We start from the raw sequence: 144,179 nt of genomic DNA on the forward strand, positions 1-144,179 counted from the left end.
AATGTTATTATTACTGATAGGAATGTTGGCCATAACCACAAAAATGACACCAGATAAACTGGAACTATCTTTTAGCGCACTAACAATCCAAAAATAAAGATTTGATGGGAAGTTACAGTATTTTGCTGCTCTCTCTGCTGTCTTTTGTTCCTGCTTTGCCCTCCCCTCTGTATCTACTACAACATTTTATAGAAAGATCTAATGTCTGCTTCGCTGGCAAGAAATATGGATCTGTGGCCATGAGTAAGATTAAATACTGTTCAACGCAATTTATACAGAATAAAAAAGTCTGAGTAATTGGATCCTTTTGTCCCTGAGCCACTTTAACCAAGGAAGTGCAGTATCCTGTCACGGAACTGATCCATCATTTATACTCTTACTGTAATGTTAAAAATACATGTTTAACTCAATTTAGATGGGATGAAAAGAACAAGGGTTATCTTTATGTATTAGAAAATGTGGACTAAAGGGCTGAAATTACAACAGGGACTGCAAATACAATGCAGAACAATTCCAATCAAATCAAACTTCATACAAATCTAGTTCATATTTCAAAAAGACTGTGAGAGCTGCATTGTAGGATGAAGCTCTATGGTCATTTAAACCTCCTGATGTCTTAACATTCTGTATAGTCCCCTTGCCCTAAGGATAAAGAATTATCCACCCTTGCCACACCACAGCTTTATTATATTTTACACTGAGACCCAGAAACCAACCAGTGCTCCTGTACTGGAATCCTACCTGCCCTGGGTTATCACACTATGACCTTACTCTGACCTCCATGCTCCTCAACAAGAAATTATTTTATTTTGCTTCAAATGTGTGAAACTGAGTGAGGTGTGGGGGTGATGCTGGGCGTGCACACAGAAAATTTGGTTTTCTTGAGTGTAAGAACACATATTTTCTCTTTCTGTATGTGTATGTGTGTTCTTTATTATATTTTATATGGAATTATTATTATAACAAAGGTTCAGGAACAACATCAGCAACACGTCCCTCTTTCTCACTAAATTCAATCATCTGTGCCTCACTAATTCAATCATCCATGCATACCTAAATAAGCGTGTCTAACCCCTTTCTCTCCCGTTCATCTCAGTTCTCACGTGACCTACGACATGCTTGCATCGCAAACACTTACCTCCCGCCTGTGCTCCATGATCCACGTTCCTTGGCAACATACCACCCACGACTAGATCCAGCAGTACCAACGTGATATCTCCTTCACCACTACATCCACATGGAACCCTTCTCTTCCAGACGCCGCGCTTCTGATCAGCTGGGATCCAGACGCTCCACACGCATCCGAGCAATGGCCCACTCAGACGCAGCTCTTTTCCAAGCGATTAACATCTTCAACTGGATGTTTGCTCACCTCCAGCAAGCTCTCAAGGAGACGGTCGTCCCACTCCTACGAAACGATGATAAAGACAAACTTTCAAACTCTATGCAGACTGTACTTCCATCAACCCTCTTGCCGGCAGCTCAAATCCTCCCGCTCTTCCGGGTTCATTATCCGCCGCCGGGCCCTCGCACACTGATGACGTCACAACGCCGCCTACTACAACAGAGCCTAGACTTTTTCAGCCCCGGCTGAAGGCCAGGCTGAACTCCAGATACAAATCCCGTTTCGCTGAACTGACAACAAAACCTGGTTCTTCCTACTCCTCTCTGCCTCCACCTCCACCACCGCTCCGGACAGCCGCTCACTTCTGGGTTCCCCGCCCAGCACCACCCGTACGCCGCACGTCGATAACGTCACAACGCAGCCAACTGCTTCAGCCCTCTCACAGGGCCAGGTCGTATGCTCCCTCTCTGTCTGATCTGTCTCGTGTTTTTCGTCTTTTCTCTTAACCCCGTGTCCGCAGGCTGCACAATCAACCCCCGCACATACATCCCCTCATCCTTTCCTCTTCCCTTCCTTCAGCTGCAGCTACCTCTATGCTTTCAGCTCCACCCGCTCCAGCAGCTCCTTCTTTTATGTTTCTTCCCTCAGCCACCTCCGGTCCAGCCGTTACTACAGCAACAGTTGCACCGAGCCACAGTGCTCCCTGATGGACCCACTCAGTTTCCTACTGTTCTATCCCTGTTCCCCTCCCTTCTCCAACACCCAAATGTTTTTTCTGTGTCTTCAGCACCCCCCGTCGCCCATCCCCTCGCTCCAGCCATCGTTAACACTGTGCCCACGAGCACTTTCACTCTGGCCTCCGCCACTCCACCCCTCCACAGCCTACAAAGCCAAGCTTTCCTGTTCTGCACAGCCTCCAGAGCAGGCATGAGCGGTCTTCCAGTCATCCTCGTTCATACAGCCTACTACATCGTCGTGGACCATAATAAACTAGAAATTTAAATCCTTGGCACCAGACTCAGATTCCCACTTGAAAGCCGGTCCCTCCATTTTCAGCATTCATGCCTCCCACGGTCTTTCGTTCCCTTCATTCAACGTCCTGACCCTCTCAAGCTTCACCACCTTCGCCCGTTCCATTCTCAAGATTAAATCTTCCACAATACATGTCTACGCCAGCCAAACTAACGTCTCCATAAAACTGTCCTCAGGGGCACCACACCTAGCCTTGTTTCACGCACACTCTGGCATGTTATCTTTAAGTCCAAACTACATCTTATGCCAAATGTTTGCCCCTCACTTTAGACTTCCTGGCCCACTACCAAACTCTCCGCACAGGCAACCTGTCTCCCCACATCGACAAAGTCAGTCCACATTCCCAAACGTACTCCAATGGCCAATTCTTCCGCAGTGGAGCCGCTTCAGCCGCTCCCAAATAAGAAATCCCAGATCACCTGTTAAAATTAAATAAATAAATCTCGACCGCTAGTCTTCCCAAGATTCCATACCTACCTCAGCAACAAAGAGTCGGTTTTTACTTAGTCCAATGAAGTTAACTTTGGGGGACGATGAAGCAGAAACCTCATCGAGACATGTCTCCCATCCTGAGTCTCAACCCCCGGGTTCCTAGACGCTCCAGCCTCTTTGTGATTCCATTTGGTCGCCGGTCATCACCATGCCATCGACCCCCTTCATCCCTCTCCTCGACCCCCATCCAGCCCACCATACACTATCCTCATCCAATCCTGAACCCTCTTGACAATACAAATAAATCTACTTTTTATATCGTTCAAATGGTGTGGTCTTTGTTAGTGAAAGTTGCTATAAACTCTGTATTAACACTTCAATTAATCTGTAAATGATTCTTATAAAAGACAACCTTTTTACCCTAATAGTGTAAAGCATTTGTTAAAATATAAGAATAGCAGTGATACCATTACTCTGGATAAGCCACAGACCTCATTGTCAACAGTTCTTTGGAGCTTTCTACAGATGAAAGAGTCCCAATGTGAACTGTTGACAGTGGATCATCCAGACTAACAGCTTTTGGAAATTCTGAAACACAGATGCCTAAAACCTGGACAAATACAACCAAAGTTTGAGCTTGAAAGTTAATTTTTGATCTTGGGAACAGTAGTTTGATATAGTAGATTTTTAAACATAACTCTTATTCTTACAATTTTGAGTGGCCATTCTGACTAATGGGTCATCCTGACCTCTGTTGTAGCGATTCAGGAAACACAGACTCTGGCAAAATAACATGTACTGGGACAAGCAGCATGAGCCTCCAAAGAGCTCTCCAGATAAACCATTTTACATAAATCACCTCAAATGCTCCTCTCTCAGTCCATCGTTAAGTAAACACACACAGGTGGCTCTTTAGATGACCTATTTCAACTAATAGCACAAGGATCTCTTTTGTCAAAAAATAAATAAATTAGAATAAATTCAAAGGTAAAAATGGCTTGAAAAATCTTGTTTTTTTTCCAAATTAAGCCAACTGATAAAAGAGGCATTTGAAAAATATGAACAATAATCAAACCATGTGTTGTTCTTGCCAACAACAGCACTGATTTACAGTTAACACTGGCACCACTGAAAGCTGCACAAAAGAACATACTAGCCTGATGACAAAGGAAAATTTTTGAATGTTTGCAAGTTAACACTTGTTGTGAATTTTGACATTTTATTCTACAAATGGGTAATTTCTCCCAAATTACAAAAAAATGTATTTACTCATTAACCTCTAATGTTATCTGGCCATACAGATACGGTAGTTTGGGTTTTATTTGTCTATCTGTTATTAAGATTTCTTCTTCTACCCCAATGCAATGGAGGTGAATTGAATTTAGTTGGTGGTGCTCACAGTGTCCTGGTTATTCTGGATAATCCACACTGTAATAAATTTTCATTGCACTACTTTCCAGCGAGAAATATTATGAGAACTACTAACAATATGTTCTGTGGTGTGTTTTTGCACAGAGATGTTGCAGCTAAGGTTTTTTAATGACATTTTTAAATGCTGTGAGCACCACCAACTATATTCCAGTGGAGGAAGAAATCTCAGAGACAAGTATCTCAAAACCTGGACAAATAAAACCACAACTATCTGTATGGAGAGATACCACTTTCTGATTTGTTGGAGAACAATAGTTAAACAAGACATTGGCTATCAAGATTCCACAAGATTACTTCAGATATCAAGACAACTTGTAAAGTGCAAGATGGGAATACTTTTAACAAGAAACAAATGACAAACTTTATGATGGGCCTATCCTGCTCTCAAATTCACTGTCAGAGAGCCTCGTGTCTTTTGTGTTTAACTAGTATTTTACTAGTACAACCAAAACTAATGAGAAACATATATGAAAACCAAAAGTCAGATTATGATCTAGACAATGTTACTATATTGCTAGAGCCTGACCAATTAATCAGCTGGGACAATATATCAGCCAATATTGACTTAAATGACTTATTAAAGGTATCTGATTTAATGTAGTACAATAAGTGACAAGAAATGTCAAAGAAATGTGTAAGATAGTTTGAGAGCACTGACAAGTTTATTTTTTCAACTGTAGTGCTCTGCTCACTGTGTCTCAGTCACAGTGTTTTATTTATTATGATTCTTATCAAAACAGCTTGTTTGTATCATGTGTTTATGAAAAAAACAGATATATTGGCTGGTATAACGTTATCTGATTTTAAATACTGATATTAGTATTGGCCTTAAAAATTCAGTATTGGTCTGTCAATCCGTATAGTTATTTCAAAGAAATTCAGTTTGGCTTGTTCTGTTACTGGTTCCCCCACTACTTAAATGATTGATAGAAATCTAATCAGTTTACTTTGAGGGTGCATGAATCTTACATTGAAAGGAAGAGTTTGAGAATCACTGCACTAGTGAGAAAATATATTTTTTTGTGAATTGGGTGAAATGACCCTTAATGTGAAATAAACATGCAGTCTGTTTGCTTCATGCATCTGTCCTCATGTGCTTCATATAACTGGCTCCACTCCTATGAGGCTGTGGCCCCCACATGAAATCCCTCATTAAAAATGTTGCAGATACAGCCCTGCAACCTGCGTTGACAGCTTCAGACAATATAATATAATGTTTTTATGCAATAACAGTTTTGAATCTGTGACTTGAAACACTTTACAGGTCATTTAGCACTATTTTAATTCCTCATCTAGGTATGACATTACCTAATGTGCCACAAATTTAGGTTATTGTTTGACATCACTGGCTGGAAGTTCTCATATGTATGCCCTTAGTCCCATACAATTCAGCAGTGAGGCTGCTTTCATATAGCTTGGTGTTAAGCAGGTTTTGAGTGCAATCCATTTGTGGCTTTTGAGCTTTTACCAGTCATCCCCAAAGGACTCTTCCCTCTCCAAACAGACCTCTGTTACTATCACACTGAACTCTTCTACATACTTTTAGACAGTGACAATTCTGGGACAGATCATGAGGAGTAAGTTCAATTTTAAGATATGTTTTAATTAAATGTGTAATGAGGTAAATAAATAATCAAGAGCAAGAGGTTTCATCAACAATAATTCCAATTGAATGTATATACAGTACACCTTTTGTGCAAAAACATGGATTCAAAAGACATTTTAAGCTGATAACTTCAAGGCACATATATATATACTGTTTTACCATAATATTATTTTTGCTGAAAAAAAAGGGAAATTGTTGGTTTTTAATGGGTTCAACATACAGTAGATGGTAGATGTGCTTTTTTGCTGCTTACTTTGTGACACCCACCATCAAACACAGCCAGCACAAAGAACATGACCCCTTTACAGTGGTAATGTATTAATCTCGAAAAGCAGGTGAAAACACTGCAGCCTGCCACTTTCTGTGAATGTGTAATGAGTGTGACCTTTAAATTTCCTTTTTGAAGTAGAGAGAAATTCCGTTTGCATAAAAATATGTCCTCTTCCTAGAGCAGGAATCTAATAATTTGCCTCTCTATTGAGTGTAGCTGCAATTAAAGAAATGTGCCATATTACTGTGATGACTTGATTAAAAACAGTCACACTGTTTTCACATTGAAAACTGTTGTGGACTGTATGATTTCAAGAAAAATATGCCCTCTAGTGGTGAAAGTAGCTGATTTGTGCCTGTCTCTTTTCTTCTCTCTCTCATACATGAGTTCACTAGCTGGTTTCAGTCCTCTCATGATGTACTACAGCTACAGTGTGGATCCTGTACCTGTTATGGTCACAGTATACAATGACTTCAAAATCATTCACTATTACTGAAAATCAAAGTGAGACCCAGCCTTAATACTTAGAAATAAATGAATCCTGATTGTACATGTCAACTCAAACAGCACAACTCCAGAAACCAATAACTTATAAATCCAAAGTTGTTATATAAAAGATATCGTCCAGCCAGTTGTATAAATTACATTTCTTGAAGACACGGGGGTTTCAAATAATATTAACACTGTACAGTGTCCAGTAAAGTGTGGGTAGTTGTCAGTAAAAATGCTCCTGATGCTCTCTAAAACCATCATGTGCGACAAAAGTCTGCATCTTGAACATTGTTCTTGCAGTAGACTGTGCTGTTGTTCCCCAGGGGGCAGTCCCGGAAGCCGATGCCACCATTAGGGGTGTAAATAGGCTGAATGCGGAAATCTCCCTTGAGGAGCTGCTCGTTGTTGAGTGAGACTATCTGAAAGCTGGTCTCAGTCATTTCCAGGATGGAATTATCCTTTTTTGTGCCTGCTTCACAATAGTCATCTTTTCTCCGACCACGATTGTATTTCCACTTGGTGGAGGACTTGGAGCGGCTCTTCTTGTGCATATGCCAGCAGAAGATGCTGAGGAGTATGACCAGGACGACAATCACAGCCCCACCGATCAGCCCAGCCAGCAAGAAAGGTGAGCTGGGTTCTTGTTGCGTGGCCTGCTCCGGCCCTGATGGTCTTTTGTTGTTATCAGGGCTGAAAGAGGCCGGTGTGGTCATGGCCTCTGTGCACACTGTATCATCTTTGGGCCGGTAATTATTGAATGCATCTAAGGGAATGACACAGATCCGATAGGTGGACTTTGGCTCAAGGTTAGCCAGTCGGATACCCCGGTGATCCCCACCCACTATCCTCTCCCTCACTGTGTCCCCTGTCAGACTGGGCCCCATCCTGGCCCAGGTCACCTTGTAGGCAGTGACTGGAAAGGCAGCCACCCAGCTGACATGGATAGCTGAGCCATTCAAGATGGCAAATGTGACCTGAAGAGTCTCCCTTCGGGGATCCAGAGGTCGCTTAGTCCTCAACCCCCCCTCTCTGGTTGTATAGACAGGGTAGAGGGTGGGTAATGTGGGGAAAGGTTGCCTTGAGGAGGGGGAAACATACTGGGAGTCTGTAGAAGATGAAAAGGATGGGACCAGTGCAGTGTCAGCTGTTGAAGTGGACAACGGTGCTGTCGCTGTGCTCTGCGGGCACTGGACCAGTTCAGCACTCAGCTCCCTGATCACCATACCTCGGAACTTTTCAGGTTTATGGCACATGAAGCCGCGCACATTGAGCGAGGCTGGCAGAGATTTAAGCCATGACACCACCCATTTGATGCTGCAGTCACACAGCCAAAGGTTGTTCCGAACAGTGAGCTGTCTGAGACTGACGAGGCCATCAAAGACCCCCTGTGTCAGCGACTGCAGCTGGTTGCTAGAAATATCCAGTCTCTCCAGCTTGTGCAATCCTGAGAATGCCCTGATAGGGATCCGGTTTATCTGATTTTCCTGAAAGTTTAACTTGACGAGCACCTCCCCTGGGAGGAATGGGGGCGGGTATGTGAGTGAGTTGCGGGCCAGGGAGAGCTCTCTCAGGATGGCCAGGTCCTGGAAGGTCCCTGGTGCAATCCCTTCATCTGTCAACAGGTTTCCATCCAACAGGAGACGCTCCAGCCGAGTGACATTCCTAAATGCTTCCTCTGCGATGACTGCGATCCGGTTCTCATCCAATCGCAACTCTTTTAGATCATCTGGAAGACCAATAGGCACACTGCTCAGGTGGTTTTTGGTGAGGAAGAGCATCTTCAGGCTCACGGCCTCACGGAAGGCCCCTTCCTCGACCCCTACAGTAGAAATGGAGTTATCATCCAAATGCAGCTCCTCCAGCCAAAGAAGCTGGGCTAGAGCTGCTCTGGAGATGGTCTGAATGTTGTTCTCTTGCAGATGGAGAACCCTTACATTTTTGGGCAGGTTGATGGGGAATTCATCCAGCTGGTTGCCATAGAGATACACAGTTTCCACAGATGCCACATGATGGAGCTCCAAAGGGAAACCAGCATTATTGATTTGGTTGTTATGGAGGTAAAGGGTCTTATAACCCTCACCAATTCCCAGAGGCACTGAGGTCAGGCTCCGCTCGTTGCAGTAAACAAAGGTGCGATCACAACGGCACTCCTCGGGACAGTTGGAAGCCCGGGAGAACTGCAGGTGAAGGCCTAACAGTATGGGTATCCACGGCCTTATGAAGGAGGCCAAGTCCTTATTCCATAGACGCCACTGTATCTCCATTTCAAAAGTATCAGGAAAAATACAGAAATCACATCAAAGAAAAAACAATAAGAAACTGGGATTCGAAAAATCCAACAGAACAGTCATTAGATTTTGGCCACATGTACAGCCTGGTGCTGAAGAAGGTCTTGAGTAATCCCTTGGTAATTAGTTGTCCTAAGCTTCCCAACATAAGAGCAATGGTCTCATTAAGCAATATGATTCCTTCACCAGCCACTGTCCATAATTAAGCTGGGAGACATTAATAAAGTTCATCACATTTTCACCCTCTCTACTCTTTTACCAGTGGGAAGAGCTTTCCTAAGCAATCGATGCTGACAGAGCCATGTACAATACACTGGAGGGTTATCATTGGATGTCCTCTTCTTGCTTCCTTTCTCTTTCACGTTAAAAACCGCTGGTCCCAGAACAATGAAGCTTCTCTCAGACTTGACCTTTGGATCCTGAAACCTGTTGCAAAAGAAGAATAATAAGAAAATCAGTCTTTGCCCCCCCTAAAAATGCATGCTTTCCACCAAAAACCAAAGGAGTTTTCTTTCCTTTCTATCCCACAAATGCAAAGTGAGGCATTGTAAATTGGGAGAGCAGAGCAGTGTGCATACAAATGACTTACAGATCTGTTACATATTCCTTAGACACACAGCTGGAAGAAAATGATATTTGAAAAGATACAGAGAGCAGAGGTGTGGTAAAATGTCAGGAAAAACAAGATTAAAAATTCCAAGTCAGTGTGCAGATCACAAACATGAGCTCTAATCTTAAATGAAAACATATACTAAGCGGATTCAAACTTTTTTCCCCCCCCTTCCCGAGTTGATAACCACAAACGTGAACAAACTCACAAAAAGAACATTTAAAAAGATGGACAAATTCAAAGGATTAAAACATGTCAGCCAAAAGCATTTTGCAAGCAATGAGGTGTGAAGTGAGCTGGTGAAGGAGACGACTGGCTCACTGATGAGCACCATGAATCTGTTACCCAGGCAGTTCACCCCTGATGGATAGTGCCCTGCCCCACGGCACACAGGAAAGTCATCCTCAGGGGGGGAATTATCAAGAGGTGAAAGAAGGGACATCAGATATCAGTACTTGCTACAAAGCCAAATATTTGCCCTTAATTAACGCTAAATTAGACTAATCTTTTGCATTCTTCTTCACCCTTCTTTTGATTCATTAAGTTTTGCTGCTGTGCTGGAAGAGAGGAGGAGTCCTGGATAGTGATGAACGCAACCTGTCAGCAGAGATAAGATGAGACAAATTCCTTGCACGGGGACACAACTAAGATCGATGTGGGCCTCTCGCAATGAGGAGGTGCAGAGGTGCTACTGTGTGCACAAGGTCATATGATTTAAATAAAGTGGAGCAATTTCCTTGTCCACAGCAATGGTATTAGTTGGCACACACACAAAAGCCTCATTATTTAGCTGAATTCAGGAACACATTGATAAAATAAAACTCCCTATACTGCTGCACTTAACAATCCAATACAGTCCCTGCATAGGAAGTGATGATAATGTATTATTAGTGATTGTTATCTGGGTGGTAGTGATGATTAATAAAATGGCACCAGGCAGCAGCAGCCAATTGACAGATTGCATTGATTTGTGGCCAAGGCAGTTCAATAGTTATGTAATGTTCCTTGGGGGGCCAAACAAGGCATCAAACTGAGTCCAATTATGGTGACCTGACCTTATCAGCAGGGTCTTTGGCATCAATTCTATGACATATATATTCATGAGCCCCTATAAAAAGTTGTCTACAGACAGCCTTTGTTGTTGAGCAGCGCTGTCCCAGTTTGGAGAATAATCTGGCGGGTAGTTCATTTGGATTGCTCTGAGAGAGCGCGCCGTCTTTTTTGCTTTTACACCTAATGGAAATGAAGTGGATGATGGCATTTATTAAAGAAATGAATAAAATAGAGTTTTGAGAATGCATAATAACTGTTAAATAAATACTTAAATTTGTAAAAATCTGTCTGTAAATGCTGATTGTGATAATTATTTTTAAAAGAGTAAAAGAAAAACCTCAGTTTTTGCAGAAGGGAATAGATGTGGAATTTTAGTGGGAAAAGAAATATAATTATATTTGATTGATAATTGACAAACCTAATTGTTTTTTCGTCTTTCTTACCTTTAGGAAAGCAGAAAGTCTTGCTGCTGCACATAAAGCCAGTCTGCTGGTCTCTCCGCAGACTGCTGCGCTCACACCGGGCACAGAGTCCGCATCCTGCCCGCTGCGTCCGCTCTCCGCTCCCGCTGCGGAGCAGGACTGGTCTCACTTGGTTTGCCGGCGGAGAACTGGGGCATTATGCTGAATGTGCCAAGTCCTGACCAAAGCAGCCAGGAAGGAAAGGAAGTTCAGGTCATCCGTGGTCTGCTCCGCATCTTCTCCACGCCTCCTCAAAACACAACCCGACAGCCCGTGACTCCTGGCCCGCCGCGCTGTTCCGGAGCTGTCGGTGAAGTTCCTCCGCAAGCTTCAGAGGAAGAGAAGGGGACATGAAGCAGAGGGGAGAGGAGAGTTAGAGGTTCCCGGGCCGACACCCGCCGCTCCACCGATAGCAACCAGGGATATGAAGTCCATAGTCTGCTGTTCTAAAGACTGCCTGGTTCCTCCTGGAGCCCCAAGACTCACTCTATCTCTGTTAACGCGCTCTCTCTCTCTCACTCTCTCTCTCTCTCTCACTCTCTCTCTCTCTCTCTCTCTCTCTCTCTCTCTCTCTCCCTCTCTCATTTCTACTCATACACCCTCTTTCTCTCCCTCTGTCCTATCCTTACATGCCACTTTATTTCTCTCTCTCTTCTCTCTCACTTAAGGACGTGTGTGTGAACGCTTTAACTGTATAAAACGCTACATTTCCCTGACTTTAACAAATAATATATATATATATTTATTTCCTTATATGAATGAATTTAACCCATAACACAATGACATATAGACATGCATTAATGGGGAGAGTAGTTAAAAAACAATCTAAATAGTGAAAAATAATTGCCATATGAGGGTTTATATTCCTCAAGTTCTTCTATTTTGTATTATCTTCTATTAAACTTATCACTTATATGTACAAGCTTAAATGTTGTTAGCCAACCACCCTGCCTCGGGTTTGTTGAAAGTTAATAAAATATTTGATTAAACACAAATTTGTTTAAGAATATGCACAATACAACTGAAATATTGAATGTATTAAATGGATTTTGAAACAGGGCCACTCTAAAAAACAGAGCTTCAGGATTAAGAAAAAATATCAGAGCACCATATGGGCTTTCAGTATTTGCTGTGTTGTTGTGGTTCATAACACAAATGAATCATATTACCACAAAGTAACACTCAGATCACTTTGGGCCTTCAGGTTATGGGGCTTGTGTGATACAGTTTAATAACTTGTTTTAATGTTTATTTAACCACTCTGTTTCTCTTTTTGTGTATTGTTCTATCATATACGTTGCATAATGTGTCAGTATTTAAAAGGTTATTTTATTTGTTTAAAAGTCTGATGCTTGTAACATGTCTACTCTTTGTCTTTCCACATCTTTTACATATGCTATTGACAAATTTAAAGTAAATGCATAAAGACAGACAGACATATAATTTAAGGATATTTCCATCTCATTACTAACATATTAGAAAAATCAGCCTTTGAAGGAGGGCATGGTGAGTTAGTGGAGGAGTCATTACTAAGCAGCCCAGCATGGGGTACACATGGTATGATAATTTAACTTAAAGCCTTCAGTTCATTGTCCAGACTTCTGCATTAAGTTATGTTTTATATTATGGTTCAGCAGTGACTGAATAAGATTTTTTTTTTCTGCACATAAAAATGTTGCACATAAAAGTCTTTTTGGATAAATTATATACCTCTGTTTGAATTTGAAATATCTTTTTAAACATGCAAAAGTGATTTTTTTTTCTTCCAGAAATAAAGTCATAATATCTCAGTTAGTCAGGAGTTTTCCTCTGCCTGATGTCTCTATCCTGCTCTCACTGCAGTTTCAGAACTGCCCTATGTGTCACCAACTCTCGCAAAAGATGAACAGAAAAGCCACTGACGTGTCCAAACAGTGTTTGGGTTTGTGCAGACTATATATTTCCTGGGGCAAAGAGACATTTTTGTGCTTTGAGGCAGTGTATTCCCTTTAATGAAGGACTTCTGTTTGGAGGCGGATTCTTTGCAGGAAATTCAGACTCAAACATCCAGCAGGGTGATGAAACGAAAGAAGAGTGAACGGCTGCTACACAATGTTGTTTGAATTAAATGAATGCATTGCTTAACATCTGACCTGTCGCTGCTTTGCCCAGATGAGTTTTCTTTCTTCAGACATGTTCAAACGTCCAGACAGACACAAAAAACATGGAGACTTAAAACACAAGCTGTGTTCATAGAACCTTTGCTCTGCACTCTACACCGAGCTGAAGACTTTACATAAAGAAAACATCAGTGTACTGCAGAACACACTGCTCTTCAAATAACTGCTAACCTTCAACCATGCTCTCAGTATTACGCACACACACACACACACATACACACACACATACATACACAGTCTGTGGTTTTATTCATATCCTCTATTCACAACTCTCGGTTCAAACACTCACTGCCAAACACCACATCTGCTGCAGCCTCTTGCCACTCCAATCTATTAAATTAAAATTCAGGCTAAATCTGTCTGAAGCTTATCAGAGAGTATGTGGAGTCCGTGGCTAGCATGACGATGTTGGTTTAGCCCCACTTGTTTGTGTTGTCACTGTAATCTGGCTGGTTGTGTGTGTAAACTCGCAGCGACCTGGACAGCTGCTCAGAGGGTTTAGTGCAGGAGTTTGGGAGAAATGGATTACCTGGATATGTGACTGATTGTAGGGATCTGTTTACAAAACAGAAAGATGACTGGGGGGAATCAACTTTGTTTAGTTTAATCACTTAAACACACAATTTGATACGACTATATCAAACTATATCAAAAAATTTTTTATAAGATGGCAATTACTAGTACTATCAACAGCATTCGTAAGTAGCTTAGAAATCATACAATATTGTCCAAGATCGCTGTACATATTTTGAATCTCAACTGAGAAATGCTCAGATGAGCCAGCTTCTAAAGCTGCGCTAATCAATATTTTTAGTAAAAAAGTTTTTCTACTACTTTTTTGGTTCAGTCTCACCGTTCTCATTAAGTGTCTCTAACAAATCCACTGTACACTACCTGCTCAGCACCAAACAGCAGACACACAGAATTACTAGCTGCTGAACATGGTGGAGCATTTAAGATCAATAAAGCAAGTCTTTATTGATCCCCCGGGGAGATACAATGTAATATAATATATATCTATGGCTGTAATAATATAACAGAATATAGTAATAATATACGAAATATAATTTAGCATTTTACAATGGCATAGAATAAATTGATTAATGTAGCTTTAAAGCTAAAGTCTTCTACTTTCTTCTAATTTAAATATCAATAAGTAAATATATATCATTTGATGCATAGTGGAGTGATATTAAACATTAAAGCAAGATGCACATTTGGTTGAACTTGTCTATGTGCAGGACTGTGGCTTCCGTAGAGGTGATGTTCAGTGAAGTCATCAGAAAATAAAGAACATAAAAAGGGATTTAGTTTTTCTTCATCGGAAAAGGCTTTGAGACAACCTGAAGAGCATCACATACTGTAGGGAGATTACATTTACAGACATACATTTACAGATGTTCATATAATTGCATAGCCGTTAACAAAACAATCTGCAGTCAAGGCCCATTTACTCGCTTGTAGATGAGAAGATAAGAGCTTAGAATAATGGAACATTTAAACACCAATATTTCGAATGACTACGGAGAAAAACTTCATCTGAAGTCTGTGTTATTAGATGGAAAACTCTAGAACAAGTATATAAGTGGAGGATCGGGTGCTACTGGGGGGGGATTTGTTCTCATGACCTCAGTATTTCTAAAATCCTGGTTACAGCCTGGTCTACGTATGTGCTGCTTGTTTTTTGTTCCTGGGTAGTAAGTGCTATTTCCTAATTGCTTATACCTAAAAAGTACAGAAAATGGCTATTATTCCCTTCAAACTTAGCTTCTGTGACCAGGACAGTGATATTTTGAAATTTATTTTCCACAGCATTTCAGGTAGATTCAGTGCTGAGTAGCTGACATAGAACTTTCTAGAACTTTTCAGAATGTTCAAGAACTTTCTAGAATGTTCTAGAACATCAGTAGAACTTGTTACAACTCCAGTAATATAAGACATAAATACAGGGGCCATAAGCCCATCACTTCAGTTTAGTTCTAGCTGCCTTAGTGGATACATGTATGCATTTTCTGACCAGGTTATGCTGGACTTTGAGCGCTGCTACCAAGGTGTGTATAACAACATGATGGGAGACTATATTTGGGGGCTGATTTGTGAAAGTGATTTACAGTATAATCATAAAACTCAAAAAAACTCACTTCTAAATCATTTGTGTCACTTTTGTATAATTTAGGAATAAATACATGTTAATTTTGATTCACATGTTGTTTTTCTCTGATTTAGTGTTAACGAAAATGTGCAAATTCACCTCTTTTCCCACTGGAAATAGGTAAATATCAAAATATCATAGTCCAGGTCACAAAAGCAAAGTCTGAAGGGGATAGCCATTTTCTTTAGGCAGAAGTTATTAAAAAATAACACTTATTACAAAGGAACTAAAATTGTGTTTCATGGTGAAATCACTGTCAGTGCTCTAGATAACAGCTTGCTACCTGCCAATAAAGCCAGTTGCACAACAACTGTTCTCCACCACTTTGAACCTCACACACTTTAAAATGAACAGCAGAATGTGAGTGGTGGATAAACTTTTCACCCTTTTCAAAGTTTGATTCAAATAACTGGCAAACTCATTAACATGTGAAAGCAGTTTATCAGTTATTACCCTAACATGATTTGTCTCCAACAAACATGAAATAACATTGAAGTCAGTGTAAACTACTTGAGCTGCAGCTATCAGCCATATTGTTGCGATAGATGATTATCCAAAAACAAATCAACCATCCAAGCCAAAAGCTGGCTAATTGATTTCTGGGTCCAGGTAGCCTAGTGAGACACAGTAGGAGCAATGTTCTGATTACAGCATCTAGTCAACAACAACCCCGCTGCTGCACTGACTGACAGACACAAAAATGAGAACCCTGATGCTACAAAATGCCCAAATGCTCATAACACTTTTCTACAAGTGTGTGTTATTGATTTCCTGCTAAGAGATGTGATGACCAAAATACCAGACCTCCACTGCAAAACACACAGACCCGATGCCTGAGCAGGGATCTATGATCTCTGTTCATCAAACAATGACTACAACTTTTCTTTTCTATGGTGTAATATGCAGCATGTTTTACTACTACCCTATTCATTAATTCAATTATATATGTTTATAACTTGTCTGACTGCCTGTGTTTCTTGATCTGTCATGTCATTGTGTTCCCAGATCTAAGCATCTAACTCGGTGAGTACAGTGTTGTCACAACTGATAGAAATGATGGACAAAACTATGAAAATAAGATTCCTGTTGTACTTTCCCTTCATTAGATTAGTCAGTTGAGATACATTTGTTTTTGATAATCCAATCATCATGGTTACATGCTTCTGAAATGTGTCGATTTGCTGTTTGTCATTTTGCTGTAAATTAAATACCTTTTGCCTGCGGTGTTTTAGAGCTAAATGCTAATGGCAGCAATAACAATGTTAACATACTGCTGTTCAGCAGATATAGCTTTTGCAGGTATTGTAAGTATCGGACAATGTAAAATGTATATTGACTTGATGGTGGCGCTGGTGGAAAAGTCAGCAGATCACCAAGTTATTATACAGTAATTCATTCTAAGAGGTACATGTAGATATTTCAGACTGGACCAAAGTGATGATCTGAACACTGCCAACCCTTGCGGTGCTACAAATAATCAATAAATAATGACATTTTTAATTAGCTACAGCCATACCATCATGAGCATGCCAACCTGATGACTGTTCAATTTTTTGGGTCATTAGGATGTATTCATTGCATCACATTTATTTATTTATTGCAGGTAGGGTTACTCATCCCTACATACATCTTTGGCACACAATCAGCCAGATGCAGGACCAACCCACAGTATTAAGATAGTAGTAGTACACAGGATTTAACCATTAGTCCTTGACAGAGAGTATTCACTTTGTCAAATTAAAACACCTCTCAAGGCTTTGACTCTCTTCTTGACCCCTCTGAGTGTAGCTTTGATAAAACATACCACTCTGACCCTTAGATGCACACAAAGAAGCCTTTGGCTATTTTTGCTGCCTGTTCTGAATGGTGATTCCTATAACCTGACTGCTTTGTTGAAGCCCCAGGTGAGGATATGCCTGTAATAGCTAATTTCCCGGAAACACAGCGTCAACCTGATACATTTTTCATCCACTACATACTCATAATTTGTCTATCATGTATTGTTGTAGACATCCATCGGATCCTGCATCGCGCCTCGACCTCTGAGCACACAGCACCGTTGCTTTGCCTCTGCATCTTTTACTATTAATAAAGGAGCAGATCGCAGACAGACAGACAGCACCGGAGACGACAACAAAGAGGTTTTTGTCAGGACTTGGGGGGGGGAGGGGGGGGTGACAGGCGGTTCAATCAGTGTCGGGTTTCTTTAATGAGGATAAGGCTCAGTCAGGGGTGGATTATCAAGCAAGGAAAAAAAAGCCCTCAATCTTCCATCTGTTTGGATAATGTTTTCAGGGAGGAGAACGACAGAAAAAGTTCAAGATGATGCCTAGAGAAAACCATTTCCACATTTTCTGTTATCGCTAGCTGAATTTAAAAGTATTTAATTAGCATGTTTGAGACACTGACCCAGCGATCAACAGTTAATAAGCCTACAAAAAGAAAATGTTTTGAGTAAAAATAAATAAATAAATAAATATCTTAAGAGTAAAATTTAATCAAGCCGCTCTTGAATCCAAAGGAATGTCCTTGAGGTATCTGTGTAATTTGACTGGGGATGCCTTGAATACTTTAATGAGATACTTCTGTATGTATTTGCATAAATTTGTGAAGTTTTCATTTTGTCATCATGGTCTGTTTTGTTGACAAAATAGACTTACTGAATTTATTTTCAGTTCCCGTTTCAGACTGCAAAATCCCTGAAAAAATCAGTTAAATTAAAAGGGTTGACTATGAAGGAAGTGATTGGATGTACTATGCGTGTGTTTGCATGCGCTTATAACATGAAAAATTGACAATTTCTAGTATTAAAGGTTCTATATGTATATTTCAGGAATTCCATCTCAATAGTGACACCAGTGGCTGTTAAGTGAACTGCAGTCAGCATCCTGTTGCTAATGCTCGTGTGTGTGCTCGCACTCCATCAGTGTGAGTGAGCAGCGGCATGAGACTGTTGCAGGTGATGTCTTTTTCCTCATTTAGGGGAGGGCTGAGACATAAGTATAACTTTTCTGTATTTCCCTCTTTGCACAGAGATGCATTTATTTAGAGTAACCATAATTGATGGTGAGCAACATACACGTCTTCTACCAATACCAAACATTTTGAAAAAATTTGATTAAATGACTCAGATGCAATCAGACCAGAAATTGTTGTTGTACATTGTTACTTTTGCCCCTCTCTGTCTGGATGAAAGAAATACGGGTGCAGGACAAAAGTTATGGTTGAATAAATCAACCACAAATCAAGTAAGTACTCAATATTTCTGGCATATAATGCTCATTCATGCTTCAGTTAGTCCTCCAGGCAAATGACCATGTTCCCTTCAAATCATGTGGAAATTGGTCAGGGGCAGAGCTAGACTCTCAGCATAGCAGTAGTATTTTCGAGGGGCCCTTCTGAAAAAGTCATTTTAAAATTCACTTCATTTAATGATATATCCTATCCATTCCTATCCATAAACACAAATTGTTACTTATTAAGAAAAGCAAGCCTACTTTATGTCTAAGTAAACATACAGTGAAGCCACTTTGTCTTTGTCAATGTTAATATCCTACTTAACACACAGCAAAGTGAGGTTGGATAGTCTGACCTCATCCATGCACAAACGCGAAAAGCTCTTAATGAGCCTCAGACGGCTGAAACTTCAAGTTTCATTCACCACAAACATAAGAACATAACTAATATGTCATATTTTGGCTAAAGTTTTTAGTGAAGTGAGTCATAAACTTTGAATTGCTGCTTCTGCAGGCTTCACTTCCTGCAGAGTCAATGAGCTGAAATACAAACAGGGCCACACTGTCATTGCAACTCAGGTTGTAGTCGGAGGGGGGATTACATCCATAGTGATAAAAACTACCATAGAGAAAGAAAAAGTTAAAAGAGTTAAAGCTCTACTATTCCTGCTACGCACTATGTCCCCAGGGGGGCCCCTACTGAACGTGGGCCCTGGGGCAGTCGCCCCCTCTGCCCTTTGCAGCTGCTCTGCTTATGAAATTAGTCCAGTGTGTCAAACTCACCTGCATAATCACCATTCTCTTTTTGAATAGCATTGGGTTGGAATTTGTTGGAGTTTTTCTACTGTAACTCTGGCAAAACTGAGGATCGGCTGATTTTCAGATGCGGACTCAGTGGTGGGGGGTACCTAACGTGGACTTCCGTGATACAAGAGAAAAAGTCAGTGTTGCAACCATGCCCCCGATACTTTCATCCCTCCTCTATACTTCTCATAATAACATAAAAGATCTCTAACATTGTGTTTTGCACCGTGCTTCAGCAAAGCATCTCTCACTCCCAGTCAGTCAGCCTTCAGCCCCGCTGTACATGCACACGCTCGCTCACACACAAACACACACACAGAGCGAACACACAGACAATCCTGCTGTGCTGTGGCCGCTGGCTGGTAGTGATGCGCAGGTCAGGGTTTTTTAATACTCACACTCACCTGACCCACTACGGGCGCCAATCCGCACTGCCCAACCTGCAAACAGCCAACTTTGTTTACCGACCGTGTTAACTAAACACCGGAAGGCTCAGCCAGCTGTGGCCGGGGAGCAACGTGCTGCGGTTTTGTTGTGAAATGTGTGGTGGTTGATAGAGACAGCTAACTGTCTCAACCCCCCAAAAAACAAAGGTTCTGTAGCCAGAAATGGTGATAGCTGGCATGGTTCGACAGCTAGCCAACCTGGTGGGTAACAGAGCTTGAGAGCTAATATCTGCACTAGTGTTCTAGTTGGATAGCACCGTTTTTGTTATGGTTGATGTCAGTTGTGTTTTGATGTGGGAGAGAGGCAAGGCACTTGAGAGTGTGCAAAAATGTCATGTTTTGGATTTTCGTGGAAAAAATGGCTCAAGTCCTTCACATAGAAATCAGTCCACAGGCTGTTACAGGCAGCCATGAAAGTCGAGGAAGGTCTCATTTTTTAAGTTATGTTGCAATCTGTTCACACCTAAGCAATAAAAAAACAATTAATACATGTAAATTGCTTCATAATTCTACATATAGAACCTTTAAGTCAAAATACTTTTAGAGAAGTCGTTCTTTTGAGAATAAAGTAATATTACAAGTATAAATCAATCATCAAGCAGAAATCTATCATGGGCAGAAATTATGGGGGGGACAGAGAGGTCTAGACCCCCATCCTGGGAAAAAGAGAGTTGTCCCCTCTAGACTGTTCAATAAAATCATTGTCACTTAAAAAAAAAAAAGAAGTCCCTCCTGATTGAAATATCATTGTAAACATGACTATATTATTTAAAATAATATAATAATATGCACTGAAAGCACTTGTGCTAATTATAGATGCATAACAATGTGTTTTTAAGTTTTAAAAGATTGTGTCCCCCCTTCATATGTCTCACAGTGATTTGGTCCACTGCCTACCATTCCTGAACCCCCACACACATTAGCGCTCTGCTTTTATTACTACCTTTATGTTATGTTATACTGTTATGTCTTTTTTCTCCGAATATTACTCAGTCATAATTTGCTCCATGGTTGTTTCTTTCTTTAAGAATATATACACCCTCTCCCACTTTATCTCTGTAGGTTATATTTTCCTCCTTCCACCGGCTGAAACTGAAATCTTTAATGACACTATTACTCCTCACCTCGTCTCACTCCTCTGTGAATCTTTTTTTTTATTTGAAATCAAATTGCATCAGCACATCATTCCTTTACATTTCAGCCGCTAGTCCTTTTAAGATCCTGTCTTCAGCAACTCCTGGGCTGATATTGTTTTCATCATTTTTCCATCCTCAGCAGGCATCAAAGGGGCTTCCCTGCCAAGATCTTAGACGCTCACTGAAGGTCACTCTCAGTCAAAGCTCCCATTTACACTCAATGACTTTTTATTCTCTTATTTATTTATTTTCTGGTGGGAAATCAGCTCTTTGATCAGTTTGCAGCCTTTAACATCAGTCTCACCTCTGTGCATGCACTATTTATTCATGCAGTCACCTCACAACACTGTTAGTTGACAGTTTAGCATAATGTGGAAATAATTAGCATATGCGTCAAAGAGCACCATGCAGGCTTAGTGGACAAAATGAGGTGAGACTACAGGGTTGCTATTCAACTTTTGTCACAACAGGAAGTTGAGTCGTTTGACCATTTGGGGGAAAAGATGTTTTACTTTAAAACCTGTGAAAACCTGATCAACAGGGCCAGTCAGACTTATTGGGGCCCAAAAACAAATCTCATTTAACCCCCCCAAGCCCCCAATCTCAAAATGCTGTTACATGTCACATGACTGCACTGACATAACATACAGTACTGTGTCTCATGAGCTACACAGTATGATCACATGAGAGAGTATAGGTGCTTTCACACAAACTGTTTGGTTCAGTTCAAATGAACTCTTATGTGTCTTCTTGTTTGGTTTTATGTATACATACTATACTCTCTCTCTCTCTCTCTCTCTCTCTCTCTCTACATATATATATATATATGTATAAATATATTTAAAAAAAAATCCCCCTCACTCCCCTCCCATGGGTTTGGTGGTGGTGGTGTGTCTTCCTCAAGCTCGGGTCCTCTACCAGAGGCCTGGGAGTTTGAGGGTTTTGCGCAGTATCTTAGCTGTTAGGACTGGGCTCTTCTGGACAGAGACTTCAGATGTTGTCCCTGGAATCTGTAACATTGTAACATTGGATTGCTTCATCGATCACCAAGTGAAAACAGTCCCCAACAATTGCACTATTTACACCGATTTGAATAATGTTTGCTAAAACTACAGTGTCCAGCCAAAATGAAACTATATCTTCGTGAGGTGTTTTTAAAGATTATTGCCGGAACCAACTGGCTTGGGGCTGAGAGTCACAGACAGAGTAGGGGAGTCAGAAAGTACTGAGAAACAGACTAACTTTTCTTATCGTTGGTTTGGGTCTTTTATGGGATTTGTTTAAAAAATATATAACAAAAATATAAAACATTGCCAACCGTATCCTTTAACCCTCCTATGTCCCCCCAGCTTTCATATTTTTGTATGCCATATGTGTAATTAGTTTAACTGATGACCACTGCCTAAAAAAACTTAATTCTATTGTTTTGGAGACAGCAGCACTGCTACCTGTTGCAGGATGAGCCAATTTACTCATAGCTTTGGGCTTAGCCCAGGGTGCACAGCAGCAGACAAAACTCCCTCACCCCAATCTAAGTGTCATATTGTCTGTCACTGATGTCAACAAGCCAGTGACCATCTGAACTTGGAAAACCATGATGGATGGCTTTCGGAGGGTAAAATTGGCCACAGGGGGCCATGCCTTTGAGTGTGGTTCTCTCTCCAGCTGCCTTTTCCTGCACTTCCCAGCCTCAGAAGTCTTTTACAAAAACCAACTTGTGCCCAGCCTGGTATGACTTTCTGTTATTTTAAAGTTTGACCAATTTCCATCTGACAAATAACTACAAAACTCTCTGAGAAAAAGCAGGCATGACATTTCCCACAGATTTATCTCGCAATTGCTCTGCTTTCCACAATTTTAAAAATCTGGCAGCAGACTTTTCATATCAGCTGTACGGGGCCGAGCATTGCTATTCACAGCACATTGGTATACTCAGAGCAATTTGAATTTGGAAGCTGGATGCTCCTCTTATGCAACTAAAAGTACACTGTCATGACAGACTATTTTATTGTGAGAGACATTCTCACCACATTTTCTTCTCTATGTTACATGCTGTCACCTCAATCTGCAATGTGGATTACAGCGGAGGTATCTCAAGAGGCTTCTGCACTTGAACCTGACTGCTGCTTCTCAGCCAGCAGAGTGGATGGGAAAACTAAACAGTTCACTAGGATTGAAATGAATTGTATACGTGTTCCCGATGGACACAATTTAAAGAAAAAAATCCTGCATCCAACCCTACAAGAATGTTGATGTTGCATGATTCTGCTACACTCAGGATCATGTTCACAATTTATTTTTTACATCTGCTGCCAGCATTTTTTCCAGTTCTCACTTTCTACAATATGTGTGCATTAAAAACTGATTAAAGGAATACTTCTATTTTGGTAAATATACTTAGTAGCCTTCCTGTGGGGAGTCAGATAAAAAGATCCACTCTCATATACTGTATGTATATGTATGTTAAATTTATGGCAATACATTTATGGTCTGTATACCAGGCTAACTTAGTATACAGACAGGAAATAGGGGGAAACAGCTAGCCTAGCTCTATCCAAAGGTAACAAAGTCCGCATACCAGCACCCCTAAAGCTCAGAGATTAAAACAATACATCTTACTTATTCAATCCAAAAAAAAAAAAAAAAACCTAAGAGTAAAAGTCAAAATGTGGTTTCATGGGGGGATCTGTGCCAGATTATTTCTTGCCTGGGAGCAGTAACTTCCTGCATCCAACCACCTCTCTGATCGTCCTCCAAAAACTCTGTGTCTTTTGCATGCTTTTGTAGTTCTGACACAGTTCATCTTTCTGACAGCTAACTAAAACTAAAAGAAAGTTGAGAGCTTGAGAGAGAAATTAAAACTTCCTGCTTTCTTACCTCCACACACACCTAGACAATCAGTGTGTTAAGTGCGTGTGATTGTCAGATTGTCAGTTTTTGAAAGTTACATAAGTTCCAACATCTCTTGTCAAGGCCTTCAGGAGTTTATTAAGTTAAAGTTAATTACTTTCAACCAATTAAAGCCACCTGGAAATGACTGCCAATTTAAAATCCGAAATCAAGAAACAAAGATGACAAAATTTGTTTATTTCTGATGGAACCCAGCTAATCAAAGCTGTGGATGAGAAAAACAGCTGAAAATTAATCATTGAGGGAAATGAGGCCCAATAACTTATTAAAACAGAGGTTATGAAAACAGGACCTGTTCTGCATATTATATTAACTCAGGGGGACTTTTCCAAGAAGTAGGATTATTGAGTTATCTGGGCAACTTTGCTTAAGTTAAACCTGGAACACGCCTTTTTTTTACCAAATCAGACCATGTTCAAGATGTGACAGCTTTCCAAAGTTATCTACATATCTCATTAAAACCTGCTGCTCAAAACTGGTGGACAACTCTGGATGTACAATACGAGGAATGGAACTCAAAAATTATATGATAAAGTTGATCACCTGTCATTGAAATTACCATTAACTAATCTTGGTAATATACTGTAAAGCTTATCGAATGTGGCTTACGACTGACAAACTGTGACACAATCTAATGCACCATCCATCACCAAATATTGTAACATGAGTATGAAGTAAGACACACTGCATTTTGAATTCTGATTGTCAAGTTTAGTCAAGTCAGTTTTATTTATATAGCCCAGTATCTCAAATCACAAATTCCCTTTAACAGGGAAAAATGGTTAAGAAACACTTAAAATTGCATTTTTTAATCATTTGTTTGTTTGTTTTTTGGAAAAACTGAACCAAAACAATAAAGTTGCATTTAGATAGCTAAAAATGAGCTGAACTCACTATGACGCTCCATAAAGCGGAAGGAAGCTCATAGACTGTAAAAAATATGGATGTAGCTACTGTGACGTCACCCACTGGTTTTTGAAGAGTGGTTTTGAAGCTCTACTTACTTTCCTTGGCAGAGGAATCACTCATCTATAGTTTTATCATGAGCAGGAAGAGGCAGAATTAGGTGACCTTTAAACAGATTGACTTCTTAACTTCTTGACTTGTAAGACCTGGATAATCCAGTTGAATAAATACAAGATTTCAGCTCGTGAAGCTAGTGTCAGAGGCTGTGTGAGGAAAGCGGAAGGGGGTAAATTAACTGGATACTTTTATAATGCTTAATGACAGTACGTGATGATAATGAGGACAGATGAAAAGAGTAGAAGAAACATGACAGATTCTCTATTGTTACTGAGGATAAGTGATGACAGGATGATGAGTGGAGAGGAAAGAAAGACAGGAAGGGAATGAGAGAGAGGAGGCCACCAGATAGCGATCTGCTGGGCTGGAGGATCTGGCCAGAAGAAAGCCTGAGGGCAGGAGCCTGGACTAGCTTGATCTAACATTCAACAGAGCCTCAGAGTTTGGCCACAACCCATCCCTCACTGCAGGAGCAGAATAGCAGGAAAAGGAAGCACTGGAAGAAAGTAAAACCAGAGGCATGGACAGATGGAATACTGAGACTCTGAGGGAAATGATCACCAGCAAGCAGGAAGAACAAGAGAGCAGAAAAGCTACAGTGGTCCCAAAAGTACATTATTTTACTCTACTGTAATCATAGTCCGCCTTTCAGCTCACTCCCGGTGCCAGAGGAAAGTAACTGGCCCCACCCACTGAGTACCATCACGACTCAACTAGCGTCCTGTTCAACCTTCACAAACATCAGCCATGCTTAATTTGCATACAATAAAACATCAACCATCACCCATGACTGCAGTTTAATTTTTTTTTATTTTATGACTGTTGCGGCACCAAATACAAGTATAAGCCCATAGTGACGCCAAAAGGTACAGGCCAGTTCACTGCAGGCCATCTCTCTCACACATAATGCACCTTTAAAATGTCTTCTAAGTCTCTAAAAATGTCACTTTCCAATGACATCAATGTTAAGTCAAGCATGATTCTGTTAATTCAACATTCTAATTTAATGTTTTGATCTTAGGTGTTTCGGTTTAACTAGTGACCCTGTTAACTGGCAACTTCCAGCTGAATGTGTCATGGTTGCTCATAGTGACAGCAGCTGGCTCCTAAAAGCCTTATCAATTTACTGTAATCAATACATACTCATCTGTGTTTATTAGCTATGCTAATACAAAAAGCTCAACTGCAAAACAAACAAACAAACAATAGAAAAACAATAGAAAGATGATAAAAAGATTAAAAGACAATACAAAGATGCTCGAAAGACAACATTAAATAAAAGCAAGTCTGTAAAAATGGGTTTTAAGAAGTGATTTAAAAGAAGTCACTGATTCTGCGAGCCTTATCTCCTCAGGCAGGTTGTTCCAAAGCCGAGGGGCCCTGATGGCAAAAACACGGTCACCTTTAGATTTAAGCCTCGACTTTGGAACAGCCAGAAGGACCCCACCTGAGGATTTAAGGCTGCGGGCTGGCTCATACGGGGTCAACATATCTGTTATGTAGCTTGGGGCCAGACCCAGATGTGCTTTAAAAGTGATCAGCAAAATCTTAAAATCAATTCTAAAATAAACAGGGAGCCAATGGAGAGAAGCCAGGATTGGGGTGATGTGATGTTGTCTGTTAAAACCAGTTAGAAGCCCAGCGGCTGCGTTCTGGACTAGTTGGAGGCGAGAGAGGGATTTTGTGTTATGCCGGAAAGGAGGGAGTTACAGTAATCTAGTCTGGAGAAAATGAAAGCGTGGATGATTTTTTCAAGATCAGAGTGGGAGAGCATTGGCTTTATTCTAGAAATGATTCTTATTTGGAGGAAGCAGGACTGGACAACTTTTTTAATGTGTGGTTTAAAACTTACATCTGAATCAAACAGTACTCCTAGATTTCTGGCAGTTGGCTTCATGTAGGTGGATAGGGGACCAAGACTGATGGGGTTATTTGGATTAGGGGGACTGAACAGTATAATTTCTGTTTTTGAGTTGTTGAGTTGAAGGAAATTTTGTGCCATCCAACAGTTGATATTGTAGAGACAATCTATAGCAGCAGCTAGGCTTCTTGGGTCACTGGGTCTCAGGGGAAGGTATATCTGTGTGTCGTCTGCATAGCAATGAAAAGAAATGTTGTGTTATTGAATGATTTGGCCAAGTGGAAGCATGTGGACCTAAAATCAAACCTTGCGGTACACCACTGGTAATGTGGGCTATGGAAGAAGCGAAGTTACCAATAGTGACCGAGAAAGTTCTTTCTAAAAAGTAAGAATAAAACCAAGTGCAGTGTCCTTGATGCCCACCCAGGTCTTAAGACAGTCAACTTAAATAGTGTGGTCTAATGTGTCAAAAGCTGCACTCACATCTAAAGGAATTAAAATTACGCTCTTCCCCCTGTCAGCTGCTAAAAGGAGGTCATGAGTTACCTTGAGGAGGGCAGTTTCTGTGCTATGTAAAGCTCTAAAACCTGGCCTGAATTTCTCTAGCACATAAAACCTAAAAGTTGGGTTGAAACAACCTTTTCTAAAACTTTACTTAAAAACAGAAGTTTAGAAATTGATCTAAAATTATTAAAAACAGAGGGATCAAGGTTAGGTTTCTTTAAAAGAGGTTGCACTACAGCATGTTTAAAAATAGAAGGAGAAAGTCCATTCTCTAGGGAACTGTTGATAATCAATAAAATACTGGGGCCAACTATGTCAATTACTTCTTTGAGAAATTTGGTGGGGATAGCATCAAGGCTGCACGTGGTGGGCTTCATGTGGGCAATGATATCAGATAAAAATGACAGTCACATATGTTTAAAATTACTAAAATAACAATGAATGTCCCTGCTGGTATGTAAATCATGGGCTGGGGGGGGGGGGGGATTTGTTGCCTTATATCCATGACTTTTTTACTAAAAAAATTTAAAAACTTCTCACACGTGTCTTTTGACGCATCAATAAAATGACAAGGGGAGGGGGTGGTGACTGAGTCTATTATTTTAAATAAAATCCTGGGTTAGAATGATTTGCTAAAATTAAACTAAAAAAAAATTATGTTTTAGCTTCTTTAACTGCCTTTTGACAATTTGTCATTGTGTCTTTCCAGATCTCATAAAATACATGTAAACCTGTTTTTTCCATTTGCGTTCCTTTCTCTTACAGTCTCTTTTTAATTCTTTGGTGGATTCATTTAGCCAGGGTTGCGGTTCTCTATTTGACTTTTTATCCTTGTAAGGGGCAACAGAGTCCAGGACAGATTGACAAGTGTGATTAAAAAGAGAAACCAGCTCCTCTGTATTAAAATGAGGATTAAAGGCAGTTAAAAAAGCAGTAGTAAAAAGCTCAGAAAACTCGCTAGCAGACATAGAATTAAAAACATGGCGGCGGAGGGGTATACTGTGATTAAAAGGTACTTGGGTTAAAACCACATTGAATAAAACTGCTTTGTGATCAGACACACAGATATCCTTAATCTCAAAATTGCCGGGGCTGAGACCGCTGTATAGAATTAAGTCAAGAATGTGACCCTTGGAGTGTGTTGGTTCTTGTATTGCCTGAGTGAGGTTAAAAGATTCTACAGTGTCTTTAAAATCAGTTACAAACGTCTGCGAAGGGCAGCAGATATGAATGTTACCTAAAATGAGAATTTTGTGATACTTTGACATGAAATAAACACAGCCAGTATTCAATGGGTTTGACCAGCCTACTGTCCGTTTAACCTGTGACCATCACTGTGGATACCGCAATGAGATTCAGTGTTTCCTTTCAAGCAAGCTATTTAAACAGACTGATTTCAGAAAAATAAGTGAAGAAATGTGAAAGCTTCTTGTTGGCAACACCATTTAATTTACTTAATGTAATACAAAAAGGACCAGATGAATACTGTGTTGAACATACAATAAATTAAGACTTTTAGGAGAACACCTACATGTTCTGTTTGTGTTTTCGGCAGCTACCGTCACCTTGACAACCACAACACATTCAGCTGAAAGTCACCAGTTAACAGGTCACTGGTAAAACTGAAACACCAGCATGCTAACCTCAACTAGCTGCTTTCAAACTTCCTGCTCTGGCATCGCACGTCCACAAACAGCCACTGGGCGGTTAAAAACTCTGAATAACAGTCTGTCACAAACTGAAGCTCAGAAGGTTAAGCAGGCTTTTTAGAGACAGAAAGAGATAATATTTTTTAAAAAGTGAAACTAAAAGTGAAAAGGCAACAACTGTTGCTGACAACTAAACAAACACCGCACTTCCAGTTTCCGCTCGAGGAAACTATAAAAGAAGGAAGGGTCATTACATCACTGTGTGGCGCTTGGGCGCACATTGGTGCCACACATGAAAGCTCTCGGCACAGTTAGCGAAACAGCTAGCATGGCTCTATAAAAAAAGAAAAAAAATGGTCATCACTTCTAAAACTCACATATTAACACCTTGTATCTTGTTTGTTTCATTCATAGAAAAATAAGAGCAACAATTTTTGGTTCTAGGGGAAGTTACATGTTGAACATATTTCTTAGTGAACAATAGCGGAGACTGTCTTGACATCACAGTGAAATTGCCAGGTTTGGTATCATCATACCAAAACCTTTACTTGCTGACTGTACCTTAGCATGTAAAAAGTCATTATGTATTTGAATGCACAGTGGAACTAGACAATTAACTGATTTCTAGATAATGAGTAAAATCCTGAAGTTGAGTTAAAATGATGTAAAAATACAAACAAAATATCATCTGGCAATCAGGATTGTGCAATATCACAGAAGTTTACTCTCCAGATCCCTCCCTTCAGATTTATTTCCTAAGTTAAGAGAGTTGATAAAAAAACGTTTACTCATAACCCTAACCCAAAAATGCATCACTGAGAATTTTTGTTAGGTGTGATCTCTTACTCTGAGATGCTTGATAAATACGGCCGCTGATTCCTCACTGATTTCCTACCTGAAAACCAATCAGCCAACTTGCTACCAAGCCAACCAAAGGTAACACTACCAGCAAGTGATCCTGAGATGTCTGGGGTGTGGTGGGCAAGGGTGTTTCTATGTAACTAGGATCATTTTCCCTAACTTTAACCAAGGTTGCCTAACCTTCACCATACCTTAGGTACAATGTATTTGCCATGCTAAAAACACTGGCAGACTAAACCACCACAGCATCTGTGTTGACTGTGAATGACATTGGTGGGCCAGATACATCACTTGTAACCACAAAACAAAATAATCTTGCATTCTGAACAAACATTGGCTAACATAAGCACAATGTCAGGCTAAATGAATGAAGTGCAACAAAATGATGTCTATTCATCAAGCTACAAAAACGTAATCATTAAACATAATTCTGGATTTTGCAGAATTGTCCATCATCAACATTAATTTGGTTGAATTAATCAGAGACACTGCAAGAAATCCACTAGGCTGATCAGTGTTTCCACAGCCAGCATGGTGATGCAACTTCTGCCTCTAGTGATCTGAAAAGGAGCACACTGATGGAAAACTCTGTAAATAACAGTGTTTTTCAACCCAGTAGAGGTTTGGGGATGTGTACCTTCAGGTGTCTGAGAGTGGATTGGGTATGTGTGTTTGTGTGTCTGTATCCTGCATATGAATGTGCTGGCTGAGAGCCAAGATTCTCCCATGGTAGATGGGGGAAATGATATAGGATTGGAGAGAGAGAGAGAGAGTAAAAAATCTCTGAACCATTTTTAATATTTGTGTGTGTGTGTGTGTGTGTGTGTGTGTTTGTGTGTGTGTCTGCGTGTGTGTTTATCTGTGTGTGATGTTGAAACCTATTTATTGGAGGTAATAATTTCAATTCCTGACAGCTGCACAAAACATTTGTATTGCTAAATACTGTAAGAACATTACCTAACTTAGCAATGCAGCACTTATATTAGAAATAAGACAGGATCATCATGGTTTGGATTTTCTTGCTGGCACACTGATATTATTCCTAATGCAAACAATAAAGCATGGTTGTCACCATACAGTAATACTGTTTCTTCTTCAACCTTTAATTTGGTCCACTTCTTTAGAATCCCTGTGAGATGCCATAAAAAACATTTTTGATGAAAAGTTTTTTGACACATCATTTACAAATTAAGCAATCAGTAAAAAGAACTATGGTTGTGGTCCTGCAGAGCATTCTCAGCTTTCCTTAGAGCATCAATAAACTATGCTGCATTTCCACCAGATTAATTTGTTCAAAACAGCTAAGATATGAGAGGACAGAATTTAGATTCTGGACAACTAATGTATTTCTGTCAATATCTAGGAGAAATCGAGGAGGTTGAGCTGGTTCAGCTAAAAGGCTCCTGCAGCCAGGCTATGCTTTGCATGCTGGGTTACGGATAGGCAAAATTAACAGTCGCTAACAGCTAATTGGAGAGTTAATTGAAGTCCAACCTGAACTTGCAACAAAGTATGCTGCTTTATTGATATGTGTGCAAACAGTACCTTCTTCCTGTGTTTATGTTCTTCCTCCCACCCCAGAAACATTTAACCAATGAGCAGAGTGAGTGTTTGCAAGTGGCTTTTAGTGATGCATTTTGATTTGTCTGATGTTTTTCTGTGTGGAAAGTTTACCAACTCATGCACTGATTTAGACCAGAGTAAACCATAAGGGTCACCTTTGGGCTAAGATAAGCTTCTATTAAAGGTAAACTGATCTTCCCCCCATCTACAGTATTAGGCCTCTAGTTTGAAAAGTGTGCTATTTTTTAGCTTCAAACTGGTTTAATCCCCATTTGGAGCATTGATCTTTTCAGGAAATGTCATGTTAATCTTGTGTGCAGTGTTGTCATTTTGGCCAAATGGTGGCTGACTAGAGAAAAGCTCAAGGGGTCACTATCACAATCATTAGGGTTCATCCTCTGGGGACTATGGATATCCATACGTGATTGATGGCAATGTGAACAGAGATTTCTTGTTCAGGAACAAATTGTTCCTTTTCTTGGGGCTCTTTTCTTCCACTATCCAACTCATCAGCAGCTCTCACTGTCTGGCTGTCTTCTTCACACCTCGGCCTCACACAGGCTCCATGGCTTCTACAGTAAGTAGGCCAGTGACTGATGCTAATACAAGCTATATTAATGAGGTAGGATCACTTTCTGCTCCAATTATTTACTAGTGGGTTGGACCCAGCGAGATAATTCTTCGTCGGGTGGCGCCGGGCCGAGTAATGAGATTAATGGAGGCTCTGCTCCCTCCGATGAATCACATATGGTTTGTATCAGGTAGTTCTGCTGTGACGAGCTGACTGGGGAGGAGTTTGGACTGCCTGAAATGTTGTTTCACACTCACTGGAGTGAACTTTGCATTTGAAGGTTGAAACTGAACATGTATTAACTATGAATGTAGACCATTTCATCTTTGTCAAGTCAAGTCTGTTTTGTTTTTAAATCCCCATATAAATAATTTACTCTCAGACTGGACCAATAACAGCAGGGCTAAAACTGTGTGATACTCCCATATAGGGGGACAAAGAATGCCTCTAAAGATGGGGTAAGAAAAAAAAACATTAAAGCTAGAATATGTAAGTATTTTTCTTGTAGTTTTTAGTTGAAATATGGTCCAAAGCAGATCTTAATATGCAGAGATGTTGCCAAAGGCCTCTGTGACCCAGGCTCATTGACAAACCTGGCGGCAGTGCAGAGATATTCCTTTCTCAAGTTTTTAAGTGGGCCTCTCCCTTCTAACCAATCAGAGAACACTAAAGTCAGGGGTGAGTTCACAGCTGTCAATCAATGTGTGAACGCACTGCTGGCCTACTACTCCTTGTATACTGAGACTCCAAGCTAGAATTAGCAGCTGGAAGACATCGCTATGGCTTACTCACATTAGTCGAATCAAAGATCTCCATTACTTAAATCGAGTGCATGCAATCACAAGGGAGAGGGAGGGGTTGGGAGGGTTAAGAAAAACAAAATATTGTGATGAAAACATTGATTCTGATACAATAATTCAGTAAAATGATTCAGTCTGTAACTTTGCCATTTCATGAGAAATATGCCTGAGTTATGTTGCGGAATACAGCACTCTGCACAAATGTAGCCAAGCCAATTCATATCAATTTGCTTGTATAAACATGCTAACTTTGTGACATTGAAATGCTTCTATGAAGTTTAACATGTAGATATAACACATTATACAGAGCTAACTTGGTCATAAAATGGGAAATAGTGCACTCATCAAACAAGCTAGCTAATTGTTTTGCTAAAAGAACTTGCTGCGTGCTGGGTCTGAGCCGACTGAGTGGTTTGACTGACCAGTACATTACAGTATATTCTGTTCATATCCAGGCATATATTTTCATGTTAATGTACTTCTTTGGCTTCTTTGGCTTTGCCATTTAATGAGAGATTTGCCCAAGACAATAAACAGAAATGCGCCTCCCCTCCATCATTCCCCCACCCAACCCAACCCAACCCAACACAACGTAAAATAAGTAGTTAGTTTCAGTAGTGTCTGAGCTCAGTTACATCAAGTTACATAAGCCAACTGAAAGTGAGTACACCTGAAATATCAGTAATATTTCCTCATCATACAGGAAGTCTGCACACTCATAACTACGGTAAGTACAGTAGGTCAAAGTAAAAGCAGGAAATGGATCTGCAAACTGTGAGGAATGTTAACAACAGATTTAACAGGTAATTGTTTTACTGTTCATCTTTGTTCTCTCTTTGTTCTCTCTTTTCTCTCTTTGGCTAACCTTGTGATTTGTTTCCAGCTTGTCTAATTGTCTGACTGCTTGAAGTGTTGGATTCTTTTTAGGTTTTGGCAATTAACTTGGCAAAACCCACTAAAATAAGACCCAAGTTCCAATAAAGAGCAATTAGCTTTTAGCAGCTGTCGAGGGTTCCTTCAGCAAAACATTCACAACTGGCTTTCAGTGGCCACTAAAAAATAATAAATGACTCCCTTTCTTGTCAGCTTCAAGTCTGAATGTGTTGAGACTGTATGGGTGTGAAAGAGGAAGTTGCTGGTTCATCTAACAACTTGTATCCAGCCAGAAGGAGAGAAATGAAAAGTATACATGCCCTCTGTGTGTGTGAGTGTGTGTGTGTGTGTGTGTGTGTGTGTGTGTGTGTGTGTGTGTGTGTGTGTGTAATCAGCAGTTTATGGACTGTGCTGTAGTGGAAGTGTTGAGTAATTCACGGCTGGTTCATCACATGACAGAGTAGATTAATTGACACGGTGCTGGGAAGCTGTGGAGCCAGCACCTGTCCCGTCACAGCAATACATCAGCATTAGGAAATCAGCCCTTCTGTGATCATTATTTATCTGGCCAGACTAAATGCCCCTGTGGCCCTCAGAATACAGCATGACGTTCAGAAGAGAGGAGAGCATTAAACATGAGTTTAAAAGGCCTACCCTGAGACTACCACACCTACTGCTTAAACAGGGCAAATTATTCTTATGTTTGCCAGGAGGGACAGCTTCTCCATGTAATGATGTGAGCACGAGGCTGTTGTATATTCATTAAGTTGGAATGCTGCTTGAAGTAACTGCTGTATTAAGCAATCCAACATTCTGGGGAAAAAAAAGAAAAAGCTTGTTTACACATGGATTATAAATGTATACCTTTAGAAAGTGAAAACAGGAAAAGAAAAATGACAGCAGTCATTTGCTCAAATGCCTAAAAATGTATTAAAATAAGTTTAACTCAAAAGCAACACATATTTGCTGTGTGAGTTATGACTGCTGTCTGTCAGCAATGAAGGTGGAACTAGTAAGACATTGGTATACAACCACAAAACATCTTAGAGGTGGATGGATGGGTCAACAAAGTGTGTAACTTTGACTTTGGAGTAGGGCTGTAGTCAACTAAAGAAAGTCTTGGTCAACTGAAATCATACATAATCTTCAACTAATTGATTAGTCGCGAGGGAGGGGGGGGGGGGGTTGCTGCTGCTGAACTCAGCAGCCACACATTTCTCCGCTCTCTATTTTCCTGTTTAGCGTCTTCAGGTTAGGCTAACCCATTGTTGCTAACTTTGGAGCTAACCCGCTTTACTTTTCCAGCAGTTGGGGAAACAAAAGATGTGACTTTTGTCAGTCTTGAGAAGCTGCTGCGTTTATTAAGTGAATACACCCACAGTTTTGAATACACTCACAGATAATTTGTTAGTCTGTCCCTCCCACCACAGGAAATAATGGATTAATCCTGGAAGGCTATTGATATAGCACTTTTCTCCTTATAAAGTAGTACAGAGATTATTTGACTAATGAGAATTTGGTTGGACCAGGAGACTACAGCCCTACTTTGGAGACCACTGTTCATTTCCCATTGCCTACTGTCAGTGCTGGTTTATTTTAACATCAACCAAGTAGTTCTTCTATAAACAATGAGTATGAAGGTTTCATGACGTCTACCAAGTAGAGTTTTAAACTCAAACCATGGTTATTAGTGCAGCCAGGTAGCCTACTGGTTAACCTACTGGTTCTGCTGTTCCAATCTTGTTTTGGACCTTTGTTGCATATCTCTACCCTTGGTTCCTGCCATTTCTCTACTGTCACTAATAAAAGCATAAAAGTAGCTAATAAGCAAGAGTGAAAGTCTACAGTACAAACCATGCGGCAACATCTGGGGCTGAAAAATTAAGCCAATGGGGAAGTGCCAGAAACTGCAGTTCCCCAGATGGCCATTTGAGGCAGGCTCCAAAAGCGAATCAAACCCCATTTTGGTCTCCATAGCTAATTTCCCCTTTCATGACAACTGTACAGGGGTTGAATTGTTATATAACTCACCCGTTTAAATTTTAGTACGGCTTAAAGCTAAGTAAAATTAAGCAATTTATGCAAAATTAGCTTTGAGTGACAGGTGTCAATGTTGGTTAGGTAACATAACCATGGGGTAACCACAGATTCACAGAGTATAGGCACATATAGGCCATTTTTACAATATATTTCATAATGATGTGGTGACATCATCATCAAAGCTTATAATGAAAGACTGTGTGTGATAGGGGTTGCTCTAGAGTGGGGCCATATTTTCATTGCTCTGCAGTTTTATGAACTATGATATCCTAGTAGGCCATAATTGGAGTTTGTCCTTCTCTCACAAGCACGAGTGCACTCGCTGTCTGTCTCTTTAGTATGAATGGATTATGGAGCTGGCCTTTACTGGCTCAGGTGTCCAGGGGCCCATGGGGTAAGGGGGCCCCTAAACCTGAGCCTTTGTTTAAACTGATTGATATTTACATTTCTTGTAGGAAAGTCAAAGAGCTCATACAAAAGTTGGGCACTCCAGATCACAGTCCAGTGATATTGAGTGTCTTGCCAATACAAAGCCTGGTCTGACATTTACTTTCATTACACCTTTGCTTATAATTTTTAATGCATTATACAGCTAAAACAGTGAAGTTCATTAGCAGTCTTAAACCAACAGCACTACTTAACAGTTATGGTTAACCAACAAAATGTCACTGAAAAAAACATACAACAACCATAAGCTGCGTGGGCGTCAGCACTACATACACAAGGGCCTTTATGTGTCTATGCCCAGGGGCCCCGACACCTCATAATCCATCTGTGCTCCTCCGTTCAACTTCCGTTCCTTTCAACTGGAGTGTAAAAAATTCTGAAAAAGGTAGACATACTCCTAATAGTTCAATATAAATTATCATAGTGATTGAAATTAATGCAAAAAACAAGCAATGTGCAGGATTCAGTATCAGTATCAGTAGCACCCCTGACTTCAATTGCCATGTCCCTGTATGGAAACTAAATTTATGCTTTCTTTTGAAATATATTCATGTCTCAGTTGAAGAGGACAATATGAAAACAATCACAGACACTCAGTCTGACAGCAGCTTTGAGCACTCTGTCACAGTATATTACAGTAGGTCTTCGGCACAGCAGTAATTCACAATAAAGCTCTGCAGTCAGATGATAGCAGGGCTCAGCTGACATTAGTGAGATATGAACCATCAGAGTCGACATACGCACAGGCGTGCCATCCATCAAGATGCACCAGCCCTTCACATCAAATCCAAACCTTACATATTATATTACTCATAAGTCTAAAAATACATTTGCTACTGTATCATGTGGTGCCGCCATTCATTGTGGCATGGTTCAGTGCAGTTGGGTTTATCCATGGAGAGCTGATATAAGTATGCCTTCACACATTCACACAGAAAACTTCCCAGAAATACTACAGTATTCTACAGTGTCTAGAAGCAGTAGGGACTTTGGCCAAATGAAAAGCTTTGCAGTAGGCATTGAGGAAGTGCAGTTATAAAAATAGGAACTGTATTTAAGTATTTTAAGAATTTATTTGTATTTTCGCTTTCTTAGAATAGACTACATTTATGGATAGGCTATATATATTACATATGTACATACATATATATCCATTAGTTTTAGTCTTATTACTTTATTATGCTTTTATTTAAGCATAACATACTTTTACTTCTGCTGTTTAAGTATACATGATACCAGTATACCAATATCAGGTACATGAATGTACAATAATTAACATTCATGCCTTAAGGCAAGAACAGTAAGTTAATTAATGCAACAAATAATGTATTTTAATCATATGAGGAGGGATTTACATTATTCCACAGGTTTCTATGAAGAAGACATGAATATCATTAATAACTCAGAAATCATGATGATTTAAACCCCATAAACAGGATCTACGTCCTTCAAATCCTCGAATCTCCTCCAAACATCATTACATCATCACATCATTACAACATCATTAATACAAAATTTGGAGATTTAGGGGGCGCGACTACGACAAAACCAGGAAGTGTAATTTAAAGTATGAATTCAGAGTTACTTTTTATACCACTGGGAAATCACTTATTTCATTTCACCAGTTACATCCTCACAATAACTCCACTGGGATTACATGTGTGCACGTGTACCAGCAGGTATGCTGTATATGTGCACACACATCTACACACACATAAAACACTTGAACACACACACACACACACTATTCCAAATTGCAGAGACACTCCTTGCAGGGTCATGGTTTGGCTGTAGTCCACTGCCACTGATAGAGCGCATAAAAGAAAGACTTGTTTTAATGAATGGCCTCTGTGTCTGCACACGGAGCGAGGGAAACATGCAGCTCGGACTTCTCCACAGTCGGGCCTGAGTTGGGGGCTTTTGTGGGAGTAAGGGAGGCGGGGGGCACTGCTCCCAGAGCTGGCAGACTCCTATTGTTATTATTATTCTCCCTGCAGGAATCTGCAGTCCTTAAACAAGCCCAGGTATTGTATTTTGAGAAACTAGAGCAGAGGAGAGAGTGATGTATGTATGGATGAGGAGAGAGTGTGTGTGTAGGGGTGAGGAGGTTGGGGGTAAAAATAACAGTGAGGTATTTCCCATCAAAGGCCCCGCTGGCAGCAGAGGGAAGTAATGCTGCCCTCTGTGCGCCATGTCCATCTTTCAGCAGCATCCACTAATGAAGTGTTTTTACATGACAGCGAGCTGTTATAAACAGCTGCCATGTCAGAGAACACGTCCTGTCCATGTTTTCATCCTTCTCTTCTTCATTTCATAGGGTTTCATAGATACCTGCTTCTCGGGGAAAAGAAAATAAACGCTAAAAGTCTTTCGAGAAATAGTTTATTTTGGGAAACAGTAGCGTAGTGGTTGTAGTAGAATTAACTCCTCCTAAAACCCAGTTAAACTAGAGTGAATTTTGGCACCTGATTCAATTTAGTCTTTTGACAAAAATGTAGATTAGATTTAGTCAAATCTGAGTCATTTGATTTTTGTTAATGTTAACAGAAACTAAACATATTTTAGCTTGTTTTTGTCATATATTTTTCATGTTTATGTCTTCTAAACATTTTGATGCCTCTGTCATCTTTGTTGTGTACAGTTACCATGGTTTCAGGTGTTGTTTAGTGGAAAAGGCGGTGTTTACCTGTTAACACACACATTGTCGATGTGACCGCTCTGCAGTAATACAACAGACTGACTCTCCTCAGTAAACTCTGTCTGTTTGAACAGAGTGTTCCTGCTCACCTAGCATTACTACCGCTAGCTGTGCTCTCCACTGCACCGGACTGGACTCTTTCAGATTTATTGTTTAAGGGGCCAATTTTACACATCAGCATGTGTTTCCAGGTGTTATGTGTGGAAAAAGTATCTTTTGGAGCTGTGTGCAATCTGATAAATTGCCTCAGCATCAGTTGGGTCTGAAGACTACAAGTTTAAAATGTAAAAAAATCTGGGGATATGGAGTTAGAAAGAAGTGAGGTTAGCAGACCTCTGTAGCTCCTCATCTCTGCTGGAGGCTAGCAGCTCCAGGCTACATTAGCAGCTACTAGCATAACACACCATTATCTCTGACTCTACCTGTGATGAGGGGTCAGGGGTTTGTCTGAGTTAACTGCTGTGTTTCAACCTCGCCATCGGAAAAATCTCTTAAACTGTAAATCTCTTAAGTCTTTAGGCCCAAACACACTGAAAGCATCTCACATACACGTATTATAATGGCCAAACACACACCAAAAGCAATATGAGGCGCGTCAGACTGCCCCGACGCTCCTACTGCAACCTTGTTTCAATTTTGGAGCGTCAAATGAGGACCCGGCGACCAAAGCTGGGTTTTTTTGCAGCTGAAAGAGAGTGATAGCACGAGTGAGCAAGCGAGAGAGAGAGAGAGAGAGAGAGAGAGAGACAGCGTGGCGGTGTTGGAGTGAGGTGAGGGAGCGGTAGTGAGAACAAAGCTGGTGAATGAGAGAAATAAAACATTACTTTCTGATTGTTTCACAGCGGTTACGTTCTAAAGCACAAATAAATAACCATCAAACACTCAACAGGTGATTCACTGTGAAGACAGAACCTCTTAGCTTTATTTTCCTCCACTGCATTTCTCCTTTTCACTCATTTCATTCATTTTCAATTTCATTACAAAGAACAAGTAGACAAATCTGTGTTGTTCTGTGGTGTTGGCATTTCAAATCTGATGCCTGCAGTGCGCCATAGGAGCATCATATGACGCATGTCAAATGAGGCGCATCAATTATCAATTTGCTGTTTGTTAGTAAAGGAGATTGTTTGTAGTGTGAAGATCACCTTGTTAGGAATTTCAGTTTTCTCATCGCAACATGAAAGGTGGTCACCAGTAAAGCCTCTCTGTTCTTACACATGTTATTTTAAACCAGTAAATTATTTTTTGGGGGAACAGAATGTCATCTGGATTATTTATTATTAGTTTTCCAAGATTTACTCTGGGGAAGTGATACCTGGAATTTAGGGAGGCCCCTGGAAAAATGGGTTTGAATGTTTTAAGTGTCATAAACATTGTGTGTGTTCACATTATTACAGTAGAGAGAGCATTATTCACCCCATTAAATGATTTAGTCTAAACAAAATAAACTTATTTGCCTGTTTTTAACTATACAGGAGCTTAAAGGACAGGTTCACAATTTTTTAAAGTCTGTCTTAAAACAACAGTCAGGAGCCCATATTAATATTGAAACATGTTTTTCTTGCTGTAATCATTCCTCTTGTTCATACTGACCATTAGAAGATCTCTTCATAATGCACTTACAACGTAAGTGATGGAGGACAAAATCCACAGTCCTCCTTCTGTAAAAAATGTATTTAAAAGTTAATCTGAAGCTAATATGAAGCTTCAGCATCCAAATGAGTCAAATCAAGTAGATATCTTTCAACCTTACAGTCTTTTTAGTACCAAAGTCTCTTTTTGTTACTATACCTCCACTGTAACTCAACAGGGAAACACTGTCCTGAAACACAAAGAGGGAATTTGATGCTAAAAAGACTGTAAATGTGTCAGATATAGATACAGATATCTACTTGATATGACTAACTCAGACTGCTGAAGCTTCACATCAACTTTTAAATGCATTTTTGAACAAAATGATTGTGTGGACACACTGCGGATTTTGGCCTCCATCACTTACACTGAAAGCACATTTGAAGGATCTTTTAATATCCAGTATGAACAGGAGGAATGATTACAGTGAGGAAAACCTCTTTCACTGTTCATATGGACACCTGACTGCTGGTTTAAGACAGACTTAAAATCAAAAAAAAAAAAAAAAAAAGTGAACCTGTCCTTCTACAACATTGACTTTCAAGAATCTTCAGAGACTTTGGTTCCTTCTTGCATTTTCACTGCATTTTAACATTCAGGATATTTTGGAAATATGTCATTAAAGAAATACAGCTGGTCCAACTTGCATAATTTTGTGTGCTTTTTGGCAGGAGAGTGAAGCAAACAGCTCAACAGTGAAAGAAGTGGGACTGATGCTCTCATTGATTTCCACATTTATATGAACATGAGATACACGTTTATATGCTGACAGAGAATCCAGGGCACTGTGGACGGCACAGGCTGGTCTAAAAGGCATCCAGAGCATCAAACCACTCGGTAGGTTTTTCAGCTTGTTCTACTGAACACACTGAATCCCATTGTGATAGAGGTTCTAGTGAAATGAAGCAAATTGAGTGGCATTATGGGAAGTGTCGGGCCCTGGGATTTCTGAAATTTGACTGCTCTTTATTTAATCTGTCGTTTGCAAATTCCCACGAAAGTGCAATACTAAATATCTGAAGTACTTCAGATCTTTTCCTAACAAGTGCTTTGAGTTACCTAAAAGCAACCACATATACAGTTATGTATCATGCTTTAGTACAAGAGATAAAAATATTTACAAAGTACTTGAAAAGACACTGAGTGAGTCATTCAAACATCTTTCTGATTGGGAGAAAGTGACTTGTTTAATCTGAACTGTGATACAACTGTCGCCATTCTCTCTTTTACACATCACATAGGCCTATATTTTTATTCCAGTTTAACTCTTCGGTACTTAATGTCAATTAATAGTTTATACTAATAAACCCATTTATGTCTTATTACTCTTTGATATTTCCTATTAAAATTTCCTGCCTGACCCACCACACAGGAACAAATCAATTTTAACCTAAAATGAAAAGCAAAAAGATCTTTGAACCATAAAATTCTTCAATTCAACAATCACTAACCCTGCTCTCCAGATAGTTGCTCTTCATGTTGGATGTGTATGTATGGTTTCTAATTCCATCAGGATTTTCCAGTGCACGCTTGTCGGTGCTTGGTACAGTACAGCGCTGCCTGCCTCCCACACTGAGTGCTCTTATCACAGAAAGCCCTGTGGACCCAACAGCTGTCAACACCTGCACCTCCGTATCTGCACTCTGTTCGGGATCGTCTAAACACAGCCAGGAGAAGTGGCTCCCTCACCCACGAGCTGTACGCTGCCTCACTCCCTTGGTTCAGTGTGATCTAACGCTGCAGCAGGTGGGGTTTGATGTAAAGTTCAGACATCTTCTGAACTTAAAATCACAAACAGATAAGAGACTCACATCCTATCTAATGAAGAACGGGTGGATTCACCTTATTAGCCCAAATTAAATTCTTGCTCTTTTTAAATGCTCGTAGGAAATGTTTGCATGTAAAAGGTGGTCAAAAGGTCAATCAAAGAGGGTTGTTAGGACGGTTGATCAGCACTGATAAATCATATTACCAGCTTAAATTTCTGGCTTTCTTAGCTCATGTTGTGCTTGTAATTTTGGAAATAACTACTTAAGTATGAAGGAATGCACTATGTAAATAGAAATTTCTGTTGGATCTCTGGGCTAGTTGCTACTGTACTATCCTATACTACACTACTATATTACTGTTATATCATGGCTTTTGGCCATGATGGCGTTCAAAGAAAAGTTAGATTATCACCAACATCTGCAGGTTTAACTGTTGTGGGACAATTAATGTTTTCATGCTAATTTTTTCTATAGATGCCAAGATATTACAGTCCAACATTGCATCCCTACAGCCACACCACTAACCTGTCTAAACATGATGGAGAGTACTATAGAGAATACTTAAGTCAGTACTACATCTTTGGCAGACTACAGAATCATTCCTGTTTTTTTCTTTAATTTGTTGTTTTTTTAACCTTTCTTTCCAGTAACAAAGGTTACGACTTTGTAGCCCTAGTTCTATTAATTCAGGCAGAGCCCCCTACTGGACTCGATGGGTAATACTCTCCTCCAATCACACACACACAATTGTCCACTGGAATCTGTACGTAGCTGGCCAATCAGGACATGCCTAGCGATTACGTATATCTCAAACAGTATGAAAGTCAGCGTCTTGCTGCGGCTCTCATCCTGAAAACCACTTCAGTGGGCGGAGTAGGAGCAGCAGGCTCCATAGGCAGAGGGCTCCACCTGTGCTTATAGAACTAGGGTTACAATATCATAACCTTTGTTCTCACACAGGCTTCGCCCTCTACTGGACTCTATGGGTGCAGTAGGTGGAGCACAATGAATGTTTGCCCTACAGCAACATGTCATCAGACTGCCTCATATGCACGTCCCCCAGATACTCCACCTGTTGGAGAGGCTGGGAGCACTCTTCTTCCAGTTGATGATGAAGCCTAACCGAGTTAGATGCAGCACCAACTTGGCTGTGTGGAGAATGGCCCATTCTCTGGACTTAGCCATGACAATGAGGTCATCTACGTAAAAGAAGACCCTCATGCTCTGGTCAAACAGTGGTTGCAGCACTGTGTCCATACACTTGCTGAATGTGCAGGGAGCCAGGGAGTAGCCAAGTGGTAGCCTGTTGCACTCATAAGCTATCCCTTGAAAGGTGAAATGCAGGAACTTCCTGTGTTTCTGCGCCACCTTGATGTGAAAATACGCATCTTTCAGGCCGATGGTGGTGAACCAGTCACCTGGTTGAACCAGTTCCAGCAATGTCCTGATGGTTAGCATTCGGCACATCTTCCAGGAGATAGACTGGTTCAGAATGAGGAGATCCAAAATCAGTCTTAAATCTCCTGTCTTCTTGGAAGGGTGCTTTTCATTATGCTAACGTATCTCCTCGCTTCCCTCACTCACGTCTCTTACTCGCGTCTTAGCTCCCCCAGCAAGGATGTGAGAGAGAGATGGGAGGGAGGGACACGAGGACGGAGGAATTTTATTCATCAAACGGGATGTCCTCACTCACTGCAGCGTTATTTTGAGGAGACGACAAGTACTCATGATGCACAGCAACTCAACTGTTAAATATGAAGAAGTCAGTTATTAATATGTAGAAATTATTAAGTAACATTTTAAACTCTTAAGTCTAAACTTAAAATTGATGTACAATAATTAACACTTTAAACTGTTACTTAATTTCTACATAGTAATAGCTGGAAGGAAAACACCTGATAACTGCTCCAATGTTTTATTATTTGATTATAGATCTATAGCAGCTTTTGGTTGTCACAGGATAAGACCGATGCAAAGGAGCAGTAATAAAAACAGCAGCAGCCTGCAGAATACGTTTAAATAAAATGTTGCTTAGTTTGTGACAGTCTGATGTCCTTTTCAGGCTCAGGATGATTTTATAGGGGACACATAGCTGTGCATTTCATATTTTCCTGAAGGAGCTGAGATGTACTTGAAATGGAAAAGAAGAAAAGAAGCCTTTTGACTTATTAAGAAAAAACAACAGTGTTTGTTGTGTTTGATTCATGATTCAGTAATTTTTATTTTAAGAATAAATATCATCAGCTGCTGTTGGTGCTTTCAGTCCTGCTCCACAGGTAATTTTCCTGATCAGCTGTATTACGACAACAGCCCGACTGTTTACTGTCCTGTCAGATCAGCTGACCAACCAGTAAACACACTGGATCAAAGGGGTGTTGCCATCCGGTAAAAAACTTCCGTGTAGGATACACCTGTGTTTCCTCACTCTAAGCTCCTCCAGGAGCCTCCTCTCTCCGCGCTCCTCGTCTCCTCCAGGTGCATTTAAGGAATTGGAAAATCCTCCATGATGGCAAAGGGAAATCGGTGTCCAGGTCATGGAGGAGAGAGGACGTGAAGAAGCATTGAGTTAGCATAATGAAAATTACCCTTGGAAGTACCCAGAGTAAAACCCTCTCTGTCTGTTGTGAGAGGGATCGAGACAGCTTGTTTCAGTAACAGGTCCTGGATCTCCTCGGAGAGAGAATCTATCTCCTCCTGGGATGATAGCTTGACCTCCTTGATGCCCAAGAATGGAGGAAGTAACATGACAGAACTGGAAAGAATAACCCAGTCTCAGTGTTTAATCCATCCACTCCGATAACGCGCAGCTGTGACGCCATACCTCATAAAGCTGTGTCAGAAGGTGGGCAGCCAGCTGGGGGCAACAGCTAGAAAGCTATGATACTCCAATTTGGACCTCTCCACCACCAAACCTTACATAAATAGAAGATTGGCCATGGGAGGCTGATGTCGAAAGGGCACCATCGGCCGACTCGACACAGCGTTTGATGTTGTGTCAGTGCGTCCACTCCCCTTTGTATTTCCCACAGAAATAACTGAGGGCTGCAAGGGCCTCTTCCAGGGCATGGGGCACACCTGGGCAACCTGTCTCTCTGTGGCCCTGCACTCTCAGGAAGGAAATCAGTCCCGTGCCTTGTGACTTCATTTTCAGCAGCTCATCCAGGACACCTCCTTCCAGGACACCTCCAGCGGCTCCTTCCAGGAGAGGAGGTGAAACAAAGGCAGGTTGAGCCGGATGAGCTGGGCTGTAAAAGCCTTCACGTAGGCAGCTGACTGGTGTGGTTGGGCTAGGCGGAGGCAATGAAAGCCCTACACGCTCCGCCACCATGGCCATAACCTTAGGGAGATCATGGCAGACTGAAGTCGGCGGTGGATTTCCGAAGGTCAGCGATGTTGCAGACACAGAGGAGAGGTTGTTGTCATCATCCATTGGCGAAGCTGCTGGGACAGACTCAGCCAAGGTGTCCAGCGGCAGGGGACTCATCCTTGACATGGAGATCAATCTTGAGCTCTGGGTCGCTCTCATCGAAGTCGAAAAAAGTCCTCGGCAGTTCACACAGGGTGGTGGCTGCATTATGCTGCTCTCTGCGTGGTCCTGTCTGAGATACTCAAAGCAGAAGAGATGCCTGTCAGCGGCAGCGATGAGACCAGGGCACGACAGGCAGGAACGACTCCATCCATGGAGACGTAAGATCAGTGAGCAGAATTCACTAACGCTTAAGTGAGAAGGATGAGAACTGAGGCAACACTGAAAGCATCACTTCTTGGTTCGGTGACTGTAAAGCATCCAAACAACATCACCTGAACAGGATAGTGAAGAAAGTAAGCGAGATCATTGGTGCCCCACTCCCCTTCCTGCTGGAGATTTACCATCACCGCTTTGCCTTCAACATCATCAAGGATCCACACCACTCTTTTCATAGTCTGTTTTCCCTCCTGCTGTCTGGGAAGAGGTAGAGGAACATCTGTGTCAAATCCGGCAGAATGCTAAATAGCGTTTACCTGCAAGCAGTCAGGATCATTAACACTACACCCCCCACGAACATACCCAAGCCGCCCACCTACCCTCTAACCCCCTCATCAATGCTGGTCACTTGTTGACACACACCAGCTGTCAACATCAAACTGAGACATGCACTTTCTCTCCAAATGCACTTTAATGCACTGTGCTGTTGACTGTTCATTCTTCTTTGTTTTTCTCTTTGGAGTTTACATGTTTTTATTATTTTTTAAAGGATTTTTATATCTTTATTGTCATTTTCTTGTGTATTTGCATACACAAAAAAATGAAATGCTGTTCCTTCCAGCCCACAGCAGGAAGGATAAACTAAATCTTGAATACTTCTCAGACAAACTTCACTCTTTTATCTCTACAACTGGTAAGGGTCAAACAACAACTAAATCATCAATATGATGTTTTTTCTGCCCTATAATGTTTTACTTTGGGAAACATTTCAGTTTCTAGGAGCCACTGGCAGAGCTTTACACACTTTGTCTTAGTAAAGTATTCCAGATTTTGGCACCTGCTTGTTATAAATTTGAAATTTTTAGTTTTTAACATGGTAAACTAGTAGTTAGAGAGGTGTATTATCATGAAAGCATGTGATCTTCCTTTCACCCTGAAGGCATAAACTCTACGCTCTTCAACATGTATGCTCTGCAGATGCCCACTGCCCACAAGACTAATCTTGCACTTGTTGAAGTGACTTGAAAGAAAGCATGAAATGAAAATGATTCACATAATAGAGTGTGTTGGTTATTTTCTGAGTCTGAAGTCCCTGCTGCCCAGGAAATTCTTAAAAATAATTTATTGTTGGCCCACACTTGGTTTTGCTCTGGCCCTGAGATTGACGACCACATTAGCCACTCTAAAGCAAACAACATGGGAAAAAAAATACCCACATACTCCGCCTGCAGCTCCAGAAATACATTACAGTACTCTGACTTCCACATTCATTGTGCATGCAGACTCTGTTTTAGAGTGTCCCTGGTCTTTGGTAAAAGACAGATTATTGTGCTGTTTACGGAGTAAGACTAGCTGCTGGATTCCTCACTGCAGTCAACTCCAACTCACTGAGTCTATAGACTGTTGGGAACCTTGTGGCAAAGACTCAGCTTTCATCAGTATGCTGTGAGTCGCCACTAACAGAATGCTTTCATCATAATGCTGAGAATGAGATATGGGGTTGGGGAGAGGAACTGTGTATTGTAAATGCCTGTTTTCCAGAATGGAAGGAACACCGTGATCCAAAGAGGAAGCAGAACATTTGAGGAATAACAATACAGTATATGTTACACTATAGACACTTTATAATAACCATCATTAATAAATGTTAAATTGATAGTTAATTAAATTTTAGTTAATAGTTATTTTACTGTTTACAAAAAATGAAATGATAATTAATAATATTTACTAATCATTAGTAATGCTATAATTAGTTATTTTATTATTAGTTTGTGTAATCTAAAATAATAAGTTTATACATTTTTTATTGTATCATAACTGATATGAAACGAAAACAATTACATTCTGATTATGTTAGTAATATGTTTATTAACAGTTTATTGTTGCAGACATTATAACATTTTATAAACTATATTAAATATTTGTTAATGATTACCAAATTATTTGTAAACCTTTAAGAAATTGTTTGTAAAACATTTATAAACATTACATAGCTAGATGGACCAGTTGGTTGTAACATTTTGTTAACAGTTAATAATTGGCTTGTAAACCGTCCATAAACATTATTTGAATGGCTATTATGAAGTTGCAACTGATGATTATAATTATTTGTTAAATGATTAATAAATACTTTGTAAAGCATCTATAAACGTCATTTAGATAGATAGTTAATAATTGGTTTGTAAACCTTCTATAAATATTATCTGGGTGATTATTGTAAAGTTGCAACTGATGTTTATAATAATTTGTAAATGGTTAATAAATACTGTGCAGTGGATCTATAAACATTTGGATGGCCATTATAAATGGCACCCCACAGTCATGCTAACATAATAACGCACTAAACGCACATCACAAATTTTACAAACTAAATACAAAAAACACTATATAATACAATATAAAAAACACACACATGCATTCATCTCCTGTTGATTGCAACATGTCCCCATTCAGGTGATACAACTCTGCATTAACTGAAATTACGTTACAGACATACCCACTACCCACTTGCTAACGTGGGCTAGTATGCCAATGCGCTAATCACAATTAACACTGCACATTTCACAAACTGCATCAAACTGGTACAGTGTTAAAAATACACACACATGCATTTACCTTCTGCAAATTGCACTAAATCATATATCAGGTGAACTCTCCATTATTCGAGGTAATTCTGCTGAATAGCTGCATCTGCTTTCCCTCCATGCCTGTAACATTAGTGTTTGGCTACCTCTGCACAAAAGGCTAAAACTCGGATTTAAACACTATATAAGAGAGTCTATCATGTCTTAGTAAAATATAATTCCTGGGACCTCTGGTTCTGTGGAGCAGGGCGAGTCATTAGGAACTTTTGATATAAGCGTGAGTTGAATTATAATCATCAATTGCCATCCAAATAATGTTTATAGACCTTTTACAAATCAATTATTAACCATTACCAAAATGTTACAAATATCTGGTGATTTCTTAAAGGTTTACAAATCATTTGATAATCATTAATAAACACTTAATTTATTTTATAAAATGTCAAATCAAATAAAACACGCATCAAATATTGTGGCTGTCTTGCACTGCTTCCATCCAAATGCAGTGCAAAATTTAACCAGAAAATCCAGAGACTCCAAAGAAAAACATATCAGAGACAAATTATCATTCCAAGTAGAGTATTTTTTACATATCTTAAACCAGGTAGGGACCTTTAGGCATCTAAGCATAACAGTCCTGGCCCTGTAGGGCTTCCGTAAAATACACTCAGATCAGTGAACTAGGCTATTGTTGTTCTTTTCACTAACTGAAAATGGAGGGAAATAGCGACAATCCATTTTTTTTTTTTTTTTACCAGTGGCAGACCTACAAGCAAAACACCTTAAACTTTTATCAGACTGTGCAGTATTGAGTGAGGCAAAACAGTCTATTCTGCCTGCTTTACATACTGTAACTCACATTTCTCAAGGTTATGTAGCCAGTAAAGTTTGGTTAATGGGAGAGGCCTTCTTACAATGACACCTATACATCATACTGCTGGTGCACAGCGGTTTACACACAGACACACACACACACACACACACACACACACACACACACACACACACACACACACAAACACACCACCTACACAAAGCCACACACTCCCAGCTGTCATTAACAGGGGCACTTTCCTTCAGTGTTAAAAGGCAGGTTGGTCTATTTCCCTGCAGGCTTCCTGTGTACTCTCCAGACTTTTACTGAACCTGGACACAACTGACAGCAGCTTGTAACTTGGAATTTGTAGCTTCCAGGCCAGAGGCCAACTCCCCCACTGCCTGGAACAAAAACATGCAACCTTAGACTATAGTGGTGTACTTAAAGCTACACTAAAAGGTTTAAAGTCCATTACTAATGGAAAACTGGAGAAACTTGACAAAATAATGTCAAAAAGTTTGAGTTAGAGTTTCAGCTCATTCTGCCATGCTGAGAGTACTGATAATGACCCTGGTTCCGCTGGGACCTGTCGGAGGCAGGTAACAGGCTCCACTTCCACACAGGTTTCAAAATATGGACTGTTAGGGTTTCTTTAAATTCCATAGTCAAAGCTGCTCTTTATTAGGCCTACAGCAGCAACAACACTTCAGCTTTGCTCTGATGAAACAGCTTCTGTATTGGTCATTACACTCTCATCAGTGAATGTTGCTGAAACACAGCATTTGAGTTTCAAGGTGAGCTGAGAGGACATTTGGACATACAGTATATTTGTCAGTATGCAGCCACAGCAATGAAATTCAAGATTGTATCTCAAAGTGAGAATGATGCAATTAATATATGTATTAGATATCATATATCAGACTTTGTCAGGGAGTCCTGGACTTAATTCCATTGTTGTTCCTGGTGTTTACAATTTTATTCACTTTTTTTGGATGCAGCTATTCTAAGTTTTGCATCACTGCTTTAGTTCTAATGCCAATTCTAATGCCAAAACATGGTATTTTTAGCCACACTAGCAGCATGGCTATACAGACGGTAATGTTGGTTGGTCAGTCAGTCAATCCACTTTGGTTCAGACTGAAATATCTCAACAGCTATAGGATGATTTTAACTATAGTTAGAATCTTGTACATCATCCATTCATGGTCCGCAGAGGATGGATCCTAATGACTTTGATCTCCTGACTTTTCATCCAGCTCCACCATCAGGTAAATCAGTTTAATAAAATCTCACAAGTGTCTTAACATGTTGACCTTTTTACATCATCCTCACACAACTGAACAAAATACCACTGCCACACACATCTCTTTACACAACATGATAAACCCTTTTAATGTAGTCACCCAAAAGGCTTTTATTCACCCTCTCAACAACACCCTCCGGCCTCATTTACCTCACCGCGACTGCTAAAAAGATCCAAGGTGAATTTTGGACCTCAACTTTTGTCTGTCAAACGGTTTTCTTTACAACAAGCATTACAGCAGGAAAAGGGCTGTAAAGAAAATGGCACGACTATTGAGCATCTGTTTTATGAGGACAGCAGCTCATTATGCAGTCAGCCCCTGGACTGATCCTGGTGCTGACCTCCAACATGCACAGTGCAGTGAAGGAGAGCTTATAGGCACAGTTCAGAGGTGGAATTTCTATTTCATTGCTGAGCTCAGAAAAGAAATATTGATGTTGATTATGAAAAATTTATTTTGGCCAACTCAACCTGTGAGAACTGTTAGGCTTTTACTATTGACATTGATGTTAATAGTGAGGTAAATGCAGCCAAACTCTCATTTAAATGCCTTGTGGTGTTGTAGAAGCCTATAGTGATTTTAAAGTTCATTGATGGTAAAGTTCAAATTCAAGTTTGATGAATACAATTAATCTCTCCGTCAGAGTACAGTAATCAGTTATCGTGTTCATTAATAAAAGCTTAAATGCTTTGTTTTTTGATCCAATAATTGTTTGTTATATACAAGCATATATTTAATACACATTTATTTTCCGTTACACGAACGACAGTATAGTCTAAAATTCAGCTGGCATGTTACATAACGTCACATTTACGCCATCTAGCAGCCATAGTAGGACCAACTAGATGACCTCCAGAATGACCCATAGAACTGTAATATGCTGCTTTCCAAAACTGTTACCAATCACTGTTAAAAAATGATGGTTTATAACGTGACAATGCTGTGGTTAAGGTCTGGTTAGGTTTAGGCATAAAAATCATTTGGTAAGGTTTAGGGAAAGATCATGGTTTGGGTAAAAATGATCACTTGAAACGTGGTTCACACTCAAAGTAACTCAAAGTTACAAAATTTGTCGTCATAGCAACAGCAAACACCACAACATTACATTTTTGTTTTGTTTTTTTAAATTCTGACCAGCAGTTGGAAGCATGACATTTGTGGTTGGAAATGGGAAACAAACAGTGGTCTCCTGCAGCAAAGTCCACTACGTAGTAGGGTTGTGCCCGAATACAAATACATTATTCGGCAAGGCACAAATAGTGGGGTTTTTTTTTTTTTACGAATATTTGTTTCATACAAATATTTTTTAAAAATATTTGTATGAAATATTTTTTAAAAATATTTGTTAGTTAGAGGTTTGTCTGCAAATAAGTGAAGAGTAAAGTTTAAGCTCAGTAGTCAGCACAGTCGTCTATGATCTGGGAGACTCCAGTTTGAGACCCAGTTTGGGGACCTCCTTTGTAAGGTAGTTTATTCATAAACACTTATTGTAACACTTTAATTTTCTAAAATTAAAAGCGTAATAAAAGCAAAAACAGGATTTGTTAGCCTCTCTCCACTTTTATTGGAATACAAAAACAAATACAAATAATTTTGCTGCCTCAACAAATACAGATACAAATACAAATACTGGACTCTCTGCACATCCCTACTATCTAGCCATCCACCCAACCCGTCTCCTAACAAGACAAAAATCATCTTATCAAGTCATATTGACGGGTCATGATTACTATGGCCACTTGATGGCGTAAACGTAACTACAGGTCATTTTTGCCAGCCTGAATTTTAGACCTATACTGTCTTTTTTTCTTTTGAGGACAGGCTGCTCTTGTAAATTTCATCTGTGCTTCATTTACGCCTGCTCTTCAGAGGCAGAGAATTTTCCCTGCAAAACTGACAGACACTAATTGCGTGATTTCAGTAAATCCAGCACAATACACAATCTGTTGTGTGATCCTCCCTTAAATGCATATGTAAAGAAGGAGAGAGACGCACACTGCAGACACTGTGACAGACATCTGTTTGACAAATACAGCACACGTGTTTTGGGGCAGAATGTGTCACATCTGCACCTGAAAAACAGATGCAAAAGCCGCAGCACATCTGTCCTGTAGACTCTGTTCTTACGTAGGCGTGCTGTACTTGAACACTCAGCAGCTTGATGTAGTTTAAGATAGAAGTGAATAGCAGTCAAAACATGCTGGTAAACCTTTATTGCAGCTTTCTGGAAGAAGACCGGAGAATACTAAATCAAACCATAAAGCACAGGACAGGCTGATCTCACACACGCCTACACTTTGTATCTATAGCTACGCAGTGTATGCATGGTGAATTTACCAAATAAGAGTGCACACGTATGTTAAATCCCATTCTCTCACACTCTCTCTCATACACACACACACACACTCAGCATCTAGTGTTTCAGTAGATTGGCTGGTCACTGCCCTCTGCTCTGATTTATTGTGGCAAATTGAAAGATTCCAAGAAATGAGTCAGTTTGTGTTGGCAAGAGCCTCCAGGTCAGTGCCCACACCACCCCCACCCCCACCCCCCAACACACACATAGACACACTTCCTCATATTAACTCGAGTAGCCGGTATAAGCCTTCCTAAGCAAATATACCTCTAAAACAATCTCCATTAAAGCAGGAGATGGCGACCATAAGTCAGGAGGCTACGGCCCTCGCTAACAGATCTGCTCCAACGCTCTGACAGCAGCACTGACTGATGAGCTGTCATCAATCAAACACCAGATTTGTCCTGTTTGACATGTCGTAATCTGACCCTCACTGCAGAGACGGGTTATCACTGGAGTCCTCTGTGTGTGTGTCTGTAGGGAAAGTCTTCATAATGTAGCTTGTTTTTACCCTAAAACTTAACAGCTGAAATGAGACCTGATTAGATAGGGTTGTTTTATTTTTGAATCTATTGGATTCAAAAAATTGGAAAAAAATCACTTTAATGATGCCAAATACATATTTAGCTCTTTCTTTCTTTTTTTTTTTGAAGTACCACTTTCTAACAATGCAGCCTTTATAAAAAGATTATTAGCTGAGCTAAATGGCTTTTGATGGTTTATCAGTCTTTGTAGATGAGAGGCAATGGAAATTTATAGAATATCCCTGCGAACGGTATTTATCCTTTCTGTTTAGTAATACTAAATAATAATAATAATAATAAATGTCTCATATTGTTTTTTATGTATAGTTTCTTATTAGATAATGCTACTTCCTAAGTAAAATACACTGACATTTTCTGAGAGCAAAATTATGAAAACAGAACCAAATATAAGACTCAAAATGGTTTAAAATTCTTATCTGGAATTGACAATATTTTATTCTATTTTGTAAATATGATCTAATCGTAGATTTTTTATATAAATATTTATATGTTGCTGGGAGCTTTGACACCACACTGTAGTATGAGGAAAATGTATTCATTAACCATTTAATTAAGTATTTATTAATGGTTTACCAATATTCATAATTGTTTTATAATTTTTAGTACTATTGTATTATTAGATAGTATTTATTAGATAATTGTTGTATGAGATAGTCATGCAGTAAAATGTTGGTATTCATTAATAAATGCATGATAAATTGTTAATAATAAAAATTTGATCCAGATCCAGTCAAAGAGATTTTGCACAACCTGGCAACCCAAACATTGTTCTTATTTATGGCTTATAAATGATAAATATGATATTTAAGTAAGTAAATTTTTATGAAGACATTAGTTACAACTTATAAACCCTTTATTAGGAAGTGCTACTTTTATAAATATTTCCACAGGAGGGCAAATATGACAATTAGATGTTAATATGAAAATAAATGAATAATGAGTACAATGATGAATTACTGGACATAATATAATTAATATATTTTTCTAAATGTATATTTTACATGATGCTGGGAGCTATTAGACTTCACTATAGTTAATTAAATCTTTTTACAACATATGGAAACGTCAAATTAAGGTAGCAACAAGGGCTTCATAGAATTCAGAAACCGCTATCACTATTCAGAAATTAGTGTTTGGAAAAAAAAGAAAAAAGCATTGTATATTTTGAGTCAAGGGTCATAAAAACTAATAATTAAAAAAGTTAAATGAATGAATAAATAGAGTTAAATCATGTGAAATTGAATTTTTACTTAATGTACTATGAACCATGGGAGGGTGATTACTGTACTTTGGTGTTTGTGTTGTAGTTTGAGATGTGTGTGTGTATGTGTGTGTGTGTGTGTGTGTGTGTGTGTGTGTGTGTGTGTGTGTGTCTTATCTGAGCCACTTCATCATGTCAGTGAGCAGCTGAACAAATGGAGACTGATGCTGCTCCTCCTCTGCTCTTGTGCCTTTGACTCTCTCCCACATGCGGCCGTGACTGACTCCAACACATGTATGTCACAAGATATATGAGCTGCTGCTGCTGCTATTAACTATCTGTAAACCCACCGACGGGCTGCCCAGCTGAGGCGTGCATGACATCAGGCTGGGATGGACTCCATAACAGATTCAATACAGTTTATACTGTATGCACCAGGGCCTGGCTATTCAGTCATATGACTGTAGTCCTGACTTTCACTTCAGGTCCCAGTGTTGTTATAGCAGATTAATAATGCACGCACATGTTCTTCAGTGCACGGTGATCTCAACACAGACACCATAGCTTTTTTAAAAGTGAAATATAATATCTCACCACGCCAATAATTTTCTTACAGTCCCTAAGTCGTCTGTTTGGTCCACAAAGCAGAAGGACAGACAGTTAAAGAGGTGACGTTATCATGGATTATTATTAGAGCAGAGGCGGAGTTGCAACTTGAAACTGCATTTCCTCATATCTGACCTGCACTACCTTTCTAAATTTAACAGCAAATGTTTCTTAAGCCATATGAATAATAACAGACACTTTGGCAATATTTTAGTAGCACAAGTCCTCATAAAAGTCTAAAGCTAGTTAATCACAAATTAGATTTAATTTCACTACCATTATACTAAAAAGCAATTGACCTTATTTTTTTATCTTCTCCAAATTTTAATATGATATATAATTAAAAATGAATATAGTGTATCAAACAGTTTTTTTTTTGTTTTGAGCCTGGTATCATTACAAAACATTTTTACATTTTATGCTCCAGATGTAATTTCATAACTGAGTAGTTATAGTATGCTCCATCAAAAACAGATTAGATTGAAAAGGTGTCTGTTTCATAGTTAAATTGATCTTAAATGAAAATTGAGCAGTGAATAGTTCTTAAAATTGGCTGTTTGAAGTTTGGAAATTCTTTTTTTTTAATCTTGTAAACAAACTAACAAAACTGCCAAAATATTAAAACATTATACCTTACAAACACAGAGACAGGATGTTTCTTTTTTTACTTTATGTCCCTTGTGCATTTGATTCAACCCTCTGTTCAACAATTAGAGTATTTTAAGTAACAAAGACTCCCAGATTTTCTTGCAAGAGGTGAACTACACACATCCCGAGACAGTTCTTTTTTAAAATTCTCACTCCGAGCAAACGGTGCCACCTAGCAGATAGAATTACCCAATTATTACCCTCAAACTGTCTCAAACTGTACAAGGAAAACAGATTTATCATTGCTGAACTCATCTTAGAAACAATTATTCCTCAGTACAGTTTGGAGTATGAAGGCAGAAAATGTTGAAAATGTGGAAAGTGTTGGAAAAAGTGAAAGTTTTACTTTGGTAATTAAAGAGTACATCTTATGAAATGTGTGATTATGTATGTATACGTTGGTATGTATTGAATTTTACATTAAATCCCACAATGATCCACCATCCACACTGGTTGTTAAGTCCTTGTGGTGTCTTGAAGGCCATGAATTCTCTCGATCAGAGTAATATTCTCCACATGGCCGGATGGCTGAGCAGAGTAACTGCAGAGCTGCTGCTTCTCAAATGCCCTCAACCACTAATCACAATCAGCAGCAGAACTATTCATAGGCTGACAACAATAGCAGTTGCTCTCATGCTTGGATTATGTGGATAGTCTCAGATGTACATACACATGGTAAAGAAACAAACCATGCCTTTGTAAACCTACCGTCAAATTGGCCATTGAGAAGCAAACAAAAGAGAGGCTTTTGTTTCCGTCATGTTTAAAAGAAGTCTGATTGACTGATGTTCACTACAAGAATTCAAACAGTTCAACTGTGTGGCCATGAAAAGCTGCTTTCACTGACACCCACTGACTGGATGTGCCCTCACCTACAGCTTTATCCACCCCAACAATGAAGCAAGGTGTTGAACCCAACTCTTGTCAATCCAGTCGGAGCACATTGGTCAGTTCTCTTTTTCTCACCCCCTCTGTCAGCCTCTTTTTCTATCTTTTTGTGACTTGCTCCTGATCCTCCAATAGCATAAGGTTTCAGTTAAAGCTATAGGCAACCTGGCATGTTAACAGCCCCAAACTGTAGAGAGGAGAAACTATTTAAATTACAGCTTCAAAATCAAAATCTCAAGCAAGATGTCAGTAAACGTCTCCATCCTGCCTGGTCTGATATTTTACACAGGTTCCAAAGGGAAGCTAATGGTCTGACTTTACTCAAGTGACATTTATTTTTAGTTCTCAAGTCCTCTCCAATATACTGAGCTTTATTCAACGTAATGGCTATCTTCCTTCATCATGACCATAAATACAAAACATCACAGCTAACTCTTCAATATTTCATCTTTAGCTCATCAATAGTTAAAACGGTTGAATCCAATTTTTCAGTATAAAATAGCAAATGGAAACTACACAAAAAAATTGGCCCCTTATACTTTCAAAACCATCTTGAAATTAAACCCTCAATTAAAAAAAATAAATAATCATCAGTGGTTTTGTAGAATCCTTCAATTTTGAGCTTCTTGTGTGGCAATGGGGTTGGGATGACCTTAACTGATCTACAGCTACACATACTCTCTTAGGTTAAATTAGAAGAAGTAACTCCACATACCACTGATGAAGGCAAGATATGCAAAAACATTTGGGAACAAAGCATGACGTACTGGAGAAGAGTTCAGCTACCTGTTTAATTCTGGGGTCATGTACTTCTGAGCACCAATCAGAGTTTAGGAATATATGAATCATAATCTGATGACTGATGTTGGTTGTTTATGCCTCCAGGCCAATCAAATGTGATCAAACCACACCCACACAGTCCTGATGTCAGAGTTTTTCAGTCTTAAAGGTGCAGTGTGTAGAATCTGGTGGTATCTAGCGGGACAGACTTGGCAGAAATGGAATATAATATTAATAAGTATGTTTTAATTAGTGCATAATCGCCTGAAAATAAGAATTGTTGTGTTTTTGTTACCTTAGAATGAGCCCTTTATATCTACATAGGGAGCGGGTCCTCTTCCACTGAGGCCGCCATGTTGCACCGCCATGTTTCTACAGTAGCCCACAACGGACAAACCAAACACTGGCTGTAGAGAGGACCTTTTGCGTTTTTTGTGTTTTTTGCATTTTTTGCGAGTTTTGCAGCCACCGCAGGTTCTCCTACACGCCTGAAAGGGGAAGGTGAGGGAAGGGGTATTCAGTTGGTTGCAATCTGCAACCTAACTGCTAGATGACACTAAATCCTACACACCTGTTTAAACTTATACTTAAGTTGCAAAATGACGATTTCAGGGGCCCTAACTGCTTCTCAACGGCTAACATGAACACCAGACTGTGAAAACAAAACAGCAGTTGATCCTGATTATATGATTTAGCAGACTCTTAGTCTCATGAATTTGAATTGAAGTCTCACACCAGTCTCCACCTCATTAGCCTCTTTTATACAGAGAACCGGCATTATAGCCATGAAGAAGATCCACCTTTGAGCCGCCTTCGCTTTTTTACACTGAACCACACAAAGCCAGCGTGAAGCCACCTCCGTGTGTGTTTTTACATAGCATGCCGGCATTCCAGGTCCCGAGGCATGACGAGATCAGACTGATTAGAGCTGTAAACTCTGCCATGAGGGAGAACAAAGACATTACCAGGATGAGGGGAGGATATTTATCTTTGTTTGATAACATTAAAGTTAAGTTAGACTTTGCTGTCGGCTTCCCGACTCATTTTAAAAAAGACGAGACAAAAAGAGAGAGAGAGAGAGAGCAGCTGAGATCGAGTGAGCTAGAGGGTGAATGAAGAGAGGGAGCGCTGGTAGTGAGGAAGCCGGTGAATCAGATCAATAAAATGTTATTTTCTGATTGTTTCACAGCGGTTACGTTCTAAAACACAAACACGCCCTGGTCTGAATACGAGCTAACACAACAGCATCAGCTCCCTGTCCCGCTGTGCCGGCTCTGAGACTACCTCTGTAGCCGGCTTATTGGCGGAGCAACTCTGCCCCCCAACTCCATGTCCATACCTTTTATCAGTATTCCCGCCTTGAACAGGCCATGTAAAAGGGGCTATTCTGTGTCAGATGCATGGTTGTGTGTATATGCAGGTATACAGCGTATACTCACCTTTGGGCAGGCAGATGCACCTTCCCAAAAATATCCAGAGATACATATCAGTGCAAGCAATCGTCTTACCTTCTTTTATGTAATCTGTCAACCATGTAAGAGACTTTTATTCCCTGACTTTAACCATCAAAGGCAATGCCTCCTTCCAGACAATATAAGTACCTGCATAAAATGGCATCAACCCTGGGAAGTAGTGCTGTCTGGACAAACTCAGGGAACAAATGTCCCTTCTCTTGCTGCTGCACACACAACTACAACGACGAAGCAAACACCCCAAAGCACGTTATTAAACTTTGTCAACAAGATAAAACTGCCTCACAGCGATGACACTGAAGACAGTTACAAGCTAGAGGAAGAAGCATCTCCAGAAGGACATGATGAGTTGGACATAATGTAAATAACAACATTAACCAGCACTGCAGGGGGTGTGTTGATCAGTGGTGAAAGAATAGAAGCAATACTGCAATATAAAAACACTCCGTTATATAAAAGGCCTGCATTGAAAATATAATACATACAAATACATCCCGTATATAATATCGAAAGTGAAATGCTTTCTGTTGTAGCTTGATAAATAAAACTAAATAAAACAGTCATGTTCCCAAATGAACATTGAAACATGTTTTTCTTGCTGTAATCATTCCTCCTGTTCATACTGACCATGAGAAGATCCCTTCATAATGCACTTACAATGGAAGTGATGGGGCCAAAATCCACAGTCCTCCTTCTGTAACTTGAAATCAAGTAGATATCTTTCAACATTACAGTCTTTTTAGTGCCAAAGTCTCTTTTTGTTACTATACCTCCATCACAGCTCAACAGGGAAACACTGTCCTGAAACACAAAGAGGGAATTTGATGCTAAAAAGACTGTAAATGTGTCAGATATCCACTTGATATGACTAACTCAGACTGCTGAAGACTCATATAAGCTTCACATCAACTTTTAAATGTATTGTTCCACTAAATGACTGTGTGGAAACACTGTGGATTTTGGCTCCCAACAGGAGGAATGATTACACTGTGGAAAACTAATAAAACTAATAAATAATAAAAGCAGAGAAAGTATCAAAAGCACTCATAATTCAGAAGCATAGCTATACTGTACGGATTATTATTACTGATGCATTAATTAGTTGGCTGAGGTGGAGCACAGAAGCCACACAACCCTGCTCACATACGTTTTCACTGCTGGACAATATGAGCGTTTGCTCTCAGTTAGGAGGAATGGGACCTGATTTAGGCTGATTAGATTGCTAGATTTCCACATCCAAACCTTGTCCAGTGCAGCTTTAAAGACCCACAGGGACAACAGATCGACTTTTTGAAGCAGTGAGTCTGAGCAGCTAATCAGCTGAGCCTGGCACCACAATCACCCCTGTGTTTCCCCCCTTTTCACCAGAATGTCAACATCGCTCAGGCAGGAGGATAATTAAACTTTCCTAACTTTGATTTCATGTAAATTATGATACAATAAAAGCTATTTATCTCGTTAACTGAGTGGAATGAGCAAATGAAAGAGCTGTTTACGCACCATTGCATCATTTTGTTTATTTCACAGATGAGCGATAAAAAAAGCATTTTGGCATCTATATCTAAGGTAGCGGCTGACTGTGGGGCCCGCTAATTGAGGGAAAATTATTTAGCTGGCACAAGCAAAGCCATGCTGATTGGGACTTAAGCTTTCATTAAAGATTCAATGCATCCCAGCCGTTGGCAGACCTCACTGCCTCCACTGCTTTTGCTTTGTTTTCTTGGCAGCGTCTTTTCAAACACAAGCCACCAGTTGCCTTCCATGCTCTTCCACAGACACACAGAAAAATTGGCAATTAGACGGAGTTCAGTTATGTTCCTGTGTTGTCACCCCGTCACACTCTCTCTCGGTGCTAATATGTTTTCCCAAGCCAAGTACCACAGCAGTACAACACGTTCTGTAAGGGCACCTCACGTCTACAGCGTGTACTTTCAGAGAATACGACACACGCTGCTGCTCATACATAGTGAAATACTTGCAGAGTGCTAGAGTCATTTGTGCTCCTTTTATTATGAGGCGAATGCAACATTCAGCTCCTTACAATTCACTTCTCTAGCAGACTGGAGTTTTGCTTCTTTAAGCGTTTATTGAAGGTAGACCTCCTCGTGAAGCAGAATAGTCTAACTGGTTTGAATGCACTGGAGAATTGGGCAGTTACAACAATGGCCAAGGTTCCTGCAGCCAGTCCTATTTAGTTTCTCTTTTGGCAGTTGGAGTATTTCCAACATGTGGGTGGGCATGAAATTTCAACATTTTTCTTATTGTTTAACAAATCCTATGAAAAAAAAAACCAACCAGCAATATGTTAGTCCATTTGTCAATACTTTCCTGACCCTGTTTGAGACTCTCAGCCTCAAGCCCATTGGTTCCTACTGAAGACATACATTTTTAAATGTAGCTCACAAATGTATAGTTTTATTTTTTCTTATAACAGCTGGGCACTGTAGTGTTTAACAACAGACAGGAGGAAATAGTGCATTTGTTGGGGACAATTTTCAGCAGCGGATGAATCCACATTTGGTGTTCTAGTGAGTATTTCTGTGATTGAGTCATACATGATAATGAAGGAACATGTCACCCAGCGCAACAGTGTGGCTCAGTGATGGAGCTCTATGGCAGAGAGGAATGATATCAGGCTTTGGATACACACACAGTACTTGCTGATCAATCCACTGTTGACTTTTTATGGGATTTGTTGACTATAGCAATCATTATTTTATCATATCATTTGGCCTCCCGGTGAGGAAGTCAGTAGAAATGATGAGCAGAGAGGAGAAAGACTAAACTTAAACAGTGAGCAGGTGGAATCTTAAAAAGATTTTCTTCTTCCTTGCATTGTTCACAGATTGCAGCTTCCAGAAGGGGAAAGTTACAGCTTAGCCTCAATATGTCTCGCCTCATTTATGTAAGAGAATATCCCGGGAAGTATCTAGAACTTGCGTCCCGCTTCATTTTCCTACAGTGTGTTCCTCCTGCATATTTCAGCCCTGCCCCGGGGCAGGAACCCACTTTAAACGGCCAGCCAAGACAACCGGCCCACCGAGAGCAGATCCACTCGCATACTTATCTTGTGCTCATTAGGTACCCAGTCACTGCGCTGTCAATGGAAGTTATGTGTGTGTGTGTGTGTGTGTGTGTGCTGAAAACCTGCAGTGTCTCATCTTTCCTGCAGAATCATGTCATACTGCAACAACAATCCAGTCTGACATGTGAGTGACATGAGAAAAGTTAAATCCCTCAAGGGTGCTTGTTTGTTCATTTCCATGGCATATATCAACTCCAGGACCAACAAACAACCACTTCCTCCTCTATAATCATTTTGAACTGCCTGTACATTCACTGTCAAACACTGCAGCTAGATAAACTTCAGCTTCAAAGCAAGAATTTGGATGCAGCTCTCCCCCAAAACAACTTCATACGTCTTCAGTAAACTTCCTATTGTTTGGTGAAGAAAGGCTCTCACACTCGCTTGCACGGATGAGAATGTGTGTTATGAATACAGCCGACGCATAAGACACACTTAACTGCCTTTTTTTTATTTCACTTAACACAAACCGCGTCTTGGAACATTTATTTTGAAAAGTGCAGCGAGAGATGAGTTATTTGCAAGTTCAGTCCCACTACTTTGATTCAGTAATCAATGTCAGTAAATAAAGGCGGCGGGCTCGAGTTTAAGAAGAGCACCGCCGACAGAATCGAACCACAACAGCGTTTTCACCTCCAGTCGATATTTTATCTTCAATAGGAGCGTGAGGGCTCAGCGTGAAAATGAAGAGCGCTCAGAAAATTCAACTTCTCCCTAAAATCTTTCCACGTCTGTAAGCTCGAGGGACTGGATGACAAGATGAGAGGCTGCAACAGTTGGATGCTGTTCTCTGTCGTGTCAGTCGCGAGTGGGAGACTTTGATGTTCCTGTGTCAACATTGTTTGATATCCATTATTACAGCCGTCGGTTCCTTGAAGTGGATACATGTGTACAGATCTTTACTTTCACGGACAGTAGGAGTGTGTCTAACTCGCTGTGAATTCAAAGCGCTTCTATACATACGTTTGATCAACCGAACAACATGAAGCATTTTATGCCGAGAATTGTTAAATATAACTCATGAAATAGATGAAAACATGACACTGGATTCACTTTTCTAAACAAAGTGCAACACAATGCAGGCTATGTGACAAACAAGCCTAGCAGGGATTCAATTCCGCAGACTAAAGTTCAGCAGAAAGTTAGGCACGAGTTCCACTACAAAATGCTGTGCATGTATTAGAGGCTTGAATAATTTAAAGCTGCATTGATTCAGTAGTTTGGTGGGAGGCAGCAGAACAGCCCAAAAACACAAAACTGACATATTATAAAGATGTTAACGGAATGCATATTTACATATCCGACTCTTTAGCTGCTAAATGTTCCACTATGTTCACTTTGTTTGCTGTCATTTGCTGAGAACTGACAACTGCTGCTGCTGGAAATAAGGTTGAGAGTCAACCTCACTGTACATTTGTGAACCGAAAACAGAGACGGAAAACTAAAACAGTGAGCTAAAAGAGGCTTAAAAGCTTTGTTCAGCTGTGTGATAATTCTCAGTGGGTTCTTCTCTTCAAGTGACTGCTTTCACATTACACATAGTCCTTCCACTCATTGTTAATATAAAAATATTGATTAGAGCAGCTAAATGACTGTCTGTTGGATTTTTTTGAATAATCAGTTCAGAAGTCAGGCTGTAAAATGTTCAAAAAGATGCAATTATGTAAAACGCACAACAACAACATCTCTGATAGTCTTCTTGAGTATTGACTTAAATGATTTTTTTTGGTTGACTGATAAAAAAAATTAAAAAAAACAGAAAAAAATGCTGATTTAGAGGATTTTATTGTTTTATTTGACTTCCTTCTCTGCTCTTCATCATTTCAATTCTGCTTAATTCCTGATATTGACTTGAAGTCCTTAAAGTATTGTAACTTTTTATTGTTTTAGTTTTTGTGTTCCCCTATTTTAATACTGTGAAGTCTTGGTTAATGTAATGTTTTATAAAAGTAGACGTGTTATTTTTACATTCAACACTCTCCCAGCCCTGGGCAGATCATTTTGACCAGACCTTAGTTTTCCTTTATTTTTCTTGGCCTACAAATAGAAGAAAAAGATCATAAAAATTCAAGAACTGTAAAAACAGCTTTGACACTTTCACATTTTGCCTTTTCAGTGAGGTTACAGAAGGCAAACTGCACTTCCGGAGGACAGCAGTGGCAGCTACAGCCTGTCAATCATGTGTAGGTCTGGGACAAAGTGAAATGTTGACACAAATTTGGTAGAAGTAGGGCTACAACTAACAATTTTCTTTATTGATAATGTTTGAAAAATTGGTAAAATTTTGATTAACCCATTACTTTTGATCTAAAAAAAATAGAATATAACAAAAAAGTCAGGTCATTACAACGGTATAAAACAGAAAAGAAACACATTTTCACATTTGGGAATCTGGCAGCAGCAAATGTTTGTGCCAGGTCTTCTTGATAAATGCCTTAAAACAACACATTTTCTGTTTACTGAATAATTGATTAATTGATCAATTGTTTCAGCACTAGATATCAGTTAAAAATTACTACTACTAGTGATGATCACTACTACTAATGTTGAACAGAATTGGAGCTGAACTTTTACCAACATGTGTATGAAAAAATAAGTAAAACAGCTGATTACCTTCTCAGTGTATCAGTTCAGCTGCTGTCTTTGTTTTGTAGCGCTTCCACCTCCTCCGAGGGACCTGCAAACTTTACGAGCCTGGGAAAAAAAGAGGTGAGCTGCGCAGAGGCTCAGCAGACTGCTAAGGTAGATCAACACCTCACCACTCAGCTCTCTCATGCTGCTGAAACCTTACCCTCTCCCTCCTTTTCTCATTCCCCTGCAGCTCTGAACTCGCCCTCCACATCCAGCACGACCAGCTTGTACTCCCCTGCGATCCTTTGTGTGACTCCATGGTCCAAGCGATGAGATCACAGGTAGGGTTGAGTTTCTAAGGCTCACTCTCACCAGGCAGCAACGGTTGTATAAGAACCAGGAAACAAGAGGGAGAAAGAGGGCATCATCAAGGCCAGCTGAGGCAGCAGCGCACTCGGATTGGAACAGTGCGACGGCCCCATTTCACAGATGAGAACCATGTGATGTTTGCAAATAGAGAAAAACCTCAGGCTTAACAGGTACTAACATAGTGAAGGATTGTGTGTTGAGGGAAAATAAGAGGAAGATTCTCTAAAATATTTGGAACTGTGGTTTCAACATGAGTTTTCATGAACAATGCAGTGGCTTTGTTGTTTGTAAGGGGATTTCCACCAGTACTGTAGGCCATAATATCATATGAAATATTGTCAGAACATGGTTGCACGTTAAAAGATTCATATGGTTTTGTTCAGGTAGAGGGGTTATTAAAAACATGAGCCCAAACTAGACTATGGGGAACAACCTGTTGTTGTCGGGTAAATCTGTCACTAAACACACTTAAAGGTATATAAGGTGTGAAAGTCCTGTCAAGTCTGGAGCAGAATGTGTAGAGTTTTGACAAGATATCATATTCAAAGGGTTTTCCTCTCATAACACTCTTGGAACAAAAAAAGATTCTGTAAATTCAAACAACTTGCTGTTGAAGGTACATTAAGCATCTCCATATATTTTTACTGCTAAAACATGTGCACTGCAGGCTTTAAAGCTTCACTGGTCAATGTTTTTATATTAACAATTAGTCAAATTACTTGTATAATGTGAAAGGGGTCAGTACTAGTGGTAAACCCGCAGAGAATTACCTCCAACTCTGCAGCTCTGCTAAGCTCTACTGAGCTTTTTAGCATCTTTCAGGTCATTGTTTTGCTTTTCTGTGTGCGACTTGTTTTGGTTCATTCTATCATTAGCATTGTTTCCAGCAGTAGCAGGCAGCTGTTAGTGGGAAAAGCTCTAATAAACCTACTGTACACCACCTGCTCAGCACCAAACAGCAAACAGTGAAAGTTCGCGACTAGCTGGTGAACGTAGTGGAGCATTTAGCTGCTACAAAGAGAGATATTTCTCTCAGGACTTGGTGGAGACCAAAACAGAGCTAAAAGAAGAGTGAATATTGGACTTAAATTCATCAGATGGACACAAACACTCCAAATAAATGATAGTGTAGCTCTGTGTCTGCCGGTTGTGTTTATAGTAATAACATGTTCACCATATCAAGTTCATAAGGTAACCATATGACCACATTTACACCTGGTGTATCTTGTGCCTTGATACACTGTCTGGATAATGACATCTGATCCGAGGACCATTACATTTGCAACTGGTATCTTGACTGTGACCACTTTATGATCGCATGTCAATATGTAATCTCAATATATGGGTTTGTGTCCTAGGTCCCATGTTAAGTTCAGACAACTGAAACACTTAGGTTCAGGTGGCACTTGTTAGATATATACAATGGTCAATGTTTCCTGACAACCTTTTCTCTGGTGGTCAGAAAGAATGGAATACAGCTCTCAAACTACTAACAGTTCATTTCTGTTTCTATATTATTGACAGGGGGCCATTGCCCTGATGGGACTGAGCCTGACATTGTCTTGTACTTCAGCTGTGTGGAGTACAGGGAACTATTACTATAACTATTTAATTTTTGGTTTAGGCGACAGAATTATTTTCTGTGGAAACAGAACACCCATTGCAATGAACACCATAGACTGGAACCAGAATCAATTGAGTGTAACAGAGGGATATCATTTACTGTCTCAAGGAAGTGGATTTAGTATTAAATTACTCTGTATATATCATTTAAAACATGTATTTTTATAGATCCTGTAGGCACCAGTGAGCAAACTTGTTATCCAGCAGTGGAGCAAACAAAACAGGTATTCTGGTATTATTGATATTGTAAATTAACAAACCTACATGTCACTGTGGTTCATCTCTGATATGATGGAATTTCATCTCTGACAGGAATAAAATTCAGGCAGAAATACTTTATACTATTATTTTTAAGCTGTAAACATATTGAATATCTGTCCAGAACACTGACTGTGAGCCTCATTAAAACAAATAAATCAACATATGTCCTCAAAATCCCATGCTGATCAAACCCTGGTGTGAACTATGATGGAAATACGTAATTATAACAATAAAAGCGTCACATCTGTGTATTGTTAAAGTGTAATGAGATCATAACACCCTCCAGGTGGAATGCCATCTTCATTATGTCACTGGAGGAGGTATACATTACAAGGAGGAAAGCCAGAAATATACCATTCATCCTGCTGAACATTGCTGTAACACATTAATATCAGCTGTTAATGTTTGAAACATATACACCCAGATCCATATAAAGACCTGTGGGGTGCTATTATGAGTCTGGTGATGAATCAGTTTGCCTGAGAAGCTCCTTGGAATTCTTTTGCTGTGTGATAAATAATGTAGAGTAGCTGGAAGGACTCTGGTGTAGATGTTTTATTCAAGGACAGGAGACAAAGGGCTTTGATTGGGCAGGAGCTTATTAACCACAAAAGTTAAAAGCATTGGCTCAATTTTTGGGGAAATGGGAATAAATGGTATAAATGGTAATTATTTATTAAACATTGCAAGGCTAAGAGAAGTATCAGAAAACTCTCTCTGGAATCAGAAAATCTCTTTTTACAGACAAAAATCAATCCAGGTTATTGTTGATACTTATATACTTATATTACTGAAAGGAAGGGAAAAAAAAGCCTTTGTAGATGCAGCAGAAATGTTTCTTTACCTTCTGACCCACTCAGAGTGGGTGCGTCAGTGTACATATTGGATTGACAGCTGAGCCAGCAGGGGTACTGAGACAAAATGTAAACAGACTTGTGCTGCTAACTGTAGCTTACAAGCAAAGGATGCCATAGTGTGTTGTTAGCAGTGATACTGAAATATGAGAGGCATGTTTTTAAGCTGTTTAATGGGCTACAACTGATTAGCTATCTCACCTGCAAACTGATACCAGTACACTTCAGTGGATGTTTGTTCGCTTCAACAAGCCAAGGTGCAACATAAGATGCGTACTTTATATAAGAAGGAGACATTAGCTAGAAAGCTGTAAGTCACTGTCACTGTCTATAATAGAACACTGATGATACTGCTAAAAGTGAAACAAGCCTGTTTTCAGGTTTATACACTACTAAAGATTTGTTGGCAAGCCAGTGCTTGGTGGGCATCTTTTTGCCCCAGGTTTTGCCACATAGAGAATACATTAACCTTCTGATTGGTGAAGATGGGGGGCTGTACACTGTTTTATTAATTCATTTTTATTATCTACATAATTTATTTGGTTTATAGTTTGAGATATAAATGCAGTATAATAATAGGGAAGGTTAAGGAAGGTTCTTACGGTGTACTGTACAATATGTTGATTTATGAATCATACTGCTGTTTATACACCGTACCGTTGAATTTTCCATGAAATTGCTCGAGATAAACCTAAAATATTCTGGTGTATAGATGATCAAAAATTGGAATGGTTGTTTAATTTTGAAGTTTGTGACTTCTGTCTCACAAACCTGGGAAAGAAGAAAGCATGGACTATTTAGTCCATTTAGTATTTCTTCTTGTTATTATACAATTATTTTTTGTCAGTGATATTTGAACTCTGTTGTAGAGAATGAAGGTCTGAAAAAAATTAATGAAATTGGTGTCTTATTTTTGGGCTTTTTTGTAATATCATTTGAAAATGTGTAGGTAAGATTTGTTTTAATAATATTCATTTGTAGGGACCCATATCATCATCATCATCATTTATTCATCAATTATCTCAAAATTTAAATTTAACAATTAGAGTAAATGTAATTCTGAGGTTTAGAGCATTAATGATACAAACTGATATAAAATTTGATCACACTTCTAATTCTTTTGAATTATTTTGTTAGATGATAAATGCAGGGAGATTTTTTCCATTATAATATCTTTTTAGTTAGGTTAATATGTATGTATGTCTATAATAGCATTAAATTCGCTTTTATTTTGGAGAGGTCTGGTTGGAGAACCCTTACATCATTGTGCCCCTTCACTTCTGAAACCAATCCTAGGCTAGAAATGGACCACAGAGATAAGTAACATATATTACAAACTGAACGACAAAACACAATAATGACATGAAATACCAGAAGTCCACATCACCACCCACAAACTGCACAGCATGAGTGTCAGACAAAGCAACGCTTGTTCACACTGTTTCATCTCAGCAGCTCTACCCACATGTTCGAAACATTTGATGGAAGTTCATGACCGAACTATCTGAGATCCTCTGTTTAAACTTCCCCTCATGCCCTGTTTTCTCCCTGCTATCAGACATCTGTTATCCCCCAAGCACACTTTTCCTATCAATGTCTCTTTATCAATGGAGGAAGTGAATAAAGTGTCATAAGTTACATCTAAGCAGGTATTTCGATTATCAGTGAATTTCCTTGTCAGTGTCTCAAAGCAGCCGGGGAGTCTTCAGGAACAAAACTTGTGCCGGCATGTGTGTGTGAGCTCTTTACGTGTCTGATATGTCAAAGAATGCAGACTGAAACATAACTCTCGAGAGCGAGACACTCTCCAAAGTGTTTGAGCTATTTCAGCTATTTATTCAAATAGCACAGGACTCCCCCGCTCCCTGTCATGGAGTAGCTCTGAGAGTACTGTAGCATTCAACACAACACCTGCTCACATCCGGGTCAGAGGCACGCATAATGTTACAGCCGATGCTACCTCGTCGGATTACAGGAAACCAACCGTGAGACATGTCATTGGCCCGCAGCATTGACGTGCCAGTATGTAATGTTATTGTTTGTGTCAACTGGCGTCCCCGGCCGATCACACCCCGTCCATTCCAACCCACATGGGAATCTGATAACAGCCCCCTGCAGCTTGTTTTTGACGGCGTTTTCTCAACTCCAGTAACACCCCTGGGTCCTCTACTGGTTGCACTGCTGAAGCAACAGTCTCTTAAGTGGAAGTGTGCATCAGGAGTCAACTGGCACCGCTCCATACATAGAGATAACAAAGGTTCGCTTTCCCATTGCTTTTGGTGTACACCAGTAATGAAATACAGATTGCACTCAGCCTCATAAAGCTTGTGAACTCTCTGCCTTTCAATAATAACATGCATATGAAACATGTTGTAGCATTATATCAGACTCATTTATAATAATTCAGGCCAGATTTTGACCAATGTCATTCAGAGATAGGCTCATAATGGCTTTATTCAGACTTAGCATCTGGTGCACAAGAGGAAACAGTGCCACTGCTGAGTAGTGACGTAATGATGCAAAGGCAGAAGAGTAAAGTTTTCTGCTCTCTCACTGGCTGTATCCTTGAAGGCTTAATTAATGACTATCTATTGTCAGTGTGTGAGAACCTCACACTTCTTTGAAAAATATGTTTTCTCATTAATTTAATCATTTATGAAATAAGACATTCTACTCTCTGTTTTATAATGTCTGACAGCGCATGAGGAAAGAGCGATAAGACATTAAGACTCTAATTTGATTCTTATTTGGTCGCACTGTATTAGAAGCCTTTTCCTGGATATTCATAATTTGCAGGTGAAATGACTGAAAGTTGATAATAAAGGGAGAGAGTGCTGATGTGATGGTTATTGCTCTTCTCCCCTGAAAGGTCTGGACTCACCAAAATCAGTAGGATTCATCCTCCAGGCACCAGAGACATCTGTACCACATTTCATGGCAATTCATCCAACAGTTGGTGGACCAGCCATCTATTGCCATCCCTTGAACCGTGCTGCTAGTGTGGCTAATAAAAATGCTTTTCACAGACTGATCTGACATGAGAAGAATCACCAACTTAATATTGGCTCCGTCACAGTTTTTCATGGTTAATTAAACTGATTTATTTTTTGTTTGTTGTGCATAATAGATGCGTATTTAGTGTTACATTTACTCCTATGCTGTTGAGATGAGAATTTAATCTCTCTTTGTGTATTTAACTTTGTACTATTGTGATTTTTACTTCAATGTGACAGCATTCAATTCAGACTAGTGCCTTGTGAGTTGCATACAGGTCCTATCAAATTTAAATGATTTAAACATGGGACCAACATGTTCATCACATTTACATAACAAAATGCATGTCTGAAGAGGCTCAATTCACCTGTCTTGTTTGTATCTGGATGGTGGTAATGGGTGTAATTAAGGTGACTGAAGCACCCAGAGGAGACCCACGTAAACTGGCAAGCAAACTCCACGCACACATGAACGCTGTCTGCTTGGTAAGGTTTGAACCTAGGACCTCCTTGCTGTGAGGAAATATTTTTTAGGTTCAACAAAAATGAAATTGCATGTTTTTTGTCTGTTACAGCACACATATCTGTTCTGTAAACCATTTGTCTTGTGCTCTTTGAGAAAAAATCAGTAATCAAAAGGGAGAAATTTATATTTTATATTTCTTGGTTTTAGGATGGCGCCCCCTAGTTTTCTTTTATCAATACAACAAATCAAATTTTGCATGAACTGCATGTAAACATACCTGCAAATGTCACTTTGGTCCAATTAGATGCTGCTTTTACTCTTCAATACCACTGCTAACAACACACTGTCTGCCCATGACTTGTAGCTACACCTTAAGTTTGTTAACTTTGTCTTTGGATCAGTAAGGTATAACACTGGCACTCTGGCCGCCTGCCAGCTGCTGCTGACACACATACCGACATGCCCCTCCAGCCAGCTGAGACAAAAAGGAACATTTCTAATATTTCCCCTAAGACCTTTTTTCTCCTTTTTAATATAAAAAATAGCAATATATTTAAAAAAGACATTTATCATTTTGACTGTAAAAAGGGATGACTAAATGTGATTTCAGTTGGGCTTTAACCACTCAGCCACAGTGTACAGAATTTAATAAGCAGCTTGCTGTGATATTACAGGGCTGCTGAGGATGAAACCATTTTGTGGTTCAAAAATTGACAAAATCGTGAGCTTGTTCTGCTCAACACTTTTGTCCTGCGGGGTATGATTCACATTGGCTAATCTAACATCTGGCAAGAGACAACAGCTGAAAATTAACATTTTGGCTAACACTAGCAGATTACAGTGGCATTGATTAATGTGATTGTCCCTGTAAAAAAAAATCAATGAATAAACAACACAAATACAGGGATGCTATGCTGTGATGGACAATACAACAAGACTATTAATCTTGTATTCTAGCCGCTGCTATGAAATGTTTCTTTCAATCTTTCCAATTTATGTAAAAACATTTCCTGCATTCAGTGATTTGATGTTTAAACTCTCCAGAGAAACTCAGGCTAATGGATTTCTTTGGTAGCTCTCAAAGGCAGAGTGACTCATCATACTTACAGCATTCAATGACAGGGATGTATACAGTATCTAAATAAAATATATTGCTGAAAATGACATGATATCACATGATATATGTGCCATAGAATTCTTACGTCTTTTCATGACTATGTATCTGCAGTCAGGGAGGTTTTTTTTTCATCTCATCAAAGGAGAAAAAAAATGAATGACTGTTCTTACATCAAATTAGGAGCCCACAAACATATCAGTAATCCTGGAGTCCATCTGAGTATGTATTGATTCTCATGTCTCACTGTGGTGTGGGGTTGTTTACTAGCATGATATTAACAGTGTCCTCTTTCATGTAGAGAGACTAATTTTGTCCACTGCTAATTCCTTGTGATGTGATCAAAATACCTCACACCTTACAACCCAAAACCAATACAAAGCACTGTTAGAAGAGGCTGTGTTCATTATATCCTCCAACTCATTAAGTCCTGCCCTTTAAGAATATCCATAACTCATTATGTAAAAAAAAAAAAAAAAAAAAAAAAAAAAAACCCAGAATAGAGCAAGAAGACGCATTTCCGCCATGAATAAGTAGAGAGATGGCATTTTGTGGTGACTGAAAGAAGTGTTGTTATGGTGACGAGCGGTAAAAGGACACTTTGTTATGGATGCTGAAAGACTCTGTAGAGGGAGAGGACAGCATTCAGATGTTGAGATCATTGTGTGTGTGCGTGTGTGTGTGTGTGTGTGTGTGAGAGAGAGGGAGAGAGATCACTGTGTGGTTACACTGATCATTAACAGCAACAATACTCTGCACTCAACACAGACAGGAAAATTGCTGTGAACTCTGAAACATGTATTTGAGAAAAAGACATTCCTCCTATATTGTGTCATATTAAAATATCGGCCAGTTGTTACGTTTAAGAAACTAAGTAAAGCCTATCTGAACAACCCAATTATACTGGGGATTATTGAGTTCTAAAAAAGTTTATTTAGCCCAAATTATATGTTGCATATTATTATTTGAACCTGAATATACAAATCAAGAGCTATACTGAAGAGCTTCTGCAGCAATGAATGGGACAGCTGTCCTACAGAGTAGACAGTCGTGTAACATGCTTGAAGCAAGTGTCAAGATTTATTTTGTTGTTGAATTGACAGTGATAGGGTCCTTATTGTTTACCCTGCCGGATGCCGTTTTAAACCTGTGATGAGCATCGGAAGAGCAGGTGAAAAACATGTTGGTATTACTGATATGAGTGATAGGAATGATGGGCATGTTTATCAAAATGAGGTCTTCATAAACTCAGGTGAACCTTAGTAGGAAGCCCTCTCGTTGCAGTAAGACATGCACTTTTTGGACATTTCTGCAACAAATCTTCCAAACTAAATGACAAAACATGCCATTCGTCACTGCTTTCCAAAACAACCCATACGAGCACTTTTTGATCTGAAGCCCCACATCAAGATGACATCTGTCAGTGCCTTCCAAAATCATGAAAAGGACCACTAAAAAAACGATTCCTATGAACCTCTTCTGATCTGCCACAGCTTTGGCTAATACATGGTTGAAGATCCCCCTCCAGACATATTTTAGGACATACAAAATACTCTAATACTAATAATACGCTTTGAATAATAATTTGTGTCTGTTATGGGGTTTTTTTTCCCATAAAAAGTTCAACTACCTTGATAGAAATTCTTAAAATGACATCTACTCCTTCTACTTCATTAAAAAATCAAAGTTTTAATGGCTGGAAGTGGCTGAAGGTCAAACATGCAAGTGAAGGAATAATAAAAAAATAAAAAAAATGAGTGAAGGGGGACTTTAAGTTCAAGCAACTAAAACTACACTGTTAGGGTTAGGTAAAAATTGCAATCATGGTTAAAAGAATCTAACGCTAACTGTTGGAAGGAGACAGGAAGCAAAGTGTTACCTGTGGTGTCAGACACTTTGTACTCAACTTCCACCATAAAAAAAACAACACAATAGGCCATAATGTAATTTGCCAAAAATGACATATAAGTACATTTGAGTGACAGATACCATCTAGCGGCTGCAGCGGTGCAGATGATGATATATTTTAAAAGTCGACAAATTTCCTCACAGTGGACTTTGCAACAGGAGACCGCTGTTAGTTTCCTGTTTCCAAGAGCGAGTGTCACATTTCCAACAAATTGGGACCATTTTTTAAAAAGACATAACTATGATTGCCCCTTAACCTTAACCTCATAGTTATTATTGTTGCCATGACAACAAAGGTGGCCTAACTTTAAGGAAGTAGTAACTTTAACCCCTACGTTTTTCTAACGTTAACAGAGTGATCATTTTAACCCAAACCATGATCTATCCCTAAACCTAACCAGACCTTAACCACAGCGTTGTCACATCATAAAACATCATTATTTTTGACAGTGGTTTGTGACAGTTTTGGAAAGCACAGACAGATGACACTGTCCACCCATTTACTGTTGATAGTGGTGCCAGATAAGAAAATGCTTGTACGTGTTGTTCTGCAATCACATGATCAAACAACATATATGGTCATTCAATTTAGAGGACTTGTTGCTTTAAGAGGTCTTCTTCAGCTTTTAGGTCTGGCAGACAAAAAAGTTTAAAGTTTTAAAACAAACATCCAGTGATGATTTTTATTCAGTGAGTGTTAGATGACTGTCTCTGTCTCTAGTCCCGTAGTTGTTGTGTTGAAGAAACATGATAATCCCTTTTGTGCACCTTGTTATAAAACATTATTTTCACTCCATAAAGGTCAGACTGTCTTCACTTTTTTTGTTTGTTATTGTGTGTGATTATGTGTGTTTGACTACACAGCCGTGTGGCCATCAAACCATAAAGCAGTCTACCAGACTCTGCTGTCAAACTTTACTCTCCTCAGTAAGTTGTAAGTGCTTTGAAATGGAGGCATCAGGGCTGTCTGTCACTTTCCTGAGAGGACTCCAGATATTTATGAGCCTCATGATTGGGCACGATTTTGACATGGATCATTTCTCGTTTAATATCTGGGTGAAACAAAACAATGTCCTTACACTCATGCTGAAACATTACCAAAGTGGATAATGGGCAATTAAGCATCCCTGGTCTTGAAATGTCCTTAACCAGGCCTGGCTGTTTCTTTTGAGAACTGCTGAGGGCCTAGAGAATATTAGACAATATTAAGTCAGATTCATATTTCATATCAGTTACACTGTAGGGAACAGAAGATTCATAGTTTCTCTACATCATTATTAGTGTTATTGTTTACTACATTATTATTTACTAGGTGTGTGCCTGAATACAAATACATTATTCAGCAAAGCACAAATAGTGTTTTGTTTTTTTGGTTTTTAAACAAATATTTGTTTCATACAAATATCTTTCATACAAATTATTTGTTTTTGGGAAGAAAAAAAAAAACATGTCAAATACCAGCACACAGGTCGGTTACATCTCTATCTCAGTCTCTGTCCTCTGCTCGGCTGTTACGTCTATTAGCAGGTCTCAATGAGGGGAGTCACATCCACCTGCTACATGACGCACATTTCCTTATTTGGACATTACTCTGGAGTAATGAGAGATTAAGAGATTAATCTCTTAAGAGATTAAGCTGAGCTACTGACACAAGCAAAGTGCTCCCAGGGGACTCTCCATAACCTGTTGTTCCCCTTCTCCTTTACACAAAGTTAGGTTGTAAAAAATAAGCAATAAATAAAAAGGGCAAAGCAATAATAGCCTTTCAAGTGCTTCCCTACACGTTACAGTGTGCTGTCTCTGTGTTAAGGGTGTATAAATAGGTAGTCTATGATCTGGAAGACTCAAGTTCGAGATCCTCCTTTGTAAGGTAGTTTATTCATGATCACTTATTGTAACACTTTAATTTTCTAAAACTAAAAGCATAATAAAAACAAAAACAGGATTTTTAAGCCTCTTTCCACTTTTATTCGAATACAAATACAAATAATTTTGCTGCCTCAACAAATACAGATACAAATACAAATACTGGGCCCTCTGCACATCCCTACTGTTTACTTATTGATTATATTTATTCAAAGCTTCAGATACATTAGCATATGTTAAAATCGAAATAAGATAAAGTCATCACTATGGCCACAATTACAGTATAATAGCAAATTGCATTCCCTTTAATTTCCAAAGATTCTCTTGAGTCAGTTGCTTAAGAGTGGCATTAACTCTGTTTTTTGTTTGTTTGTTTTTTGTTTTTGGTTACATGGGGGTTGTGCAACAACCTGTAAACACAACATTTACATATTATAACCTAAGTGGATATGGCAAACTTGTTCGCAAACAATTGCCTATTAACACAAAATAAAATAATAAAGCTAGAGGCTGCAAAACCAAAACAGTGAGCTGAAAGACCTCAAAACAGATTTGGGCAATGATTGTTGGTGGGTTCGTCACTACCAGCAACACCTTTCACCCTGTCCATAGTATTTTCTTCCTTATGTTAACATAAGCATATTTATTAGTGCAGCTTTAAAGACACCTTCTCCAGGCAACCTGATGGTCATCAGAATAGGAAGAATGGTAAAACAACCAATTATTCCAATGATCCCATTTGCTAGCTTTGTTTTCATACCAGATAAATGAACAAAACTAGGTAACTAGGTAAACCTAGTATGTGGCCGGACTGACCATGTATGGTCAATGTGCAAAATTGTGGCCAATGTGTTACAGGGATAGTCAGTGGTAGTGTCTATGATGTGAATTTTGACAGCATTTTGGGTGCAAATTCAGGAGGCTTATCTCTGTCTGGTTACTGCAGTTACAGTCAAATCAAGCACACCTGCAGAGCAGCTTCCCCACACTAACCTGATGTAAAAGCTACATGAGTCTCATGTTGTACCTGCAAGACTCATGTTTTAATGCTGTTATTCATCGTTTGTGATGTGAAAACGTCAGAGAAATAAAAAGTTTGCATCCTGGTATTAGTTCAGTTGTAATCTCTTGCTGGCTGCTGACAGTGCTGCCAGCCAAAGAATCGATCACACTGGAGGGTAGAGGAGGAGACGCAGAGATGCTGGTATATGTCTGTTTAAACAGGAGTTTGGCTGACTATATTGCATTTAACACTGGAGCTGAGAGCATCAGAGCTCAGAGCAGGAAACACAGTCACTCTGTGTTGAGCTGTTGTCCTCCACTTCCGTCATCTTGCGCCAATTCATTTTGAAAGAGCAACGGCCAATGGGGAAACTCCAAGACTTAGCCAACGCTTGGCTGACCAGTGGCTGACCAATGTCTGACCAATGGTGTAACTGACTCACTAACTCAGGGAGTCAGTGACGGATAGAAATTTAGCGCTATAGGGTTGGCTCGTGACCAGTCCAGCCAAACAGAAGCTTAAAATACCTATATAGATTGTGATACATATTTGTACCATCATCCATAACAAGTGAAATCATTTAAAATGTATTTGTAACTCCTTTTACATTAGCTGAACTGACAATATTAGTGTTAATATTTGATTATATTTATACTGTATGTAACTGAAACTGGACACTTGTAATTGCTATAGTACAGTGCGTTGTGTTTACTTATTGTTGTTTTTGTAATAGTACTGAAATTTTTATTTGTAACATGTTAAAACATAACATTGACTCAGTAAGTTACATAGCAATATCTATCTCAACTAACATCATCTAACATTTGCTAAAATGTTAGATGATGTTTGTTTGTTTGGCATAACCCCATCCACCTACCTTGTATGCTTCTACCTTAGTTGGTGATTTACTTCTAACAACCCCCACCGAGGGGAAGTGGTCTTCAGCTGCAGGTTCTGTGTGTAGGTAGTAGGGGTGTGCCCAAATACAAATACATTATTCAGCAAAGCACAAATAGTGGGTTTTATATGAGTATTTGTTTCATCCAAATATTTTAAAAATTATTTGTTTTTGGGAAGAAAAAAAAAACATGTCAAATACCAGTTTGCAGGTTGGTTAGATCATTATCTCTCCTCTGCTCCACTGTTACATCTATCAGGGGTAAATCCCAAGGGACTTTCCATAACCTGTTGTTCCCCTTCTCCTTTCCACAAAGTTAGGTTTTAAAAAATAGGCAATACATGAAAAGTGCAAAACAAGAATCGCCTTTGAAGTTCTACTACATGTTACATGCTGTGCTGTCTCTGTTATTGGTGTATAGATAGGTAGAGGTCTGTCTGCAATGAGTCAATGAGTAAAGTTTTAGCTCAGTAGTCAGTGCAGTTGTCTATGATCTGGGAGACTCCAGTTCAAGACCTGGTGTGGGGACCTCCTTCGTAAGGTAGTTTATCCATGAGCACTTATTGTAACACTTTAATTTTCTAAAATTTAAAAGCGTAATAAATACAAAAACAGGATTTTTAAGGCTCTTTCCACTTTTATTCAAATACAAATACAAATAACTTTGCTGCCTCAACAAATACAGATATAAATACAAATACTGGGATCTCTGCACATCCCTAGTAGGTAGAGAGAGCACTAGTAAAAGCAGGAATCTTTGAAGTCATTAGGATTTTTCTTCTGGGGACTATGAATGTCTGTACAATAGCCACCATTGAGGTTGTTGAGGTCATGTCCTCAGTTTTTTTCTGGGAATTTGGGTTTTAGCAACCTTGGGGGAGTTTACATTATATAAAAAAACAAAGCAAATACAATGTAGGTATTATTGAGGTTGATTTCAGTATATTTAGACCAAATATGTTTAAATATAACTACTACTCTGTCCAAAGGTTTTGTTACCTTTGGACAGAGCCAGGTTAGCTGCTTTGCCCTGTTTCCTGTCTTTATTCTAAGCTAAGCTAACCATCTGCTGGTAGCTTTATATTTGCTGCACAGACATGAGATTGGTATTGAAGATCTCATCTAACATCTAAGAAAGTAGCATATTTTCCGAACAAGGATTTGTGTACACACTGAGCAGTTCTGATCAAGATTACAGTTCAATCAGGGAAGACACAAGTCAACACGAATTCAAATTTTATTTGATAGTCTTTGACATTGGCCCCGTCGATTAAATGGATATAGGGATTGAATGCTATTTATAGCATCTAATCAGAGATCTATAGACAGGGCGTTGACACTAGGGGCTGTGGGGTGGTGGGGGGTGAAGCTGTGATGTAGCATTAACTGCAATGACAGCAGATAGAGACAAAACAGGTAAGGTGGTTTAAATATTCTTCAACTGAGATGATCACTGAATGATAGAAAAGCCTGTGAGCAGAGCCCAGTGAAATAATTGGATCATATTTGAAAGGCGGAGCTCAGTGTGATGATGAAGTAAGTTTACAGTTGTCTTCCTGCTTGAACTTGCACTAAAAGCTTCATAACATTATAGCTGTCTGTCTGTCCCTGAATATCTGCCACCAGCATCAATCATGGGTCCCAGCCAAATATGTAATAGAACATCATAAAGGAGGGGCTGAAATTCTTGTAAAAAGTCAAACAGTATAGTAACTGGTTAAAAGTGTCCACCCTTACTATACACACTGTATCTTGGACTCTTGACCTAAGGAACTGGTGAAAAGAAGACAGTTGTGGATAAAGAAAAGGTTCAAGACTTACAGCCAATATTTGAAATAAACTGTCAGTGATGCTGACAAAAGGGTTGCAATGACCCCATAATGTGGCTCAGCCTTTCTCTTTTGGATCTCTGTGAATGGAAAAACAAAAATTCAGCTACCTCATAAAATTTGTTTTACAGGCTGCCCTACATTCCCACTGAAGGCCAAAAAAAAAAAAAAAAAAAAAAACTTCCCTGCCTAAAAAGCATAGAGACGCAGTTTACATAGTGTCATATAATGCTAATGAAAATAAATAATGGCCCCTTGTGAAATTTTATGACCCTGGAGCGCCAAGCCCCTGGTGAGCCTTTCCTAATAAGTGCTGGCATATTGTAACCGCTGCGATAGCAGGCCCATAACATTATTATGTTCTGATATCACACTGTTTACAAGCAGCCGACGTAGTTGACTTACCATTAAACACACCCCGCTGGTAGAAGAACTGCTGATGTTCTTCCATTATCTTCAATGAGGAAAGGTCTATTATTCCAGCACTGACCTTATCAGCAGTAAGGTCCAAAACTGGCAGGAAACATGGCTGTCAATTGCCAATTGCAAACTGTCACAGCAAAGATGTCAGTATGGCTGTAATGAAGGAGCACTATCTATATCTGTATCAGTATTTGTTTATGTCACAAAAAACTTACACTGGAAATTGTCTACACTGCCTCATTTTCTGTCTTAAACTGAGAGAGAGGGAGCTATAATAACTTGTTGGCTCATATTGAATAATCTTTAAAAAAAAATGGAGACTGTACATGCAATATGGTCTGAGTATTTACCTTAAAGCAGCTATAATCTTTTTTTTTTTATAATACCGATGTATGAAATAACAATGTTTACCTCAGGAATTGGTGGAGAGCAAAAACAGAGCTAAAAGAGAGTGAATATTAGACTAACATTCACCAGGTGGACAGAAGCACAACTCCAAATGAACAATAATGTTGCACCATAACTGCTGTATGTGGAAGTAAGCAACTGTTTGCTAACATGTAAAGCTGACATATGTCAGTGTTGTGTTCAGTCTGTTTTTGCTGCTACATTAGCAGTAACAGTCACTGGATTAATATATGTTTTTTGCTGAAAAAAAAAATCTAAATCTGATGATTATGAGACAAGCTCTGAAGTTAAAAGGAGCACCTCAAAGTGCATTTACGGATGTTTAATCCTACATGGACATTGATGTCTGTATTTCCTGCTGATTCCCAAAAGTATGTGAATGATATTAATGAGTTCCAATGATTCTGAGATGAAGTGGTGTGAGTTCAAGGCAAATTGTGTAAGTTGGATGAAAAGTTAAATGTGAGAGGAGGAAACAGAATATTTCTGCACAAATTTGAATCACATCTGTTCAGAGTACATTATCTGTTCATATACAGTTAAGTATAGCAGTAAAAACAATATATTAATATTCTGTTAACATCCTTAGAGGACAGACAATAATTCTAGTTTCCAGTGCTCAAAAGTCTATAGCATTCCTCTCTTTAACACACAAACAACCACCAAAAACTCACAATACATAACAGATTTTTTAAAAAAATGTTTCATTATAACATAATGTCTTCATTAAAGTAAGCGACTGAAAATCACTTTCAGCTGTTTTTCATTCTGCTTCCTGCTACACTAGGCATTCACATTTCACAGTAATCTGATATAGCTTACTAGCCTCTGCTCCACTAACTTCTGTAACTCAGCGCAATCTCTCATTCATCATCTGTCTTGGAAAAATATATGGAAAAATAAAGCGTGTTCCTGGAGTTTACTCTCCATATTCTAAGACTAATCAGCATCTAGCGCTATCAGAGGTTGAAACCTTTGTGACAAGGTTTAACAACAATGACTTTGTGAGTATACAAAAGACTACAGCTCCCATGAATATCCACCAGCTCAGCAGTGCAAGAACTTACGTCATCATAACTTAGTATTCACAAATCTCTCTTCTGATGTTATTTTTTCAACTTTCTAGTCAAGTCAAGTCAAGCTTTATTGTCAATCCACAGCATGCACAGGACATAAAGAGGACTGAATTTTCGTAACATGCACAAGTGTGCACAATAAATACAGAATATCTCTGTTCTGCTGTTTTTACAGACATGTCTGACATTGCAGCGACACCTCCGCTCATGCATGGACTCTGCATGCCTGTCGAGCTGTGACGTTTAACCTGTGATTGTCAAGGGCTTATGAGAAATGACGTCTATCAAAGATGTCGGCAAAAAACTAAAATATTGATTAACAGTGAAATTTGTTTTGTTGTTGTTGTTGTTTTGAGAAAGCTTATGTCCCAAGGCTGGATTTTTAGTTATTTATATTGCGACAAATGTCAACGGTAACATGAATGAGGTTTTCTTTTCCAGTTTCTCTTTGGCTCCCTATAATAAATGTGAGTAGAAGATGAGCAGAAGAATGAAGATCTTGTAATGTGTTGAAGGTCAAAATTAAAACAGCACTACTCTATTTGAACAGACCTTCCCTGAAATCTGACAAAGTTTTCTGACAATCTGGACAGACAGACCGACTCACTACTGACCTTGTCCTTGTTAGGCTCCTCTGACAGTGAGGCAAACATATTGATTTCTAGTAGAGCTTCATGTTGGATGAACAGGCACAATGGCTATGTTTACACAGACCCTAATATTCTACTAATATTCAGAATAATAGCCCAATCAGAATAAAAATGCCTCATGTAACCAGCTCAATCAGAGAACACTGGCCCGATCGGAAGGAATTTTCAACCAGGTTGAGAGGGATGGTGTAAACCTTTGATAATCTGTTCAATAGGAAAATATTAGAGCCTAATAACCATGTAGTCGCTTATATATTCTTTCTGCACATGTTTGTCCCACATGGGGGTAACATAAGGTGATGTGTTGATGCTATTTGTGAGTGAATGAATGCTAAAGTTCTGGTGTCCTGCTTGCCACCTGCTGATTAAAATGAAGGGGGTTAGCCCAGAAGTTAGCGACAATGGGTTAGCCTAAACCGACACCCCCTTCACCCGGTTGTTGTAGCTGACAGTGGCCAGTAGGAACATTATGACATATCGCCCTGATGTATTCATGACTTTTGCATATTTTACACAGCTGTTTCGAATTAAATGTGTCAGCGCATGTAAATACCAGAACATATGAGATCACATCCCATGTAAACAGTTGACCCGAAAACCTCAATTGGAATGATTTCAATCAGAATAAAAAAAAGTGTGCATATAACCACAGCTAGTAACTCATAGAGAGACAAGTAGTAAACTAAATTGCTGCAATATTTTTTAAGTGCAATATTGCACTTAAACAAATTTTTCATCCAAAGATATCTTTGATATCTTTAATCTACTGTATATATATTTATCTGTTTATCTATTTATATTTGCAGTGATAGAAAACTGAATAAAACCTTTCAAATAAATCACTGAATGTGTGGTCAAAGGTCGGTCCACAACCAGACCAGGCTCTCTCCTGCTTCAGAAGAGCTAATCAGCTGAGACATTATGATGAGCACTTTTCTCTTCTGCCTGTTCCTCGTCTTATCCAGAGATTCAAGGACCCATAGTATGATTGAAGATTTAAACAGAGCTTAGAGATGCTCACAGCACTGCATATAAAATAGAGGATGGAATTCTTTAGCTTCTCATTATATTTCATCAATTGCGTCCATGTCTAATGGGGCACTTAAGTGGCTCAGGTGCCCCACTGGTGTGACAAGACAGCAGAAATGACACATGGAGTGTTCATGGTAACCCCTGCTGCCCTCCCCTATGAGCATCACTGGTTTCACCATAAGTACAAAAATAGCTGTCACAAACAAACACACATTACTCATAACACACGTGTAATCTGCATATCAGAACAGTCAGGAACCGAAGACAACAGTCTGGTCTACCACCAGTGTTGGTGAGCAGGAGAGATTTATCATCAGGTTTTCTTGTTAGATAAGTTTCCTCTGAAGGCCTTTTCAAATATTTCCAATAACAAAAGTTTTCTTGGTTCTTCAGGGTACTTTGAACAACTTTTTAGTCAGGATTAACATGTATTTTAAAAAGACCACTACAATGTCTACTAATAGAAATATGCAGAAATCTATTTATGTATATCTATAGCACCAACATGGATTAGACTGGCAAAAACTGGAATTACAGTTTTGTGAAGATACATGTAAATGTCTGTGCAGAGAAGGTGTAGGTCACCAAGAGTTGTGCCTATCTCCCACATACTGTGTGATTAATTCAACTTCCAGTCAGAAGGCAGGTTTGAAATGGAAAAAAAACAGTTGTTTACACCCACGAATGGTGGCGCTATATGCCAAGATGTGAATATAAGTTCAGCAGCACACTGCGGAGAAACCACAGCAACAATGGCAGCGAAAAACATAGAGCTGCTCCAGTCTGTCTCAAAATTAACATTGTAGTTTTGCCTTTTATGTTGTGCAAAATTGTAAGTTTTCAAGAATTTCACACAGGCAAATGTGCAGACAGGATCATAGCATATTTTCTATGCATATACATTGTTAAAATGAAGCATATAAGCGCTCAAAAATTAAAAACACTGAAATTCTGAAGCAAAATTGATTCATTACATAAGCAAATCACCACAATCAGCAGATCGGGGGAATAGTAAATTCGCATGCATCAGTGTCATTGGTACAATGCTGTATGTCTCTTGAATAAACTGTGTTAACCTATTGTTCAGTTTGGGACCACGCTAGCTACTTGCTAACTAGCAGTTAGCAAGATAGCTATCTTGGAGCTTGGAGAGCTATTGTGACTGGCTTGCAGTACTAAGTTCCTGAACATGTTAGCAGTTTGCTCATCAGCTTCAGTTTGCCAACCAGCCCTGTGAGGAGTCTCTTTGTCTTCAAGCTTCCAGCGTCATTTCTCAAGGATGTGCAAATGCACCTTGTTGTGCACACTTTCTGGGGTGACCAGGCCAGTTCACAATTTTTCAAGTCAGGAGCCCAAATGAACACTGAATTAGGTTTTTCTTGCTGTAATCATTCCTCCTGTTCATACTGACCAGATCCTTTCATAATGCACTTACAATGTAAGTGATGGGGGACGAAATCCACAGTCCTCCTTGTGAGCCAAAAATGTATTAAAAAGTTTATATGAAGCTTATATGAAGCTTTATTAAAATCAAGTAAATATCTTTCAAAATTACAGTCTTTTTAGTGCCAAAGTCCCTCTTTTTCTTACTATACACTGCCCTGAAACACTGTGAGGAAACACAAAGAGGGAATTTGATGCTAAAAGGACTGTAAATGTGGCAGATATCCACTTGATATGACTAACTCAGACTGCTGAAGCCTCATATAAACTTCAGTTAAACTTTTAAATACATTTTTGCACTAAATGACTGTGTGGACACACTGTGGATTTTGGCCCCCATCACTTACATTTGAAGGGGATCTTTTAATAGCCAGTATGAACAGGAGGAATGATTACAGTGAGGAAAACCTCTTTCACTGTTCATATGGACACATGACTGTTGTTTTAAGACAGACTTGGAAAATTGTGAACCCGTCCTTTAATGGTCATATACACAACATTAGGCAATCTGTGACAACCAGCAGCAGATGAAATGACATATCAAAAGCAACCATTCCATTAAAATATTGAGCAAGATGTCATTTTTTTTTATTTCAAGCCTTTTTAACCAGTAAAATGTATGTTGTCACAACACCATCAAGTCTCTTTGGCAGGTCTTTGCCACTGTGTGTGTAAATGTGCAGACATGCTGCTGCTGCTTCAGTCTAATGTCACTTATCCTGTAAGAATGATGCAATTCTTCATGATTTACTCAACCAGTGAAATTATATCTCAGGAGCAGCTCTGCCTCATGAAATGCTTTTACATCTACAAAAGCAAGCTATAAACTGTGATTGAGAGATGTGAATGAGCAAAGACCTAACAGTTCTATGGTTACACAGAAAAAGGCTCAGCCAATAGAGCTCAGTTTCCGAAGGGCAAATTAGCATTTAAATGAACTTTGTATGCAGCTTTTAAAGGAACAAAGATGATGTTAGCATGAATGGATGCATCTGTGAAAGCAGAATGATGTGTGTGGATGGTGTGTGTACCTTTAGTGTAAAAGCACACGGCAGCACATGCAGTCCAACACAGCAGCCCGCCTGGCTGCTCACGTCCCGCTCATCTTTCTCACCAGCCGTCAGATGAAAGAGGCTCAGCGGCGGCTGCTATCTGTGCTGACAGCTCCGGTCACGGCCGCAGCGTGTTGTGCTGCTGGGCCTGGTGGAGCTGCCTCGACCAGCATACATCAAGCTGTCTGGTCCGGAATCCCCTGCACCCCATCCCGCTCCCCCCCTTCCACACCACCACCTCTCCCTTTCCCCTCCTTGCTTGGTATCAAGCATGTCTGCATGGGCAACTATCAAGCCCGCCTCGTTTGTTCCTTGTTCAGACAGAGATAGTGCAAAGCTGTGTGGTGATGGCTGTCCAGGCAGTCACTCCCTCCCCCCTCAAGGCCGGCTGCATGACCCCAAACCAACACAATCACATTCCCAGACTCCAGCTTGTGTGTGTATGGTGATCCTCCAGGATCATCCTCGCTGCGATAAGGCAGAACCTTGAGTTTTTCAGGAATAATAACAGCAGGTTTTTGTGTGTCCAAGTGAGAGACTAGTCATTTGTGTTCACATCATGACCAGCTTTTCAACAGCTTTCTCCCAATTTGTGCTTCTGGCTTGAATGCAGTCACATAGCATAACATATTCATATGATATCAGTGTTAACATAATACAGCTGCTTGACAAAGCCAAAAAAGGTAAGCCTACACAACATCCTGTTAGACCATACATGAAACCAGCCAGGACAGGCTCCTTTCATATTCTACTTTGTGGTACCAGTTTTGGGAACATAGATATGATGAATTTTAACCCCCCCCCCCTAACACACACACACACACACACAAAAAACACACACACACACATACATTTTCCACCCCCTACCCTCCAAGCCTGCAAAATTCATGCACTTCAGCATATTATTTCAAAGTGCTCCAAAAACCTGGAAAGTGACTTCATGCTTCAGGGTGAGAGATGATGTAGGGCTTTAGAGGGAGCTGTACAGTGTGCAGAAATATTCTACAAAATGGTTTCCTTTTTTCTCCCTGGTGTACGTGTGAAAGGAAGAAAAGGGGTGAAAAGTAAGGAAAAAGCAGTTTTTACAACAGAGAATGCATTGAAGCCAAAGATATTAGAGTGACATATCTGACTGTGGTGTCCATATTCCTTCCTTGGTATACAATCCACTAGCCAGTAGAATATTTATGTTCTGTATTGACTTTATCTATAATGTATATGGTAAATAAATAATTGTCCACCTTGCTGGCTGGCGGCGAGGGGAAAATAACAGCGTCAAGTCCAAAGAAAAATAACACTCTTGCAAACACCATTCACCTCAGCATGTCTACTCTGTCTTTGTCTAAGACTCGGAAACACAGAGGAGGCCTTGAGTCCTTGTGACTACCATTTCATGTCTTCATTCGGCCCTGCAAACAGGCTGACCTGGCCTTGAAGGAAACACCTCTGCAAAGGTGTTGTGTGTGATAAGTGCAGAGCAAGAGAAAGAGTTCAGGGGTCAGGATATATAATCTTTCCTTAGTTTATGTCTGCACGTTTTAATGTTTCCTGGCCAGCAAGGGTTTAACCCTTTGAAACAGACCAATGGGAAGTGTGTTAAAGATCATATATACAGTGCTGGAAGTAGCAGAGCTTCCTCTTTCCAGTAATTGTCTACTATTTATCCAATGTCCATGGAGGATGTAAGCTTAGAATCCTAACATTTTGGCTTTTTCTTTAGTATCAGCAGAAATCTGGTGGATTGTTAGTGTTAACTATTAACTTGATAGTTACTGCATTAATTCAATAATGTTAATCATCCCAACAAACATGAACATAATTAAGCACTCCATAACTGTTAAATAGATATGAAATAGCAACATAACAGTATCATAGACAAGAGTTGAGAAAAAGAACCATTTAGCTTATTTTGCCTGAAATGCCTGAAAAAAGTGTACCATTACAATATCCTCCATCACTACTACTTTAACACAACACATGTAATGTTATAATATATAATATCAATATTCAATAAAACACCATATCATATTGTTTGTTTGTTTGTTTTTCCCAGTAGAACTTGTCTACTTCAATATCTACTGCAACTGTAGACAATAAAACACTGACATCAAACAGTTCTGGTGTATTAGTCAAACCAAACCATTACTAACATTACATACAAGGAACACTGTGTTATGTAGTTCCCATCTAAAAAAGGAAAAAGTACCACACACAGATATATAGTTACCATTAATTAAATTATGTAAATCATCACAACAAACATTAATGAATACAGTGATCTACAAAATTAATCTTTACAAAAATAAATTGCATCTTACAGTAATAAACAGGAACTGGCACAGGTGTAGCCCGCAGCTACAATAAATCATTGACCCATTAGCAACATTATACTTACATAACCCAGAGATGGCAGATTTTAATTAGAAGCACAACATTATGACAATGACCCCCTTGAAACATCCCTCCACTATAACCTCCATGAACGAAATGGTCCCCATTAAGTCAAAGGTACTGTGCTACTGTACAGTTATACTTTTTAAGTAATTTTTTAAGTATTTCATGAAAGAGCCAGCAAGTCTCTCTAGCCAAATGCAATGAGAATGCTGGATGCAACTTCCTGATTTCACAAACATCCAGTCCCTCTCCCATTTTATCCTTCATTTTTTCCTCATCAACTGTGTTGTATCATCAATTTTTCTGTATTGTTTTTTAACGCTGTGCAGACAATTTTCCATAATTTGGACAGTAATTTTCCTCACATTTCTAGTTTTCTCAACACTGGCGAACTTTGAAGTTCTTTAAAAAGGGACCTATTATGCTTTTCCTTATTTTCAGTCATATATATAATGTTACAATGTCAGATGTTCATATTAAATGTGGCCAAAGTGTCAAATAATGTAGAAGTAATCCCTGTGAGCAAAAAGCGCTGGCTTCAGACTGCTCTGAACGCTCAGTTTCCAATGTTTTTTTCTACTTTCAACCTGAGCTGATGTTGGCTTGTGATGGATTTCTTTATATGGTCATCTGCTCCACGCACAACACTCAAGTTCACTGCTCGGCTCCACTAACATTATGACATTTTTCCATTGTCTTAGGGGTAGTAAAGCCGAGCCATGACTCGAGTTCAGCTGGCACGCTGTGAGTGTTTTTCCATTACACGGCAGGCCAAAGTAAAAAAAGGTAGTTTACCTGTTGAAGGTGTGCTGGTCTTTTGCAGCTCTTCATCAAACATCATCATCACTGTGGCTGCTTCTGGTTGTACTATTCCTCCCTGCATTATTTCTAACTGATGCACTCCACAAAGATCCCCAAATATCTTCATATGTTGTTGTATCGGCTGTTTTTTAGCACCGCTAACAAAGCTCTGCTAATTCGGTGAGGAACATGTTTCATTTCCTGTAAATTCTTCACAATAAAAGTCAACCATTATTTAGTCATTTAAAAGCTTTCAATAAGAAGCAGTAAAAGAGGGAAATGTTGGGTTTGCATCAGCGGCAACTCAAGACGACTCTGATATGACTGCCCCTCGGCAGGCTTCTGGAAAGCTGGCCAATCAGATCAGAGTGGGCTCATCAGGAGGAAGACGGGAGCTAAGACTGCCTGTTAGACACAGAGGCTGAACTGAAGGGCTGCATAAAAGGCCAGTATAAGATAAATAAGTTTTTTGAACTGTGAATCATGATAAGCTACTCTAGTGGAGCCCCAGAATAAAAATATAGAGCTGCAAATGAGCATAATAGGTCCCCGTTTAAATTACCTTAAAGTTAAATACTCAAGTTAAATCCTTGATTTACTGTGCCTTGGATCGTACTATTTGCACATCACTATGGACAAAAGCACCCGGCAAATAAATTAATTTGAATATAATAAAATAAAATATTTGTCAGTAGCAAGTAGCAGGTAATACTGGCCCCATTCATCTGCTTCCAGATAATCCCTGCTCAAACACTGCCCGGTTGCAAAACTCCAAACCATATTCATCCTAAATGAAAATAAGAAAAAGAAAAAAAAAAACCAACAACAACAAGAATGACAAAAATACTGCATCCTGATTAATAATATATGGCTGTGCTTGTAAATAAAGCAAAGTAAAACTGAGCAAAAACAGCTGAGGGAGGGTACAGCAGGGTTAATGAGTACACGTGTCCAACTGAGGACAAAGAGACAGAGGAAGGAAGGCCTCGACTGGGGCCACAAGATCTGCAAAGCTAAGCGGCTGTCTGGGCTTGGGGCTGTTATCTCAGACTTGTCCAGGTCTTATGGGACTAATTAATTAGAGTTATGCATGTTGTGATACCGACAGACAGTAAAGGGATGGAGGGGAAGACAGAGAGAGAAAAACAGAAGGAAAGCAGAGAGGAATCAAAGGCTGCCTCATGAGAATCCAGCCTGCATAATGACACACATGCCTCTTTCCCTTGCCTTGCCAGCACCCAGCAGTTGTTTTCCTCAAAGGTGTATGGCAAAAGGCAAAGGGAATTATTGATAAAGACAGTCTGAATTGACTGTATTGAGTTGTTGTGTTGCCAGAACAAGAGTATAGCTCATACCTAGACCTCCCACTGCCTTCCACACCGCGACCATGAGCACAGTCATTAGCACTACTCTGTTACAAATGAGTGGGCAACAGAATCACAGTTGGGAAGGGATTTCTAGAAACATTACTTATCCAGGGATCAATTTTGCGTGTGATTAAACATAGTTAACTAATTATGGTGACAGCATGAGTTATGATTATGGGAAAATGATATGAATTACAACACGGCAGTGTAAAAACCCCGGCTGTGATTTATCTGAAGCGGGATCATTTGGGGGCCAGAAGAGAAAAATGGTATTAGCAGACGCAAAACATATTAATGCATGGCTAATGAACATCCTACTAAAAAGCATCAGTCACCATCATGTTAATGTTGCATGACATTCAGTGAAAAAGAGAAACGCTGAAGAGGAGAGTGAAAACTATCATTTCCATCGGTCATTTCTGAGAACATAGATTAACTGATTCATTTTATTTAGAAAGATATTATTTTATAGAAATGATCACTGTTAACTGTTGCAGGTAGTGTGGAACCACAAGAAGGGCTTTACTGTCATGGGTAAAATGATATTTAGGATCATGTTTCTCAATAAGATTGTGCTTAGTTGTGATAATTACTCATTAATCTTTAGGAACTCAATATTTTATTACATTTCTCATTTTTTAAAAAGATGAAACTGCCTCCAATTTCATGTTCGTGGTCAGAAAAAATATATATTAAGGGTGAGAGTGTTTCATATTTTTGTCATATCCTCCAACATGATCCATATGCCTGTTACACAAATGATCCATACAGTATTAACATTTTATGATCTGATCTCGATGGTTAAGATTTGTTTAGGCCAAGTTTTCTGTAGTTTTTATGTCTTATTTGCAGGGATACTGTAGCATATTTTTGTACACAGAAATTTCTCATTGTAAGCTGCTGTGTGCTTCTCCAAATCTGCACTACAGTCAGGGAAGATGAAACTTTGTTTGCCATTGTAGCTCAATGAACAACATTTAAAGCATATTGGAGATGAAAGTGTTAGGATTTTCAATGATGCTTAGTAATTACTCTGTCTATTCGTGATCGTGATTATTTTTAATTCAACATTGTGAGCTGAATGGAGTAATCTTCCAAATTCAACTTGAGTGGGCTAGGAGTTCTAGCCCTCTTGATTGGCAACAAGTTGTGATTCACCCACATCTAATTTGAATGTTGGGGGTATGATTTCCTGCTAAATTTCAGTCTTTACTTAGAAGTTGCTTTGTTTGGATTCGGAGGCATAATAACTTCAAGTAAAGTCTACCCAATTCCTAAAATAGTCCAAATATAATCAAGTTGGGAAAAAAGTAGGATTGTACTGGATCTGTCCTTAAATGTTAGGGCCTTGTGATAGAGCCATGTCGTCCTACAGAGAAGTTACCATGATATTCTTTCCCTGAGCAAAGATACATTAAAGGACAGGTTCACAATTTTTCAAATCTGTCTTAAAACAACAGTCAGGTGTCAATATGAACAGTGAAAGAGGTGATTACAGCAAGAAAAACATGTTTCAATGTTCATTTGGGCTCCTGACTGTTGTTTATAAAGGACTTGGAAAAATTGCGAACCTTTCCTTTAAAACACAGCAAAAGTGAACCTATTTGCATTTATAAATTTGTGGGAGCAAAGGAAGATGGGTATTCCTACGTGTGAGGTGTGCAAGTGAACACTTCTCTGATAGGGGGTGAGGAAGTTCATCCTGGTTCATCACTAGAGGTATCTAAATGCCAGAAACACAATCACCATCAACTCATGTAAAGACGGTTTATTGAGGGCTTACCATTTGAAACTATGTTAATGTTTAGATTCTTCTCAGCGCTGCTCAACTGTCACTGCGTTCAATAAAAAAAAAGAATGCAGCTCAAATAAGCAGAGGGGAAAAAAAGCAACAATCTCCTTGGCTTGTTAGTGGTGTTTGGCTGTTTTCTATGCAATGTTCTTGCTCTGCTGCAGGCTGGCAGGCGTGCAGTCTGTCTCTCATCTCTCTTTGAAAAGATAACAAAGACCTCCTTGGTTGGATGGGTCTCATCAGTTCTATTAGAACATCATAATTGTCACCTGACTAGCTCTTCTATTCATCATGGACTGAACTGCACTTGAAAGCACAGGAAGCTTCCTCTTCCTGGATCATGCTTACAGTTTTCACTCATGTGCATACATGAAGTTCCCTCTTCTCTGGTAGAGCCGACGATGAGGGACTGTCTGGCCTGTTTTTGGCTTCATAAGCCTTTGGAAGCCATTGTTCTCCCTTACAAATAATATTTAATGAATGCCGGCGCTTTTGACTGTGATGAATAATTCAGTTTCTGTTGCTGTAGTTCTCTATAGCCGAGTGGCAGAGCAGTTGCTGTCAGAGGAAGTAAACAACTTGAAACGAAGGCCCTAAAAGCCTCTCCCGGGAGACGCACTGATGTTTAGATGGAGGGATGGCCGACTGTTTCCACACTGTGTTGCCTGATAAATGCTAAGTGTTTACATTGTTTTGAGCTGGATTCAGAGATGTGAAATCTGTGGGGCATATCAAAGACACATTCAAAGAATATGTTTCCCTCTGAAGTCAGTATGTGAAACAAGCTGGAATCTAATAAAGACAGTATTTGCTTTCTATTCAGGAGGAACAGCACACAGACCTCCAGAGCCTTTATACATGAGAATGAGTGTGTATTCACTGTCAGTTTTCATATTAACACTAGAACGGACACAACAGTCATTTTGACTGTTTGTGTTGGCCAAATTTATATATCCAATAATTTTGTTGAATAAAAAAATACAGTCCTGCTGGTAAATGACGTTTTCTTGACTTTTCCTAAAAGAGTCTGTATTTTCATTTAATTTTTTTTTAATATAAATTACACAAAAGGCAAAGAATCTAATCATTTTTACTCCCTTTGTCCATACACAGTCATATTGACTGCACAGAATTTCACGTTATTCCATTGTTAATCTGTTGCGTGGTTGATGATGCACCTTGGTTGCATAGCAACTATCATTGTCTCTATCAAAGAAATGTCACGAGCAGTCTCGCTATTTGCTATTTGCATGCTAATTTGCTTACAAATGCAAATTAGTAAATTAAATTGGCTAATCAGTACAATAATTTAAGAAACTGAGTAATTTCCAATGTTGCAGTTTATAAGAAGCCTTTAGAAAATGTCTGAAATGAATGAACAAAAGAAGAGAATGATGACTGCGGACAGCAATGATTCTGATGGAGGTGGAAAGTGACAGCAACCACAGATCCAGATGTTTGTTCACATCTGACGTTCCAGGTGAGCCCCACTGCCCTATGCTTAGTTATAGCCTGGGCTATTCACTAGTTCTGCTGGCCCTATTATTAATATTATCATTATGCTCTTATTATTAGGCTATTATTATTGTTCTAGGCCTTCCCGAAGCAGTACCTGCTCTTGAGCCTACTTGAGTGCTCAGCCCTCCCTTGGAGTCATCTCAGCCAGAATTAAGTTCAGTTGATTAGTTTCATTCAGTTCAGATGCCCACAGGTCTATGAATTCACTATGATTCAACACAGACCGTTAGTTTACAGTTAATTTCATATTTTCACTCCAAGCTTCAGGCACTGTTTATTTGCTCTAGTGCTGAAGCAATTAGTTGATTTAACAGTTACCTGATTTGAGAAATGTGACTATGAATTCATTATTTGTGTTGTTACTGATCATCCTCTGCTTCTCAGATGTGAACATTCTCTTGTTTATATTTACAGAGCAACATATATTTGAAGATGTCAGCTTGGGCTTTAGGAAATTGCAATGGATATTTTTCACAATTTTGTTACATTTTGTAAATTAACTCATTAATCAATTAACCCAGAAATAACTGAAAAATGTATCAATTATGTCAATAGTTGCAGCCCAGTTTTGTCTTCTAGCTTCCAAAGTGTAAAAAGCAGAGTCACCAAAGACTTTCAGGGGCCTAAAGCAGAATTTGCTCTCACTACCTCAAGGGTGGCAGTTAATGTAAGATAAATATAAGAAAATGTATTAATTTTATTCTCAAAAACTGAACACAAGAACTAAAAGAGACTTCATGTTGGTAATGTATTGATTTTGAAATTAAGGTGGGTGATAGCAATATATGTTCATTGTTTGAAAGGACATTTTCAAGTAAAAATATCTATAATAAATTAAGTTTGAACTCTGTTAATAAATATTAATAAGACTCTATTACTATGAGTTTATTGAAAATATTACTATTACTAAATAGGAATGATGAAATACATAATAGCAGCTTTAGAATGATGCAGAGCATTACCTTAATGAGGTTAACCAGAGTCTGCCCCCTGTCTCTCTGCTGTTTGTCTGTTTCTTTGCTTTCTTGCTGCCTCAGATAACAACAGCTGAGCAGGTAAACGTCCAGCTTACTTATCTTCATCCCTCACCCTCCCTGTATCAGCTACTGTCACTCTGCACTGACATCCTGGCTGAACTGACACTGACTGACAGGTGACAGTCAGCACATAACAACAGGTGAAACCTGTTTTTCCTCTCATGGAAGTTAGTGACTTTGGGGTCGCCAGGTTGCTTGGAAAACATTTGACTTTACAACTTGTTGAGCAAATGCACAAAGGCCAATTGATCTATTACTGCTGATGTTTTAATTACACACAGGATTTGTGGGAGAAACAACAAAACAGGATGACAGATAGTCTTAAACTCTGGTAGAAAGGGAAGAAAAACAGAAGAGCTGGCAGCAGTGTTAATTTCTCAACTGCAACGAATAATATTTATTGATCTTTTTTTATCAAGATGAAAAGAAATAAAAAGTAACCTTGGAAAACAAAAACTATGATAAAGTGCATTTATGTCAATGAATAAAAATGAATGGACAAATGAACTAATGACTGTTTAAACAAGTTACATGCATCTGTAGAATCACACACTGCAGCTCCAGTCTCCTCTACCGCCTAAAATATCTCTTCAGAAGTTGATTCAGCTGTTTGACCTGTTGCTGTTGTTTGATGTGTGCACAACAAAGATGACGACAGCTGATAGAAGACAATATGACAATTAAAGATGCATGACATAAATGAGTCTTTAGTTTTTGTTGACTATACAAATATAAAATTTTTGACAAAAACTAATATATTTTTTGTCAGAAGACTAAAACTAAATCAAAAGCAGTTATGATGACTGATTAGCAGGTATGCTATTATGCAATAGTGTGATGGATTACCATTCTTAAAAAAACTTTTTTCCCTTTCTTACATGGCTCTCGTGTGAACCATTTCCACCTGGTACTAATCTGCATTCTCTGTAAAATCTGTATCAAGATATCTGGAAGAGGAAACACATGTTAATGCAGGTGTAAATGCATGCAGAGCACACTGAAATCAGGATGTGATTAGGGGCTGTATTTATCAAGTAGGAGATCATTCCTAACTGGCCAAAAAATCTCAAAGTTATGCATTTTTGGTCCAGCTTTTAGGACTAGAAGTAAAAGCATTTTATTGGAGTTTCCAACTTCATTACAACAGGTACAATATTTTTATAAGGTCTTAAATCATATTATTTATTTAGACTAGAGATAGGATCTGTTCACATGGTGCATTTCCCAACACTATGACATCACAGAAATAATAATGTTTCCCCTCATGTAGGGAACATAAGTTAACAGCAGGTGTAGTTAAATGGGAAAGCTGAAAGTAAAGCTGATACAGCAACTTTGCAGTTGGAGACTCTGGAGCAGTGAAATAGCAAGAGACTAAATGAACACTTGTAACAGACAACAAACCAAAACTCCACTCACAGCATCCACCGGGAAGAGGTCAATGGTTATTGACCGGGAGTCAGTGGACAACCGGAGAAGGATCAAGGAGGACATTCACCCCTGACATCAGAGACCATCTTTAATCAGAGACAGAGGGTATTATCTCCCCCTTATACAGCCACCTGTTGGTCTAAGACGACTGATCAGACTCCATTTTCTGAGGAGGATCCACAAGATGTGACTGAAAGCTTCAGAATCCCTACGTAAGTGGACTTTGTTTTGAGAATTTTCTGCTAAACTGCTGTTTCCACAATCAAGAATTGATGTTTCTCTTCTTGTTCCTTCAGTGGGATGTTGTTCTCTTCACTGTGCAGAATGATGGATGTGCAGAGTTTGTTTTCACATTTATCTGCTGAAAGTGGAAAGTTTCTCTGAGTGTGTGTGTGTGTAGTATGTATGTATGTATGTATGTATTCATAGATTCTTAATTTTTCAGTGAGAGAGGAGTAGATTTTAAATATTTTAATGAGGTAATTGAACTTTTTTTTCAAGGGAAAAACCATATTAGGCACAAATTATTAATCAAAGCAGAATATTTTATGCTATATGTCTTAAAACATGTGTGTAGGGGGGGATCTTTAACCTTCAGGCTCAAGTTTTTAAATTGATGCAGTCATACAAACAGTTGATGCAGTCACCTTCAACAATTATTATTATTTATTTCTATCATCGCTGCACCACCTACCACCTGAAAAAACACCATCTTCCTGTAGCTGCAGATTTGTGTTGCTGCGTGTTCACATCTCAGACAACAGTGTGATTTCCTGGAGAAGCAGTCTCTCCATATTGTTGTCATGCTTCACTGTGATTGGCTCAGCTTTTGCAGAGCTATGAGACCAGCGATGTGACTGGCTGAGAGTGTATTTATTAATCACCACACCCTCTGATCTATATTCGACTTCACTCAGCCCCCCCAGCATGTAATGTTGATATAATCAGCACAGCACAGATTTGTCAGTGGCTCATTCTCATTGGTTATGAGTGAATCAGTGATCATCAGCCTCCAGGCTTCTGTTTAGAAGCTCTGTCATCAGGATAGACAAATCTGCTGTTAAATAACCTAATAATCCTCCAGCATGTTCCCAGCCTCTCACTCAAACATCCAGCCAGCAATCACTAATGTCATAAATAGAACATACACACTTATTATATATTTGAAGTCAAATATAATGTACATAACTGATCATCTTTGGAGTCATTTATGCAGCCTTTCCTGGATCTGGAGTTCCTGAAAAATGTCTGTGTATTCCGCATCATCTGTTCATTGTAGGAAAAGGAATAGTGAAGTTTTTAGTCTTTTTTTAAACCTAAAGAGAGATACAACTAAGGTTTCATCAGACACAGAGAAGATTCACACATGATTTCCACAGACTTAATTACTAAAACTAAATCAGTCCCCTGGATCTGGCCTGGTGAAACAGAAAGACTTTATTAACTGTTGTCGATTGTACTTTAAATTCAGCCTATAAACACAAACATAAAAACAGTGCTGACTCAGGGGAGGCAAGGAAATGTTCCCTCTGCCCTCAGCTCGCTCCATTTAGAGGAAAACGAATATGAGTCATTCTCTCTATCACTAATGCAGTGTTTGAAAAAAAATAAGAGCACTTTTCTTCCATTCAAAAATCAGTTTACAGCTGTGTTTTAACTAAAAAGAGAGCAGGTGTTTGGATGATTAGTGCAGGATGTGCCTGTCTGCAACTTTGTACTACCTGATTTCTATTCAAAGGCAACATTAATCTCCTTGTTGCAAGCAAAAAGACGCTTATATTACATTGATTGGAAGTGTGTATCTACTGCACTTTGTTGTCTGAAATATTGCACAAACTGTATATTCAAGCAGTTACAGCAGTACAGCCTTTCATTAGAGCTCAGCAGTAAGCAGATAATACTAGTGGATTACTGTCTGACTAGACTATTCAAATATCTAACCTTGCATTATTATTTACATACAAACTCCAAATGCACTATGAGCATTTAAGGATGTATGTCTGTTTTGTGTATCAGTTGATTTGACAAAATACCTCTATTTGAATTGGCAGTGGAAGTAAATGAGGCTTACACCTGAGGTTGTTGGAGATTATCTAAATATACAAAATAAAATGTGAAGCATGTACCTAGAATAATCAAATAATAAAATGTGGTCTGCATTTGAACTCCAAAGGAAAAAAAAGAGACAGTCCTCCCAAGAAAAACTGCACAGTAGTTGTAATGTCAGTCACCCAAAAATGACATATAGTTACATTTGAGTGACAGATGCCATCTAGCAGCTGTAGCATTTATGATCCAGAGCAGTGGTGCAGTTCATATGACATCTATATAAGCTGACAAATTTCCTCATTTGGAGGAGGTCGGTTGGATGGATGAGGCATACACACACACACACACACACACACACACACACACACACACACACACACACACCACCAGTGCAGTTAACCAGCAGGGTGTTGGTGGAAACTATGCTACTGTTGGATGATGTCTGGAGGCAGCAGGAGAGGAGGAAGGGTAGGAGCGTGGAGGTAAGAGTCGGAACTTTAAATGTCGGCACTATGATCGGCAAAGGGAGTGAGTTGGCTGATATGATGGAGAGAAGGAAGGTAGATATACTGTGTGTGCAAGAGACCAGGTGGAAGGGGAGTAAAGCCAGGAGCATCGGAGGAGGGTTTAAACTCTTGTACCATAGTGTGGATGGGAGGAGAAATGGGGGTAGGGGTAATCCTCAAGGAAGAGTAGGTCAAGTGTGTGATGGAGGTGAAGAGAGAGTGATGAGTATGAAGCTAGAAATTGGAGGCAGGAATGCAAAATCATCAGGGGTGAAAAAGGTGACAAAGACCCCCTAAGGGGCTCAGGGGGCAATTTTTTTATAATAGCAGCTTTAAAAAGTGGATTTGCAGTCGATTTTAGCATGAGGATACAGAGAAAAACTCACCTAGAATTAATGTGATTTTACTGCAACAAAAGTAATATAAGAGGGACATCAGTTCAGGGCACTTAAAAAATAAATAAATAAATAAACAGTTAAGAGAGTGCAGAGCCGGGTCCAAAATTGTATTAAAGTGCACTGCATCTAGAGGGTTTGTACATTTTAAAGTTAAATGCATCAATCTGCTGCACTCTGAGAGCAAAATGAAGAGGCTATATCTCTGAAGAACTTTGTGCTCTTGTAAACAATGTTGTGCTCTACTATACAATTCAATCATAAACACAATGATTATATAGATATTAATGGTGATGACATGACAAATATAACCAACTATTATAACTATATTCTGATATTGTTTTGTGCTCACTACTTATTTCTGCTGAAAACAGGAGGACAAAAAATGAGAGCTACAATGACTAATCAATTTATTAATCGAGTCAATTGACAGAAAATCAATCAGCAACTATTTTGATGACCAAACAATAATTTTTTAAGGAAAAATGTCAAAAATGTTTTTGTTGCAGCTTCTCAAATATGAGGATTTTAAGCTTTTTGTGTCATACATGATAGTATATTTGGATTTTAGACTGTTAATCGGACAAAATGACATTTGAAGGCATCACTATAAGCTCTAAGAAATTATAACCAACTATTATAATCATTTTCTGACATTGTGTTGTGTTCACTACTTGTTTCTGCTGAAAATGTGGATAAAAAAAAAATCAGTGCTCATGGATTAATCAATTGGTTGATTGATAGAAAATTAATCAGTAACTATTTTGTAAACTGAGTATATTTGGATTCGGACAAAATTTGACATTTGAAGACATCACATCAATTTTAACCAACAATAACTAATTTCTAACATTGTGTTGTGTTGCTTGTTTCTGCTTTTTTTCACAGGAGGACAAAACATGAGTTAATGCAGGTTTCATGTTTTGTGCAGCTGTGCTCAGAGATATCAGTTGAGCTAAAATTAAAAAAGGACTGTTTAATTGCATTTACTGAGACTTCCAGGGTGTCAGTGAACATGCTGTCAGCTCAGAGGTGATGAAGCCTGTCAGTCACTCCTGATACATGAGCTGTAGCCAAAGAACCAACCACACCGGGCGGCGGCAGAGGAGGCTGCACCGCCGTCTGGTTCAAAATGACTCCAGCTGACTTCACTGCACTCAGCGCTGGAGCACGGAAACAGAAATGAGCCGTTTGTTTCCAATACAGCTACTTTTGCTCTCAGGTAACATTAAGACAAGACGCCTAACGTTTCGAAACAGACAATACTGAACCGTTTTGTATTTTTTTCCCAGATTGAATGAAATACACTTGTAATGCCAGCACTGAGATAGACTTGTTGCTCTATCTTTCAGTAATTCCCCTCCTTATCAGTGAAATATGACTTGAAATATGAATTGTGCTAACATGGAACTGTGATGGTTAGCTTAGCATGCCTATAGGTGGCTGCTAGTAGCTAAAGCTACCTGTATTTAACCTGCATGCGGCTGCAGCAGGGCTCCGGTGTTGGCAGCTGAGTGAAAACACACCTGAATCATTTCACATAAAAACTTCAGACAAACCTGATAACAAAATCACGAGCACCTCGAGTTTCAACATCGCCATGCCAGTATGGTACCAGCTGGCTAACTAGGAATTGCTTTGCTGAAGCAATGGTGCAAAACACAACGTTAGAGATCTATGTTATTATGAGAACTATATTTTCAGTTTGTTATTTCAAATTAGACTGTAGATCGTAGCTACACAGCATTGGATGATGGTCTGTAGGATGACTTTGGCGACCAAGAAGAGGAAGAGAGTGAAGGTATAGCCAAGGATCAAATGGTGGAAGTTGAAGAAGGAAGACTGTTCTGTGGAGTTCAGGCAGGATTTAAAACAGGTGCTGGGTGGTAGTGAAGAGTTGACGGATGGCTGGGTAACTACTGCAGAAGTGATGAAGGAGACAGCTAGGAAGGTGCTTGGTGTGTCATCTGGACAGAGAAAGGAAGACAAGGAGACTTGGTGGTGGAATGAGGAAGTACAGGAAAGTATATGGAGGACGAGGTTGGTGAAGAAGAAGTGGGACAGCCAGAGAGATGAAGAAAGTAGAAAGGAGTGCAAGGAGATGCGGCATAAGGCGAAGGGAGAGGCGGTGAAGGCTAAGGAAAAGGCGTATGGCGAATGGTATGAGAGGTTGGACACTAAGGAAAGAGAAAAGGACTTGTACTGATTGGCTAGACAAGGGGACCAAGCTGGGAGGGAAATACTGCAGGTTAGGGAGAAGAAGGATAGAGATGGAAATGTGCTGACTAGTGAGGAGAGTGTGTTGAGAAGGTGGAAGGAGAACTTTGAGGGGCTGATGAGAGTGAGAGAAGGCTGGATGGTGTGGGGACAGTGAATCAGGAACTGAAGTGGATCAACAAGGATGAAGTGAGGGCAGCTATGAAGAGGATGAAAAGTGGAAAGGCCTTTGGTCCAGATGACTAACTGTGGAGGCATGGAGATGTTTAGGAGATAGCAGTGGAGTTTTTAACTGGATTGTTTAACACAATCTTGGAAAATGAGACGATGACTGAAGAAGAAGAAGAGGACTGTATTTAAATAAAAAATATAACATCCAATAAAAATTAATTTGATTTGAAGTGTGTGAACAATATTGACAAAGATATCCAATCTTTGGCCAAGCTCTTTTGGCCAGTTTGCACACTGTTTTAAGAGGGTCCCTAACTTCACCATGTCATTTTACTGTCAAGTAACAACCACTTCAATAAAATATCATGTTGAAAAAAAGAATTTGCACAGGTGTTTTTACAAAGAAAGCTGTTAATTGGATAATGTTTTCTTAATGCAGAGCCAATCAGCTTCAGTCATTTTGATGTAGCCTACTGCTGTGTCAAGTTGAATAAATTTGAATGAAACTAAAATATTAAGTTGTTCAGTTATGAAGACGTCAAAGCCTCAGGGGCGCTAGTGGATGTCTGGCCTGAGGCACCAAAATGGCTAGAAACATACCTAAGGAAGGCCCATGTTAGAAACATGGGAGTTAAGTGTGGGGATAGCTGAACACAGCAAAACTGTGGGGTCATTTTATTATATTATTTTATTATTACAACTATATATTTTGTTGCCTCTTTTGGACACACAGGGACAAAGATGATCAAGTGATGCCTTTCAACCATTTGCCTGGTTGACCAAACTTTCAACATAGAGATGGCAGATCAGAACTTGTAAATTGGTAATGGTTGTATTGATGTTAGAAAGCGGTGACAGATAATAGCGTCCTACTGAAAAAACACTTCTGTGGGTAGAAGGCAATGACAAACCACACATTATGTCTAATAGTTTAGAGAATTTTTAAATACATTTTTAAAGAGAGTTTAACAAAATAAGATTATAACAGATCAGATAGAGATATATGGTAACAATTGTGCGTTAGTAACACACAAATTTACCCAAAAAGTGTACCACAGCAGGCTGATATGCAATACATAACAATGATAGTTTGATTGACAGCATGAATATGCAAGTCATCTTTAAATGCGCCGCCATGAGCGTTTCCTCTCAGACGTCCTCCTGCCAGTGTGTCCATGCCAATGTCAAACTCATTAAGCAGACATGATGATGGCCACCTCTGACTGAAACTGATACCTTTGTTGTGCAGACAGCCTCACATTCAGTCTGCCAGACAGACAGACTTCACCCCAAGGACAGCCAGTAAGTGGAGAGGAACAGCAGACGCCTCTCTTTGTTTGAGCTTTCTCTCCTCTTTCACACCAAACTGTAATCTCATCTCACACACACAAACCCACATTAAACCTCCACCAACTGAACAAGGAATTGACCTGTTGACCTGATGAGATTGAGATGACCTTGAATTATTCATTTCTGTCTTTTCAGAGGCCAGACATACAGAGACAAACAGCAGGATGTTGATTGACACTGCTGTGTTTTCTGTCTGACTGGGCAAGTCTCCCCCTTTCATAAGAGCATCCAGGGCATCTCATTGGGTCACTTGGGTACTGTACACTGAGGGCACAAACCACTGAGAAATGGTTCTTGCTGATAATGCGGCCATTTGTTTGGATCAGCTGAGCCAATGCAATGAAATTAATGAAGAATGCACATAGTGACGGGTTACTATCTTATCACTATTTTTACTCTTTGGAGCCGTTTCTAAACAAGCTAAAATAACCACTGTCTTCAGCGGTGTGGCTCACTGATGTGTTTTTAATAGTTTTAAAACAGAGGAATACAATATATCAGACTTTGGATACACACACATTACTTGTGAGTAGATCAGTTCATGGCTTCAGTTCATTTGTTGATAGTAAGAAAAATATAGAAAATTGCCAGACATATCCTTTAAGAGACTTGCACTCTAAAGTAGAAAATTCTGTAAATACTAAAAACATATACAGAAGTGGGCACAAGACCATTAAGAGGGATGCAGTTCAAATCCCAAAGTGCTACAAGTACACAAATAGTATGCTAGCTAGCAATAGCACTGTGCTCTCAATACCTGGCCTAGCTACATAAATAGCCTGTTAGCCAGGTCAGTCTAGCCTGAGCAGCAGTAACTCAAGCAGTAACTGTTAGTAGCCTAGATAATGTAGGTTACAGGAGGCTATGACTTTTTATACACTTATTAGCTACCTTGATTCTGCAAAACAGATGGGCGCACACAAGCTTACTGCCACTGTCCTGCCCTTGCACTATGGGTTGTGGCTGACAAGTATCTGTGTTGCTAACATTAGGCTACAGCTGTTATATTGTATTATATAATATTACACACACACACACACACACATACACACAAGAAGTTTTAAAAATTAAATGCCATTTAACTTCTGCATAACTTCATCTGATTTACAGTATTACAGTATTACAGTATTTCCAGGGATGAGTGAGTACACCATAACTAAATTATCTGCATCCATATCTGTACGTGGAATGGGCGGGGCTTTAACTGGAAGTGAGTATGGTCCAACCGGAAGTCGTTTTTTTTAAAGCCTGAAATGGATATGGATTGATTCAGAAATTGCTATATTTATTGTTTATTAGAAAATTCAGCTTCAGAATTGAGCTTCAGAACAATGCTTTTGATCACAAGAGTAAGAGAATCATAGAATAACTGTTTTATAAACTTGAATGAATAAACTTTAGTGAATTGATGAACACAACACATGCAGTATTAAGAAGTATAGCGGGTTTGACACTTAAATGAGGAGGGGTGCCAGTGAGAGTGACGTCTGACAAATAACAATCATAAAACAGATAGAAAATAGCTCCGTTAAACCATACAAAACAATAAAGCAAACAACAGCAATGAAATATACGTCACCAAAAACCAGCACTGCAAAAACAAACAGACCTCAACTCAACTCAGTTTTCAAAAGGTGTATTAAATCAATTAAGCAAAGCAATACTGGTGTTTGTGTGAGCATGTGTCTGTATAACTCGTCCAACAGTCTCAGAGTTCAGTCCACTCCAACAAAACAAATCAAATCAGGAAATCAAAACTGAAATAGCAGTGTCTGTATTCGCAGTTCAATGATAGTGATTATGTACAATAAATACACTGGGTACTAACGGTACAGTCCAGTCAGTCAGTCAGTGATCAGTCAGGTTTGCAGCATTAGCCTTAGCTCCACCTGGACCGGCAACTCCTGGAGAAACACCTACTGGGAAATATACACATCCACTGGATTATCCACCTCCTCCTGATAGATTCCAGAGACAAGGCTTATATTTTACCACAAGTTGGTTACAATGATGCAGACTTTACAAGGTGATCTGATGCCGAGGGTAAAGCTGGCATTGCTCTCCTCCACTGACTAAAAACACTGGTGACTCTGAGACACACTAATAGATTTTCCAGAGGCTGGGTTCACATTGCACAGGTTTTCTGGGGGTTTGTGATTGGATAATTGGAAGATTGTGGGTGTTAACTGTGGGAAACATGAATGAACTCTTGACAGGTGGGCGGTGATGTAATTCTGACAGCTGGTCGCTACAGAGGTAAGGAGTGTGGAGTAAAATGCATGAGTAACCGGTGTAGAAGCAGTGAGAGTCGAGAGCTGTTGATCCCTGTGGACAGAGAGGCTGTGACGATGGCAAGATTGTGTTGTGTGGTGCAGCAGCAAAGAACTTTGTATAGGCTCTGTGTAGGGGAGGAGCTCTGTGTGTGGCTGCCTGGCCTATCACAGAAAGATGTGGACACAACTATCCAATGAGGATCATCATGAGTATGGATATTAACATATTTTACTTGGATGATACTTGTGCTCGTAAAAAGTACATTATCCATACCGGATACTTGTTTCATCCGAATATTCGGCTCAACCTTACAATAGTGGCCAGGACTTTTATTTTCCACAACTTGCAGAGCGTACCAGGAAGCCTCTGTTTGATAAGTATATTTGCTCATATTTTAGTATGAAGACTCTTTGTTTTCTGATCTGCATCCGTTTGCTCTGTTAAATTTTTCTTACTGTATCACTGTAATAACGGTAATCCCCTTACTCTGATGTGCGGAACAATAATTGTAGTGCTTGAGTTCCAACCGGAACATTTTGCAGGGCACTGCTTAACTGTAGCATACTCATGTAGTGTCACTGCCGTCATTATTATTAAAATATTGCTGCTTATCCCTGTATTTAAACAATATCATGTCTCCTCCATCCTCCTCCCCTCTCTTTGACAGTAGGGTAGAGGGTTCTGCATGTACTCATAGAACTGGAGTTACATCCAGGTAACCATATTTATGCTTAATTGGCATTCACATTACATAACCATGTTTTTCCCCACTCTGTTTCTGGGGCCAGCCTTTATTTATTTGTGTCAACCACACCCCAGGCCATTATCAGAGACGCAGCTTTTAATTGACTACCAGCCACTATTAGAGGAAATATAGTATGCGGTTCTGTAAAACAAGCACAAACAAACAGTATATTTACTTCAGGGAACCACGGTGGGGCTAATATGTCAGAGCTGGAAGTGCCACTCTGTCAGAAGCAATAATACTCCATTCAAAGTAAATATGACAGGAGCAGCAGAGAGCGGCGAGTGCACGATCCTAACCTGCTAATCCGCTCTGCCCTCCGGGAGCCCCGCTCTCAACATCTGCCCCCAGCTCGGCCGCTTTATTTCTCTAATGTGAGCATCACATTCTTTGCCAACAACAGTTGGCTGTGCTGTGGCCATGCAACCCTGTGACCTGCAGTGCTGACCTTCAACCACACACACACACACACACACACAATTTATCCTGGGGTTAAATGAGGAAACCATCAAGATCGGTCTCATATGCCAAAAACACGGACAGAGATACACAATATACTGTTTGTTTTATACATACACATTTTTGCAACTCTTTCTGCCTGCTTCCATCTTAAAAACACATGCACCTACTGTTTACAAAAGAGGGAACAAAGATGAAAGCGAGCTCCCAGTGGAAGCAGAATACTGCAGCAGGGCAATTTATTTCTCACTGACTGAAGTAGAGGTAAAATGTGACAGAGAAAAAAAAGCCCTTTTTCAGAAAAGTAAAGAGGATAGAAGTCATTGAGAGCCACAACATCTCTAAACTTTGAACTTTCAACATTAATCAGATTCATTTGGAAGAGAGCTTCAAGATCACAGCACTTGGACTCATTTTTTACTAAGTGAAAGCCTGCCAGTATATTTTTGCTGGTTCTTTTTGCCCCCTCTGGGAAACCATTGAAAACTCACAGAGACTATGGCTCTGCCTTATTCATTTTTGTTTTGTTCATTCGTGCCTCCATCCATCATGTAATATCTCATACAGCTAATTAAACTTGGATGAAACTTGGGGGAATGATGTATAGCATCACTCCAGTCCAACATTTTGTAAATTAGACTGATTGGTCCAGTGGGAGAGTGAACAATTATAGGTCAAGATAAGTTTACTTTTTTTTTCTCTGATTCACTGAGAGAGATCAACATTTTCTGGGACGTGTTTTGTATGTTTTGCCTTTTTGCCCGTAAACTGATTTGGTCCTAGAAGTGATGGCTAACATTTCTAATAGGGTTTGTTCTTCGTTTGAGTTTTTGCAGAAAATCTAAATAATAATGGAGACCAATAGGTGAGCATGCAAGAAGACTGTATGACTCGCAAATGACTCTGCAATTTGTGAGTGACAGTAATTTGTGAAACAGGGCAATGGCACCAGTGAACTCCTGAGACGTGTCCCAAGTCAAGAAAAGTGTCCCAAGTCAAAATAGGTAAGTCCCGAGTCAAGATAGGTGTCGAGTCCCAAGTCAAGCCTAACTCTTGAACTTTACCAAATGTAATTAAATTCTGCAATTTTTAAAGAGTCACTGTTAATATAAATCTGCAGAAATAATTATGTTTTTTTAAATTGTGTTTATTATTTTCAAATAAAATTTTAAACATTTGAAAACAAACTGATCAGGCCCTACAGCAATCATGACACAACAGCAATCATTTGTAAAATCCAAGCTGAATATTTTGCATCTTGCTGTGTATTTTGTGTTGACCACAGTAGTTTTTACATCTGTATGGTATAATTCGATGCATTATCTGATGCCACTGCCAAATGTACCTTTCCCTCTTGCAACATGATTGTCTGCTACCAGATTGATAATTCAATCATTTTATAATACATGTCATATGGAATTATTATTTTAAAATTTGAGTTTCTATTGATAAAATACAAACTTCACAATGTCAGACCCAGACTGAAATAAATTCCTGGCTGTGATGTATCTTCATGTCTTGTTTTCAGCCCTTGTGAAGCTGAGTACATGTAGTACTGAGACTGTCTCAGGGTTATTTCCACTCTGGAGGTATTTTGGAGTGTATGCTTTGTGATGTTTAGCAGCAGTACTGTTATGTCCATCCACCCCTCTTGGTTAGCTGCCACCTGCCACAGCTGTTCCTCTTTGCTGATGCAGTTTGTGTTTGGCAAATGTTATCATTACCTTCCAGATTGTTCCCTTTGCTGCATGGAATGATTTTGCTGTTTCACTGGCTGATGATCCTGCTATGATTTGGCCTCTTTGAATGTTTGTCTATTTGCCTCATGTTGCTTTGAGAACTCATCTAAGTGCTGATAATCTGACCTTTTTACAGCTGACATGCTGCTAACAGTAAGTAGATAAGTACCTGTAGATGTTTTTTTATATATATATAATTGTGATTTAGTTAAAGTTCTAGATAAAGGTATGGGCAAAAAAAATCTCCAAATGTAAACAAAATGTTCAATTCATCACTTAATTTGAAACAACAAATTTGAATCTGCTGTTACTCAGAAATTGATTTAGGGCTTGATTTAGACCAGAACTAAATTGAAAGTTGTTTTTTGTTTCTGCAACAGCATGCATATATGCTCTGTAAATCACATGTCCTGTGCTTTCCTTTGAGAACTGTGTTTGAGAAACACTGCTGGTCCTTAGCTTGTAAGCTACAGTTAGAAGCACAAGTCTGCACTGCGTCTCAATGTGCACATTAATTGCACATCATGTTGACGTGTCTGCTACAACTATTTATTCATCAAAATTATAGCTTACTTTTGCAATAATTAAAAACTTTGGTAATTTATTGAAATTTCTGAGTGATGATAATGCAAACCTGCCAGGTTTTTCATGTTTGTTATTTTTTTCAAATTATGAATTTTCTCACTCATCTCCCCGGCGTGTATGCATGATAAAGCAAGGTGAGCCAATAAAAAAAGAAAAGAGAAAGACAGAGAGAGCTCTCACTAGACTAGCTCCAGAGGCTTTATCACTCACAGCTTTGCCTGATTTCAGCTCAGAGGCAGTGGAGAGGCACTGGGGGAGATGTGTTGGATCTAAATCAAAGGCAGACAGAGTCTGCAAGGTTCGGGTGAGGTCAGAGGTGTCCTGGAAGACGGAGCTTTCTCTTTGCCATGCGGTGTAACCCTTGAGCACAGTTTACATTTCAGAGCGGAAGGGTTCAAACTCGCACATCTCCTTGCTGACATCTCCCTCCATCCACTGCTGGGGCTGCACACCGTTATACAGTTAGGGCTTTTATTCTCTCAGTGCCTGCTCCCACTGTCTTCTGTTAGGAAATACAATAGGATGCTTCCTGCTTTCTTTCAGTGCAGACACTTTGCTGCTTGCTCTCACCTATTCTTGTATTTTTTCTGCTAGAAACTATGAGCAGTGGCTCCTGGATACTTATAAATCACAGGGACTGCAATTTATTTAGATAAAGTAGGCTACTACCATATTTTTAACACTTTTATGACCTCCTCAGTACTAAATGAGCATGACCTACCAACAGCACAAGCCTGTACTGCAGTGACTGGAAGTGTTGTACTTGGCTAAAGCTAATTAGCAGCAAGATGCCCCCCTTCTCCACAGACGACTTCCACAAACTTCTACAGGATATTGCAGTGCTGGAAACCAAAATTCACTGGTTAGAAGTGAACATGGAAGTGAATGGACTATGTGGGATTGATACTACTTTTCATGGACTCAAAGCAATGGACAAGAGCATGCTAACACATGGCTAATTAGCACCAACAAGACTACCGAGAAACAGGAGGCTGTGTACCAGATAATAAATCTACAAGTGGTAGTTCTCTTTGGAACTCTTTTGGTGCAAAGCCTAAGAGTAAATCATTTCCCCTGGAAATCAGAGGACAAGTAACAGGCAGAGTCCAGCGCTCTGAGATTTGTGATGCAACAGGCTGCCCTGCATTATCATCCCAGCAGAGCAGAGAGTAGGACACAGCCATGGACAGCTGCGAAAGGGAGAGCTAGCAGCAAACCCCCCCAACAACCAAGTGTGCAACTGGAGAACAGATTTGTTCTACAGTTGCAAGACCCTGGATCTCTGTCTGATGACCTGGAGAACCTCTCTTCATACACCACGTTATTTCTGCATCTCAAGCTGCTGTACACCTGCAGCGATACAACCGAGGAACACACTGGGAAACACTAAATCTGTATTGCCACTTTTTTGCAACTCGCTCTTCTCTGAATTGCCATCTGTGCAGTGTACCATCCCATCTGGCCACAGCATGCACACTGCATAACTTCAGTGACCTGGGATGCAACATTTCAAGCTGTTGATTCCTCCACACCTGCTCCTTCTGTGGCGGAGCCCATGCCGGACCAACTTGTCCTCATAATCCAACTAAGAACAGGTTGTGTAAGTATCTCAACACCCTATTTAAAATCAGTGCTCTAGCTACTGCCTTAAAGAATCACTGCCAGTTTGTTAACTTCCTCATCCAAGGTTTTTAACCAGGGTGTCCACTCAGGTTTGCAGGTTATGCCCGATTCCTCCTAAACATGCCACAATTTGTAGTCAGCCATCTCTGAGCCCGACACAGTCGACAAACTCCTACATAAGGAAGTTAAAGACGCATTAATGATCAGCCCATTTTCCAGCCCATCTTTCCCCACGTTTAAGAACAGTCTATTTGGCATTGCTATAAAGAAATATTCAGGAAAAAAGACACTCATCAATAGCTTAATTCCCAACCCATACTTCTCCATGCAGTATGCAACAATCAATCACGCCATCTGGCACCAGTTCCTGTCCTCCTGGAACGACATCCCCCTCTTTTATGACTACATCACCAAGCCAGAAGACATCCAGCTGTTCACTGATGCAGCCTCTTCTATCAGCTTTGGTGGCTACTATGGCGGCAGGTAGTTCTCAGCTGAATGGTTGCCCGAATTCTCATCTCTCAATCCTCTACCATCTGCGAAATGTATCCTTCGACCCTCTTCCTGATTCCAGTCTCACCGTTTTCAGCCAACATCTGACCCCGCAGCTGGAACATTTAGTCAGTGCTTCATGATACGCCATCCTCAACAGTATCACTCCCTGAACACTCTCATCATATCTGACTGGATGGAACTGCTTCAAAGCTTTCCATAGCCCTTCATTCCCTTCCCTTGATGCCCCGACCCTCTCCAGCTTCATCACATTCACTCGTTCCATTCTCAAGATTAAATCTTCCACCATACAGGTCTACATCAATGGAATTAACTTCTTCATAATACTGTTCTCAGGGGCACCGTGTCAAGCTTTGTCCCACTCACACATACACCAAAGCTTTTACCCCTCACTTCAGACCTTCTTATCCACTGCATCAGAATTCTCTGTACTGTCTCCATACACAAAGTTTTAGAGTCCATGTTCCTACTGTTCCTTCTTCAGCTTTCTGTGGGTTCACTGCTTCTACCCTCAACTACAATCCATCCCAACATGCAACAATGTCTGACATTTCCATTCATTCTTCCAACACTCTCATCTACCACCTCCAATGCAGCAAGACCAACCAATCAGGTCTACCTAAACTCATCTACCTCTTTCAACTAGACTCCTGCCTAAGTCCATACGAACCTTTATGTGACTACATGAACTCAAGACTAGCCAGTCAAGCTTCCCTAATCCCTTCATCCCTCGACCCTCATCCTTCCCTCCGGACCCTCAATCCATCCCTCCTATCCCTCATCTTGGCTCTCCTCCATTCATATTATCCAATAAACTATTCCAAATCCATATTTTCATTGGCATTGTCTTTGTCAGCATAAAGAAGTTTTATAACTTGGTTCAGGAATGAAGACCATTATCCAATAAACTTGTCCAAATCCATATTGTTATTGGTGTGGTCTAGCAAATTGTTTTTGTTGTTAACTTTTGTATTTTCTGTTTTGTAAATTATATTTTGCCATTACAATCTTGCTTGTTTGATTTTTAATGCTTTCAATGTGAAGATCTAAATTTTCTTTCGAAAAGTGCTATATAAATGCATTTTTATTACTAACATTATGTCGGATGAAAAGAAAAAAAACCTAAAAGGAGCAAAGTGGTGACTTTGCCATGAAAATGAAGTAGTATTATGTAAATGATTATTATGCAGAATTCATCAAGACAAGTTGGGTTTAAGACAAACAACATCAACATCTAATTCAAATCTTACTAAAATATGATAATATACATATACTTCAACGGAAGTTAGAAAATATCAAATTGTACAAGCTTGTTTCAAATATAGGCCTGCTTCTCTCTGCAGATGAGGTAAATACAGGCACCCTCCTCTATTTGAGAATTTACAGTATCAGCACCGGGCAGCTCTTTCCCTACAATCTCATTTAGCTTTCTAAACGGAAGCAAAATGAGGTGTAATTCAGCCAGAAATTAGGAATCTTTTTTCTAATGACATTGATTTGATTTGGCCTTAGCTAAACGCTTCGCCCACAGCACTATCTGAGAGTCTGAGCTTTATTCAAATGATCCCCACATACATTAAGAGGCTTTTAGCTGCTTCTCCATCCATGAGGAAGGCCCTGAGCTCCAGATGAGATTAGATGTGACTGCATGATAATGGAAGCACTAATGCAATGACAGCCAGATTCACGCCACGCAAAGGTTACGGCCCAGGCAAATTCTTAATCAGCTCGAAATGTCAGATAGCTAACCTTGGGTCCAAATAAGGGCGTATCTGGGCATTAGGAGGCAGACCACGTCAGCATGCTGATGAACCAGGAGGGTGGGGGCGGTCAGAGAAATCAGCAGCCAAACTTTCTTTGGAACATGAGATGAGTGTCAGTAAGCATTATCCATCATGATGAGCCTAGTGAAGACATTTCATTTCTATTCAAATGGATTAGCCTGATTCAGGCACAATATGGGGTAAGTTCTTGTTGTCCATTAGAAGGCGATTTTCATAATTTCAATGTATTTTATGGGTTTCATATCAGTGTCAAGAAGTGATCACAAAACCAGGAATAAAATATGCTTATTCACAATGTCTTCAGACAACAGAATTTCCCAGAAAAAAGGACCCTTTAAATCTGAATTTTGAAAAAAACAAAAACGTCTCTTTCCAAGCTCTTCAAGCATCTGCACAGTGCTTCTGCCCACAGCTCATGGAATAATAATAATGTATTGTGTACAGTAGATATGACTGTCTTTGTCTTTGTCATCAACTGCTTTATATATTTAGTTTGCTATATACTAAAATCTTAAATTCAAGGTCCACTTCTTAGTAATTTCCACATCTCTGCCTTGTCCAGATGAAGTTTGCTCAGTTGACTTATGTAAGGTACTTTGGTGATGTGATAATTGATTTGATTGATTTATTTGATCTTTATTTCGGTTTATTAAAATATGAGACAAAACAACAAAAGAAAGAAAACAGGGAGGAAAAAGAAAGAAAAACACTGTATGCATAGCCAATACTGAGGTACGTCTACTGCAAACATAATATATCCTTACCCATAATGCACAAATGATGATAAACAATTTTTAGTACATATGTATGATATATCACACAGCTGTTTTTATACTTCAACTGACACCTAAACCGCTGTCAGTGCTTATATACCAACTGACACTGACAACTGCTTTCATAACTTACACTTCAACTGCTTCGAATATAGAGATGAGCTGAAGATGTTAATGATAATTATTATGTTATATAATTGATACTGATATGATATGATATGATATGATAACCAATAATATTACAAATACAAAAATGTGATGAGGATACCAAAGACGAAGATATTTTTTCATTGACAAGTCTATTTTTTAATACAACACCAATGTTTAGAGAGCCTCCACCATAAAGAATACATTTATTTATTGTAAACTTATTTGTAAGATAAGATAAGAACAGACTTTATTGTCCCAGAGGGAAATTTGCCTTGGACACACAATGTTGCTGCTGCTGCTGCACAGTATCAAATAATTCAACAATACTACACATCATACATGCTGACAGTGTGCTTGTTGACAACCCCCAGGACAGAGGGACTAAAGAACTGTGTTGTGTTCTTGATAACTATGGACAGACTCAGCATGTGACAGAGCCCACACACAACACGGGGCACACTCTGGACTAATCATCTCCAAGGGTCTGAACATTTCTTAGGTTGTGGTGACTGATGTTGCTCTCTCTGATCATTCCTGTGTTTTCTTTGAGAAAGCTATCTCCGTGTACACACATTTTCAAACAGAGGTAATCACAAAAGCGTATATCACTGAAAACACAAGTAAAATATATATTCAGGCTCTCTCTTCCACACCTGCCCTCTCTTGGGTCTCAGTCAATGAGCTTGTAGATGAGTTCAATTATAAATTTCAAATGTTATTGATGCCATTGCACCCACTAAGGTGAGGATAGTCTCTGGTAAGAAAAGATCTCCATGGAGAAATGCCACATTGGTCAGAACAGAAAAAATAAAGTGTCGAAAAGCTGAACGCAAGTGGCAAAAGACAAATCTCCAGGTTCATTATAACATCTATAAGAGAGACTCCACATTTGTAATTTGGAACTGAGAAATGCAAAGTGGTCCTTCTTCTCTGACATCATCACCAAAAACAATAATGATGCACGTGCCTTCTTTGCTGCAGTCGACAGGCTAACATACCCTCCTGTGTCAGTAGCCTCTGAACTTCTATCCACCAAGGCCTACAATGAATTTGCCTGACAACATTCCGAATATTAGACAGGCAGTCAGTGCCTCTATATCAGGTACCAGATATGTATTATCCCTGTATCCACTTAAAAACAATTCAAATTGTATGACACAATTTGATCCTATCAACCACAAAAACTTGGAAGACATTATATAACATCTGAAATCCTCCTCCTGCTGTCTTGGCTTGTTCGGCTTGTTCAAAAATGTTTCTAATTGCATGGCCTCAGATCTTCTACAAATTGTTAACACGTCTCTTCTCTCAGGTGTCTTTCCACAAGCCCTGAAAACTGCAGTCATCAAACCTCTCTTAAAAAAGAACAAGCTAGCTACTTCACTAATGACCAATTAAAGGCCCATATCAAACCTCCTGTTTTTAAGTAAAATCATTGAAAAAGCTGTTATTCAACAGCTGAACTTCTTGGCATTAAATAACTGTTTTTTGATGTCTTCCAATCAGGAGTTCGACCACACCACAGCACTGAAACTGCTCTTGTTCAGGTCTTCAGTGACATACACTTAAACACAGTGACAGAATATCAGTAATAGTATTATTGGATCTCAGAGTTGCTTTCGACACAGTCGACCACAACATATTATTAGACCAACTAGAAAACTGGGTGGGACTTTCTGTTACAGTACTTAACTGGTTACCTAAAGGACAGCCCAGAGAGCAAAATTGCTGTGGCCCAGATCCAGCCCACACCCAACACTTTTGACACTTTCATCGGGCCCACATACTGTGTGGAATGATGGCACTTTGGCAAGCCATATGTCAACCAAGAACAAACCAGAACCAGAAACTACAACTGACCCACATCCAGAATACACATACCTGAGAACACTGCATCTTTACCAAAAAAGGCCATATTTGGGTCATATTTGCTATTTTACACATGGGTCATTTCAGGCTCACATCCAATTTGTCCAGGCCAGAAGAAGGCCAGCAGTGCTGCATCATTGCCTGAAGTGGACTACTTTGTGTCTATAGGTAATTACACATTTGAGTGGACAAAAATGATATGCGGAGTTCCCCAAGGCTTCATTCTAGGGCGTCTTCTGTTCAACATCTACAGGCTTCCACTAGCTCAGATTATGGAAAACAACAAAATGTTAACATAATTATGCAGATGACACACAATTTACATAACCATATCACCAGGGGATCAATACAAGCACTGAGTAAGTGCATTAAACAAATCAACAATTGGATGTTCCAGAATTTTCTTCAATTAAACAATGATAAAACTGAAGTAATTGTTTTTGGAGCAAAGGAAGAATGATTAAAAGTCAGTGCTCAGCTTCAGCCGGTAATGTTAAAAACCACAAACCAAGCATGAAATCTTGGTGTAATCATGGACTCAGACGTGAATTTAAATAGCCACATTAAGACAAATACAAAGTCAGTCTACTATCACCTGAAGAATATATCAAGGATTAAAGGACTTATGTCTCAGCAGGACTTGGAAAAAATTTGTCTTTGCATTTATCTTCAGTAGACTTGACTACTCTAATGCTGTCTTTACAGATCTCCCTAAAAAATTGATCAGACAGCTGCAGCTGATTCAGAACGCTGCTGCTCGAGTCCTCACTACGTCCAAGAAAGTGGATCATCTCACTCCAGTTTTCAGATCTTTACACTGGCTTCCTGCCTGAACTGATTTTAAAATACTACTGTTGGTTTATAAAGCACTGAATCGTTTAGGGCCAAAATACATTTCTAATCTTCTGCTACATTATGAACCAACCAGACCTCTCAGGTCGTCTGGGACAGGTCTGCTTTCTGTCCCCAGAGTGAAAACAATATTAGTTTATCTTATGATATACTGATATAATATTGACTAATTAATATCAGACCTTATCTCCTTATTGACAGCCATTAAAATAACTTTACATACTGTTGAACTGATAAATAGTTACCTAAAGCCCTCAGACTCCACTATTTAGAAAGACTGTAGGTCTTTTATAATAAACTGGCAAAACAGCATGATTCATCCTCTGTCTGCTGCTCATGCAAAGAGACTCTCTGATGGACAGGTAACACTGGAAGAGAAGAGGGGCTGAATGTCAAGATACAAACATAGCCATTACATACATTTTTTTTTTGTTTGTTTTAGCTATCAGCATAATAAGTTCCATATGTAAAACATACCAGCTGTGGATAAGGAGTGGACTGGGAGTTGCAGATGCTGCTTTTCAAAACAAGTTAAAGTTCTGCCTGTTCAACAGGTGTTTTATATGTTGCTCGTACTGTTTTCCTTACTGGCAGATTTTGTTGCACAGCAATGAGCATTGTTGTCAAGTAAAAAATAATCTAAAGTCGGTTTCATTGCCTCTGCTCTCAGGTTACACTATTGTCTGCTGTGTGTGTGGTGGAGGAGTACTGAGGAGAGGGAAGAAAGGCAAAGTGGTCAGACTGTACTATACTCTACCATAAAACCATGTTTTTCATTCTGCTACTCTCAGTCCCTTTCAGTACAGACAGAAGACCTGACCTTAGAAAAAAATATACATTCAGAAGCAGGTTTTGACTGGCATACCTAGTCAGCAGCCAAGGCTAATTCAATTTTCTTATTTATAGTTCAATCATAAATTGAGATTATGTATCCCTATTTATACTCTATACAATAGATACACATATATTATATATACATATGGTACAAAGAGATGCACTCACTTTAGTTGTTTAACTATAAATATACTTTGACAAAAAATATTGACTTAAATACCACTTACTAGCCTATTCTAAAGCTTTCAACCTCATCTTATGATCTTCGTCAGCAGATGGATACAGCTCACTAGACCTGGAACTGGTCACATGATTAGAGTTTATCACATATCCTTCACTTATCAACTGACACTTCATCTTTGAAAGGTTACAGCTGTCACTGCTTACATAAAAATTATCACTTTAATATATAATTGAAATGGTAACTGGTAACTGTAAGACATTTTATACTAACTGTTGACAGCACTGCAGCAATATTAAAGGGTTATTGCAGTGATTCTTTTGTTCAGTTGAAGCTGTAGTATAAAACAAATTAACAAAATACTTATTTTAATTATATTTTTTGAGAAAATATAACATGAAAATGATGTTATCCCATGCACTGTTTCTTGTCAAGCTTTATTGAGCTGTAGCTTTCTATCATTTTGCATATTTCTTCCTACCACATGTATTTCAGCCAGGTGGCTGTCAAGTGTGTATTGTTCTGGTGGAGTGTTGGCAGAACTGAAGGCGGTCTCTCATGTGGATTGTGGTTTCACCCTGTGGTGATGTGGTCTGACTGCTGCACTGTTCACAACGCAGGTCTCAGCCTGTCAAACACAACTAGTGGATGGAGGGAGAACTTTATGAACTCTGAATGGACCCAAACACACACACACACACACACACACACACACACACACACACACACACACACACACACACACACACACACACACCTTTGATGACCTTGATGACCTTTCTGTGGACACATCAGTGTTGTAGATAAACCTGTTTCTCATTTTACCATGCAGCTCTTTTGTTCACACTCTAGACATTAACTCGTTTAATGGGTTCATTAAAAGTCAGATGACCATGTAAACAGTTGTGATTCTAACGATCTAATGATCATATCTGCAGTGTTGCAATACCTGCACAATCTTCACTGACAATGTATTTGATTTGTTTTCTACAATATCCACTTGTGCCAACTAAAGCATAATCAACATTTATTTAGGCAGTAGTTTAAGGTTTGGGAAAGATGGTTAAATACTGAAAAAAATGAACTGACTTGAAGCACAATAGAATATGTGTTTTCTTTTTCAATATTTACCCAAAACTACCATCTTTCCCTAACTTCAACCAGTTTTTTTAGTAGCCTAAACCTACTACAAGTTGGACGGATGCAAAACCCCAGTCTCCATTGTCAAAGTCCAAGCGAATGAAAGACACAATAGGCAGCTGGAGCCAGAGGGTACTTTCAACTTAAAATATACTGAAAATGTTAGTAGAAAAATAAAAATAAAAAGGTTACATTCTAAGAGTGCATTCAGTGCACCAATAAACTGTTTTCAAACAGTGCTAGACAATTTGAACATATAACATAAATCATATGAAATTGGTAGCTTAATTCAGTTCACTTTCAATGGAAGGAAATGTCTCTCTGAAGTGTAACAATGTTCAGGTTTTCCTTTGGTCCACTTCTTTAAGTTCAACTTTGTGCTTTTGTTATGTCAGTTTGTCAGTTCAGCTGGCTTCAGTCAGTTAGAGAAGTTTCAAGTCAGTTTTAGTTCCAATGTGCTCTTTGGTGTGTCAAGAAGTAAGATGTGGGGCTGTTGAATGAAAACTTTTGTTAAAGGTTTCTTTGGCTTCTGCTTGCCGGTAGCAGCACACAACAGAATTTGTTCACTCAGTGATGAAATGTTTCTCACAGAGATGCACCTTTGGAGTGATTTTATCAGTCCTTTGTCATTTCATTTGTCCCCAAAGAACAATAATCAGTACTATTCAAAATAGTGCCAATAGTGTACAAAGGCTTCATCAAGGCAAACGATGGCTACTTTTAAGAATCTAAAATTTAAAACTTATTTTGCTTTATTTACACGTTTTTGCTTTCGACATAATTCCATATGTGTTTCATAGTTTCGATGTCTTCGGTATTGCTCTACAGTGTAGAAAATAGTAAAAGTGAATGAGAAGGTGTGTGCAAACATTGACTGGTACTGTGTGTGATCATGTTACCTTTACCTCACAGAGTTTAGTTGGGAGTTGGCAGAGGGTATGAAAGAGTTTTGGCTAGTTGTAGAAAGAGAACCAAGAGGCAAGATCTAAAACTCTAGATATAAGTGATGTGAGCTGTTATATCAACAGGCTTGTACTTTTGACTTTAATCAAAAAAACAGATACACAGTTGACCATCATTTCTACTGATACTTCAACCAGACAGTTTCATGTCTATCCAAGCCTTGGAATCGTCTAAATTGTCGGTCGTTGTCTATGAGAGACACCCAAAATAATAAGCTTATATAAGCTAACTGATGAATAGAATATTCACCAGTGCCCCCACCATGTATGTGTTGTCAAACTGGAAAAACGGTTTCTCGATTTGCTTGTGTTTCATTTATTTCATTTTTTTTTTTTTTTAAATATGACATAATTAGTGAAGATGTGTTTTCTTAAAGGATAGGTTCAAAAAAAAAATTTAAAGTCTTAAAACAACAGTGAGGTGCCCAAATGAACAGTGAAAGAGGTTTTTCTCACTGTAATCATTCCTCCTGCTCATACTGGCTGTTAAAAGATCCCCTTGAAATGTGCTTTCAATGTAAGTGATGGGAGCCAAAGTCCACACAGTCATTTTGTGCAAAATTGCATTTAAAAGCTGATGTGAAACTTATATGAGGCTTCAGCAGTCTGAGTTAATCATATCAAGTGGATATCTGCCACATTTACAGTCTTTTTAGCATCAAATTCCCTCTTTGTGTTTCCTCGGACAGTGTTTCCCTGTTGAGCTGCGGTGGAAGTATAATAACAAAAAGAGGAACTTTGGCACTAAAAAGACTGTAATGTTGAAAAATATCTACTTGATTTGACTCATTTGGACACTGACGCTTCATATTAGCTTCAGATAAACTTTTAAATACATTTTTGCACAGAAGGAGGACTGTGGATCTGGTCCCCCAATCACTTGGGTACCTGTTGTTTTAAGACAGACTTGAAAATGTATGAACTTGTCCTTTAAGTTATCATTGAGCTCTCTCTTCTACTGGCCTTGTGATATAAAAATAGCATTTTAGATTTGAACATCAATGGAACTTGCTGAGGTGTACAACTCAAACACAGGTATGATCTGCTGTGCACCCCTGCAGCACTGGATGCTGTGATTAGAGAGGAAAACCAGGCTTACAACCTTCAGTAGATAAAAATGGAGACTTAAACATTAATAACACTGAAGGCAGCCAGCGCCAACCTGGAAACTATTAATCTTGGCACACTCCACACACAAGTGCTGCACTCATACTCCCCTCACTTATGCACACCATCTCTAACACTGTCACACTAACATGCACACACACACTCACAGGTAGAGCTGTAGTCAACCAAAGAAAATTTACCTACTCTTCAACCAATCGATTGGTCAGTGGAGGGGGAGCAACGTTCACGTAATATAGTAATCAAGCCAAGTTAGCCCTCCAAGCTAATGCATGTTAACTAATGTGTGCTAACTATGCTGTATCATTATCTAGTGATAGGATATCAAACAAAAGCCTGAGCCTATATCGTATTGAATTGATGTGAGCTGTAAATTCACCACTTCTCAGCAGAGGGCAGAAGATAACATTATCTCGAAGCCCGGGCAAGGCCTTTCTTCCTCCGGACAGCCCCCCTGCTCCTGCCTCCATCTCAGACTCACCCTGGCCAGCGGCTGACTCCTCAGCCTGCCGCTGGGTGTGCAGCTCTATCCTCTTCTTCATCTTTTTTCCATTTTACAGCAGGTAGCAACCAGCGTTAAGGTGCATTACCGCCACCTACCATGATGGAGTTTGGACCAGAATTATCTGCCTCCTGAAAAAAAAACAGTGTTATCTTCTTGCTAAACTTTCAAGGGTTGGAAGCCCAAGACGCGGCGCTCAAGGTGGGTCCAGGTGTAACACCAGCGACTGTCTGACCAATGAGAATTTGGTTGAACAAGAGCATATCGACCAATTGATCAACAGAGAGACCACAGCTCTACTCACAGGAGAGTGGAATCTGAGCCATGAGATAAGCGGAGGGTAGATCCAGCTGATCCTGAGATTCCGACTGCAGATTAGAGGAGTTAAACCTCAGTGTGGCCAGACCAATGCTCCCGTATGCAGCTTCTCTGATAACAGTGAGGAGCAGATGTGGAGATAGCGTGTGAGACGGGTTGAAGTGGAGCAAACTGAGCAAAGAGAGGGGAGTCTAGACACAGCATAGTTGTAAAGCAGAATAAAGTTCACCGTGGGATCATCAGAGAATAAATACAGCAGGTGATGCTGTTTTCCACCTAGACTGTATTTTTCCACCTTTCATCATTTAATTCTGACAACAATCTCAAAACAAATCTGATTATACTCTGATTGCTTGTGTGTGTATGTTTTATGCTTGTATCAAAGTCACGATTACGTGGGAATGCAGTTAAGAGTTGTAATGGTGGCTCTGTAATAGAACAATAACAGGAGACATGCAACAAGGTAACACGGAGGTGGTGAAAAGGGGAATGTTCATTTGACAGCTAATTCATGTTTATTACAACTTGAGTCTTATCTTTGCAGTTTTGACAATGATTTCTATCAGTTAGGACAATGACTCTCATCAAAGTCATTTCTGAGACCTGGGATCGTGATTCGTCAGAACTGTTGATTGTAAACAAGCTGACAGTTTATCTATATGATCTACACCACTCTATCTGGAGGTGAAACTGACAGTGAGTACATGTGAGACGTTAATAATCCCTCATTGCACAGGAAAACTGTGTGCAAGCATACCGTAACAACAGTAGGTCAAAGCTGAATGACAAAGTTTGTCTGTAGATAAACTATAATGGATGTTGTCTTTGTTTTATCTAAATACATACATCTGACGAACCTTGGGGGTTGTTTAAACCCTAAAAAAAATGAGACCAAAGACCAAAATTTCTTTAACAATTTGCTTCTGTTTAGCTGTGAAACATAACTTCATTGTATCAGCCTAGTGCACAAACAATTAAGTGCAACACACAGTGACTGGGTTGTGGAGCCTTAACGAACGTCAAGTGATGCCTCTTGCACACCGAACATGTCATACAGACAGAAAGCAGTCATATGTTCAATATTCGGTATTGCAATTTAGTCTTCTATGAACACAATTTCAAGGAGACAGGGATGTTGTCAGGATCTAGAGAGTGAATAAGACACAAGTGCTGCTTTTCTGGAGTGCTGAAGCATGTTGACACTAGGAAATACAACGATTCCATATCCTGACACAGCTGTTGTTTCAGTGAATAATTGATGTGGATGTGTGTGTGTGATCAAAAGAAAAGTACAACAATTTTGATTACCAGTTATTTTTCAAGTATTTCTTAATATAACAGTCACATCTCTATATGTGATGTATACTGAAGCAGTTCTTGCTAATCATTCTTCTTGTCCATACTGGCCTTTACTGAGATGGAAGACGAAAATCACAGTCCTCGCTCAGTGTAAAAATTCAGCTGGAGCTAATATGAGGCTTCAAAAGTCTGACTAGACAAATCAAAGTTACATCCTCTTTTGTAAACTTCTTTATTTTTTCCTGGACAGTCTTTTCTTGCTTCCTTTTCACACCGAGCGAGGACTTTCAATTTCATTCCCATCACATACGTTAAAAATTGCATTAAGAAAGTGTTTCCTATGGGCCAGTATGAACAGGAGGAATGATTACAACGACTCATGATGATTTCAGTGTACATACGGGCATGTGAGTATTGTTTTAAGATAGACTTACTCATTTGAGTCATTTATAAAACAAAAACACCAAATATTCTCTGGTTCTTTGGAAACGTTAAGATTTAATGCCCGTCTTTGATGGCGAGGAGCTGTACTGTACTAGTATGAGTCACATCATTTGGACGTGAGTCATGAATCTGAAAACTGAATATATTTGAGTTTTGCAATGTTGGTTAAATTAAACAAGCTATCTAAAGAAAAAACCTGGGGTTCTGGGAAATTGTGATGAGCATTTTTCACAATTTTATAGACTAAACAAGTAATCAATAGTGAAAAAAAGTCTAGCTCATCAATGAAGCAGGACGTGGCATGACTTTAGTCAAGGTGCTTTGGTGCAATGTAAAAGACCTGAGAGTGAAAGACAAAAAAAAAAACAAAAATAACCAAAGTTACCTCTCTTCTGCCGACTCACCTGAAAGAATCTCATTAGTATGGCCTTCAGTTTAGAGTTTTAGTGTCCCATGCTGCTCTAAATGCTGTTTCAGAGGATTTTCCACCCTGACAGGGACAATATTCTGAAGAGTCTATCAGCTAACTGTTCTACCCACAGGCTCACACTGTATCTCACCCAGCAAAAAAACCATCCTGTCTGCCTCAACGTCTTCATAGTATGAGGAGCGGCGTAGAGGGCTACACAAGGTTATAGAGGATCCTCTCTTTATTTATCCACCTGAGCTCTGTCAAAGCCCCCTCCCAGACTCCTTTGCACCTCCCAGAATAGAGCAGCCTGGGTGAGCTGGCGGGCCTGATTACACCCCGCACATTTATCAGTTTCCAAGGCTATCATTATCCCTCTGGGGGAAGTTGTGAATCCACTGCGCCGTTTGACAGGTGCGGGGCAATTTTGAGATTATTTATAATGACGGCTCAACCTCAGAACCCACCGTCACTGGCAGCTGTCCTCAGCAACACACAGGCAGGCACAGACTTTTAGTAGCAGAGCACTTGAAACAGCAAAAGAGACGAGGATAGGGCAAAAGATCTTAAGAGATACATTAGTGGAATAAATTAAGTTCATGATTTGGGCCATTTCTGTTTTTATTTCCCAGTGAGTCTAATCCTTAAAAAGAGATACGTCACAGCAAGTTAATCATTTATATACTTTTCAAAATCAAAGTGTCAAACTTCCGGAATGGGGTGCAAACAAAAGTGCTGAACTGCTGTTGAACTTTTAAATACTGGTTGAGGAGAAGCACTTTTGGAACTGCAAGCATGTATTTATCCTTCAAGAGGAATGCTAATCTGTATGTAAGGAAATAAAACAACCTGATGTTGTCAGCTCAACAACAAGACTAGGTCAAAACCTTGTATATGGCTGGACCATGTATGGTCAGTGTGTGAAATTATGGCCAGTTTGTTACAGGTATAGTCAGTGGTAGTGTCTATAATGTGAATTCCTGATTAAATTAAATTAAATTAAATTAAATGTTCATCTGCACTTTCTGGTCCCAGTAATATTTGTTGGTAATATCATATGACATGGTTAAACTATGTTTGAGTCAAAAAAAAAGCAAACAAAAAAAAACAAAAAAAAAAGAGGATATAAATTCAGTTGCAAGAACAATACTTTCCACTCATATCTCAGGATGTTTGATTTGAAAGAGAACTGATTTTAATTCTAATTATAACTATTGTAATTATCTGTTAACTCCCCCGGCTCTTTCATCTGTTTCACTCTGTGGATGTCTCCCTTTTTTCACTCTGTATTAAGTGTTTTGTCAGTGTTTTAACGCCTTGCGCCTTTTTTCTGCCTCTTTGCTGGTTGACAATCATGGAGACTGTAGTGGAAATTGTAAATTTGACAGCATTTTGGGTGCAAATTCAGGAGGATTATCTCTGCCTGGTTACCGCAGTTAAAGTCAAATCAAGCGCACCTGCAGAGCAGCTGCTACACAGTAACCTGATATAATGGCTACATGAGTCGCATATTCTACCTGCAAGACTTGTGTTTTAATGCTTCTGTTCAGAATTTGTGATGTGAAGACGTCAGAGAAGTAAAAAGTTTGCGTCCTGGTATTAGTTCAGTTATAAAATCCAAACACACCACAGAGCGTCTCTCCTGCTGGCTGCTGACAGCGCTGCCAGCCAGAGAGTCGATCACACTGGACAGAAGAGGAAGAGATGCAGAGACGCTGAGATGCTGGTTTATGTCTGTTTACACAGGAGTATAGTGGACTTCATTGCATTTAACAGCAGGGCTGAGAGCATCAGATCTCGGAGCAGGAAACACAGTCGCTCTGCATCGTGCTGCTGTCGTCCACTTCCATCATCTCTCGCCAATTCATTTTGAAAGAGCAATGGCCAATGGGGAAACTCCAATACATGCCGGCCGACCAATGGTGAAACTTTATCATTCACGTGGTCACTCACCCACAGACAAGCACAGTTATAAGGCTGGTCTGTGGCCGGTCCAGCCAAAAAGATCAGTGACTGAATGACAAATGAAAATCAGATTGCTTTTGATAATATAAATAATACAACAGTATACTTTTAAACTGTCTGCCTCAATCATATAGCACTGGACTGGAGCTGCTGAGTCGCCTCTTGCTCTTTAGTCTTGTGTTGTGTTGCTGAGCAGAAAGTTCAGCTAAAGTCACTTTGTAATAAAATGCTTCTCTCTCTCTCTCTCTGTTTCTCTCTGCTATAGTCTCTCTCCCTCTTTGTGTGTCTGATGAAACAGTGGCACAGATTTTACACCTGGTTTTCTCAGACATTCAATTTCAGATGCAGTTGTCAGTCTGTGGTGATAATTGGTGCAGCAGATATTTGTATAAATTTCCATTCTCTCCTCTCATATTTTGCAACTCTAAACAGGAATACCGACAGCATGAGCCCAAACATGCAGTTTTCAGCAGTGCCACTTTTCTTCCATTTTACTGGTGCAAAATATTGGTACAGCCATTTTGTAAGTAGGAAGAAATGCAGTTTGGCTGTTTAGCGTCACACATTTTTATGCCTTGGTTTCACTGGGCACGGCTGGTTCGCGTTCTGGCATGGTTTTGTTTTGTCCTCTGCATGGCTTCATACCCCACTGGGAGTGTTTCTGAGGCAGAGTGATTGCAGTCAAGCCAGCCACCTTTTACATTTAGTTGCTACTACAGTAATTACGGTAGCCTATGTCGAACAAGTGCCTTCAGGCTGCTTTAATTACAGCAGTAGCAGTGCAACTAAAACCCGATTTTGTTGACTTGCTCGGATTTTGTTGATTTGGTGAATTTTCCTTGATTTTTATGCTTCTACTATGGGTAAGTAGGCTTCGTAGTTAAACAGCTTCTTGATTTGTCTCTTTTAATTGTGTTTATTGTTGAGACACAATCAGGAGTCTGAAAAGGGTGTTTTATGATGCTCTATGCTGTTTCTGTGTCTGAATTCCTGCCCAACTCCATCTGCTCTGTGAAGAGTGAGGAGGCTTCCTTCAAAAATAGACTAGATGCATATGTTTAGCGGAGCGGAGCGGAGCGGAGGGACACTTCTGAGCCGCTTCTGAAACATGCTGCAGCACTTCTGGTGGGATCACAAGCATTGACTAGAATGGCCGCGATCAGCTCCGGCAGCCACGGCAGGGGCGGAACATGATGCAGAAATGCCATTAGTAAATATCCCTCTAAGAGTCTGCAGCCAGGCTAGCAGCTCTTATAAGGCTGTGCTTAGGCACAGCAGTGCTCTGAGGTAATGTCAGCATGCTCACAATGCTAACATGCTGATATTAAGCAAGTATAATGTTTACCACATTCACCCTCTTAGTTTAGTACAATTCATCCTGAACATGAGTGTATCAGATTTCATGGTGATGCATCAAATAGTTATTGAGACATTTCAATCTGAACTATCATTAAAGTTAATCTAATACACTGCCTAGGAGCCATGAATGTCTGTACACAATTTTGTGCCAATCCTGCTTGTAGACGAATATTTTAGGGGTATATTAAAATTGTGACCTGCAGCTACTAGATGAAAAGTCACAGAATCAGCGTAGTCATTAATAATCATCCTGCGCCATGAATATCTATACGGATAGTTGTTGAGACATTTCACTAAAAAGCAAAACTGCCAACCTCATGATGGCGCTAGAGGAAGTGAATGACCAATGTCAGTGGGCTTCATCCTCTTGGGACCATGAATGTGTGTACAAAATTTTAATCTATGCAACAGTTGTTGAGATATTTTGGTCTACATCGGTTTTCGGTTTGCCATCCCTGGAAAAATGCCACTCGCAAGGATGAAAACTATGTTGTAAAGAAGTATGAAGGGAATCAACTGTCCATTTTCCTGACAACAAATATACTTCGAATTAATCTGACAACATCACCTTGTGCGAGACTATCAAATAGACAATGGATGATACCTTGGCTCATCACATTGGGTTATACAGAGTCTTGTCAACAAAAAAAAGAAAAGAGAGAGAGAGAAACATGTAAATATCACAAAAAGAGATGCAGCAATTTCCACCTTTGTTCAACCTTTGAGCCTGCACAAAGAACAGTAGGCTGCAGCTATAGTTGAAGGGAATTTTTGGAGTCACTAGAGTTGCTTTTCATGATTCACAGTTCAAAAAACTTATTTATCTTATACTGGTCCTTTATGCAGCCCCTCAGTTCAGCCTCTGTCTCTAACAGGCAGTCTTAGCTCCTGTCTCTTTAAGTTAAGTTACTTCTGATGAAAACCCAACATTTCCTGCTTTACTGTTTGATATTAAAAGCTTTTAAATCACTAAATTAAATAACTTTTATTGTGAAAAATTTACAGGAAGTAAAACATATTCCTCACTGAATTAGCGGCTCTAAACCCTGGTGGAGCAGATGACCACATAAAGAAATCCGTCAGGAGCCAACGTCAGCTTAGGCTGAAAGTAGAAAAAAATGTTGAAAACTGTACAGTCAGAGCAGTCTGGAGCCGGTGCTTTTTTTCTCACAGGGATTACTTCTACTTACCTCATTGCCTCATTATTTGACATGGCGGCCACTTTTGACATGAAAATCCGACATTGTAACATTATTTATATGACTGCAAATCAGGAAAAGCATAATGGGTCCCCTTTAATGTCTCTTGGTCAGGTATAGCTCAAGCTAGCTTTAGCTATATGCTAGCCCTAAGTAATAAGTAGTTAATTTTACAACCAGCCAGCCCTCAAAGGTCTGCATGGTGACAATCCAAGATGGATATGTTCTTTTTGATTTATATAACAAATTTAGCACAATATCAAAAAATCACTGCTCTCCTGAATATGTCCTGGAGCTCTTATTTCAGTGCCAAACCCCATTGCTAGACCACCTGTCAATCAAAACAATATGGGCAGGACTGCAATGTCCTTAATTTTTCCAGTCAATTAAGTCTGACTTGGAATGGATGGCTCCCTTTGCTTTGTTTGTTCTGCCATGATGTCAACCACTGCTCAGGCTAATGACCTAATTCTTCTTCTATTTATACCAAAGAAACTGGAAACATGTAACCCACCACATCCTGAGGACTTTCCTAAGAAACACTCCAGCACCAGGAGAGGAAACATAAGCCATGCGACAGCCATGCTAGAGTCTGTGGTGACTTTTGTTTTTATAATTCATGCCTTATGAAATATATTCCTTTTCAGAATTTGAACATGTCTGGTAGTAACATTACATTGAGATTAATATCACTATAATATTTTTAAATATTCCTGAAATAACTTGTGAAATTTCTCTGTCATCAAAATTGTTTAGTAATTGTAATTAACTGTCGCCTCATGACTGTACAACTTTATCTTCTTTGTCATATAGAAAAATACATGCTGCTGTAGCTACTCCACAGTGAGTGTTTTTCTTTCCTCTAGTATAGTGTGCATTTTTCATCAGTTTAGCAGGGTTAAACTACACAGTCAGAGAATACTGCCTTAGTTTGTTCTATCAAAATCTAGGGAAGTTTAGCCACCCCATGCATAATACCCACCTTGGCACCAGCTATGATGAAGAGAAAAGTTGACATTAAAAAATAATGATATAATAGCAAATCATTTTAAGTGATACAGCCCTTGCCTAGAGACTACAGTGTTCACCACTATTTTACTCAGAAGTATAAACTTTCTCCCAGGGGTGGGGATTGAGGAAAGATCATGGAGTCATTTGACTCAAAAGGATGTACCCTCCTGGGAACAGGAATGTGCTCAGTAAAGTTTGATCTGATGGTGATACTCATTGACTTGTATATAAATATGGACGTAATTACAGCTCTCAGAAGTGAAGCCAAAACATCTTGATCACCCCCTGGTGGCTGGCTGCAGTATAGGTCATAAGTCCTGCCCCCTCTGTGTTAGCAGATGGGACATAAGCCAAACTAAAAAATAAAGTACACATCAAATAACTTTTTCCCAAAGTGCTCATTTTTCTGATGTTTGTTTTTAATTAGTTATTTCACAAAAAAAAAAACGGGATCTGACATCATGATTGACAGCTGTGACAGCCACTCTCAAACATCTGTCAGGCGGCAGGACAGTTGAGGAGGTGTGTGCCGTCATTCCACTGTCCTTCACTTTTGCATAACGGTAGGAAGTGGAGACGCATCATCCATATTTATATACAGTCAATGGTGATACTAGAGGAAATGTCAAGAGGTCACAAAAAGAATCATCAGCACATTTATTTCAAATGAAATACAACAGGCAAATTTATCCATGAGCATGCAATGCCACTTCAATTTGAAATTGACTGGGCTGCTCTTACAGCCCTCACATGATCTCATAAATACCTTTATAGTTCTACACTTTAAACACCACACAGCTTCTTCCTATTCCTAAATCTCTACTTTCAGAGTCACAGGTGTGTCCTGGACAATAGGATTAACAGATCTAAACCCTTAAGATAAGCAGTATGTCCCTTCAGGGCATTTCACTGTTCAACACTGGGAAATTCAATGAACATTGCAAAGTACATCAGTTATAAACAACAGTTTGAATAGACACATCATTAAAAATCTCATTACAAAAATGTTTTCAAGGGATGTCCTCCCGTTAAGCTTATGGGTGCAAGGTGAGCTTCTGTTGACTCATGGGAGACGCTCAACATGAATGGGCTTATATTCTTTCTTCACTCTTTCAAGGTTATAAATTCTCAGACAGACAGGCATGCCTGGGAGGGGAGGGCTATGGAATCTACTGGCATATCAGTCAGACTGTGAGGGCAAGCGTCTACTTTGGTGAGGACAGAGGTGGTTGTGTGTATGTCTTTGTCTCCATGATGATTCCTGTATATCTGTCATCTGCACATCAATGCCTTCCAATGCCTCTTGAAAATAAACTATTGCTGTATTGCAGTCTGAATTTCTTGGTTATGCAGATTGATATTGTTTTGTCCAACTGAGGGCAAAACAATCATGATATGCCAGCAGCATGTACATCAACACTTACAGATTCTGCATAGAAGGGGTAAAGTAAGTATACTCAGACTCTGTCCCATGGCCCTGTGACACCAGCATTTAAAATAGCAAAACCCTGCTGCAAAATCTATTCAAATTTTTTAATGTAAAATTTGGCAAACTTTGTGCCATTGACTAACTTTGTGCCATTGACTAACCATCTTGACACTGCTGACCTTTGAGGGAATGTAGTGTAAAAATGAGAAATGATAGTCTACTTGCTGTGTTCCACCATCCACTTTAATATAACCCTGCTCTGCTCAGTATGAACTGATCCACCAATCAGACAAGGATTGTAGAATACAAATCGTCCATTGACTAAATTGTGCTAATGTATTATACCAAAAGTGACCAAAATGTCTAGTTTACTCACTGATACTTATAGCCAGCCAATAAGCTTGCATAGCTATTGTTAATGATTAGCACTAGTATGTTCCTAGTATAGACATACATATGTGAGCTGGATAAGGGACTACCACTCAGCCTTGTTGCCAATTTATTCCAGTGGCCAAAAAAGCATTTTCCTCACAGACCACCAAGAGACATCTTTAAAACTGTTGACAGGACACCTTAAATTCCAAACAAATTACATTTATATGCATTATGAACTTTTACATGAAAGTTCTTTCTTTGTAAAACTTTCCCAGAGTCTAGAAAAGCGATTTTTAAGTGTGTGACATAGTCTATGGACCAAGTGGGGATGCACATCCTGGCCACTACCATGCATGCGCAATGGGCCACACCTTTTGCTTTCATGAGCCAGAAGAGCAATTTTCATCCGAGTGAATATTTAATATTTATTCCCATAATACGTCCATGTTTCATGGCTAGCTGGCGTGTCATCAGTTAGCTTACTAGCTTTAGTATTTCACCAAGTGGCCCTGCAAGTAGTCACAATATCACCAAGCTTCTAGCACCACCTATTTCATGAGGACACATGGATGGACTTCACTGTCCCACTTTCTGGTAAGACCAGGCCTTAATGACTCCAGTAACCATCATACAGCACCACTACAAAAAGCACTCTTGAGAAACACTTTGGTCAACGAAAACTAAGAACCCTTTTCTAAGCCTTTTATTTTCATTTCGTGACCTTTCCTGACCTGTCCTCTACTGTTACCATCAACAATGTTAACTTGCATACAAGTCTCAATCGAATAATTTAATAATTAGAATGTCATTACATTTAAAGAGAACCTTCCTGCTCTGAAGGGAGTGGAGTCTCTTGATTTTAATGACCTTATGGCCTCTCACCTCATGCCACCCTCATGACAAAATTATAACTTTGGTAAAGCTCCAAAAATAGCAAACTGGTGAGGATGTTATTCATTATGCTCAAAACTTCAGTATGGTGGGGCATGACAATCACTGTATTTACTTACTTAATCGTCTTCATTCCCTGTAGAACATAAGGCTGGGACTATCTGCTTCCATCTGGTCCTATCCTGTGCAGCATGTTGTGCCTCTCCCCAAGTTAGATTAGCCATTTTCAGTTCCGAGGTCGCAGTTCTCTGCCAGGTTTTTTTTTTTCCATTGTGGAATGCTGTTATACAGTCTTGTTTTGACTTCTACATGGTTTAGAGGCTTGCAAATGCACTGCAAGCCCTATGCTGATGTCTTTGCTGCATGCACTGTCCTTACGGAGGAGACTTCCCAAATATGCAAACTCCTCGACATAATCGAGAGGGTTACCATCCACAGTGATTGGTGCATGTGGTGTTTAATTTGTGCACATCACTTGAGTTTTGGAGATGTTAATGTTCAAACCCATCTATTTGACAAATCTGTCAGTCCTACCCATCTTCTCTTGCAGGGGAGTATGATTTGTGGAGAGGATAGCCAGGTCATCAGCATAATCAAGATCTTCTAGCTGGGTGAGGAAAGTCCACTGGATGCATCTATGCTTGTCTGAGGTGATTTTTCGCATGGTCCAGTCGATGGCAATCAGGAAAAGAATGGGGAAGATGATACATCCCTGGCGTACACCAGATTCCATGTGAGAAACCATTCAGTGGAGGAACTCAAAACTTTTCTGGAAGTTGACAAAATTGATGACGATCACTGTGGCCTCTAGAATCTGTTTGATACACTCCAGACTTGGGCCTTAAAAGTGCCCGAGTCTATTCTGCAAATAAAAACTTGAATAAACTGACTTTAGAATGGGGTTTCCCTCTGCTGCATCCTTTGGCGCAACCGCTGTAGTTCAAAGGGAATAGAAGAGTTGTATGGATGAGACTTACAGGGAGAATCCACCCACCTCTCCAATCTGAATTCACATTAGCCTCTGTGTCTAGAAGACATGTCTTTGTAGCTTGCAGTGCTACATATACAGCATATGGATCTAGAAATCATTGCTTATGACTCCTGCTGTTCCGTCATGAATATTGATCACCTCCTTGAAGCACAGCATATACTTTTCTTACAAGTTCAAAGATTTGTACTTGTAGATCTGTGTTCTACATCTTTAAAGCATACTAAACTTTGAGTCTGCCAGAAAAATGCAGACATGCCTCCTATCTATAATACATACACTACTAAGGAACGAGTCATCTCTGCTGGAGATACAACCTTGTCCATAAGATCACAGACTTTTCAACAGTTAATACATAAATATGAACAACTTGTCTCTAAAAGTGGAAAAAACAGTAACTATGATTCTTAATCTCTATTCATTATATCATTATCTTGAATGAAATAATGACAACAGCATGTAGAGCTTACATTCACTTTTCAACTACTTTAACATCATGAAAACTAATGTAGTTCGTTAGAGTCTGACCTCACAGGTAAATTGTGCTTCTAATTTTTATTTGTATTTATTAAAAAACTAGTAAGCAATTAGTAAATTATATATCATATAAATATAGTTATATTGCATTTATAAAAATATATTTGTAAAAAAAATGAACTTATTCAACCTACAAATGTGCATTTGTTGGGGACTATTTTCAGTGGCGGATTAATCCGCATTTGGTACTCTAGTGAGTATTTCTGACAGCAGTATGGGATTGAGTCAAAATAAAATAAAGCTTTAGCATAAATTCTATAAGGAAGATCTCTATCATCACACTCTGCCACACTGTGTGATATGATGATATTTAATTGTGAACGATTAAAATGTCTCCACAATCTGCCTTCACAGAGAACATTAGTATCATGTTACAGTCTACATTGTATCAGTTCAGCTCAATGACAGAGTGCAGTCTGGTAGCTCTAGATGAGTAACAGAACCGACATGGCGAGCGCCTTGTACCTCATCTCCAGTCTGCTAAAGAACATGACCTCCAGCGACAAGGACTTTGGGTAAAAACGAGCTCACAGCAGAGCAAACTCTCTGCACAGTTCACATTAGTATCGCCAGCTCACCAGTTAGCTCACAGATTTGATGCTTGGTAGTGTGTTTATGAAATCTACAGCAGTTTTAATGTCCTGCTAGGAAGCTCACCTGCTGCAGATCATGTTAAACTGACAGCTGGGCTGCAGATAAATGCCACCATTTAGCAGTTAGTTCACCTGCTAACTGGTAACATTAACTTCTGTGATGCTGCAAGCATCCTTCTAGTTTTCTGAAACAACAAATTAACGCTTCTACACAATATCAATTGTTTGCTTTTCAGCTGTGAAAGTAGTTTGGTTGTACTGTTAGTTTGGTTTCACACTGCAATATCCATTTTAAACAAGGTCAGATAGACTGTCACTACTTGTATTGCAGATTTGCACACCTGCTCTTATTTATTTGTGGAACTGTTTGTGTTTTAATGTAATTTTATGTGAGTCTTTCATGGATGTATGTTTTTATGTTGTTTGTTAGCCTCTAACCTAAGATAAATTTCTATCAGTATGTAATAAACAATAAAGTTTTTTGAATCTTGAATCTTGAGTACTGTTCAGTAACTTGCAAAATAGTCTTAAAAACCAACATGAAAAAGAATTGTGATAAGATCATGGATCATGATCCTGCCTGAAAAAAATCATGATATGATATTTTTGCCATATCGTCCATCCCTAACTTCTACTTTCCCACACTGTCACATCCTCTCAGTCTCAATTTGGATGATACTTGATCAATGATCTTTCTACCTGCATTCCTCTAGCCAATCGGACCCTCAAGGCTGCTCTTTAAATATCGTTGCAATTCTGTATTCTGTCTTTCAGACCTACTATTGCGCAACCCACCTCCTCCCCGTCACCACTCCCTATGTGTCCAGAGAGACGAAACTAAAGGTCTCTCAACCATCTGCTAGCTCATTCCACCACCGCCGCCATCATCTAGACTCCAGGGGATCCTATCCTATCTCCTGTCTTCATAAGGGCCTATGCTTATGAAGACACCTCACATCGACGGACGGAAAAATGTGTCGAAATTCACAATAACAATTATTATTCACTGTCAATTGAGCTCTCCTTATTGAACTACAGTGTGTGTGTTCATGGTAATGAAGGAATGTGGTTACCCAGTGCAAGAGTGTGGCTCATTGATGTGTTTTTAATCGTTTTCGGACAACAACGGAGCTCTATGGCACAGAGGAATAAGATATATCAGACTTTGATACACACACAATACTTTTAAGTAAATCAATTCATTACCGGTTTGGGTCGGCACAAGAGATTTGTTGACAGTATATAATATAGAAAGTCACAAGAGTTATACTTAAATTAGCATATTAAAGCCATTTTTGGCACAGGGCCACTCTAGAAAGGTTGTTAAGTATTACGAAAAAACAGATGATATTATAATTGAATAGTGCATATTCACAAACAAATGAGTAACTAATGCAAGTCACATAAGGCAAAAAATAATGAACCAGAGGGTTTTTTAGGCCCTGAGGTTTCAATTGCCCACTTTCCAGTCTTGCCTACAAAGAGAGGTGACCATATTTGGATGAGAGGGTGGAGCTGACCCTAACACTAGCTGGTAGCTTGGTTAGCACGTTGCATTTAAAATTTACGGTTAACTGTGATAATGCTAATGGTAATTTTCGCTAGCAAAAAACAGGCTTAAGACCATTAAAACTAAATGTACTTAACGGTAGTACAATCAAATGCTGAACAAGACTTTTTAGGTGACCAAAATGTTACAATTAACTTCTATGAACTGAACGCACTCAAACAGCAACAGCTACGTCTATGGCTACGCCTATACTCTGATTCTGGGGGTATGCCATGTTCACGTTAGCTAACCAACGATGTCGCTGTGGTAGCAACTTGTCATTCACAACATAGCCATGCCATGCTTTATTGTCAAATTTAAATTAAAAGGGACTATAATTTACTAAATAAAGATCATGCTGTATTGAAGAAGACTTGAAACTAGTGATTGAGACCATGAACTCATTAGGAAAGTGTTTACTGAGGTAATAATCATAGACTTCTCATAAAGTGCTCCCGCAGTACAACCTCAGTTTAGTCTCAATGATGAAGTTTCTGTCTGGATTTAAACCATTTAATCTATTAATTCCTTATTGTCAGTTGATACATATATATGTGATTCTTGAAAAAAAAAAAAGCAATTGTCCCATTCTGAACAGGCATCGGATGGGCACTGCGCTAGTAAAATAATAAATGTGAAAGTCTTTAAGTCTTTAAGTCATCAGGTTCAAATGAAGTGATCATATTATGAAGATATTCTTATGGAGAAAGAAAAATAAACACATTGAGCATTTCCAGGCAGTTTATTTGGAGGTGCTCACCGGGACACAATGTTGTTTTGCTTCCATGCTGAGGTCACACATCTTCCCAAGTAAAATCATGACACTGATGTATTGTATCAGTGAGTGGGAATGTAAGCTGGGCCAAAGTTAGTAGATTCTGACCAGTCAAACAGTTATTTGTTGTTCATCTGAGGCAGTGAGAGGAGAGCTGCAGATAGAGGGTTCTGCTGTGAATATTTTATACATCTCTGCAGTCTGTGTTCTGTTTTGTGTTGCATATAATTAACACAATGGCATTTTTAAAGATCACAGTTGGTGTAGAACAAATAGGATACAATTATTGAATATCTGTATTCCATCCTACTCAGTCAAAACAAAGTAGGTTATAGGACTGAGGGCTTTTGTAAGTGTGTGAATACTTGAATTACTCCACTTTACTAGCCATACTAGTTGATCAAATATCATCCAGTAAAGGCTTTTTCCACCTAAAGAACTTCCTGAGCTTTAAACTTAATGCTTTTTAACTGTAAAACGTAGAGAGCAGAGAAATAAAGCCTGCCTAGTGGCTGAAAATGACTGCTTCCCCGAGTCGCACAGCCGTCATTACGTCATAACATTTCCAGCAGATCCATGCTGCCTTATCTGCGCAGTATCTATTTTCAGAAGGATAATACCATGCTTTGGGCTGTCACAAAACCATTTCACCAGTGTGCTGCTTTCAGCAATGCCTCTGTGTTTTTTCAGTTGAGGTGTGAAACCGATTCCTCCGTCGTCTGCAAAGCTCCTCCATCTGGATTGCCGCTTAAGACTGCATGTTGGTCACGCTGCATCAGACCACATAGATTAGATGCTACTTCTGTACAAACGTGTGTCATACTGTACATCTTGCTTGAGAAAAAAAAAAGGTCAACACAAAACAAGGATTAACGACACAGTATTCTTCTTTTCAGATATGTTGCAGCTGTGTTTTTGAGTGCAAAAAAATACATAAAAGATGCAAATCTCTGTGCACCAAGAGCTGTCAAATGTAACATAGCCTGAGATCACTTTGGAGCCACAGTATGTAAATTTGAAATTGAAAGCAAATTGCTATAGAAAATGTAAATCTTATTTATGAGAAGTCTTGTATTCTTATTCATTGGTACAAAAAAAAAAACTGCTCATAAATGAAGATGAGGGTGTTTTTGGTCCAGATACTTGAGCCCATATCTAAGTAACACTAACTAGTTAAAACTATTTTATCTATTTATGAAGGAATATTGCAATCTGATAAAATATGTAAAAACATTTTGCAAGCAGTATTTTGATTGCATTAAGCCCAGCTGATGCTGCTGGAAAGAAACGCTTATGTCAGTACATTTCCATCAAAAAGACACTGAAATTCCTCCTTAGACAGTGCAGTGTTAGAGAAAAGTATAACAAATCCAAAAGTCACACCGCTGCTAACATGATTTCGGAGAAAGAAAATGCTCTATTAAGAGACATTCCCTCTTCATTGTCCATCATCCTTTACCATGATGTGTTTGAACTTGTGAATACACTTGGCTCAGGGAAAAAGAAACATAAGATCTTGTGAGTTTACATGAGCCTTGGTGAGGTCCAGCAACACAATTGCTCTTCCTTTGATCCCATGCAATTGGTGTCGCTATGCAGGGAGAATGACTTCCAAGAATTTTGGGCAGAAGAATGTGTTCTGAAGCATTATCACAGACCTTAAGGATTTAGAGGATACTAGGGATTGAGACAAGTGATGGAAATGCCCTTAGAGCTGCCTTAATTTCCATCTGTACAGATAATCTTGGATCACACGGTGTAGGTGGCTTCAGGGAATATTCCAGCTGCTGTACACATTTTTGTAGATACTGCTTGATTGAAAGAGGTGACTTGAAAAGTCAAGCTTTAGTGTGAAAAGACACAGCTAAAGCTGATTCACTGTTCAATTCACTGAAACATTTTCATATCTGCACTGGGCTTCCTCCATGTTTGATAGGGGTAGATCTCCAGCAGAAACAAACAAGACCATCTAACCAACACACACTGCAGCACTTAAACAATTTGAACCAACTTTGAGGCGAAGAAACTAACTCGGTGCAAAGTCTCTTTCACCTCAAAAACCCTGCGCCCATTCAGCATCTTGGACAACAAGGCTAACAGTGCAGCAGAGAGGCTGCTCTCCATTGCTGGAGACATAATGGTTAATGCCAACAACCTCCCCCTCCCCTTATTCCAGAGCAAACACACCAACTTATGTTTTTATAAAAGACATTTAACAAGTGAGGTTGATCAGTAAATTACACTTCCATTATGATAATTCTCATAGAGGCAGAAGACTGTAAGATGTTTGCAGTTAACTTTTTAAAATCAAAAGGTTGCAGAGCATTTATCTTAACTGCCAATTATGTTTCATATTGCATTTCAGTGGACTAAGGACATTGGTGAATGGTTTGGCACACAGTACACTGGAGTAAGAGACTAAACAAAGTGCTCTATTCTGTTCATTCGGTTGAAAATCGGTTTAGAATCGAGAATCAATTCTAAATTGAATTGAATACCAAGAATCTAAATCAAATCGAATCATGAGATTCCTGCCCCTAATGTTTGGGTCACAATTTATTCAAAAGTATAGACTCTAATGATGTTCTATATTAATTACTTAGTGCCACAGGAAAAGTTTAAATACACAGGGAATGCTGATCTCAGTAAACTGTGTGAGGTTAAGGGAGACGGAAAATTGTGGTGGTTCTGCAGCACAAAACTGGTGCTTGTTGGTTTGTTATAGAAAAAAACATCCAATGGATAGTCAGGTGTGGCAACTATGACTATAGCTCAAGGAGATGGTTGAGCTAATGTTGTTATCCATCATCTCCTGTGTGTATCTTGCTCCCAAAATCCACCATGATCAGATTACATTCCTGAATAAAATCACTGAAGGATGTGTACATTTAAGATACAGCATCTTCCTTAACCACTCACACAAGGCAAAGCATCACTATTTACTTCACGATAGTGACTTCATTTTGCACTTTGGGACATTACTTCATTTGTAAACTCTTTGAGAATAAGCATTCATATTTTAAGGATTATACCTGAAAACTGAACCAATGTAACACACTGGCAGAGAGGCACCAGTTCCTTGGGGTGTACCTCAGCAGTAGTTCGTTATTTTCCCCTACAGCTCAAATTCTTGGTGCAGCTAGTGAATATGATGATCTTACCCAAGAGTCTGTCAGACTAGCTGGCTTTACAAAAGAAACAGTGTCAGTAGTAGTTTAAAAAGTGACAGAGTAAAGCAAAGGGCTTGTTGTTGTCAAGGGCCATAATGAACATGGTTGTGTCTCAGTGATTCTCATCAGTCACAAACAAGTGCACTTTGCCCTGGACATGATTCAGTCACTGCTTTTCATCGATCTTGGACTTCACCGCCGACAACATTCTAAAAAAAGATTTGCACATGTTGATGCTGAACATTTGTGTGATTACTACTCTTTGCCAGCATATCAAGCTTCAGGCCTGAACGTTGTCTCACTGCATCATTCACTGTCCTCTTCTTAAATCATTGCAGATATGGATAATGACACCCCACATGACATGACACCCTAGGCATTACCTGAACTGCAAGAAGAGACAGCAAGGACACTTACCTAACACCTGAGAGATATCATTGGCGTTACAAAGTGAGAACATCTCCAGTATGTCAAACCTGATGACATTAACACTCTGGAACTAAGTGTAGACCCTTTTCTACAAAACATTAAATAACTTTGGAACTGTCCATGATATTGACAAGCTTTTTTTTTTTTTGTCTGAACCGTGAGATTCTCAGCTTTCCGAGGCACTTTGAACAGTGCCTTTACGACCATTGGGGCTGATTTACAGTGAGTGCAATCACGTGATATGAGAACAGAAGCTTGATTGTGCAAAAAGCAAATGTCTTCAGTCTTCCATATATCAACAGACTAGGCTGTCTATTTTTCAGTGATATATAACACTTTGATACTTACTCTCAGAGGTGATTTTGACCAAAATATAAAGACAGCACCAAAATTTCTATATTGTATGGGGTATGATTTCTGATCTTGCATACCTCACTGCATGAATATACTATCTGTAGTTCATGGATAATTGTTATGTTTTTGTTTTTTCTGGATTCAGATGACCGAGTGGAGTCACATTCTTCAAACCACCCCATGGAACTTGAAACTAATTACCTGTGTCGCTAGAGGAACATTCAAAAAGTTCACTCCATTCTGCACAAGTATCAAGTCAACTTCCTTCCACACAACCATATTCAAGCAACACCTCTTGGATCAGCAGTTTTCAGGTTCTATGGGAGAAGATGCCAGTTTTACTCTCACAGGCCATGGCAAGAGATGACTTGCTCACTGTGAAGACAGGAGAATAATGGTTAGGACTCTTGCAGAAGCAATGAGAGTACACAGCCTTAACCTCAATAGAGCTGCTTGCGCGGAGGTAACCAGAACTCTCGTATCTCAGTATCAAGCTATCTTTGCTGATAAGACGGTAGCAGTGAGCAGTTAGGCTGAACATATCAACAAAGACAATGTCAGTAGCAGGATCTGACAGACTAGGGAAAGGCCTGCTAGTGAAAACAGTGGTGGTGATACTGCCATCAAAACAGGGAGATCTGACCTTCATAGTTATGGCTGCATTTAATAGCAACCAGCAGCTTTTCCAGTAGGAGAAACAGCAGAAACCTCTGAGGCAATTGTCTCACATCAGTAGGTCCTCAAGCTATTGAGGTGGCAGCTGTAGATGAATTTATTCCATTGACTTCTATTTACCAGAGGCACATGATGAATTCTTGGCCACCTTATGTGAAACTGAATCGCAGTAGCCTTTTCTTTTTACTAAAAGAGGCCTCTTCATACACTTTCATGCACTCAAGTATTGATGTAGCCACGCGCCTCAGTGAGGCTCTCCTTTTTTCTTTTTTTTTTTTAACCTTTATTTATTCAGGGAAATTGCACTGAGGAGGCCTCTTGCAGGAGTGCCCTGATCATATTTATATATATATATATATATATATATATATATATATGTATACATATACAGGTATGTACACACCTGGAGCTGCCCAGTTGAACCACAGTCTGATTTGCTCAACAAGTCCCTCAAAATTAAACAACTGAATGTAGGAGCGTTTTCTAACCTGATGCCCCTATCAGCAGTAATCAGCAGGACAACATCATTTGTCTGTGCTTTCCAAAACTGTTACATATCACTGTTAAAAAAAAGAAAAAAAAAATTAATGATGTTTTATGATGTGGCAATGCTGTGGTCTGACTTGGACTTTGTGGCAATATGACACATACCTCTCCAAAATGCTTCTTTCTTTACACACAGCTGGCACAGCATGGATACCTGGATCATTAAAAATATGAATCTTTCAACACCACACTGAGATTTAAAGGTGTTTCACCTGCTGCTTTTAAAGGGGATGAGAAGAACTCATGTGATTGGTCATTACAGAAGCGCTCCCGACTCTACCTGCTGATTCTGTTTTTTCCCACTAATAATCTATTCAGCCTCTCTTCCACGTTGTGCCGAGCTGTGCCTGGCTATGCCTAGTTTGTACCAACACTTGTGGTCACCAAAATTAGAAAAAAATGTGCTGGTCATGCTGATATGTCTTTGTGGGTGGAGAATTTGCTCACATATGTGCCCTGTTTCAGGAAAAAAGTGCCCAAAGTGTCCCTTTTTCAGTGAAGTAACTGAGTGTGACTGGTAGCTCAAACAGCATTAAGTAATATCACTCCATGAGAAGTAATACACTATGCCTCCTGTGATAGATGCCTTCTATGAGACACTATGGTCTCTGTCAGTGTGTGTACTAACTGTGCAAATTAGTTAATGCACTGAATGCAATCTTGTGTGGCATTTGATGAGAGTCATGTGACTCACCCTGGTAGCTGAGGTAGCTCTAGCGCCTGCCTGCTGCTCCACTAGCTCTGATATCCTTTTTTACAGTATAAGTATTTAACAAAAAAAAAAGTAGCCTGTGGATGCCTTTGGCTGTCTCCATCTGTTATGTGATCCTTGTCTTGCAGGTCATACTACAATGTTTCCCTTGACCTGAGACTCACCATGTCTTCTGATATATAGAAGCTTGTGTCCTGCATTGTTTCTATGTTTAGTAGCTTGCAGCCTTCTTCATTCCTGCCTGCAATGCTGATGAATTGCTGCATTTCTTGGCGCATTACAGCCACCCGTAGATCAGTGGAATAATGTGAATCTATAGGGAGAACTGTGTATCAGGTCACCCATCTGCATGTGCATCCTTGTGCTAGTGACAAAACTAACAAACAACAAAGCAAAATAGCACTACTAAAGGTCAGAAACTCCACCAGGTGCTTTTAATAGCAGGATGAAATGCAAAGGCCCCATGTTACTTGTCATCATCCAGATGACATATACTGGTAGAGATCACGTTAATACTATACTGTTAGACATTTTATTGTATTTTTGCAGTAACTTATTGGCAACACTTGGTCACGTCCACATCCTTATGGGTGATCTAAATTGGGAGTGGCTTTCATGGACCTCAGTGTAAAAAAAATGTACACACATAGCAATAACATTTTTTTTTTCTTTGTGTGTGTGCGTGTGTGTAGCTCCCACTACTGGACAACACTCGGCTCACATCATCCCTCTCTAACCCTACTGATAAGTTCCCAGCATTCCCTTTGCCACCGCAGCCAAGCACCTTCTCTAAAGTCCTGACAGAAGACCAGATGGAATGCTATAGTGACATGATGAACTCCAAGTTTGAAGCAGATGCACTAGAGAAAGAAACCAGACAGCAGAGCAACAACATCTGGCATGGTGTCAGTTCTCCTCGTCTTACTTTATCCTCTTTTAAGACAATATGCTCAAGGATAGCAGACTTTGACCAGCTTGCCACCAGCATGCAGAGGAAGAAGAAGACAGTGCAAAAAAAAGCAATGAAGAGAGGTCTGGAGCTTGAGCCGCTTGCTGCATCCCAATGCACAAAAGTCTCTAGAAACAAAGTATACATGTGTGGCTCTGTCGTCAACCCCAACTCCCCCCATTTAGGCACATCACCTGACAGGAAAGTCCTTCAGAGTGGGGATGACAAAAGCTATGGACTTCTAGAAATAAAGTGCCCTGAGCAATACAGCTTCACAGGTTGTCGATACCTCCGTAAACACAGTAATGTACCTACAATCTCAAAAGTAATCATGAGTACTACTACCAAATTATGGGACAGATGGGGATAACAGGGATGCCATGGTGTGACTCTTTTGTTAAGTATAACAATGACTATCACTTGTGAGTGCATTCACTTTGTTGGAGAAATGTGGAAAAACATGAAAACTAAACTAGACAGGTTCTTTTTTGAGTACTTCCTATCAGCCCTGTGCAGTTAGAGAGATCACTGTCACAATAATCAAGACATATATCCATTTCAGTGCCCATAGTGCCCTCCTCCATCATGGTATCCTCCAGTGATCCTGTTGCTGTCTCGCCTGTGATGTCTGTGGAAATGCCTTGTAGATCACACCTGACTCTGTAAAAGTGACATGTGGTGTGTTATAAATTCAATGATTTATATGGGTGTTGTGTATGTTGTGCTAGAGATCTCATCTCATCTAACGTAGTTCATTATCTATTCTAGGACACGCCTTTGTTGACTGCAAAAATTAGTTTTGTGAATTGACATTTGACATGTTTGTCTTATTTAAGTTGTTTAAGCTTGAGCTTGTTACATATAACAATAACTCAATCACATAAATTGATCCATTCATGTATTACCATTTCATATTGTCCATTTCTTCATTAGTAAAAACATCAATACATGCAGTAGACTAACGGTATTTCTGTATTAAGCCCATTTATGTAGTAGCTAATTAAGTCATTCTATAGTTGTAATTTGTCTTATTAACCTTTTAGTTGGACATAGTTGGCATCTGACCGTATTTACTCTATCACCAGGAACAGCAGAAGCA

At 39.4% G+C, this 144,179-nt stretch overlaps 1 protein-coding gene across 1 annotated transcript; it reads right to left on the minus strand.

The window, feature by feature from the left end:
- Positions 1 to 5,822: 5,822 nt before the first annotated feature.
- On the minus strand, positions 5,823 to 65,217 carry si:dkey-87k14.1 (leucine-rich repeat transmembrane protein FLRT2). The gene is made up of 3 exons (XM_067614537.1): positions 64,741 to 65,217; positions 11,004 to 11,349; positions 5,823 to 9,323 (listed from the first exon to the last, which is right to left on the minus strand). Exon 3 carries the CDS (start codon positions 8,871 to 8,873, stop codon positions 6,867 to 6,869), a length of 2,007 nt encoding a protein of 668 aa, XP_067470638.1. The 5' UTR covers positions 8,874 to 9,323; positions 11,004 to 11,349; positions 64,741 to 65,217; the 3' UTR covers positions 5,823 to 6,866.
- Positions 65,218 to 144,179: the final 78,962 nt, after the last annotated feature.

The sequence above is a fragment of the Thunnus thynnus genome, chromosome 16 (assembly GCF_963924715.1).
Source record: "Thunnus thynnus chromosome 16, fThuThy2.1, whole genome shotgun sequence".
NCBI classification, from domain to species: Eukaryota; Metazoa; Chordata; class Actinopteri; order Scombriformes; family Scombridae; genus Thunnus; species Thunnus thynnus.

What these genes read in the sequence shown, in the direction of transcription:
- si:dkey-87k14.1 (XM_067614537.1), bottom strand. Translation starts at nt 8,873, where the DNA reads ATGGAGATACAGTGGCGTCTATGGAATAAGGACTTGGCCTCCTTCATA.